The following is a 131,821-nucleotide window of genomic DNA, read 5'->3' on the forward strand; positions in this document are numbered from 1 at the left end:
TGATAAAATGAAAGTTTTATTGTACAGTATACGTATGTGCCTGTTATGTGTGTCTACGTATGGCATGTATTGTCCTCTTACCTCTGTCTGTCTGTATTACCCAGTATTGTTTTATCACTGTTTGCTCGGAAGCTGCTGGCACTATATGAATAAATGTTGATGATGATGAAGATGATGATATTGTGTAGGCAGACAGCACTTACACCTAGATTCAAATCGAGACAAATCTTGATAACCACTTGTATCTGAATACATCCGGATGTACGCCCAAGCCGCGTGCTCTTTATAATGACAGAACTCTCCGCACATTTTTCCTCTCACCCCATGGCCTTATCTGTGAGGAGTTTGTATCTTCTCCCCATGTTTGCGTGGGTTTCCTCCGGGTGCTCCGGTTTCTTCCCACACTCCAAAAACATACTGGTAGGTTAATTGGCTGCTAACAAATTGACCCTAGTATGTGTGTGTCTGTGTGTTTGTGTATGTTAGGGAAATTAGACTGTAAGCTCCATTGGGGCAGGGACTGATGTGAATGAGTTCTCTGTACAGTGCTGCGGAATTAGTGGCGCTATATAAATAAATGGTGACGATGATGATAATGATAGAAGGAAAAATGAGCTGAGATTTCTAATGTAATTCCCTGCAATGTACGCGGTGCGATCTCTGCTCGCCCCATCACCAGCAATTGAATTCCCCCCCCCATAGTGTTCACTATGAGGATAGGATAAGGGTTAGAATCTCATGAAGCAAATCACAATGATGTGTCTCCATATGATTGTCTACGTAAGAAACATGGCAGGTGTAATATCGCCGTGTCATACGGGTGGTAGCGCTGCTGCACGGCAACTTAAAGCTCATGGGTGTAATTCCAGGCAAGACGTTGTCCGGGTTGTTCTACCGGTTCCTGGATGTCCTCTGATTGCTTGGTCCCTGCCATTGTCCAATGACAGCCTGTTAATTAGATTGTGGCTAAATTGGCCATGTTGTGTATCTTTGTGCACCCATGGAACGAAATTAGATTGTAAGCACTGCTGGAGCAGGGATTGATGAGACTGAACAAAGTTTTCTGGTTGTAATGGATTCTTGGATATGAAGCGCCAATAACGGAGTGGACGGTTTGTCTCCCAGCATCAATAAGCGATAAGTCGGGTTTTTCATTCACACTTATTGCAGCAATGAAAAAATCCCTGGCCACAGTTTACCAAAATATTATCGCCGGCTGTCCCAGTGATACTAACCAGGAGCGGGAAGCATTAACTCACCGCTTCACCAGACCGGTCTGTAGATAAGCAGATACACGAGCCAGCTCTAGGGCTTCTCGCCCATTGAGAAACCAGATCCTATAAGAGCGACAGATCACTGTGTGAATTTCCTCTTAGAGGATTACTGCACTGAGCTCTCTCCTGGAACAGACTGTGTCTCATTTCAGAACCGTTGATCATAGCGCTATTGCAATAAGCTCATCACTTATCAGAGAGATGATACGGATCTTAATTATTTTATATCATGCAAATGAACATGCTGGTCTATCACGCTGTGTCTCTGCCGCCGTTGTGGTTCTACAATAACTCCAGAACAAACCCTGCTCTGTAGATGTACAGTGCAACCAATTCCGCAATGATTATAGAGTTTATTAGATTGTAAGCTCTTCAGAGCAGAGACTCAAATGACTATGTTTTGGAGCTCATGATCTCCTTCTACCATTGCATCCCCCTATGTACCTCTAGGTCTGCTTCCCTAGCACTGATTTCTTGAGCCCAGGCCTACATCACGTTGGACATTACAAACACTCTCATTCACTGCCTCATAAATAACTTGATCTGCATTACCATGTTACCTGTGTATTATTTGGTGAATGGTAGGGACCTGATTCAAACTATAAATCTGTCCCCACATTTTAGATTTACCTCCCCCTCAAATGCAACATGGTTTTGCCAAGGAGCAAAGTTACTCCTTTTTTGCTGTACTTTCCTTAATAGATGTCTGGTCTTTGTATTATTTTGTTTTTCATGTTATATGTGATGTTTTATGGACAGTTGCTGTCTGTGTATTATTAGTATACGTTTAAATCGATTTTACATCAAACAGGAGCAGAGTACCCCTCACCTAACCCTTGGAAACTTGTCCTGGAAATTGTCCTCACGTCCTTTAATTACTGCCAATTAAAAGTGCGAATTGTTAGATTTTGTCCTGATCTGACTTAGGGATTGTCTACACAGGTCAGTAACCTGCGGCTTTACAGAGGGTACGGCGTGCTAGCCGGCCTGCTGAGACGGCAACAGCCGGAGAAGATGCCTAAGCAGGTTGCACAACACCATTACATGCCGCCTACAAGTATCTGTGCGTTTACACTGTACAGATGTTGTAATTGTAAAGTCCACAACAGCTTTGTGTAACATACACACTACATCTGTATACGGCATGCCAGCGAGTAAACATGCCCTCACAACAGGACACTTGTTTGTTTCTTTTCACAATTAAAGGACACTTGTCCCCATTGTCCTGTAAACAATATTTTGTAGGAGGGAACGTAAGCAGTGGGGTTGTGTGAATGCAGGAGACGAATGATCTATGTAGGTGTAAGGTGTGGGAAGAAATGGATGACCCTGTCATACTAGGACTAGTAACCATACATCGGAGTACAGGGGCTCGGACACTTGTAACCGGGCAACAACTGGATTTGGATTGGAATCTTGTGGACAAAAGACAATCACTGTGTTGTTTTTTTAAACATCAAACCAGTTCAACTTTTCTTTTCTTTTGTTCCGTTTCTGTTTGTTTTTTGACAAATGACTGAAAACTGAACATTATTTGTAATTAATACATCTTATAGGATATTTCCAGATAATCTAATGTTTGGAAGTACACAATATTTGGGTAAGAAATGGGCACAACCTTTTTAAAGCATTTTTTTTTTTTGTTTTTTTGTTATGTATATAAAAACTAAAACATGTCCAACAGCACTGTCCTATTTAGACGAATCAGTAGATTATATCCAAGTGATCATTTCGATGGGGACACAGGGTTTGGGTTCAGATTTCAGTACAGTTTTATTCAACAGTAATGTACTATCGTTTACAAAGCAAACTGGCAGATGTGCTTCATTCAGAACTGTCCAAAATATGATCATTGATATCTTTGAAAGGGGCAGGGCTTACAGGAAAATGGGCAGGGCTAGTAAGAATGTGGGCGTGGTTGGTCAGAAAGTGAGCATGGTTAGGGTTATCAGGTGGGTTTTGAATTGTAGATGTGGTTTGCACATATCAGGGCCATGGATTATTTTGTCCTAAATTTCTTTTTACACAGAGTATAATACAATTAGGAGGCAAACAGACACTTCTTCTATACAGATATGTACATCTGACCAAAGAAAGGGACAATTTGGAGTAAAAGGGGATCAGGATCCAAAATGGAGACTATGGTTCAGGGGAAAGAAGGTGCAAACAGGAAGTGAAGCTGTGGATGGCAGCCAGCATGTTACTAGTAGAGCTGTGGATGGCAGCCATCATGTGACTACTATAGCTGTGGATGACAGCCATCATGTGACAAATAGAGCTGTGGATGGCAGCCAGGTTGTCACCAATAGAGCTATGGATGGCAGCCAGAATGTGACTAGTAGAGCTGTGGATGGCAGCCAGAATGTGACTAGTAGAGCTGTGGATGGCAGCCAGAATGTGACTAGTAGAGCTGTGGATGGCAGCCAGAATGTGACTAGTAGAGCTGTGGATGGCAGCCGGCATGTAACTAGTAGAGCTGTGGATGGCAGCCGGCATGTGACTAGTAGAGCTGTGGATGGCAGCCAGAATGTGACTAGTAGAGCTGTGGATGGCAGCAGGCATGTGACTAGTAGAGCTGTGGATGGCAGCCGGCATGTGACTAGTAGAGCTGTGGATGGCAGCCAGCTTGTCACTAGTAGAGCTGTGGATGGCAGCCGGCATGTGACTAGTAGAGCTGTGGATGGCAGCCAGCATGTGACTAGTAGAGCTGTGGATGGCAGCCGGCATGTGACTAGTAGAGCTGTGGATGGCAGCCAGAATGTGACTAGTAGAGCTGTGGATGGCAGCCGGCATGTAACTAGTAGAGCTGTGGATGGCAGCCGGCATGTGACTAGTAGAGCTGTGGATGGCAGCCAGAATGTGACTAGTAGAGCTGTGGATGGCAGCAGGCATGTGACTAGTAGAGCTGTGGATGGCAGCCGGCATGTGACTAGTAGAGCTGTGGATGGCAGCCAGCTTGTCACTAGTAGAGCTGTGGATGGCAGCCGGCATGTGACTAGTAGAGCTGTGGATGGCAGCCAGAATGTGACTAGTAGAGCTGTGGATGGCAGCCGGCATGTGACTAGTAGAGCTGTGGATGGCAGCCAGCTTGTCAATAGTAGAGCTGTGGATGGCAGCCGGCATGTGACTAGTAGAGCTGTGGATGGCAGCCAGCTTGTCACTAGTAGAGCTGTGGATGGCAGCAGGCATGTGACTAGTAGAGCTGTGGATGGCAGCCAGCATGTGACTAGTAGAGCTGTGGATGGCAGCCGGCATGTGACTAGTAGAGCTGTGGATGGCAGCCAGAATGTGACTAGTAGAGCTGTGGATGGCAGCCAGAATGTGATAGTCACTGGTGGTACTATCTCATAAACAAATATGGCTGTCACGAGCCGCGGCGGTACTCACAGCCGCCGCGGCTCACTTCCCGTGCGCCCTGGCGTCCCGGCCGTCACCTTGACGACCGGGACGTCATTTCCTCTTCCTGCCCGGCCGTCACCAAGGCAACGGCCGGACGCCTCTACAATAGCGCTGCGTCCCGGCGGTAGGCGGGCGCATGCACATGACAGGCAGGCTGTGGGCTGATTTAACTAGTGGGCTGATATTACAGGCATTAGCCTGCATCTGTGTATTTCAGGGACAAGCCCTGATTGGCCCTGCTCTGTATGAGTAATTAGCCTGCAGCAGTGTATCCAACTACTGATTGGTCTGTATTGGTATTTAAGGCAATGAGGTCTGCTGCCTCATTGCCGGTTATAGCGTTCTGTCCTCAGTCCTGCTGCCTGTTTGTACTATCCGTTTTGGTTCCTGCTACCTTAGATTTGATCACCCGTGTTTGACCCCTGCTTGTTATTGGACCTGTGACCCTTCTCTTCTGACCTTGACCTTCGCCTGGATTTCGGATTTTGCTTCTCTGCCTGTGAGTTTGACCCTTCACTTGCCCTTGGATATTGCATCTGTGCCTGTGACCTTTTGACCTAGGATTCTTCTTATACTACAGTCCACCAATCACTCCACTTCTGGGAAACTCCTTTAAGTCAGTATACGCTACTCGACCCTCGGTCGGCCCGCAGCCCAGTCTGTCCCCACCACTAGGGGCTCCAGCGAACACCTGGCCTTCTGAGTAGTTCCCGAGTTTCACTGTACTGACTTGGGAGTTCCTAACAATGGCATGGCCACAGCACAATAGGTGGTGGCCACATCCCCAAAATATTCATAGTGCTTCTGAAACGCTAGGAACGTCCCTTATCCTCTCCCCTCATTCGCGGCACCTGTTCGCCAACATTTTGACCCTTGGGACAAAGGTGCTGGAAGTCGGGATGGTGGGATAGACCCCCTCAAATATGGACTGCGGTATGCAGTCTGCAGTATGACAACAAAACACACAGTCTTCTATATTTGGTCCTAAAATACTAAATTATCTTCCAACTGGCATGATAGACCAGGTAGCAAATCTATGGCCATGCCAACAATTTCCCCAAAAAGTCATTTAACCCTTTGTAGACTGCAAAGCCTGAAACTTTCACTGCCTCCAACCAAAAACAAGAACTTTACTTGATAAAATTTGTTATGGACTATTTATCATGGAATATTGCTTGTTTGTCTCACGCTAGTGCCTAGTAATTGCTGTATTTGTTGTATAGTATTGACTATATCAGGCCACCTGGGGATACATTACCCTTATTTACACAAACCGCTGTGTTCTCGCAATAGAAAAGACAATTTGTTTAACAGCGGGGAGGAATACAAATCAAATTATCTAGAAATCACTGCTTAAAACTGGATATACTATGTAAAGAAAAGTTTATATTTTTATTAAACAGCTTAACTTTTTCTCCCCAAAAAATGTTGAGGGAGGAATAAAAAGGACGTTCCAACTATAGTACAACTGTGTACAATGTATATGAATAATTAGTATATTATAATAAGAAACACAATAGTCAACTTAAGCACCCAGTTGTCTAGTCTGTAAATTAGACTAACCCACGGATCTTAATTGTCAATATTATCTTATATTATTATATCAATATTAATATCTCTTATATTACTCTGTTTACAATTCAATTAAATTGACAATGTGTTTGTATATATATTTAATATTTTTGGAGAAGGTGTTATTGCTCTACGGTTATGTTTTGTTTAGCATTTTTATCCATCTTTTTATCTAGTCATTCTATATATTCTTATATTTATTATATATTAATTATCTCGATACATTGTACACACTGGAACATTCTTTTCCCTCCTCCCTCGAGTTGCAGCTTTATCTGTTCCCTTTATTCCCTGCCTTTTCCCAGAGGTTTAACATTACAATTTCACTTTATCTCTTTACTGGAATAAAACAAAATATCATCATCATCAGTCATTTATATAGCGCCACTAATTCCGCAGCGCTGTACAGAGAACTCATTCACATCAGTACCTGCCCCATTGGAGCTTACAGTCTAAATTCTCTAGCACACACACACAGACAGAGAGAGAGAGAGACTAGGGTCAATTTTAGATAACAGACAATTAACCTACCAGTATGTTTTTGGAGTGTGGGAGGAAACCAGAGCACCCGGAGGAAACCCACGAAAACACAGGGAGAAAATACAAACTCCACACAGATAAGGCCATGGTCGGGAATCGAACTCATGAACCCAGTGCTGTGAGGCAGAAGTGCTAACCACTGAGCCACCGTGCTGCACAAATATAAAATCTAAGTTAAATATACAGTTAGTATTTACAAACAAACATATGTTGCTGCCGTTGAATGTCTGCTGTTGTTCCCGCTGCTGTAAGCCATCCCTGTACTTGAGTCCTTCGCTGTCCCTTTCTTATTAACATGTTGTAAATAACTGAGGTCAACGTTTATGTCTCTCTAATCATACACATTCCACGGGATAAATAGTGGGCCTTCCAGGGGATCTTTATACAGGAGGTGGCAGTGGGTGGTAGACACGATTCAGCCAATGATATAAAAACATTCAAAAACAAAACAAGTGAGGTCCCCTGCACTGCCGTAATCAGCAGAAAAACTGCTTAAAGGGGGGTTTTAATGGGGTGGAGGGACTTTGAAGGGACGTTTTCATTCTTCCCACCATGCACATTTTCCATTTGGACAAACAATGCCACAAAATGGGCCACGGATTGATTTTGCTGGGGCAGTTCCAAAAACCGTCCAGCTATAAATTAATGAACTTTTATTCAATCCACGTAACGGATAATATCAGTCCATTTATATACATGAAGGGGTAGATTTATAAATTTATCAAATTTAAAAAGGAAAAGTGGAGGTGTTGCCCATAGCAACCAATCAGGTTCTAACCAATCAGATTATAGCTATCATTTAATAGACTGTACTAGATAAATGATAACGAGAATCTGATTGGTTGCTATGGGCAACATCTCCACTTTTACTTTTTAGAACGTTTAATAACTTCACCCCTATGAACGTTCTCAGCTTTGTGACACCCCTAAGCGCCAATGGATGGTTTGCACTATAAAGCTGTCCGCGTAGTCCCCTATACCATCATTCACATGTGTTTTACGTTTTCAGTATCGCCAAATACTGCAATTCTGAACCAATTCCAATCTAGGTAAATGCAGTAAAAACATTAGTGGGAAAACTGAGAAAGGAGCATTTTGTATCTGGTGAAATGAGTTGTGTTGGGGGGTGAGTGCATCATCACAAGCAAATATGAAAACTTGCTATTTGTCCTTATAGATCGCTATAGCAACACGGCCACATGGCAAAATGGAGCCTTTCACATTTCTCCCAGAATGCTTTTTTTACATTATGGCAATTCCCTGTCCGTAGAAAGAGAGAGAAAAGAGGAATTACTGATCATTTTATTATTACTTAATGAAAAAAAAAATTTCCACTCTCTATTCCTTTAACACAAGGGTCTGTTCCAAACTTAGACTTTTAGTAAGGGTAGAAAAAAAAACCACTTTGTTCATTTAAACCGCAAGCTAAGAATAATTGGCAGTGACATGATTGGTCCCAATTGGTACACGGCAGGTCTAAAGACGGCAGACTGAGGTCCCGGAAGACTTGCGCTCGACTTAAATTGCTGTTTACCATGGAAAGAGGATCTTCTGTTTCAAATGTGGCATAGAAGCTGCCATTAGCAGTCCTTGTGTATGGCTTGTTTATCTCTTTTACCAGACACTATTAAGTGTATTTCAAATATAGGTCTCATAAGGGCTTCTGTCTCTACTGACAAAGTAAAAGGCAAATGATCCATACAATAATATTTGTCAATAACATTTTATAATACCTGGGATCGTTTTCATTTCTAACAAATACACTGGAAAAATAACATTGTATGCAGATTTTGCAGATGTATATTATGCATTCAAATACATGGCAGCCTGATGTCACTTCAGTGTGATAATATATTGCTTCTGCTTTGCCCATTTATTTTTCAATTGTGATACTCGGATCTGAGTTACTTAAGTGATGTAAAAAATACATTAAATTCCAATTGAGTAATTCAGCCCCGGTTATTTGTAAGTAAGTGGGAAAAGCAGAAGCGGACATGCACTGAAGTAATCTGAACAAACCTAACAAAGCTTAACAGAGAATGGTCAACAAAATATGTCTTTATGTCTTTTTTTTGTCTAAATGTTGTGGACATTTAAACAAAATCCTGCAAGTCCCTGATCACCTGTCCAATCAGGTGTGGGGAAAGAACAGGGGTGACCTAAATTTTGTTTTCTTCAAACCTGTCTGGACAGAATGGAGGCAGACTCTAATCCGCTGAGTTTGCAGAAATTATAGGCTTCAGTGTATCCAACTCACCCAAGTACCAACAGTAAAGCTGGGTACACACTGATGCAAAGATCGTGCAGTTCACATGATTCATGACCGTTTGGTCAGATATTGCAAGACTGTGTACGCTCTCACCATAATTTTTTATCATACCAGAACACGTGACATCTGTTGATTTGGTTTTATAAACTTTCTAAAAATCACGATTAACCATGGAACGAAGTCGGGCAAATGTGGAAGTGTGTACGCACTCATAACCGACAGCACAGGCAGATATCTGTAGAGTTTGTCACCATCTTTTCAGCAGATGGTTATGAAAGATGAAGAGCACAGATCTGAAGATAAATCGCGTAGGTGTGTACACATGACTCATCGGGACTTTCGTTTGTGAAATCATTACAGGAATCGCATCCAAAGTAAGATTTCATAGGTGTGTACCCAGATTAACAAGCAGCTGTAACAGTAAAAAGATGAGCATAAAAACACATGCATAATATAATAATCAGTGGTGGAATTAGGATGATATACGGTTGTATGCCATACCGCCACTTCTCCTACTGCCTTCATTGTAACTCTATAAAATTCCATTCACTTACATTCCCCATACCGTCACTTCTAAATGTCCACTTCAACCACTGATACAAACTACAGTGTTTTTAGTTGAAGGCTAGTTTACCCTCCTTCAAAGCATCATTTCTCCACGCCTGGTGCTTTTTCAGGCACTTTTCATTTAATTTCTACATATTGTTGTTTTGTGTTTGTGAAGGTTACATACTATATGTCGGACCATGGAGTTTTTATGTGCTCCCTTTTACTGAGATGAAACAAGTACTGCTGCTGTATTCAAAATAAAAAAAAAATACATACAATATACAATACAAAGTGCATGTACCTGTTAATGAATGTATATGGGGTTATATTATCCCTGGTTGTAGTGGGAGGATGTTTGCAGCGTGTGGAAAGATAAGGATAATGTAGGCAGTTGTTAATACAAAATATATAAAGTGCAACGTTGCAGTCGGTACAGTACAGCAAAATGACATAAGGTAAAATCTTCACTGGATGTAAAATAAAAAAAATGATAGATAAAATATGAAGAATCGGGCTAGAAAAAGTACACACAGTAAAATATAGGGAGAGAGAAAAAGGGTCGGACCGTGGAAAATGAGGCAGGGTCCATGGTGTGGGTGAAACAGAGACCTGCAAAATACTATTAACACACATTGCTCTTCTTTTTAGGAAGTGTCTTGAGTTTTGCAATTTGCAGAGGACAAAATGCCTTATAATCATGTACAAAAGTGTATAGCAAAATAAATATCAAATTTAAAATTATCTATGTTTATGAATTTAATTTTTATTACTTAAAAAAAATAAAATAGGGATATGAACTTTTCCTGTAAAGGGAGTTTTGACAAACAACTGAGAAAACTGTATTTGGTTTTACTCTTTTAACTGTTTATTATTATTATTATTATTATTATTATTATTATTATTATTATTTTATTTACTTATTCCTTTTAGTTTATTATTTATTTCCTCTGTATGTTGTTGTTTTCTATTAAGAGGCTGCTGTGCTTCAACAGGTTCTTCACAGGGAACAACAGCCAACAGCGACCCCATGTGCAATAAGCAGGTACTGCAACTTATTAACAAGACTATGAAAAGGCATTTAATAAGCTCTGAGCCATGCCTATAACATGTGGTCAGCATTGCTGTCTGACACTGCTGGGGTCATGAATATGATTCCAACCAGAGCTCTATCTGTGTGGAGTTTCTATGTAAGCTCCACCGGGACAGGGACTGATGTCAATAATTACATATTCTCTCTACAGTGCTGCGTAATATGATTGGTGCTATATAAACAATAGAATAGTGAATAAATAGGATTATGTTTTAAAAACAAACTGAAATACAGCCACATTTCATTGGCGAGTAAAATATAGATCACATCAACTCTCCATAACATATGTTCAAATTATTTTAAGAATTTTCCTTTTACCAATAAATCTTGTAAGACATCCAGTCTGTTGTTGTGAGACATGCGCTTTAAGTGGAAATCACTAGATTAACGCATCTTCCAAATACAAGATCCTACCTTCAGTTCCCTCAGCATGAAAAGCTTTACTTTATATGTCAATCTTTTATTTTGCAGAAATTTCAAGTGAAACTGCAAACAGAGGAAAGAATCTTTATCAAACTTATTTCTGCCTTTTCTTCCCAATTGCAATCACTCATTCGACATTAAATAAGTGAAATTAATATGTTTCATTACCTTCAGTCATTTAATGAATTATAGTTGGAAAAACGTTAGCTGATCGTTGGCCACAATTGAATAGAAACTAGTTGGAAGGTATACAATGCACCCACCAGATTATTGCAATTTTATTTTAAATTCACAATGTTAAAAAAATATTAGCTAATGAATACAGAATACAGAGAATTACATCCAGTATTTTTAAGCTGGTCACCCTTGGGTTGATCCTGTAACTCTACCAGAGTACTGGGCAACAGGCTCACACTTCTATTTAGCTACACACACGTCACATTATAAGAGATCCAACCGTTTGCCGTTCAGGTTGGATCCCTTCTGTAATACGCTAGGACCTATAAGCGCGATTGGACGATCAGCACACACATGAGTAATAGTGGTCATAACTATGATCTAATGCAATTAAATTAGATATTTGATAGTTGTTGGGCAGCAGAAAATGTTGTTGCTCGTTGTTAGGCAGAAATTTCCAGGGGCAAATAACTAGGGGACTACCTGGAAATCAGTTACTTTTAGGAACTAGACAACCTGGATCTGGAGAATGTTATGCATGTTGTGGTTAGATAAAATTTGCTGTAAACATCCTAAAAAGTAAAAATACTAAAACTTTTTTTTGAAGGGGGTTTCTATGTGGCATTTGTTAACACTCTATATAAAAAACAGACAAGCGGTTTAAAACATAACATGAAGACAGACAGTTAGATGCGTCCGGATCAACATACCCTATAAAATAGGGTATGTCGTTTTAGACGGAAGTTACATCCAGTTCTGCATTTGAGGCTGTTTGTGCAGTTCCAGGTGGTCTGGTGAACATTTCTGACTCTAAAGTCATACTTGCCAACTCTCCCTGACTGTCAGGGAGACTCCCTGAAATATGGGTGATCTCTCACTCCCTGAAGAGTCTGGCATTCTCCCTGATGCTGAGCCAGTATAAAACGTGGTTGGCTTCGCCATCTGTGGCATGATGACACAGTTCAGAAATTGTGTCCTATGTCCATGTATTGATGCCTATGGAGGTGGCCATGTTCATGGAGACCAATATTTAATCAAAGACTGAGGGGTAAATGTATTAACCTCCGGTTTCTTCAACTCCCGCGAGTTCGGTGTCTCCGGCGCTTAAATTCCCTTTACAAGGCAGCGCGGCTTTAAATTTAAGTGCCGAAGACGCCGAACTCGCGGGAGTTGAAGAAACCGTAGGTTAATACATTTACCCCTGACAGGTAAGACAACTTGACTTCAGTAATGGAGACAGAAATGTAAAAGACACTTCAGTCTCTAGAGATTCATTAGCTGCTTTTCTTTAATGCATAGTTGCCTACTCTCCCGGAATGTCCAGGAGACTCCCGCATTTCTGGGAGACCTCCCGGTCCTCGCCCCCACAATAGATAAGTGGCAAGGGGTGTGGCTTAATGACGCAAATATCGAATCATCTTAGCCAAAATGATGCGATTTGTCAGGCCACACCCCCACACGCCCACCTCCCCCGGGATCTCCCTGAAGCCAACGAGGAAAAGTTGGCAAGTATGTCTAAAGCTGGCACAGAACAAAGAAGTCACGCCAATGTGGACAAGTCTGATATTTATAGGAACTGAGAAAGGGTTTTTTTCATATACATAGGGAATGGGATGAGTAGTTAGACAGAGTTTCAGTGGAGGGCTGCTTGTCTGCTATGCCTGTACTGCTGATTTAATGCTGATGTGATATCAGACGGTCAATGTATCCTAATAAAAGGGATTACACCTGACTCTTGCATCCTATACTTTCCTATGCTTTCAGAGATGTTTAATACAATACAGGGGGTTAAGTCGACAGTGATACAACTGCACCAAGGTCACTGTAGGGGAGAAGTGGGTAGGGATAGAGGGATACTGGTAAGAGGGGCACATATATAACTGCATCTAGCACATAGCACACTTTCAGTTATTAATGGAGCATTCAATCCCAACCCATCATTGCACCGGACATCAGGCAAGTTTTACATCACAGGAATCCATATAGATGTCAGCTCACAAAAGGGTCACACTCAGGTGCGAACATAGACATGCAGCTTTGCACTGTCCAATTAACTTATTCATTAAATAAAGTAACACTTAACGAGCAAAGACTTGTTTTCAATAAGTTTTTGTAGGGGGGAGACAAAAAAATCCAATTTTCTAAGTAAACAGCACCACCTTCTGGTGAGATGGATGGTTGCAGGTGATAAAGCAGAATGGTAGCTCTCTATAAACACAGCAAAACAGTATAAATCCAAATGAATAACAGTAAATCACATAAATAGATGAGGTGCTTTTCTGATTAACAGTAATAGAAAACAAAAACACAAAAATAACAGTATGGTAATAATTACAGAAACTATAGGTAGCAGCAAGTGGAATATACTAATTTTTAGTAACTAATTTAATGTTATAGTGAAACACTGAGAGCTCCATTTAATGTCTTGGCAAAGTAGGCATAAGGCCAGGACAGCAGTGTTTAGGAGCAGCATATAAATGGTTTTATGTTCATTTTATGAACTTCTTTCATCTCTAGTTCTACTTTTTATATATTTTGTTACTTGTGTTTACTTACTACCTTTTTGCAATAAAAATAATGGGGGAATATTTTACAGAGTGACATCTGTATGTAAAGTGAACAATTACTAAATTAGGTCATTGAACCTATAAAGCCTAAAGGTACGTTCCCACCGGGATTTGAATGGCGTATTTCACATAAAAGGATCGGACACAAGAGGTCATTGTTACTGATACCATTTTACTTGCATTCCATTGTGGTAACATTTTTTCGAATGCCAATTGTCACATTTCCATGTGTTTGCCATGTTTTTGGGAATCATCACTTAAATGCAATTAAAATGCATATAAAATGCATTTCAAATACCAGTAAGCATGTAACTTAAGACAGATTGGACACTATACATTACCCCTGTAATATTTTCTGGTCTGAAATTATCTTTGTGCTGTAGAGACCCCAGCCATACTACCTTGATGAGACAAAGCCGATTGTGTAAGTCCGGGTACACACTATAGCTTTATCACTCGATTATCGGGCCAATCACATGATAAATGACCATTACTGTGTACGCTCCCACAATCGTGCATGGGCAGCACGGTGGCTCAGTGGTTAGCACTTCTGCCTCACAGCACTGGGGTCGGGAGTTCCATTCCCGACCATTTCCTTATCTGTGTGAAGTTTGTATGTTCTCCCTGTGTTTGCGTGGGTTTCCTCCGGGTGCTCCGGTTTCCTCCCACACTCCAAAAACATACTGGTAGGTTAATTGGCTGCTATCAAAATTGACCCTAGTTTCTCTCTCTCTGTCTGTGTGTGTGTATATTAGGGAATTTAGAATGTAAGCTCCAATGGGGGCAAGGACTGATGTGAATGAGTTCTCTGTACAGCGCTGCGGAATCAGTGGCGCTATATCAATAAATGGTGATGATGATGATTGTACCAAAGCACATCGTATGGTTTCATTTGATTTTATAAACGGATTAAAAATCTCTATAAACGATGGAACGATGTCGGACAAATTCTGCAGTGTGTGTTTACAGAGTCACAATCTTCTCAGCCAAAGGTTATGACAGACAGGGCCAGATTAAGGGCAACCTGGGCCTGGGCCTGAAAATTATAAAGGGCCTATTGTGATAAGGGCCGTCCCACTGGAGGTGTGGTCAGTGATGTGTGGGCGTGGCCAGTGATGTGTGGGCGTGGCCAGCACCATGGAGAGCATAGCTTGCACTTCCCTCCAACCACTTACATCTCTCTCCCATCCTTACTTATATAAAGGGTGCACCACTAACTGGATCACACAGCATGTATGTAAAGTGAAGAGTGGAAATACGTCCCAGCTGTCCCTCACGCCGTGTCAAGCTCTTGGCTGATCAGGATAGTCCCCTAAAATCAGGACTATCCTGAAGGAATCGGGACAGTTGAGAGGTAAGAGTATGTTATTTTATTGACCATTGAAGAACAATACAAACAATGGTTGATTATTTCTATTTATAAAGTGTTTAACAGAAACATGCATGAAAAATGCTAATTTTCAGGTTTTTAATACTGAACAAAGTTATTTAAATAAATAAAACTTGACTCTATGTATAAATATATAAATACACTGTCTATATCTTTATTGATCCTCTATAGGTACTTACAATAGACAGTGTAGGTGCCCTCCCCAAAAAAATATTTTATTTTATTTTTTTTGTACTCCTGGCTGACCTGGGCCTATTTCTGTGGAGAGGCCTGGGGCTGCGGCCCCATCAGGCCCATTGTTAATCTGGCCCTGATGCAGATGAAGAGCACAGATCTGAAGGTAAAACGTGTATAGTGTGTACACAGGGACCAGCATGCTGATCGGGACTTTCAATAGTGTGTAGCCAGCCTTACTCCAGAATACAGTACAGATCATACATCGAATGAACTGTAGAATTTTCTTTACTATTAACTCTGTAACTGTGTGTGTTAAGGAGATACTGTTTTAAGTAATCATTATTTAATATTTATTAAGTATTATTCATTTCAAATACAATGTGTGCTTTATAGAGCCCAGTATCTTGAGGAAAACAAGGGCACTGCCATGCCTAAGTCATTTACTAATGTTTTATTTAGGTGTAACACTAGCACAAGACCATACCAACCAATCAGACCGTCGCTTTCATGGTCATACTTGAATTAGACAAAAGGTAATTTCTGATTGGTTGCTTGCGGTTCAGAGCAAATATTTAACATGACTGTAATGAGTGAGCCCTTTAATGCTGCAATACCACCTAAATGCAGCCATTTTTCCTAGGGTCTTTACCGGTCCTGTTATACACAACCACCAAATCAATTTAGTTTGCACCTCCTGGTTTCTGGTCAGGACTGTAAGAGGAACCCCAGGGAAAATGTTTGCAGCCCACCCCTGGCCCTCTGGCTAGGTGGAGGGGCTGTTAGTATAATCTTCTCTGTAGGAGGTAGTACAGCTATAAAAGCAAATGCTTAGTAAAGCGAATCTTGTATAATAACATTTTCTAACAGTTCAGCCATTTGGGTGCAGTGTTCCATTGAGGTCTATGGATAATAATTAATTTTAATCTTGTGTCCATGGAAAGATTACAGGAAGGCGAACACAGCGTCAACCAATCATTTTGAAAAAGAATCATGTCTACATTCACTAAGACATCGGTTCCCAAACTTTTTCAGTTCGAGGCACCCTTAGGGTCTCCATAATTTTTTTAAGGCACCCCTCCAAAATAATTACAGAGCAGTCCCATTTTATAAGTAGTTGGGTCAAAATAACATAATAAGTATTTAGGCCAGGACAAAAATACTTATGAAGTCATTTGCAAAAATAATATACATAAATCCTAGGGAAAATATTTTTTTATATAATTTTTCAAATATATTTCTGTCAAAGAACAATTTACAGCTATCATTAAGAGGAATAAGATCAAACTAAATAAAAAATAAGATCAAACTAAATAAAACAATATGTACAAAAATCATCACACTGTGCCCCTTCATGCTCACACTGCCCATTCGTGCTCACATTGTCCCTTCATACTCACACTGTCCCTTCATGCTCACACTGTGCCCATTCATGCTCACACTGTCCCTTCATGCTCACACTGTGCCCATTCATACTCACATTGTCCCTTCATGCTCACACTGTGCCCATTCATGCTCACACTGTCCCTTCATGCTCACACTGTGCCCATTCATACTCACATTGTCCCTTCATGCGCACACTGTGCCCCTTCATGCTCACACTGTGCCCATTCATGCTCACATTGTCCCTTCATGCTCACATTGTCCCTTCATGCTCACACTGTCCCTTCATGTTCACACTGTGCCCCTTCATGGTCACACTGTGCCCATTCATGCTCACACTGTCCCTTCATGCTCACACTGTGCCCCTTCACCATTACACTGTCCCCCTTCATGCTCACACTGTGCCCCGTCACCATTACACTGTGCCCCTTCATGATCACACTGTGCCCCTCCATGCTCAGACTGTGCCCCTTCACTATTACACCGTGCCCCTTCATGCTCACACTGTGCCCCTTCAAGCTCACACTGTGCCCCTTCAAGCTCACACTGTGCCCATTCATGCTCACACTGTGCCCATTCATACTCACACTATCCCTTCATGCTCACACTGTGCCCCTTCAGGCTCACACTGTGCCCCTTCAGGCTCACACTGTGCCCCTTCATGCTCACACTGTACCCCTTCATGCTCACAGTGCCCCATCATGCACACACTGCCCCTTCACCATTACACTGTGCCCCTTCATGATCACACACTGCCCCTTCACCATTACACTGTGCCCCTTCATGCTCACAGTGCCCCATCATGCACACACTGCCCCTTCACCATTACACTGTGCCCCTTCATGATCACACTGTGCCCCTTCATGATTACACTGCGCCGTCCTTCTTTCTTTTCCCCGCCATTGCTGTTTCCTATCACTATTTCCTCTCTGTTCCTTTACTTACCTTACTTGGCCTTCTTTATTCTTTTTCTTCTGTCTCTTTCTTCCTGCTCCTCTCTGCGTGGCTCCTCACTGAATATGTCGGGCGTGATGATAATAGCCATTAGGTCTTATGCCGAGCCATTTTACATTTTATTTCTGGTGAGACATTAACAGGTCCGACACAAGATGCAGACTCCCAGGTTTAACCAGTCCTGTGTTGATTAGCCCTAGGGCTATTCCGACACCCCTGGAGCGGTTTCTAAGTTAAATATAGGTTTTATTAACCATTTGTCCATGGTGCACTACAGTCCCGCAATCTCCAGACCGCCATTAACTATTTTGGTTAGTACTACATACACCAGCATACCCGCGGCTGTCGGGGCTTGCTGGCACTTGGTGAACTCCAATTGCCAACATGCCCTGGCACCCAGGGCCTACTAGGACATGAAATGTACCAAAGAAAAATGTCAATAATACACACACAGTTTTTAAAATACATTTATTTGAAATAAAAACACCCCTATAATGCCCTCTTTTATCCTCTTTGTTTCTCACCTATATCCAGGTAGGCATCGCTGGCATCTCCTTGTATAGATCCACGTCTTGGCAAAAATGTGCAGTTATATTTATAACTGGGCGATTTCCCATATTCTGAATTCAGGTCGGCATAAACTAATGCTGGTATTGGTGAATTTGGGGGACCCCACACTGTCCTAGAACTAGCCTAGCCTGGCAGCACTAGGGCTGGTTATATTTTTTGGGGTATGCTGTTTTTTTTATTATTATTATATATTTATGTTTATTTTTTTTACACACCACAGAGCGCTGATGGCCATGATCATTCATCAGCACGGACCTTGGATGAGGGGAAAGAGGTGTGTTTGCAGCAATTTCCCCTTCAGCGTAGTAAGTAAGGAGCGTTACATTACTGGACTATTCCTACGCCCCTTCCTGCCTCCATTCTCCTCTCTATGAGTAAAGAGGCGTAAAGAGGAGCTACGTCTCAGCCCGAGATGTAAATATTTACACTGCGCATGCGTAGTTAGATAAAAATTTGGCTTACAATTCGGGATTCTAGGTTTCCCTTAATGTTCAGATTGCTGTGTGTGTGGCCAACTTAATTGAGCCCTCTATGTACTATTACGGGCCATTTATAAACAATAAAAAAAATTGGGGCCCGCATTGCTATTTTAAATATGAGCGTGCACCTAATTGTCTGCCAGGGGCATTTCAAGGTCCACACCCACTTGCCAGCCTTTGGAATTTGTCCCATAAAGGGGGAATGTGGGCCCATTTGTTGATTTGCAGATACTCTGGAAAAAGCGTACAGTGAAAACAGAAGAGACATCACTCCGAAGTCCGACCTACTACTCTTATAGAAACACCCCTTCATTAACTGTGTCTAAAATACTGCTTGGTTTATATGTTAACTGAATCATAACAGTGAGAGGACATTGAGCTGTCTTTATTAAATGTGGCATTTTGGTGTGTTTGAAGGTTTTTATTACATTAGTGTAAGTGTATGTAACGGGTGCGGCGTTGTGATGGGTGGCCCCCGCTCCCCGGTGACGGCAGAGGAGGTCGTCGGAAAAAAACGAACTGCAGCGAGTCCAGCACCTCATGTTGTGTGCGGCACCGGTGATGCGTGCAGTTGCGTTACTGGGTGATGACGTGGACAGACGCGTAATTGGTGGGGTCTTCCTGCCCTGAGAGGGAGCCATAGTTAGCCGGGACCCGGGCAACAGGTTAATGGCCCCAGGCCCCCAGCAAGTGAAGAGGGGTGCGGCAGGTGCTGTGAGGCACCATGGGGGAGCCCTGTAAGGGAAGTTAAAAGCTGTTGAAATGAGCTGTGATAAAGGGGGGATCCACACCTTCAGGGGTACCCCAGTTCAGGTACCAGATCCAGAGTGAATGCCAGAACAAAAGGGAGAGAGTCCTCACAAACGAAGAGAAAGAAATAGGGGGGCCTTTGAAGTGGCTTGTCTGTAAGAGTTTGCCTGGAGAAGAGAGACATGAATGGAAGGCACAGAGAGACCCTGGGAAGGGGTGAGTGTGTGAGAGCTGTCACAGAGGAGCAAAGAGGGGAGAGAGCCCTGGACATACTAAGAGTGTCAGCCCCCAGGGAGAGGGTTCATGGCCAGATGCCAATGGAGACTGTGCCTTACCGTGTCTCTATATGGAGGGAGATCTTCTTGTACAGCAATACAGTTGTCCCTGCAGTCAGGGGATTGCTGTGAGACATTGAATTGTAATGGATAGTGTGCACGAGCCTAGTACAACAACCTCTGGACCATGCCCACCGTCCGCCTGTCTACATTCAGTTATGTGCTGTTCATCACTTATTTTTTAATTAATAAATTATTGATCTGATTATATAGAACATGATTGTTCATTTTAAATACTTGCAATTCATAAGTCTTTTTTATTTATTGTGCTTTAAATTGCGGTACTAGAAATATAATCTTTTGTTAGGTATTTGAGGTCACACACGTCACATTATATCTAATAGTATAATTCCTCTTGTTATATCTGTTAAACTTCTGTAAATTAAGTGTAAATTATAGTTATTTTAATTATCTGCAGGCCGGATTAGTGGAAATGCCACATAAGCATGTATAAAAGCAAAATGAGAGAAATGACACTTTTGTGTTTCAATTGTATATTCTAATAGGATGGAGGAACAGGTGTATTGTTACTAACGGCAGACTAGATGATTTATAGTAGTTATACAGATGAAATGTGGTGAAGGTTTAGGCCATGGATCTCTGAGACTAATCTGGGGAAAGGGGTAACACAGCAAGAAAGGGCCACTGGGGGCACAAACCTTCCATCACCTCATGGACCTGATGTAGTCCTGACATGAATGTGATTTCTGTTTTTATATTTTAGGCTTACACCCTCCACCACCTCTGGCTTATATTTTCATCACTCATCAGTAACATGAGGTTAGAGCCTATTATGACATCAGAGCAGGTGACAGTTTCCATGGAGACCATTATGATGAAATGATCATGAGACTGATATAAGGACCAGAAACTGCTGTAGTCAGTTTGAAGTCAGTTGGGAGGGTGACGCCGAGGATCACTGACACCAGCGAAGAGAATGAAGATCAGGGTTGCCCAAGTAACTTGTTCTTTCAACAGTTACACCGCGGGATCCCCTGCTCTCTTCGAATTAACTTAAATAATATAATATTAATGTATGACATTATGTTGTCTCTTATGTACAGAAAAGTGCAAGCAGAATTGTAGTTGCAGGATGGTGTGAGATCTACAAGCAAAACCCGATCACATTGTATCAATTTCTAATATATGGATGTTATACTGTCATCGATAATGTACAGGCAAGTAAGAACCATGTAATTGTATTTGTATAGGCTCCCTCCACTGTTCTGTATAGATGAATCAAATTGTAAGCCCTAGTAGGCAGGATTCATCTCATGAGATTGGGAGCTCCTATGAGCAGGGCTCCTCCCCAGTTCTGTATAGATTAATCAACTTGTAAGCCCTAGTGGGCAGGATACATCTCATTAGATTGTGAGCTCCTATGAGTGGGGCTCCCTCCACTGTTCTGTATAGATTAATCAAATTGTAAGCCCTAGTGGGCAGGATTTCTCTGATTAGCTTGGGAGCTCCTACGAGCAGGTCTCCTCCCTTATTCTGTATAGATTAATCAAATTGTAAGCCCTAGTGGGCAGGATTCATCTCATTAGATTGTAAACTCCTATGAGCAGGACTCCCTCCACTGTTCTGTATAGATGAAACAAATTGTAAGCCCTAGTGGGCAGGATTCATCTCATTAGATTGGGAGCTCCTACAAGCAGGGCTCCTCCCCAGTTCTGTATAGATGAATCAAATTGTAAGCCCTAGTCGGCAGGATTCATTTAATTAGATTGTGAGCTCCTACGAGCAGGGCTCCTCCCCAGTTCTTTATAGATGAATCAAATTGTAAGCCCTAGTGGGGAGGATTCATCTCATTAGATTGTGATCTCCTACGAGCAGGGCTCCTCCCCAGTTCTGTATAGATGAATCAAATTGTAAGCCCTAGTGGGCAGGATTCATTTAATTAGATTGTGAGCTCCTACGAGCAGGGCTCCTCCCCAGTTCTTTATACATGAATCAAATTGTAAGCCCTAGTGGGCAGGATTCATCTCATTAGATTGTGATCTCCTACGAGCAGGGCTCCTCCCGAGTTTTGTATAGATGAATCAAATTGTAAGCCCTAGTGGGCAGGATTCATTTAATTAGATTGTAAGCTCCTATGAGCAGGGCTCCCTCTACTGTTCTATATAGATGAATCAAATTTTAAGCCCTAGTGGGCAGGATTCATCTCATTAGATTGTGAGCTCCTACGAGCTGGGTTCCTCCCTTGTTCTGTATAGATGAATCAAATTGTAAGCCCTAGTGGGCACGATTTATCTCATTAGATTGTGAGCTCGTACGAGCAAGGCTCCTCTCCAGTTCTGTATAGATTAATCAAATTGAAAGCCCTAGTGGGCAGGATTCATTTCATTAGATTGTAAACTCCTATGAGCAGGACTCCCTCCACTGTTCTGTATAGATTAATCAAATTGTAAGCCCTAGTGGGCAGGATTCATCTGATTAGATTGGGAGCTCCTACGAGCAGGTCTCCTCCCTTATTCTGTATAGATTAATCAAATTGTAAGCCCTAGTGGGCAGGATTCATCTCATTAGATTGTAAGCTCCTATGAGCAGGACTCCCTCCACTGTTCTGTATAGATGAATCAAATTGTAAGCCCTAGTGGGCAGGATTCATCTCATTAGATTGGGAGCTCCTACAAGCAGGGCTCCTCCCCAATTCTGTATAGATGAATCAAATTGTAAGCCCTAGTGGGCAGGATTTATTTAATTAGATTGTGAGCTCCTACGAGCAGGGCTCCTCCCCAGTTCTTTATACATGAATCAAATTGTAAGCCCTAGTGGGCAGGATTCATCTCATTAGATTGTGATCTCCTACGAGCAGGGCTCCTCCCCAATTCTGTATAGATGAATCAAATTGTAAGCCCTAGTGGGCAGGATTCATTTAATTAGATTGTGAGCTCCTATGAGCAGGGCTCCTCCCCAGTTCTTTATACATGAATCAAATTGTAAGCCCTAGTGGGCAGGATTCATCTCATTAGATTGTGATCTCCTACGAGCAGGGCTCCTCCCCAGTTCTGTATAGATGAATCAAATTGTAAGCCCTAGTGGGCAGGATTCATTTAATTAGATTGTGAGCTCCTATGAGCAGGGCTCCTCCCCAGTTCTTTATACATGAATCAAATTGTAAGCCCTAGTGGACAGGATTCATCTCATTAGATTGTGATCTCCTACGAGCAGGGCTCCTCCCCAGTTCTGTATATATGAATCAAATTGTAAGCCCTAGTGGGCAGGATTCATCTCATTAGATTGTGAGCTCCTACGAGCTGGGTTCCTCCCTTATTCTGTATAGATGAATCAAATTGTAAGCCCTAGTGGGCACGATTTATCTCATTAGATTGTGAGCTCGTACGAGCAAGGCTCCTCTCCAGTTCTGTATAGATTAATCAAATTGAAAGCCCTAGTGGGCAGGATTCATTTCATTAGATTGTAAACTCCTATGAGCAGAGCTGCCTCCACTGTTCTGTATAGATTAATCAAATTGTAAGCCCTAGTGGGCAGGATTCATCTGATTAGATTGGGAGCTCCTACGAGCAGGTCTCCTCCCTTATTCTGTATAGATTAATCAAATTGTAAGCCCTAGTGGGCAGGATTCATCTCATTAGATTGTAAGCTCCTATGAGCAGGACTCCCTCCACTGTTCTGTATAGATGAATCAAATTGTAAGCCCTAGTGGGCAGGATTCATCTCATTAGATTGGGAGCTCCTACAAGCAGGCCTCCTCCCCAATTCTGTATAGATGAATTAAATTGTGAGCCCTAGTGGGCAGGATTTATTTAATTAGATTGTGAGCTCCTACGAGCAGGGCTCCTCCCCAGTTCTTTATACATGAATGAAATTGTAAGCCCTAGTGGGCAGGATTCATTTAATTAGATTGTGAGCTCCTATGAGCAGGGCTCCTCCCCAGATCTTTATACATGAATCAAATTGTAAGCCCTAGTGGGCAGGATTCATCTCATTAGATTGTGATCTCCTACGAGCAGGGCTCCTCCCCAGTTCTGTATAGATGAATCAAATTGAAAGCCCTAGTGGCCAGGATTTATTTCATTAGATTGTAAACTCCTATGAGCAGGGCTCCCTTCACTGTTCTGTATATATGAATCAATTTGTAAGCCCTAGTGGGCAGGATTCATCTCATTAGATTGTGAGCTCCTACGAGCTGGGTTCCTCCCTTGTTCTGTATAGATGAATCAAATTGTAAGCCCTAGTGGGCACGATTTATCTCATTAGATTGTGAGCTCGTACGAGCAAGGCTCCTCTCCAGTTCTGTATAGATTAATCAAATTGAAAGCCCTAGTGGCCAGGATTTATTTCATTAGATTGTAAACTCCTATGAGCAGGGCTCCCTCCACTGTTCTGTATAGATGAATCAAATTGTAAGCCCTAGTGGGCAGGATTAATCTCATTAGATTGTAAACTCCTATGAGCAGGACTCCCTCCACTGTTCTGTATAGATGAATCAAATTGTAAGCCCTAGTGGGCAGGATTCATCTCATTAGATTGGGAGCTCCTACAAGCAGGGCTCCTCCCCAATTCTGTATAGATTAATCAAAATGTAAGCCCTAGTGGGCAGGATTCATCTCATTAGATTGTAAGCTCCTATGAGCAGGACTCCCTCCACTGTTCTGTATAGATGAATCAAATTGTAAGCCCTAGTGGGCAGGATTCATCTCATTAGATTGGGAGCTCCTACAAGCAGGGCTCCTCCCCAATTCTGTATAGATTAATCAAATTGTAAGCCCTAGTGGGCAGGATTCATCTCATTAGATTGTAAGCTCCTATGAGCAGGACTCCCTCCACTGTTCTGTATAGATGAATCAAATTGTAAGCCATAGTGGGCAGGATTCATTTTAATTAGATTGTGAGCTCCTACGAGCAGCGCTCCTCCCCAGTTCTTTATACATGAATCAAATTGTAAGCCCTAGTTGGCAGGATTCATCTCATTAGATTGTGATCTCCTACGAGCAGGGCTCCTCCCCAGTTCTGTATAGATGAATCAAATTGTAAGCCCTAGTGGGCAGGATTCATTTAATTAGATTGTGAGCTCCTACGAGCAGGGCTCCTCCCCAGTTCTTTATACATGAATCAAATTGTAAGCCCTAGTGGGCAGGATTCATCTCATTAGATTGTGATCTCCTACGAGCAGGGCGCCTCTCCAGTTCTGTATAGATGAATCAAATTGTAAGCCCTAGTGGGCAGGATTTATTTAATTAGATTGTAAGCTCCTACGAGCTAGGTTCCTCCCTTGTTCTGTATAGATTAATCAAATTGTAAGCCCTAGTGGGCACGATTTATCTCATTAGATTGTGAGCTCGTACGAGCAAGGCTCCTCTCCAGTTCTGTATAGATTAATCAAATTGAAAGCCCTAGAGGGCAGGATTCATTTCATTAGATTGTAAACTCCTATGAGCAGGGCTCCCTCCACTGTTCTGTATAGATTAATCAAATTGTAAGCCCTAGTGGGCAGGATTCATCTGATTAGATTGGGAGCTCCTACGAGCAGGTCTCCTCCATTATTCTGTATAGATTAATCAAATTGTAAGCCCTAGTGGGCAGGATTTATCTCATTAGATTGTAAGCTCATATAAGCAGGACTCCCTCCACTGTTCTGTATAGATGAATCAAATTGTAAGCCCTAGTGGGCAGGATTCATCTCATTAGATTGTGATCTCCTACGAGCAGGGCTCCTCCCGAGTTTTGTATAGATGAATCAAATTGTAAGCCCTAGTGGGCAGGATTCATTTCATTAGATTTTGAGCTCAAATGAGCAGGGCTCCTCCACTGTTCTGTATAGATGAATCAAATTGTAAGCCCTAGTGGGCAGGATTCATTTAATTAGATTGTAAGCTCCTATGAGCAGGGCTCCCTCTACTGTTCTATATAGATGAATCAAATTTTAAGCCCTAGTGGGCAGGATTCATCTCATTAGATTGTGAGCTCCTACGAGCAGGGTTCCTCTCTTGTTCTGTATAGATGAATCAAATTGTAAGCCCTAGTGGGCAGGATTCATCTAATTAGATTGGGAGCTCCTACGAGCAGGGTTCCACCCCAGTTTTGTATATATGAATCAAATTGTAAGCCCTAGTGGGCAGGATTCATCTCATTAGATTGTGAGCTCCTACGAGCTGGGTTCCTCCCTTGTTCTGTATAGATGAATCAAATTGTAAGCCCTAGTGGGCACGATTTATCTCATTAGATTGTGAGCTCGTACGAGCAAGGCTCCTCTCCAGTTCTGTATAGATTAATCAAATTGAAAGCCCTAGTGGGCAGGATTCATTTCATTAGATTGTAAACTCCTATGAGCAGGGCTCCCTCCACTGTTCTGTATAGATTAATCAAATTGTAAGCCCTAGTGGGCAGGATTCATCTGATTAGATTGGGAGCTCCTACGAGCAGGTCTCCTCCCTTATTCTGTATAGATTAATCAAATTGTAAGCCCTAGTGGGCAGGAATTATCTCATTAGATTGTAAGCTCCTATGAGCAGGACTCCCTCCACTGTTCTGTATAGATGAATCAAATTGTAAGCCCTAGTGGGCAGGATTCATCTCATTAGATTGGGAGCTCCTACAAGCAGGGCTCCTCCTCAGTTCTGTATAGATGAATCAAATTGTAAGCCCTAGTGGGCAGGATTCATTTTAATTAGATTGTGAGCTCCTACGAGCAGGGCTCCTCCCCAGTTCTTTATACATGAATCAAATTGTAAGCACTAGTGGGCAGGATTCATTTAATTAGATTGTGAGCTCCTACGAGCAGGGCTCCTCCCCAGTTCTGTATAGATGAATCAAATTGTAAGCCCTAGTGGGCAGGATTCATTTAATTAGATTGTGAGCTCCTACGAGCAGGGCTCCTCCCCAGTTCTTTATACATGAATCAAATTGTAAGCCCTAGTGGGCTGGATTCATCTCATTAGGTTGGGAGCTCCTACGAGCAGGGCTCCTCCCCAGTTCTGTATAGATGAATCAAATTGTAAGTCCTAGTGGGCAGGATTCATCTCATTAGATTGTGAGCTCCTACGAGCAGGGCTCCTCCCCAGTTCTGTAGAGATGAATCAAATTGTAAGCCCTAATGGGCACGATTTATCTCATTAGATTGTGAGCTCCTACGAGCAGGGCTCCTCTCCAATTCTGTATAGATGAATCAAATTGTAAGCCCTAGTGGGCAGGATTCATTTAATTAGATTTTAAGCACCTATGAGCAGGGCTCCCTCCACTGTTCTATATAGATGAATAAAATTGTAAGCCCTAGTGGGCTGGATTCATCTCATTAGGTTGGGAGCTCCTACGAGCAGGGTTTCTCTCTTGTTCTGTATAGATGAATCAAATTGTAAGCCCTAGTGGGCAGGATTCATCTCATTAGATTGTGAGCTCCTATGAGCTGGGTTCCTCCCTTGTTCTGTATAGATGAATCAAATTGTAAGCCCTAGTGGGCACGATTTATCTCATTAGATTGTGAGCTCCTACGAGCAGGGCTCCTCTCCAGTTCTGTATAGATTAATCAAATTGAAAGCCCTAGTGGGCAGAATTCATTTCATTAGATTGTAAACTCCTATGAGCAGAGCTCCCTCCACTGTTCTGTATAGATTAATCAAATTGTAAGCCCTAGTGGGCAGGATTCATCTGATTAGATTGGGAGCTCCTACGAGCAGGTCTCCTCCCTTATTCTGTATAGATGAATCAAATTGTAAGCCCTAGTGGGCAGGATTCATCTCATTAGATTGGGAGCTCCTACAAGCAGGGCTCCTCCCCAGTTCTGTATAGATGAATCAAATTGTAAGCCCTAGTGGGCAGGATTCATTTTAATTAGATTGTGAGCTCCGACGAGCAGGGCTCCTCCCCAGTTCTTTATACATGAATCAAATTGTAAGCCCTAGTGGGCAGGATTCATCTCATTAGATTGTGATCTCCTACGAGCAGGGCTCCTCCCCAGTTCTGTATAGATGAATCAAATTGTAAGCCCTAGTGGGCAGGATTCATTTAATTAGATTGTGAGCTCCTACGAGCAGGGCTCCTCCACAGTTCTTTATACATGAATCAAATTGTAAGCCCTAGTGGGCAGGATTCATCTCATTAGATTGTGATCTCCTACGAGCAGGGCTCCTCCCCAGTTCTGTATAGATGAATCAAATTGTAAGCCCTAGTGGGCAGGATTCATCTCATTAGATTGTGAGCTCCTACGAGCTGGGTTCCTCCCTTGTTCTGTATAGATGAATCAAATTGTAAGCCCTAGTGGGCACGATTTATCTCATTAGATTGTGAGCTCCTACGAGCAGGGCTCCTCTCCAGTTCTGTATAGATGAATCAAATTGTAAGCCCTAGTGGGCAGGATTCAATTAATTAGATTTTAAGCACCTATGAGCAGGGCTCCCTCCACTGTTCTATATAGATGAATAAAATTGTAAGCCCTAGTGGGCAGGATTCATCTCATTAGGTTGGGAGCTCCTACGAGCAGGGTTCCTCTCTTGTTCTGTATAGATGAATCAAATTGTAAGCCCTAGTGGGCAGGATTCATCTCATTAGATTGTGAGCTCCTATGAGCTGGGTTCCTCCCTTGTTCTATATAGATGAATCAAATTGTAAGCCTTAGTGGGCACGATTTATCTCATTAGATTGTGAGCTCCTACGAGCAGGGCTCCTCTCCAGTTCTGTATAGATTAATCAAATTGAAAGCCCTAGTGGGCAGGATTCATTTCATTAGATTGTAAACTCCTATGAGCAGAGCTCCCTCCACTGTTCTGTATAGATTAATCAAATTGTAAGCCCTAGTGGGCAGGATTCATCTGATTAGATTGGGAGCTCCTACGAGAAGGTCTCCTCCCTTATTCTGTATAGATTAATCAAATTGTAAGCCCTAGTGGGCAGGATTCATCTCATTAGATTGTAAGCTCCTATGAGCAGGACTCCCTCCACTGTTCTGTATAGATGAATCAAATTTTAAGCCCTAGTGGGCAGGATTCATTTCATTAGATTGGGAGCTCCTACAAGCAGGCCTCCTCCCTAATTCTGTATAGGTGAATCAAATTGTAAGCCCTAGTGGGCAGGATTCATTTAATTAGATTGTGAGCTCCTACTAGCAGGGCTCCTCCCCAGTTCTTTATACATGAATCAAATTGTAAGCCCTAGTGGGCAGGATTCATCTCATTAGATTGTGATCTCCTACGAGCAGGGCTCCTCCCCAGTTCTGTATAGATGAATCAAATTGTAAGCCCTAGTGGGCAGGATTCATCTCATTAGATTGTGAGCTCCTATGAGCTGGGTTCCTCCCTTGTTCTATATAGATGAATCAAATTGTAAGCCCTAGTGGGCACGATTTATCTCATTAGATTGTGAGCTCCTACGAGCAGGGCTCCTCTCCAGTTCTGTATAGATTAATCAAATTGAAAGCCCTAGTGGGCAGGATTCATTTCATTAGATTGTAAACTCCTATGAGCAGAGCTCCCTCCACTGTTCTGTATAGATTAATCAAATTGTAAGCCCTAGTGGGCAGGATTCATCTGATTAGATTGGGAGCTCCTACGAGAAGGTCTCCTCCCTTATTCTGTATAGATTAATCAAATTGTAAGCCCTAGTGGGCAGGATTCATCTCATTAGATTGTGATCTCCTACGAGCAGGGCTCCTCCCCAGTTCTGTATAGATGAATCAAATTGTAAGCCCTAGTGGGCAGGATTCATTTCATTAGATTGTAAGCTCCTATGAGCAGGGCTCCCTTCACTGTTCTGTATATATGAATCAATTTGTAAGCCCTAGTGGGCAGGATTCATCTCATTAGATTGTGAGCTCGTACGAGCAAGTGTCACGGGCACTAGGAGTCTTTACCCAGGGATCACCAGGTGGTAGGCTTACCAGAGCAATGTAGATGGTAATAGAGTACTCTGGTAGCAGGGTGATCACGGAACAGGCAATGGTAGATGATGAGATGCTCAGGAAAGTCTATGACTAGCAGCACTGGTAATATGGAGGTAATAATACACGAGGAACTGTATGGACAAGGGCATGTGAAGGTAGTCAGTGGTCTGCGATAGCAAGTTGTACCACTGCTATAGTGAGGAGGAATGTCCAACAGAAATGAGGAGGTGATGAGAGTCAGCGGTCTGCGGAAAGCAAGTGGTACCGCTGTCTGAGTGAAGGAATGGAATCCAAGTGGAGGTATCCGGGTAGTCAGTGGTCTGCGATAGCAAGTTGTACCACTGCTATGTGAGAGGATACTGGAACAGGTGATACAGGAAACAGGGATCAGTGGTCTGCCTTCAGCAAGTTGTACCACTGAATATATATGTGAGGAGGTGTACGGGGAGAGACTGCAACACAGGATGTACACGGGCACCTTAAACACGATCCACAGTAATATGCACAATATATATAAATGACTGAACAGGTCTGCAAATATAGAAAGTCTCTTGAAGTAATCCAGCACAAGATAACACAGTCAATGATGGCAATAGACTCAGCGGATAGCAGACTCCAGAGGAGAACCAACACAGTCCAGCAAGATATGCAATACACCAGCACAGTCAATGAGAAGTATGCATACCGTGGTTCAGAAGTAGGCAGTCAGATAGGAGTGCAGCGATACCTGAGCGGCAGGAGGCCGGCAGGATGAGAAGTCCCTGGATGGATGAGGCAGGGGTCTAGTAGGTGCAGCGCACAGGTAAGTAGACCAACAGGGACACGAATCCACAGGAATCAGTAGAACGTGGAACTGGACTCATGGAGGACCCAGGAGAATGGAGATGATCTAGCAGAGGAGTAGCTGATGAGATACGAATCCAATGCTGACAGGAGGGTAGAGACCAGCGGGACACAGGAAGGCGTGGAGAGCGGATCAGCAGTAGATGGACGATAGCGCTGACAGCAGCAGCAGGACTCTGCGGACACACGGAGGTAACCAGTAGCAACCAACAGGTGCCAATAGCGATGGAACACGGGAGAGCAGAGTAGACCAGGAGCTGTTGATCACGGAGAGTAGCGGATGGCAATAATAGCAGCAGTCTCGAGGAAACACGGAAGGGATGAGATGAGGCTGCCGTGCACAGGAGCAGCGGATAGGAATCAGCTACCAGTCACGATGATGAACACAGGCGAGTTGCAAGCTGGCGACTGTAGTGCACGGAGGCAGCGGCTAGGAATCAGCTAACAGTCACGATGATGAACACAGGCGAGTTGCAAGCTGGAGACTGTAGTGCACGGAGGCAGCGGATAGGAATCAGCTAACAGTCACGATGATGAACACAGACGAGTTGCAAGCTGGAGACTGTAGTGCACGGAGGCAGCGGATAGGAATCAGCTCACAGACTTGATGATGAACAGGTGAGTGGATGTGGAGAGAAGGCTGTAGTGCACGGAGGCAGCGGATAGGTATCAGCAAACAGTCACAATGGAATATGATAGCGTTGAAGTGGTATAGAAGACTGTAGTGCACGGAGGCAGCGGATAGGAATCAGCAAACAGTCACAATGGAATATGATAGCGTTGAAGTGGTATAGAAGACTGTAGTGCACGGAGGCAGCGGATAGGAATCAGCTAACAGTCACGATGATACAGTTGATGGTAGAAGTGGTATGGGAACCACAGTAGTAGAAGTGGTTTGGAAACCACAGAAGTAGAAGTGGTTTGGAAACCACAGGAATCAGCAGCGCTGAATACACGAGGAAACACAGGAACACCTTCAGAGACTCATGGGGAATGAGACTCCAAGATCAGGCAACGTGGTGTTGACCACAGGTGCTTAATATAGGGAGTGTTGCCTGATCTGCCAATTGAGTTAAAGGGACATACACTGAAGTAAAGGAAAGGGCTGCGCATGCGCAGACCCTCAGGATGGAGGACGGCCACGGTTCCTAAATGTCCGGGAAGAAGCACTCACAGTCCGGTGAGTGACAGTACCCCCCCTTTTAAAGGTGGGCACAGAACGCCTGGAACCGGGCTTGTCCGGATTTTTGGAATAAAACTTCTTCAAAAGGGCAGGAGCATTAAGATCTTCACCTTTGATCCAAGAGCGCTCCTCAGGACCAAAGCCCTTCCAATGAACGAGGAAACGGAGGACTCCTCGCGAAATTTTTGCGTCTAGTACCTCAGTAATCTCGAAATCCTCCTCCTGATGAACTTGAACTGGCTGCGGAGCTGAGGGAGGATTTGAGAAACGGTTGATAATAAGAGGTTTGAGTAAAGACACATGGAAGGCATTAGAAATCCGAAGATTCTTAGGAAGAAGAAGTTTCACACATACTGGATTGATTACTTGAATGATCCTATATGGACCAATAAAACGAGGGGCGAATTTCATAGATGGAACCTTCAAACGAATGTTTTTAGTAGATAACCAGACACGATCTCCAATTTTTAGTGGTGGAATAGCCCGCCTCTTCTTATCTGCGAAAGATTTATATTTGATAGATGTCTTCTTTAAACAGGTTTTGACCTGAGACCAGATATTTTTAAAGGTCTGACAAGCAGTCTCCACCGCAGGAACTTGGGTGGGCGGGAGGGCAGGAAATTCCGGAAAAGACGGATGGTGACCGTAGACCACAAAAAATGGAGTTTTGGATGATGACTCATGGTACATGTTGTTATGGGCGAATTCAGCCCAAGGAAGCAACTCTACCCAGTTGTCTTGATTGGCTGATGAGAACATCCTTATAAAAGTCTCAAGATCTTGATTGACACGTTCAGTTTGTCCGTTAGATTGCGGATGGTAAGAAGATGAGAGTGCTAATCGTATGCCCAAGGTTTTACAAAGGGCTCGCCAGAATCTGGAAACGAATTGTACTCCTCTATCTGACACAATCTCAGACGGACATCCATGGATGCGGAAGATCTCTTTAATGAAATGTTCAGCCAGGATAGACGAGGAAGGCAAACCAGACAGAGGGACGAAATGAGCCATCTTCGAAAATCTGTCCACCACCACCCAAATAGTGTTATGATTCTTACTAGGTGGTAAATCAGTAACGAAATCCATACTAATATGGGTCCACGGTTTGGACGGAATGGGTAGTGGTCGCAGCAACCCTGCTGGAGTTCTGCGGGAGGATTTGAACTGGGAACATAATTCACAGGAAGCAATGAACTCTTTGACGTCTCTCCTCATTGAAGGCCACCAGTAACTTCGAGAGAGAATCTCAAAGGTCTTGTGTTCACCGGCGTGTCCAGAAAAACGAGAGGCATGGAACCACGAAAGGATTTTCCTCCTTAGAGTAGGAGGCACGAGGGTCTTCCCAAATGGTAGCGTTTTGGTGGATGAAGCAGCCAGTGAGATACATTTGGGGTCTAGAATGGTATGGTTGGAAACCTCTTCTATATCAGAGGACGTCACAAAAGCTCTAGATAAAGCGTCAGCTTTTTTGTTCTTGGCAGCTGGTTTGAAGGTTATTATTAATTCAAAACGGGAAAAGAAAAGAGACCATCTTGCTTGACGAGGGTTCAAGCATTGGGCAGACTGAAGATATGACAAGTTCTTATGATCCGTGAAGATCGTCACCGGATGGCGAGCTCCTTCCAATAAGTATCTCCATTCCTCTAACGCAGCTTTGATAGCCAGTAACTCCTTGTCCCCGATAGTATAATTCTTCTCTGCGGGCAGAAGACCCCGAGAATAGAAGGCACAAGGATGGAATTTTTGCTGTTCAGAGCGTTGGGAGAGAATGGTTCCCAAGCCCACATTAGAGGCATCTACTTCTAGAAAGAAGGGGAGTGTCACATCAGGCTGTCGAAGGATTGGAGCCGAAGAGAAGGACTCTTTGAGTGTTTGAAAGGCTTGAAGAGCCTCAGGCGACCATTGCTTAGGATTAGCCCCTTTCCGAGTCAGGGCCACAATAGGAGATGCAATGGAAGAAAAGTCTTGAATGAAGCGTCTATAGTAATTGGCAAAACCTAAAAAACGCTGGATAGCACGAAGAGTAGTTGGCTGGGGCCAATGTAGTACAGCATTCACCTTGTCTGGATCCATCTTCAGGCCAACTCCAGAAACTATATACCCCAAGAATGGAATCTGGGGCAATTCGAATGAACATTTTTCTAATTTACAGAACAATGAATTTTTCCGTAGCCTGGAGAGGACTTCTGCCACATGTTGGTGGTGAGAAGGCAGGTCCTGGGAAAAGATCAATATGTCGTCCAGGTAGACGACGACACATACATATAATAAGTCCCGAAAGATCTCATTGATGAAGCCTTGAAAAACAGCGGGGGCATTACACAGCCCGAAAGGCATTACCAGATATTCGTAATGCCCGTCTCTGGTGTTAAACGCTGTCTTCCATTCGTCACCGGAACGGATTCTGATTAAATTGTAGGCACCACGAAGATCCAACTTAGTAAAAATACGGGCTCCCTTGATGCGATCGAATAGTTCAGTGATCAGCGGAATGGGATACCGATTCTTGATAGTAATGGCATTGAGTCCACGAAAATCTATGCAAGGGCGTAATGATCCATCCTTCTTTTTGACGAAGAAGAACCCAGCTCCAGCGGGAGAGGTGGAAGGTCGAATAAACCCACGCTGGAGGTTCTCCTGTATGTACTCAGATGTGGCTTGAGTTTCAGGTAACGAGAGTGGATAGACCCGGCCCCTGGGAGGAGTCTTGCCAGGTAGAAGGTCGATCGGACAATCCCAAGAACGATGAGGAGGAAGACGTTCAGACTGAGCTTTATCAAACACATCAGTAAATGAAGCATATTGAGGAGGGAGTCCCGGTGAGGTAGATGAGATGGAAGATTGCTGTACTTTGAGAGGAATAACTTGGGAAAGGCAACGATGGTGACATTCAGGCCCCCAAGACGTGACTTGAGGGGTGCGCCAGTCAATCTGGGGAGAGTGACACTGAAGCCATGGAAGGCCTAAGACAATCGGACTTGTCGTAACAGGAAGGATTAAAAACGATATTTCTTCATGATGCAGGGCACCAATCTGAAGTGTTACTGGAGACGTACTCTGGGTGATGAGACCGTTGATGAGACGTGATCCATCTATAGCCGTCACAGTAATGGGTGTTTTTAAGGTGATCACTGGTAGAGACCATTGATTTACTAATGATTTGGAAATAAAATTTCCTGCTGCTCCGGAATCAATCAATGCCTGTGACTCAAAGGTTTTGGTAGCAAAGGAAATCGTAACATCAAAAGCGCAGACTTTAGATTTCATGGAAGATGGAGAGGACTCCAGGGACCCTAACTTCACCTCTCCAGAACTAGTTAGGGCCTGGCATTTCCCGATCTCTTAGGGCAAGAGCTGAGAATATGAGTGGAATCAGCACAATAGATACAGAGTCTATTCTTTACTCTTCGTTTTCTCTCCTCGGAAGATAATTTGGAACGTCCTATCTCCATGGGAATCACAGAGGGTGAAACTGGACGAAATTGAGGGTTAGAACGAAGAGGTGCTTTAGCAGAAGTTGTTTTCTCAGCCTCTCTTTCACGAAATCTCATATCAACACGATGGCATAGAGAGATCAAATCTTCAAGTGACGAAGGAAGCTCTTGAGTAGTCAGTGCATCTTTAATTTTATCGGAGAGCCCCTGCCAGAAGGCGGCAACTAGGGCCTCAGTGTTCCACTGAAGTTCAGAGGCTAAGATCCTAAATTGAATGACGTACTGGCCTACTGTATGAGATCCTTGTCGCAGGCGGAGGAAGCTGGAAGCAGCGGAGGTCACACGACCTGGTTCATCGAACACACTTCGGAATGTAGAAATTAATTTGGCACTATCTTGTAATATTGGATCATTTCTCTCCCACAGAGGGGAGGCCCAAGCCAGGGCTTGTCCTGAAAACAAAGAGATAAGATAGGCCACTCTGGAACGATGGGTAGAAAAATTTTGAGGTTGGAGCTCAAAATGGACTGAACATTGGTTCAGGAAACCCCTACAAGTTTTGGGGTCTCCATCGTACTTTGACGGAGTAGGCAGGTGAAGCGTGGAAGCTGTAGACACCTGGGATGGCACTGGGGAAACGGAGGAAAGCACAGGAGCCTCAGGAGTAGCTGTCACAGTCTGTCCAGATGTTCCTTGGGAGGTTAATGACTGATAACACTGAAGTAACAGCTGTTGGCGGGCATCCTGTTGCTCCACACGGCTGACCTGATGCTGCAGCATCTCTTTGGCGGTAGGTTCCGTATCTGGGTCTGTCATGGCCTGATCTTACTGTCACGGGCACTAGGAGTCTTTACCCAGGGATCACCAGGTGGTAGGCTTACCAGAGCAATGTAGATGGTAATAGAGTACTCTGGTAGCAGGGTGATCACGGAACAGGCAATGGTAGATGATGAGATGCTCAGGAAAGTCTATGACTAGCAGCACTGGTAATATGGAGGTAATAATACACGAGGAACTGTATGGACAAGGGCATGTGAAGGTAGTCAGTGGTCTGCGATAGCAAGTTGTACCACTGCTATAGTGAGGAGGAATGTCCAACAGAAATGAGGAGGTGATGAGAGTCAGCGGTCTGCGGATAGCAAGTGGTACCGCTGTCTGAGTGAAGGAATGGAATCCAAGTGGAGGTATCCGGGTAGTCAGTGGTCTGCGATAGCAAGTTGTACCACTGCTATGTGAGAGGATACTGGAACAGGTGATACAGGAAACAGGGATCAGTGGTCTGCCTTCAGCAAGTTGTACCACTGAATATATATGTGAGGAGGTGTACGGGGAGAGACTGCAACACAGGATGTACACGGGCACCTTAAACACGATCCACAGTAATATGCACAATATATATAAATGACTGAACAGGTCTGCAAATATAGAAAGTCTCTTGAAGTAATCCAGCACAAGATAACACAGTCAATGATGGCAATAGACTCAGCGGATAGCAGACTCCAGAGGAGAACCAACACAGTCCAGCAAGATATGCAATACACCAGCACAGTCAATGAGAAGTATGCATACCGTGGTTCAGAAGTAGGCAGTCAGATAGGAGTGCAGCGATACCTGAGCGGCAGGAGGCCGGCAGGATGAGAAGTCCCTGGATGGATGAGGCAGGGGTCTAGTAGGTGCAGCGCACAGGTAAGTAGACCAACAGGGACACGAATCCACAGGAATCAGTAGAACGTGGAACTGGACTCATGGAGGACCCAGGAGAATGGAGATGATCTAGCAGAGGAGTAGCTGATGAGATACGAATCCAATGCTGACAGGAGGGTAGAGACCAGCGGGACACAGGAAGGCGTGGAGAGCGGATCAGCAGTAGATGGACGATAGCGCTGACAGCAGCAGCAGGACTCTGCGGACACACGGAGGTAACCAGTAGCAACCAACAGGTGCCAATAGCGATGGAACACGGGAGAGCAGAGTAGACCAGGAGCTGTTGATCACGGAGAGTAGCGGATGGCAATAATAGCAGCAGTCTCGAGGAAACACGGAAGGGATGAGATGAGGCTGCCGTGCACAGGAGCAGCGGATAGGAATCAGCTACCAGTCACGATGATGAACACAGGCGAGTTGCAAGCTGGCGACTGTAGTGCACGGAGGCAGCGGCTAGGAATCAGCTAACAGTCACGATGATGAACACAGGCGAGTTGCAAGCTGGAGACTGTAGTGCACGGAGGCAGCGGATAGGAATCAGCTAACAGTCACGATGATGAACACAGACGAGTTGCAAGCTGGAGACTGTAGTGCACGGAGGCAGCGGATAGGAATCAGCTCACAGACTTGATGATGAACAGGTGAGTGGATGTGGAGAGAAGGCTGTAGTGCACGGAGGCAGCGGATAGGAATCAGCAAACAGTCACAATGGAATATGATAGCGTTGAAGTGGTATAGAAGACTGTAGTGCACGGAGGCAGCGGATAGGAGTCAGCAAACAGTCACAATGGAATATGATAGCGTTGAAGTGGTATAGAAGACTGTAGTGCACGGAGGCAGCGGATAGGAATCAGCTAACAGTCACGATGATACAGTTGATGGTAGAAGTGGTATGGGAACCACAGTAGTAGAAGTGGTTTGGAAACCACAGGAATCAGCAGCGCTGAATACACGAGGAAACACAGGAACACCTTCAGAGACTCATGGGGAATGAGACTCCAAGATCAGGCAACGTGGTGTTGACCACAGGTGCTTAATATAGGGAGTGTTGCCTGATCTGCCAATTGAGTTAAAGGGACATACACTGAAGTATAGGAAAGGGCTGCGCATGCGCAGACCCTCAGGATGGAGGACGGCCACGGTTCCTAAATGTCCGGGAAGAAGCACTCACAGTCCGGTGAGTGACAGCAAGGCTCCTCTCCAGTTCTGTATAGATTAATCAAATTGAAAGCCCTAGTGGGCAGGATTCATTTCATTAGATTGTAAACTCCTATGAGCAGGGCTCCCTCCACTGTTCTGTATAGATTAATCAAATTGTAAGCCCTAGTGGGCAGGATTCATCTGATTAGATTGGGAGCTCCTACGAGCAGGTCTCCTCCCTTATTCTGTATAGATTAATCAAATTGTAAGCCCTAGTGGGCAGGATTCATCTCATTAGATTGTAAGCTCCTATGAGCAGGACTCCCTCCACTGTTCTGTATAGATGAATCAAATTGTAAGCCCTAGTGGGCAGGATTCATCTCATTAGATTGGGAGCTCCTACAAGCAGGGCTCCTCCCCAGTTCTGTATAGATGAATCAAATTGTAAGCCCTAGTGGGCAGGATTCATTTTAATTAGATTGTGAGCTCCTACGAGCAGGGCTCCTCCCCAGTTCTTTATACATGAATCAAATTGTAAGCCCTAGTGGGCAGGATTCATCTCATTAGATTGTGATCTCCTACGAGCAGGGCTCCTCCCCAGTTCTGTATAGATGAATCAAATTGTAAGCCCTAGTGGGCAGGATTCATTTAATTAGATTGTGAGCTCCTACGAGCAGGGCTCCTCCCCAGTTCTTTATACATGAATCAAATTGTAAGCCCTAGTGGGCAGGATTCATCTCATTAGATTGTGATCTCCTACGAGCAGGGCTCCTCCCCAGTTCTGTATAGATGAATCAAATTGTAAGCCCTAGTGGGCAGGATTCATCTCATTAGATTGTGAGCTCATACGAGCTGGGTTCCTCCCTTGTTCTGTATAGATGAATCAAATTGTAAGCCCTAGTGGGCAGGATTCATTTAATTAGATTGTAAGCTCCTACAAGCATGGCTCCCTCCACTGTTCTATATAGATGAATAAAATTGTAAGCCCTCGTGGGCAGGATTCATCTCATTAGATTGGGAGCTCCTACGAGCAGGGTTCCTCTCTTGTTCTGTATAGATGAATCAAATTGTAAGCCCTAGTGGGCACGATTTATCTCATTAGATTGTGAGCTCCTACGAGCAGGGCTCCTCTCCAGTTCTGTATAGAATAATCAAATTGAAAGCCCTAGTGGGCAGGATTCATTTAATTAGATTGTAAGCTCCTATGAGCAGGGCTCCCTCCACTGGTCTATATAGATGAATCAAATTGTAAGCCCTAGTGGGCAGGTTTCATCTCATTAGATTGTGAGCTCCTACGAGCAGGGTTCCTCTCTTGTTCTGTATAGATGAATCAAATTGTAAGCCCTAGTGGGCAGGATTCATCTCATTAGATTGGGAGCTCCTACGAGCAGGGTTCCACCCCAGTTTTGTATATATGAATCAAATTGTAAGCCCTAGTGGGCAGGATTCATCTCATTAGATTGTGAGCTCCTACGAGCAGGGCTCCTCTCCAGTTCTGTATAGATTAATCAAATTGAAAGCCCTAGTGGCCAGGATTCATCTCATTAGATTGTAAACTCCTATGAGCAGGGTTCCCTCCACTGTTCTGTATAGATTAATCAAATTGTAAGCCCTAGTGGGCAGGATTCATCTGATTAGATTGGGAGCTCCTACGAGCAGGTCTCCTCCCTTATTCTGTATAGATGAATCAAATTGTAAGCCCTAGTGGGCAGGATTCATCTCATTAGATTGGGAGCTCCTACAAGCAGTGCTCCTCCCCAGTTCTGTATAGATGAATCAAATTGTAAGCCCTAGTGGGCAGGATTCATTTAATTAGATTGTGAGCTCCTACGAGCAGGGCTCCTCCCCAGTTCTTTATACATGAATCAAATTGTAAGCCCTAGTGGGCAGGATTCATCTCATTAGATTGTGATCTCCTACGAGCAGGGCTCCTCCCCAGTTCTGTATAGATGAATCAAATTGTAAGCCCTAGTGGGCAGGATTCATTTCATTATATTGTAAACTCCTATGAGCAGGGCTCCCTTCACTGTTCTATATAGATGAATCAAATTGTAAGCCCTAGTGGGCAGGATTCATCTCATGAGGTTGTGAGCTCCTACGAGCAGGGCTCCTCCCGAGTTTTGTATAGATGAATCAAATTGTAAGCCCTAGTGGGCAGGATTCATTTCATAAGATTGTAAACTCCTACGATCAGGGCTTCCCCCCCCCCCTTTTTGTCTCTACAGAGCTATAAAACAATATGCAGTTATATATATGTGATCCAGGATAAAAATCGATTGCCATACGTGGAGTCAGGAAGGAATTATTTTTCCCTCTTTGAGAAAAATGAAATTTTTCGGGGGTTTTCTTCGCCTTCCTCTGGATCAGTAACTCTAAAACCAAAACCCAGGGAGCCCCAAACATGACCAGAACAATGGTTTCCTGGGCACTGGTAGTGTTGGTTAATAAATAAAACATCAGCAATATTTTAATTGCATCTCTGCATATTTTTAAATAAAAAAAATATTTGAAAATAAACTGTTTGATTCTTGTTTAAATTACGCTGCACACACTCAAATTAGGTATAACTAGGTAACTTGTTGGTTATCAATGGAGTTCTGGGTGAATGGGGAGGTGATGATTGTGTGAGTATAGATAGGGCTCCGGCCACACCTCTGGTCCCATCAGAGCCTGATTTTGGGTAGTGACTGGGAGAACAAATAGCTTCCTACTGGTCTGTATGGTCACCCCCCCATAAGCCAAGACTAGGGGGTGTCCATAAGAAACACTCGCACAGGGGCCCTTGAGTCCTATTGGAGGCCCTGAGTACCACGGATACAGACTGCCAATTGATATACGGAGGAGGTTTGTTTATAACCAATCAGTGGGTCAGCAGGACGTGAGCCGTCCCCATGCCCAAGGCTGGATTAAGGCACGGGGGGCCCAGGGCACTAAAGACAGGGGGATCCCTATAATATAACATGGTTATCATTTTAGACAAATACACATGCAATACTGTGTGCACTGCTGTTAGGTGCACGCAGCTCTGCCTACACGAGCAGTACAGTGTGAAGCGGAACATACCTCCCAAGTGTCCTTGGGAGGTATGTCCAAGGCCAAACGAACCTTGAGTCGGACCAAATCGTGAGAGACAGTCACCTAAATTCGGGACTGTCCCACCAGATTCAGGACAGTTGACAGACTGTCCTGCTCTCTCCTACCTGTTCTTGTCACTTTCACCAGCTGTAGCTGCTGGTTTCTTCAGTTGCTTCTTGTCTGGATCCTGGAACGTTGGGGGCCCTATTTGCAAAAAAAAATGAATATATGTAATTTAGAAAACTCCAACCAGTCCTGGCATTAAATCAATATCATATATGTTTAATAATTAGGCCTCTCTGCAGCCCCAACATTAAAGTAGACCTATTTCCCATCCAACCAGCCCCAACATTAAATTAATAGTATTCCCATTTATTAAATAAACCTACCGGTATTTCCCTTCCTCCAAACAGACCCAGCAATAAATTAATAGTATTTACATTTAATAAATACAACCATTTGCCTCAACCATCCCCAGCATTAAATAATTCATATTCACATTTAATAAGTAGCCCCCCTTCCCAAACTCACCACCACATTCAAGTAATATCCCCAAACCACCCCAGCATTAAATTAAAGGTCCTGTCCCCTGACCTTAAATTAATAGGCCCTACCATCACCCCACATATAGATTGATAGCACCCACCATTAAATAATTAGCTCTGACCCCACAATATCCTACTTCCCACCCAAATTACAATAGAGATCCCCCACCAGCAATAAATTAATAGCATTTACTATTAATAAATATATCAATTTTCCACAACCATCACTGCAATTAATTAATTCCTATTCACATTTAATAAATAGAGGTCATACTCCTTAAACTACCCCACATTGAATTAACAGCCCCAAATCACCCAAGCATTAAATTATAGGTCCCACCACCCCACCTATATTTAAAAGGCCTCACTATTAAATTAAATAGCCCCACCATCACAAATAAAATAGCACCCATTAAATAATTAGCCCCCACCTAGAGTCTGCCATTAAATTAATAGCCTAATTCTCATCCCACCTCCATTCCCACACATGGTATATTAATATACCCCCCTCCTCTTTCACACATTATAATAACATACCCCCTTCTTCCCTTACACATTATAATAACATAACCCCCTATTTCCTCACACATTATAATAACTTAACCCCACTCTTCCTTCACACATTATAATAACATCCCCCCCTCTTGCCTCACACATGATAATAACATAACCCCCCTTCCTTCTCTCACACAGTATAGTAACACCTCCCCTTCCTTCTCTCACATAGTATAGTAACATCCTCCCTCCTTCACTCACACAGTATAGTAAAACCCCCCCTTCCTTCTCTCACACAGTATATTAACACCCCCCTTCCTTCTCTCACACAGTATAGTAACACCTCCCCTTCCTTCTCTCACACAGTATAGTAACACCCCCCTTCCTTCTCTCACACAGTATAGTAACACCTCCCCTTCCTTCTCTCACACAGTATAGTAACACCTCCTCTTCCTTCTCTCACACAGTATAGTAACACCCCCCCTTCCTTCTCTCACACAGTATAGTAACACCCCCTTCCTTTTCTCACACAGTATAGTAACACCCCCTTCCTTCTCTCACACAGTATAGTAACACCCCCCTTCCTTCTCTCACACAGTATAGTAACACCCCCTTCCGTCTCTCACACATTATAGTAAAACCCCCTTCCTTCTCTCACACAGTATAGTAACACCCCCTTCCTTCTCTCACACATTATAGTAAAACCCCCTTCCTTCTCTCACACAGTATAGTAACACCCCCCTTCCTTCTCTCACACAGTATAGTAACACCTCCCCTTCCTTCTCTTACACAGTATAGTAACACCTCCCCTTCCTTTTCTCACACAGTATAGTAACACCCCCTTCCTTCTCTCACACATTATAGTAAAACCCCCTTCCTTCTCTCACACAGTATAGTAACACCCCCCTTCCTTCTCTCACACAGTATAGTAACACCTCCCCTTCCTTCTCTCACACAGTATAGTAACACCTCGCCTTCCTTCTCTCACACAGTATAGTAACACCCCCCTTCCTTCTCTCACACAGTATAGTAACATCCTCCCTCCTTCTCTCACACAGTATAGTAACACCCCCTTCCTTCTCTCACACAGTATAGTAACACCCCCCTTCCTTCTCTCATACAGTATAGTAACACCCTCCTTCCTTCTCTCATACAGTATAGTTACACCCCCCTTCCTTCTCTCACACAGTATAGTAACGCCTCTCTTCCTTCTCTAATACAGTATAGTAACACCCACCTTCCTTTTCTCACACAGTACAGTAACACCCCCCTTCCTTCTCTCACACAGTATAGTAACACCCTCCTTTCTTCTCTCACACAGTATAGTAACACCCTCCTTCCTTCTCTCACACAGTATAGTAACACCCCCCTTCTCTCACACAGTATAGTAACACCCTCCTTCCTTCTCTCATACAGTATAGTAACACCCCCCTTCCTTCTCTCACACAGTATAGTAACACCCCCTTCCTTCTCTCACACAGTATAGTAACACCTCCCCTTCCTTCTCTCACACAGTATAGTAACACCCCCCTTCCTTCTCTCACACAGTATAGTAACACCCCCCTTCCTTCTCTCACACAGTACAGTAACACCCCCTTCCTTCTCTCACACAGTATAGTAACACCCCCCTTCCTTCTCTCACACAGTATAGTAACACCTCCCCTTCCTTCTCTCACACAGTACAGTAACACCCCCTTCCTTCTCTCACACAGTATAGTAACACCCCCTTCCTTCTCTCACATAGTATAATAACACCCCCCTTCCTTCTCTCACACAGTATAGTAACACCCCCCTTCCTTCTCTTACACAGTATAGTAACACCCCCCCCTTCCTTCTCTAATACAGTATAGTAACACCCCCTTTCCTTCTCTCACACAGTATAGTAACACCCCCTTCCTTCTTTCACACAGTATAGTAAAACCCCCCCTTCCTTTTCTCACACAGTATATTAACACCCCCCTTCCTTCTCTCACACAGTATAGTAACGACCCCCCCTTCCTTCTCTCACACAGTATATTAACACCCCCCCCCCTTCCTTCTATTACACAGTATAGTAACACCCCCCCTTCCTTCTCTCACACAGTATAGTAACACCCCCCCTTCCTTTTCACACACAGTATAGTAACCCCCCCCCCTTCCTTCTCTCACACAGTATAGTAACACCCCCCTTCCTTCTCTCACACAGTATAGTAACACCTCCCCTTCCTTCTCTCACACAGTATAGTAACACCTCCCCTTCCTTCTCTCACACAGTATAGTAACACCCCCCTTCCTTCTCTCACACAGTATAGTAACACCCCCTTCCTTCTCTCACACAGTATAGTAACACCCCCCTTCCTTCTCTCACACAGTATAGTAACACCCCCCTTCCTTCTCTCACACAGTATAGTAACCCCCCCCCCTTCCTTCTCTCACACAGTATAGTAACACCCCCCTTCCTTCTCTCACACAGTATAGTAACACCCCCCCTTCCTTCTCTCACACAGTATAGTTTAGATTGAGCACTGGAATCATGTGTAACCCCATGCAGAAAACATCCAAATTCACGGACACTGAGAGTGTATTTCGGAGAGCATGGTGGCAGCGGTGGGATGCATGCCCTATCTGAATCAATTCCAAAGTATTCACTTAGAAAACAATAGAAAAGTCCTGTCCTGCACAGCGGCAGATAGATCAGGAGATACAGACCTTTGCACAATAGAAAGCTGAGTGATGTTTCCCCTTCACATTGTTCCACCATGTTTGTAGTGTAATCAGGAAAAGGGAAAAAGGAACGTTTCATTAAATAAATGAAATGTGTACAAGTGAATAAAATTATTTGAGACGGCAGCCAAGGACAATTGAGACCAATGTCTATGTGCAAAGAAAAGAAAGTTGTTGTCACTATGTGACAGTATATACATAAATGAGAATTTTGTGCACAAGATGGAGGTACAGGGAAGGTTTTAAATGTGACACCCTGAACATAAATTTGTATCACTAGGGACTGACCTACTGGAGGTGCCTTGATGATGGCAGGTGAGCTTAGTTCCAAAATAGCTATATTGTGCACACAATTCTCTTTTATGTATATGCTGACACATAGTGATTTAAATATTGTTTGTTTGTGAGCGCCGGACAACAACTTTCTTTTGTAGTGTAATTAGCCTGCACAGGACTGCTGGCAAAGAATAAGTTTAGTATGTCAAAGTGTCCTTTACATGTCCTGAGAATACTTGGCCAGTTTAGATGAAGACCTTGATAGCACCGTGGTCAGAGCCAGATTTAGACCTCATAGGGCCCTAGGCAGGATACTGTTTTTGGGCCCCCTCCCTGAAACAATCCATAGCACTATATTTTTGCAGCCTACCATATACCCCTATAGTTACGTAGAAGTGAAAGCATGTGCCGCCGCCAAAGGAGGTGAGGGCGTGGCTTGCATCTTTGGGGGCGTACCTAACATGTGAAAAGAGCAAGGCCACCCTGCTGCAGAAAAAGGCACCCCTAAATAATTACCAAGCAGTCCTGTTTTTTTAAGTAGTTGGGTCAAAACAACTTAATAAATATTGAAGTCAGGGCAGAAAAACTTACTTAAGTTGTTTGCAAAAATAATACGCATAAATCCAAGTATGTGCTCTTGTCACTTTTGTCCCTCTATCATCACACTGTGCCCCTTCATTGTCACTTTTGCCCCTTCACAATATCACATGTGCTCTTTCAAAATCACCTCTGTGCCCTTCACCATCACCACTTCTGTGCCCATCACCATCACCACCTCTGTGCCCATCACCACCTCTGTGCCCTTCACCATCAACACCTCTGTGCCAATCACCATCACAAATTCTGTGCCCCTTCACCATCACCACCTCTGTGCCCTTCACCATCACCACCTCTGTGCCCATCACCACCTCTGTGCCCATCACCATCACCACCTCTGTGCCAATCACCATCACCAATTCTGTGTCCCTTCACCATCACCACCTCTGTGCCCTTCACCATCACCACCTCTGTGCCCTTCACCATCACCACTTCTGTGCCAATCACCATCACCAATTCTGTGCCCCTTCACCATCACCACCTCTGTGCCTCTTCACCATCACCACCTCTGTGCGCCTTCACCATCACCACCTCTGTGCCTCTTCACCATCACCACCTCTGTGCCCCTTCACCATCACCACCTCTGTGCCCTTCACCATCACCACCTCTGTGCCTCTTCACCATCACCACCTCTGTGCCTCTTTACCATCACCATCTCTGTGCCCTTCACCATCACCACTTCTGTGCCAATCACCATCACCACCTCTGTGCCCTTCACCATCACCACCTCTGTGCCCTTCACCATCACCACCTCTGTGCCCATCACCACCTCTGTGCCAATCACCATCACCAATTCTGTGCCCCTTCACCACCTCTGTGCCCTTCACCATCACCACCTCTGTGCCAATCACCATCACCAATTCTGTGCCCATTCACTATCACCACCTCTGTGCCCTTCACCATCACCCCTTCTGTGCCAATCACCATCACCACTTATGTGTCAATCACCATCTCTGTGCCCTTCACCATCACCACCTCTGTGCCCATTACCACCTCTGTGCCCATCACCATCACCACTTCTGTGCCCCTTCACCATCACCACCTCTGTCCCTCCGTTGTATTACTTAGCTTTCTATTGCCTTTCTTCTCCGGCGCGCTGCTCCTCCTCGGACAGTCCAGATTTAAAAAATAAAATAAAAAATATATGTATGATATTATATCTTCGCTAATGTATAGGTAAGTGCCAACAGGTGAGTAGGAAACAGGTAAGTGTATCTGTTTAGCTTATTATAATTGATTCAAATCTTTTCTAAGCATTTCTTTATGCATTTGAAGCTAAATAATAAAACATGCAAACTAAGTTAGATCCTTATATTATAAGCCCCCATAACGATCCAGGAGGATGCCTACTCTTCCGGGAGTCCAGGAGGTTTCCCTGAAATTTGGGAGCCTTTCTCGAAAATTCCGGGAGAGTAAGCAGGTATGAAGTTGCCCTTTGTTTTGAGCTGAGATGGTCTGGTGCCCAATTGTTATGTCCATTTACACTGCATCGCCACTAGTGGCCACTGCACTGCATCTGTGATTAAATCCCTGAGTATTCTGGTTGTGGATGCCATACCCACGCCATAGCCGGAGTGGTAGTGGAGGGCGGCAGCGGGTAAGTCCCACACGACACAACACAGGCACCAGAGGGGTTTTACAACTACATACAAATGCACTTTTCCGCAGACGTACAGCTGGAATGTGCAAAATGCATTCCAATAAAGTATAGGGACAAGGTTGGGTTTCCAGTACCTCTAACCATCTAGAGAATGCAAGTCCTTTTGCAGGGAGGATAATGCTGTGCACCTATCTATAAAATTGGGAACATCTCACTAAATGCTCCTATACCAACCCAACCAGCTTATAAAATAATACCAGTGAAATCTCTGTTTTCTACTTAAGTGCAAAACTAGCTCCCTCCCTCCATCAGAACTTCCCCTAATCTGTCCAGTTTCAAACGGGCCCTAAAAACCCACCTTTTTCTTAAAGCCTTTCTGTCTCCCACTTAACTTCCTACCTTATCTTCTGCCTCCGTCCCCCTACTCTCCCTCTCTCCCCTGCGTCTCTCTGTCTGTCCACCCCTCCGCTTAGATTGTAGGCTCCTCTGAGCAGGGCCATCTCTCCTCCTGTTTCCACCACTTCTAACTCTGCTCTCCAGCTACTTAGCCCTCCTCCTTGAGGGTCCTCCACCCCACGTCCAATCTCGCTCCCTCCTCCTCCCTGGGGGTCTCCCTGTCTTCCGCTCCCTCCTTTTTGGGCCCCGTCGGTTGCGGATCTTCCCTCCCCCTTCCCCGCCCTCTCTAGCTGTGCATTGAGCTTATTGAGTTACTGTGCTTACTGTTTACTGTACTGTGCTGTCTCCCATTGTATTGTAATTTGTTTGTCTCTGTACGGCGCTGCGGACGCCTTGTGGCGCCTTATAAATAAAAATTAATAATAATAATAATAATAATAAAAACTAGACCCACAAACATGTTCACATAAAATTAGGGTGCATATGTGCAAAGCCACGTGACGCCACCTAAGAGCATTTGCACAGAACATTTTTAAATGACCCTTAATGTATTTTATTATTATCATTATTAAATTGCAGTTAAAGTGTTATCACATTCCTGCTGCTAGTGCATGTAGTATTTCTGGCACCCTTTTAAATACCTCTGTTAGCTATTTGAGTACTTAGTGGGATTGCAGATTTAAATAAACACAGTTTAGGATTCAGACTAGAAGTTCATCTTGATAAGAACGTTAGAGGCCTGTCATGACCCAGAAGACTGTTTTGCTCTGTCGAGTTTTTGTCAGTTTTAAATGTGCAAAACTACCCAGAGCCAGTTGAAGTAAGCTCAAACTGACCCACCGGGGCTGACGATCATATTGGGATGGGTCAGGTGACTGATCTGACTTCATTGCCAAGCCAGATACAAAACAGATATGTACAGATGCCCGAAACCTTCACCTCTATCACAAACATGGATTTCACACATCTTAGTTCATCACATAAATCCAGCTTCGGAGATGAGTTGCAAAATATATGTGTAAAGGTAACGCTGGAGCAGGGCGATGTTCTGCAGATCTATAGAATAGCCAAACACTGAAAAGGAAAAGTGGAGAAGTTGCCCATAGCAACCAGTCATATTCTAGCTATCGTGATAGCGATTTTACAGCTAAACACGGGTGATTTAAAATCGCCGCAAATCGCTCGAGATTGACAGTGATTTCTTATTTGAGACTTAAAATCGCTAGTTAATACATATGGCGAATTGTGATATCTCGCAATTTGAGGCGATTTCAAATCGCAACTTGATACATTTACTCCATGGTCTCAATTATCCTCCATATATCACTGTCTGCATCTTCCCAAATCACTACCTTAATCAATTATTACTATACAATACAGAGCCCGTTCAGCTGGCAAATATAAAATAAAACGCTCATTCTGACTGCTAGCAAGACCCATTGTGGTAAGCATAGACAATTCAGCAGAAATAACATATTAATATGCTCAGCGATAATAATAAGCCATAAGTACAGTGTGTATACACGTCTGTTCATGCCAGGACCTGCCTTATATAGGCAATCTAATCATGCTAACGATACGAGTCAATGCTGCTTCCCAGTCGCCTAGCAACAGGACGCACATGTGCCGACAGAACAGCAGAGGATTTGGAAGTTGCGTTCCGTTGCTAGGCAATGGGCACACAGAAATAGAAGGTGTCCGTCCCCGCGGCAGAGGAGGTGAGTGTGAACGGCACCTAACAGCACCCCCCCCCCCCCCCACCACACTCTTAAATATCCATAATCAGCCAAGACTTTGGTGTTTGAAAGTCAACAAATTAATTGCCTGTAAGATGCGGAAGCGTGCATGTCACAAATGCCCAGCCTGTCCCAGATACAGCAATCTGAACAGCTGCCCGTGACTGGCATCACCTTAGTCACTTAGTAATGAATACACCTTTTTGCCACCACAAAGGATTTATTATGGTGTCCTTACGTTCACTAAAACCAGTTATTAATGTTTCACACTTAAATAACATACACATGTAGCATGAGCCTCACAAAGAATCACACAAAACACGCTAGATTAAATTTATTTAATCTGAAAAATGTTTCCAAGGCTTAATTACAAAAATTAATAACAAGACATACAATATATTGCACAAGTAAGTTTCAGAAAATAAAATAGGAAATAAAACCAAAGTCACTACTTACTTAGTTAAGACTTGGTGTGTGAGAGAACACAAATGAGGAGGATGGGACATTTCAGTCTTGATAGACCCCTCATAAAAATACACATGTAATTGTCTAAGGCAGAAGATTTTAAACCTTTTCCACATAGCTTCTACCCCCCACCTTTGGAGTTTAGTTTTCAATAAGGAAAGATTGATCTCCCAAATGTCACTGGGCTTTCGAAGTGAGCTAGAGATGTCCTGAGATCGAAATGTTCACAGAACCTGATTTCCCACCTTTGCTCGTTCTGCTTGGCTAGATGGTTTACAACTTTGGGGCTTTAAACTCCTCCAAGATCCTATCTCTCCCTGGTCTGGCTATATTCAACAGATTAATGACACTTGCATAAGTTCAAACTCATGTCAGCTAATAAAGCACACATTGTGATTACATTACAAGATTACATACAATATACATTGTCATACATGAATTCAAAAGAAAATAACAATAAGTCATTAGATATACTACATAATCATCACAGTGCAATATAATGAGAAGCCAATTTCATGATGTGTACCCGGAGCCTTAGATTCTTCGTGGATAACCAAACCCTGTCTCCTACTTGCAAAGCCAAAACTGGTCTCCGTTGTTTATTGGCAGTCTCTCTGTAGCAAAGAGACATCTCCAACAATTTTTTCTTGGTTTGGGATTAAATGAGAGAGAAATTTCGGACCAGGGATTCCACACCTGAAACAGTAGCAGTAGGGCAATACAGGATAGTACCAACAACAATGAAGGGAGTGGAGCCAAAGGCTATTATGGACAAATTCCGCCCATGTGAATAAATCACTCCAGTTACCCTGGTTCTCAGAAACGTAAATTCTCAGGAAGGTCTCTAGGTCTTGAGTTATCCTTTCTGTCTGCCCGTTTGTCTAAGGATGATATCCAGAGCAGAAGTTGAGATTAATCACAGTTCTTTACAAAAAGCCCTCCAAAAGCCAGAGATGAACTGAATAGCCTGGTCCAAAATGATTTCCCGTGGACAGCTATGAAGGCTAAACATCTCATTAATAAAGAGGGTGACAAAGGTTGGAGTGGAAGGTAGTCCTTTGAGTGGTAGGAAGTGAGCCATTTGGGAAAAGTGGTCTACAATCAACCAGAGAGTGTTTAAGCCTATATTATCAGGCAGATTTGTGATAAAAATAAATGGAGATGCTGGACCATGGTTTGTCAAGGATTGGTTATAGCCAGAGGGGACCTAAGGGAGCTTGCCGGTGGACCTTAAACAGGGCACAAACGGATGTATAGTTGGACATCTTGAAGAAGAGTGGGCCATCAGTAATACCTAGAGACCAAAGAGATTATTTTAAACTCCCACATGTCCGCCTAGTCTGGAGCCAATGGCCCAACGAAGCACCTTAGGACAGAATGTGGGATCTAGGAAGGAATAACCAGGTGGTCGGGGGAGAAGTACTGGATAACGCTAGAATGCTGGTTGGATCCAGAATTGGTTTAGATTCAGGGGAGTTCCCATTGTAAAGTTCCCATTACAAACCTTGGAGAGACAATGGTTTTGAGTCGATTGTCCCATTGAAATAAGGAGGGAATGGCCCACACATGTCCATCAAATAGGTTTTCAGTCGATTGTCCCATTACTTTTGGTCCCTTAAAAAGTGGGATGCACATATAGAAACCGTTGTAATTCCTACACCGTTCACCTGATTTGGATGTAAATACCCTCAAATTAAAACTGAAAGTCTGCAGTTAAAGCACATCTTGTTTGTTTCATTTCAAATCCATTGTGGTGGTGTATAGAGCCCAAAATATGAGAATTGTGTCGATGTCCCAATATTTTTGGACTTGACTGTACATACTTCTATATTTTACATAGTTCCATGTACTAACCAAGGGAGAGCTGCTATATTGATCATACTTGCCAACTTTGGCATATTCTTCTCTGGGAGGTCCGGGGGGCAGGTGGGCATTTGGGGGCAGGGCCCGGCAAATTGCCCGCTAGACGTGCATAACATATTATGGCCAATTACAGTGGGAGCGGGGCCACTATGGCACGCAAATTGCGTCACTAGGCCCCGTTCCCGCCAATTAACTAATGCAGTGACCGGGAACCGGGAGGTTGCCCTGCTCTCCCAGGAGTCCGAGAGGACTCCCAGAAATTCGAGAGTCTCCCGAACATTCCAAGAGAGTAGGCAACTATGATATTAATCCGCTGATGTAAAATAAAATATCTGAATATTTACACTGCTGTACCAAAGAAAATTGTAATTAATCCTGATTGGTTAATCTGCAAGAGTTCTACCAAGTGTATATCTATAGAATGTAATGTTTTATCATAATGTCACTTTGACTGAAAAACAAACGTCTTGTATATAACATAGGATCTGGTGACACGTACCGTATATTTATGTACGGCATTTCCGTGTAACAAGTTTATTATGCTGATTTATTATCTTGCTAGGAAATGAAAATTCTCTTTCTAGTTATCTATTTCGTATAATAATTTATTGTTTAGTGGTGCATTCAGCTACTAGAAATTACTGTACTGTACTCCTACAAAGGGATATAAGATAATGCTTGAGTGGGAGCCAAGTTAGACCAGAGTGTGGAGTGATCTGAGAACTCAGCAGCCGAGGGCATGTTTACGTCTTCTCTGTTCACGGCTGGTCTAGAACATCATAAATCAGCAGGAAATGGAACTCTATTCCAAATATCACAAACAGAAATCTTTATGTGTGCATCCTTCCCAAGCAGTGTATGGCTACCAAAGCTTGCTGGAACCAGTAGTGCGACAAAAAAATTCAGAAATTTATATTTTAACTATTTCTAGCTGTCATTTATTTAGTACATTCTACAAAATGAAATTTATAATCTGACTGGTTGCTATAGGCAACATCTCCACTTTTTTCAAACCCGCCGTTTAGTAAATCTAGCCCTTGGTCATAATTCATACTGACAGCAGGCTCTGTGTGTATTTATACACATTGCAAAATGGCTTATGATATAGTTGATTTTAGAAATGAACTTAATAGCAAAACTATAGAAATGAAGTATTGTCTCAGATGATTAATCTCATACTTGCCAACTCTCCCGGAACGTCCGGGAGACTCCTGCATTTCGTGGGAGTCTCCCGGACTCCCGGGAGAGTGTGGCAATCTCCCTGATCTGCCCACTTCCTAGTGAAGTGGGCAGAATTCGGCGATTTGCGTCATTACATCACGGGGCGGGACTAAAATGACGCGCTTTTCGGGGCCCCGCCCCCTACACGCCCACCTCCTACTGGCAGCTCCCAGAAGAAAAATATTAAATGTTTGCAAGTATGATTAATCTGTCATATTCATGTTTGGTATACACTGTTGTGTACATTTTTGCTCTGTTCATTGAAGGCAAAATTATGTTTCTATGATGCTCTAAAGAAAAGATATTTAAGTTCTAAAAAGTTTCAGACAAAAAGAGACCCCAGGGGTCATAAACTCAATCAACCTTTCCACACACCTGTTCAAGTGAAGTTACAAGGAGGGTGGTGGACGAGGGAAAGAAATATGTTTAAAAATAAGAGCATGATATGAGAGATTTGATTTATCCTGGGGATCAAAGTGCTATTGAGGATTTGTCACATATTTCTGCTTGCCCCATTACAAAAAAAGACAAAATCCAGAAATTATGTGAAATTTTAAATTGTTTGCAATTTTTTTTCATTTTAAAGAAACTTGCTGGCATAACTTTATATTACTGTGTGTTATTTTGTTATCTTTCTTTTTATACATTAAGCATTGTGGCTTTTTTGCAATACTAAATTCCAGTTAACAACGTCCTGCCTTTGTGTTCTTTACAAATTAATGTGCTAGATAGCTTGGTTCATAAAACACTACTGAAATACAAAGGATTTTTGGTTATCACATTTTTGGGTGAGGGTTGTGGTTTATTATTTTAAATTATTTATTTATTTTTTAACACTAGCAAGGTCCATGCTGATGATCATCAATATCAGCATGGATCTTGTGCCAGGGGTATCGGAGAATTCTTCCTTTAATTTGCCACAAATACGTTAAAATGCCCTTACTCTACTTGCCCCACACTTGCCCTTCTCCCCTCCCCTTTAAGTGTAAGGAGTAGTAAGTGTTAGATGCAATTGAGTCTGCATACGGATACATGCATAAGCATTTTTTATGGGCATGTACAGTATGGAAATTAGTATTTAATGCAAAAAATAATATATCCAATTCTACATGAGACCCATAATGTGCTCTAAACATTTTTTTGGGGGGATTAAAAGTGTAATGTTTGAAAACGCCAAAATACCCCATAAAGCGTTTTTTGGGGAATCTCCCATGAAACTTCTTCAGAAGAATGGGAGCTTGAAAATCTGCAGCATCAGTCCAAGTAAGTTCTTCTGGATCAAACCACTTCCAATCCACTAGAAACTTAATGTTCCCACAAGAAATCTTGGAATACTGGATTTGCTGAATCGCAAACTCGTTACTATGATCTGTCTTGATTTGACAGGTATTGGGAATGTGAAGAGAGGATGGATGACTTGAAGAATCTTAAATGGTCTGATGTACCTGGGTGCGGGTTTGATACAAAGCACTTTTAGAGGTAAATTTCTAGTAGATAACCACACTCTGTTTCCAAATTTTAATAAAGTAACAGCTCTTTGTGTTTCTTATCTGAAAACAAATTGTAATGACCAGGTGATTTTTTTTCAAATTTATCATGACATCAGACCAGATTTTGGAGAATCTTCAACTCAAGAAGTTAACTGCAGATATCTTGGGGAGTGAGAAAAACTTGAGTAACTAAGGATGGAGGCCGTATACCATGTAAAAAGTGGTGAAAGAAGAGGTCTCATGAAAATGATTGTTGTGTGCAAATTCTCCACATGAAAGGAGTTGCATCCAATTGTTTTGATTGGCAGAGGTATACATTCTAAGATAAGTCTTGATTGAAACATTCTGTCTGATTATAAGCTGAAACAATTGAGATGAACATTCAAAAGCTTTCAAAATGATCTCCGGAATTTGGAGAGAAATTGCACCTCGTGATCTGACACAATTTCATAAGGACATCCATGAATTGAAAATCTCTTTAATGAATATAGCAGCCAGGATGAAGGCTGAAGGTAATCAGGTTAATGGAAAAAAAAACATTGTCATGTAACGATCTACCGTCACCCAAATGGTATTACATTTCTTGGTCAGAGGAAGATCAGTGATAAACTCCATAGTTATGTGGGTCCAAGGTCTTGTTGGATTGGGCAGTGGATGTAGGGGACCCATAGGAGCCAGTCAAGGAACTTTGTTTTGAGCACAGATTGAACGTGCTGCAATTAATTCTTTCACTTGTTACCGAAGGGATTGCCACTAATAATCTCTAGAATTAAGAGCCATGGTCTTAATGGTGTCTGGAGAAACAAAATGAATGAGCCTAATGAAGAAGCTTTCTTTGAAGTCTAGGAGAAACCAAGGTTTTACCCACAGAAGGTGTAATAGTAGATGAAGCTAGGTTATATGCTCATCTCAGGTCTAACTTAGTGAAGATCGAAGCTCCTTCGTTGCGATGGAACAGCTCACTAATCAAAGGAAGTGGATAGCGATTTTTGATAGTAACTGAGCAAAGCCCCTTATAATCAATGTATGGCCGAAGGGTACCGTGTTTCTTTTTTACAAAAAATAATTTTGCTCCCACCAGAGAGATGGAAGGTCTAATAAACCCACAGTGCAGATGTCCTATAATATAATTGGACATGGCCCGAGTCTCTGGAAGGGAAAGTAGATCCATACGGCTGTGAGGGGAAGTCTTACTAGGCAGAAGATAGATGGGATAATCCCATGCTGGATGGGATGGTAGAACCTCAGTCAACTGCTTATTAAAAACATCTCAGAAATCTAACTATTGAGGTGATATACTGTAGATTTCTGTAGTAGCTAAGGAACATTTTTCTCAAGGAGGTGTCATCTTACTGACACAATGACAATGGCATGAAGAACCCCATGCAAGAAGTTGCGTATTGACCCAATCAGCATATGGAGAGTGTAACTGTAAGCAGGGAAACCCAAAATGATGGAACTAGAAGTTCGGGGAATAACAAGAAATTAATTTTTCTGTTCGTGCAAGGCACCCGCTATGAGTTTAAAGAAGACTGTGCGATACTGGATCGTGTCACAAGGAATTCGAATACCATCAATGGCAGTTAAAAAGACTGGTTTCTCCAAGGGAACAATGGGCAAGATCATTTAGATATCAAAGCGCACCAGAGTATAGAAGAGCTGAAAGATTCTTGGTGCCAGCAGGACAAATCATGCTAACCGGTATAGAACAGTTACCGATACAGAGGGAGGGTGATGAGCAGAACCTAGTTTGGCCTCTCTTACACCAACTACATGTTTCCCTAGCACTTTGGACATGATGCAAGAAAATGACCCTCTTCTGCACAATAGAGACATAAATTATTCTGAAATATCTGTTCTTTTCAGGTGACAGACGGGAACGACCCAGTTGCATATTTTGAAGAGGGTGGGGGAGCTTAAAAATTGGGAGCCAATCTAATAGGCGTTTTGCAGAATGAACTGTGCTGCATTAAATGTACTTTTCCATTGTGTGCAGATCTTGCTGTATGAGCCAGTCAAGCTCACATGATCGGAAGTTAGCCAATAAGGACAGGGGCGCAGGAAAAGGCACATGACGCAGTTTATGTACCATTTTATATCCCTATTCACCAGAATGCAAAATAATATTCAAAATCTATTATAGTGATAGTTTTAGCTGTAATAATGTTAAATTTCTGCATGTTACTTTTATATTTATGTTATATTTTGCATGCTACCTCCCTTTTCTGTTGCAAAATGATTTGATGTATTTCAGAAGTTGAACTAAATTGCATCTTGACAGATTTCTCCTGCTTCTAAATGTGGCTTTCACTTGAGTATAAAATAGGTGAAGTACAGGCCCCCCCTTCGCCACTGAATCCGTCAATGGGTTAGGAAAATTTGTAATTGGCTTTCTTTTGTTTAGAAAGATTAAAATCCACTAGACAGGATTAGTTCTTTGTCTTGCTGAATTTTCCCACAGACTGGTCTTATTGCTTGACACTGGCAGCTTCCACACCAGACATAATGCACAGACCGCAGCCTCTGGCCTGCCAGCCAGAAGGGGGAACCTCTGCATCCAAAGTATGTAGCTGCAAATCCAAAGCAGCATAACAGGAGGTTTAGGAAGGGGAGGAAAAAATATTCTTGCAAGCCTCAAAAAATGATATCACTATGAAATGAGTAAAATCACCAGCAATACTTTTCTCTTGTCGTTGAATTAATACTTGAACGACAAGTAGGCCTAGAGTAAGTATTCAGTTTACATGGATTTTTCTAACAATTTGTACAATGGTTCTTAGTGAAAATTAGCCACCTGTAGCTTAACAAAATGTTCACTATTTGATGCACAAAATGTGTGGCAACATTTCCAAAAGCGCTCACTTTACACCAGGGGGTATATTTACTAAACTGCGGGTTTGAAAAAGTGGAGATGTTGCCTATAGCAACCAATCAGATTCCAGCTACCATTTATTTAGTACATGCTACAAAATGACAGCTAGAATCTGATTGGTTGCTATAGGCAACATCTCCACCTTTTCAAACCCGCAGTTTAGTAAATCTACCGCCAGATGTTTACTCAGTGTTCCCAGAGAAATAAACCGGAAGTGGCCTCACAGATGGCGATATTGGCAGCCAATTTGGCCAAAATTGACCACATAGGGCTGAAATTACTGTGGGTTTGATAATCACAAACCAACGGCCAAAGATGACAGAAGACAATTAAAATATGTCTGGAGTTCAAAAGCTCTCAGCTACAAATGCAGCTGTCCACTATCTCAATTTGTTCAGTCATTAGCCGAATACACTAATGCTGAACAGTTGGATCTGTCCAATTTGGCTATCCACATATGTGGCCACCACATGGGTGACCACTTGGCACAAACGTCCAGATCACCAGATCACATAGTGAAAGGGGCCGGCTGGGCTGAGGGGCAGGGGGGCATCTCCCCCCCTACCCGGGTTGGTCCCATAGTAGGCTACTTTTGGCTGGGTCACTGGGCCACCTGCATTTTTTTTTTCATTTAAAATAGGCCCCTCGCGCAAAAGTTTGGCAGCCCTCCCTGCATGGTGCACAGTATGTGTGATCAGCAGAAGACTGCTCACACTGGCAGATGTCAATCATCAGATTTTTCACCAGTCTCACAGTTACCAATTTTTGTCTAGGCCCCAGAGCTGACCAGACCAAGTCCTACACATCCAGACTCCACCACTGATTCATGAAGCCATTCCACAGAACTGATTTTCCGGTTCTATGTTACAGAGTCTGTTCCATGCTGCTGTTGTTCCCGGGGCTCTGCTAGATTTAGAATAAGCTTAGTAAATAAAATGATCTATCAGATCAGGGGTGGCAGAGATGAAGAGCCAACAAATATCTATAGATACAGCAAAGAATCAACTTTACCTTTTATATGTGTGGTTATACACATACACAGTATAAACATACACATACATACCGTACACACATATATTGAAAATATAACATCATTTACAATATCTTGCAAAAAAGAATCAGTACAACTCTTGTGTTCAACGATGGAGGGTTCAAAGGGTACTTAGTCTCTTCACAGTAGCTCACGCTTCATCCACAATCGCTGCATCCACAATCGCTGTGGAGAGAACTGTTGAAGTGGGGAAATAAACAGTTAGAAATGGCCAACATGCCCTTTAGACCTCTGTACATGCCCCTTACATACACATGCCATCAGATCTACCCACATGCCCCTTACATAACCACTAGATCTCCTCACATGCCATCAGATCTACCCATATGCCCCTTACATGCCCATCAGCATTACCACCTGCCATCAGACCTCCTCACATGCCTCTTACATGCCATCAGGCCTCCTCACATGCCAACAGACCTCACATGTCAACAGACCTATACACATTCCGTCAGATCTCCCCAAATTCCAGCAAATATTCTTACATGGTGATCAGTCTCTTCACATGTCCCTTAACGGTTACAACTCCTTAGCCGCTGGAGCCCATGCAGAGAAATTAAAAAGTGGAGGCTATACTTTCCTCCTCCTTCCCTGATTGGATAATTGGTGACATAGCAGTCATAAGCATACAGCCCACTAAATACTTTGTAACCTTTGCAATCTAGCTGGACAAATGTTCAATATGATGTAGCACGTGCCCTTGTGTATCAAACATTGTCCCATAGATTGTAAGCTTGTGAGCAGGGCCCTCTTACCTCTCTGTATATATTACCCAGTATTGTTCTATTACTGTTTGTTCACAATTGTAAAGTGCTACGGAATCTGCTGGTGCTATATAAATAAATGTCGATGATGATGATCATCATCATCATTTATTTATATAGCGCCACTAATTCCACAGCGCTGTACTGAGAACTCACATCAGTCCCTGCCCCATTGGAGCTTACAGTCTAAATTCCCTAATATAGACACACACTCACACACAGACACAGAGGGAGACAGAGAGGGAGAGACTAGGGTCAATTTTGATAGAAGCCTATTAACCTACTAATATGTTTTGGGTTTTTTTTTGGGAGTGTGGGAGGAAACCCACGCAAACACAGGGAGAACATACAAACTCCACACAGATAAGGCCATGATTGGGAATCAAACTCATGACCCCAGTGCTGTGAGGCAGTAGTGCTAACCACTAGGCCACTACCCTAAATGATAATATAGAGAAACACATAATTCTGCACATGAATTTGAAATCTTAAACTGAAAATAAAACCCCAATGTTCCCTTATCTTCGTGAGTTATAGAATAGCTAAATTATAAGTACACGGGTAGAAATCAGAGAAAGTGAATATTATAAAGAGAAGCTAATGAAAAGTGTCAGTAAGGGTAGAATCCATATTCACTTTGACGTCTTTTGAATGCAACCTGCTATATGTACACATATCCACTGCCAGAGAACATAAGGCGCTAATGTGGTGCCCTCCATTGAACCCCAAACCTGACCACAAGTGCACGGGTTAGTTACCACCACAGGTGAAATGATGGCAGTGTCACTGGTATTTTCCTAATGCCAGACATTAACCAGCATGATGCTACTATTTATAAGCAGTGTTTTCTTCACTGCACAGTACAAAAAACAAAAGTAAGTGAATTTGATGATATTCGCTGGCCATTTTATCACCATTTCTGGTTATTACGAACAATTACTATTTTATTTTAAATCTGGTGTAGTCGTTTATTGCAATCCCAGTTTTACATGTTCCATTCTTTTATTAAGAAAATAAATAGCAATGCACAGTATAGAGACAAACGTGTGAATACAACACAACATAATAGGTCATATTACAGCAAAAAACATTTTTTTAGGGACTGAGGATTTATTGTCGGAAAATATTGTTGATATTTTAGTTTAGAACAGAATTTACCACAGTTTCTAACATTTCAGTGTTCCAGCAATGTATGTAATATAGCACAAATAGTGTGTGACAAAACTGGCACAGACAGGGCAGAATGTAATCCTCTATGTATAACGCAGCCTCTAGTAATAATTAAGCTCCCAAAGTAATTTGTCAGACAGGCATGTCAGAGATTGGAAAACTTTCCCAGCTCTTAAAGGGAGTGTTTCCCTGGAATGCAAAGTACAAATCAAATCTAAACACAGCCATTTATCAAAGAAAACATTGGAAGGTACGCCCGGGTAATCTGCTTGGCCCATTCTCCATGTACCATATGCTAATGTAGTCTTCAAGTTGTGGGATGTGCAGGCAGTTTAAGCAGAGAGGCTGGGAGGTGATTGCAGTTCCAGGCTGGGAACGGACGTTTATCTGAAGAGCACTCAGAGACACCTCTAACCAGGGTATGTGTTACCTACTTGTAATGTAAATATATATAGATATCTAGAACATTTGGAGCTAAATCCCGGATTGATTAAAGCATCCAGAGTTGCATGCAGTGAATACAGACACTATATACTATGTACTAATGGATAATGGTGCTTTCTGTTGGACAGAAATAGAATTGTAATTACAAGCCTTGAAATTGCCCCATGGTTTTCAGCAAGTAAAAAAGGAGATTCTTTCCTATAGACTCGTAGGGCCTGATTCATTCAGGAAGGTAAGGCACAGAAAAAAAAAATGAGTACGTTTTCTCCTAGACAAAACCATGTTACAATGCAAGGGGTGCAAATTAGGTTTTATTTTGCACATAAGATAAATCCTGGCAGTTTTTTCATGTAGCACACAAATGCTTGATATTTATACACTGAAATTTAAAGTTGATCTAGGACATGTCCTACCCCAACTATAAATCTGTCCCCACATTTTAGATTTACCCCTCCCCCCCCCTCCAATGCAGCATGGTTTTGCCAAGGTGCAAAGTTACTCATATTTTTTTTGCATTACTTTCCTTAATGAATAAGGCCCATAGGGTCTGTGTTTAATGCTTCTGTTCCAAACAGGCACTGATTAAACCAGTACATCAGCTATGCTCTAGACCAGATGTAGGCAATCTGTGGCACTCCAGTAATTGAACTACAAGACCTAGAATGCCCTGACAGGTGGCCAAAGCCTTCTATAGACTATGGTTGTTGCCCCATAAGCATTTATGAAAAAAGCTAAAGTGATATATTACACAATGTGTACCCAGATCGTTTTGGACTATAGATTATTGTGTATTATGGCATAAAGTGTATACTTTTAAAATATATTATGTTATCTGTATAGTGGTCCCTTGTAACTATTCACTGATGACGTCCCTAATCTAGAATTTATCCGCAGTTTAAGTTTGTATATCATGATTATAATTAACTTGCTAACTGTCGAATGTTTCCTATAAAAAATTGGTGCAATATAAATATAGGATAATACTTGTTCAATATTATTTTAATTGTTTGCCATTGAGGTTGGAGGTTTAATACCTCACTGGTGATCTCCCCATTTCATTACATTCTTTCATAAATAGGGCCAATAATACAATAGAAGACCTTTATGCACAATTATTATATGATATTGTACAAGCACAGTAGTACTTCTCAATAGATAAGAATTGGCAGAATATGCATTTGTATTGTAAGATAAAGATTACATAGGCAAACCGAAGAGGGGTTTCCTAGTGCCTGGAAACCCCCCGCCAAGCCTGGGGCACTGTCTAATTCAGGTGGCTGGACCCTGCCCCCGCATCACACGGCTCTGCTTGAAAAGTGAGAGCTGTGTGCACCTATCAGTAGTGCACGCAGCATTGCCCATGTATATTATGGGGATAGGAAGAGTTGGAGAGCAGCCAAGCACTGTCTAAAATTATAGCCCCCATGCATGCTGGTCACACCCATTAGCGGCGTGGTGTGGAAACCCCCCTCTGCAAATCCTGCGTTTGCCCCTGGATTATGACAATGACATTTTTGTACTGTATCCTTTTATTTTAGCCGCTGTAGATTTCCATAAAGTGAAAATCGCGACAGGGACCACCGTCATTGCGGCTTCGACGAGGTAGGTTACTTCGGAGTTGATAAAACACAGCGGGCGTCTCCTCATAATTCTACTGATATGTAAAACGATCTGTCAAATCCATTTCATTAACTGGATGTTAAACAAATCAGCACAGTCTCCTTTTTTTTTCAATCCCCAAACTTTATAGAAACATCAGTCTGCCAATTTCCAGAGGTTATTGTGGCACAAGGAAGTAGGCATGAAGGCGAATTTCACCATAACATTCATAAGCTTACACGTAATCAGTCAGCTGCAATTCAGTGGTTAAATGATGCATTGAGTGCTGGTCATTTGCTTTAAGCTAGAGGTATAACTTGTGATCTAAATTATCATTTGTTGGAAACAAGAGAACAGAGACGGACATTAATGATAGCCCCTGTGCCAATAAACTGGTATCATGAACAAGATGCAATATTCATCGTTTTTTCCTTCCCTTGTGACTTGTTCTCCCTTTTTTTATTTTCTGTCACATAAACATGGGGGTAAATTTATCAAGGTGCGGGTTTGAAAAAGTGGAGATGTTGCCTATAGCAACCAATCAGATTCTAGCTGTCATTTTGTAGAATGTACTAAATAAATGATAACTAGAATAAGATTGGTTGCTCTAGGCAACATCTCCACTTTTCAAACCTGCAGCTTGATAAATTTACCGCATGGTCGTGTTCCTTGGAATGCAATGTTAAAACACATTTTAAGAAAAGATGGGCAAAGTCATTAACATGTACACGTTTATATAGAATGTACACACTGTGCAACACTTTTGAGGTTATTGAATAATGACTGTAATCAGGGCCGGTGCTGGGATCTCCAGCTACTTCCTGCAGGGAGTTGGAAGCAGGAGTTCACTGCGCACGGGCCGTGCCCCGATCCCCCTGTGCTTGTTCAGAGCGGGGACTTAGCACATAAAGGAGCCTGTTGCCCGCACCAGTGCAGATGAGGTGACAGAGCGCCCAGGTAGGCACAGCACCCACCATCTTTACCTTGTTCTGCCAGCCCTGACTGTAATAACATTGTGTAGGACTGGCACAGGATATTGGGGGGGGGGTTAATTTAAAAAAAACTAATAATAACAATAATACAAGTGTAAAATACTAAATATATATTATAAAATGTAAAATATGTACAACATTTTTGAGGCTCAAGAGAGTCACACAGATAACAAAATACTGGAAAATGCGCCGTACAACATTTCCTAATAGTCACTTTTCTGAAAACTTTTATACATTTCTGCTGAGATCTAGTTTTCATAATTGTTCCTCGGGTTCTCCAATAAGTCTCTTGGGGCTAGATTTATTAAACTGCGGGTTTGAAAAAGTGGAGATGTTGCCTATTGCAACCAATCAGATTCTAGATATCATTTATTTAAGTGCACTCTACAAAATGACAGCTAGAATCTGATTGGTTGCTATAGGCAACATCTCCACTTTTTCAAACCTGTAGTTTAGTAAATATACCCCATGGTGACATTATTCAGTCAGTGTTCGTTCACGGCGCTGCTTATTCTAGCAGCATTCATAGTAAAATTAAATTAAAAAAGAATTAATGCTGAGACTATCGCACAAACAGCAGGGCACCCAAACAGCAGGTTAGAGCATATATTTATGTGGGGCTGCCTGGAGTTCATTAAGAGACCCTCAAAGACAATTTTGATTAATTGGACTTTACTATTGTGGTGTATGGCTTTGTGGTTCCATGTAAAAACTACAACGAAAGAAATTAATGGACTTCCAATTGCAAAAAGCAAAAAAAAAGAGAAATAGAATGTAATAGATCAGTTTAGAACGTCTGTCTTTCATTCTGCACCTGTCTCTTGATGATAAGAGAGTCAAGCGTTGTTCTGTATGAATAAATCTCTGCAGGTTTATAGGCAGAAACTTTCAGCATAGAATTTTCTGAGAATTTTGTAATGTTAATAGAAAACATCCGTAGCACACTCATAGCTGGAGTGTGAACAGGAATCCCAAAATAAACACAGATTACTGAGAAAACGTAACAAAACTGACATTTACCATATCTATTGCCCTGTAACTCCCATTAATGTCTTTTTCTGTTGACATTAAACCATTAGTAATGAATGAGCAATGCGCTTAAAGAATCTGTTTTCACCACCACACAAGAGCATTTTATTCCTCGCTAAACACGTTAGTCTCTTCTGGTATCTCGGTCAAGAATTACCAGGTCTTTACCTAGTAAGGATCAGTAATATACTTGTTTCTAATCATTATTAGTGTGTACATTAAATCTTCTTTTGGGTGGTCTGGAAAAGGTTGCTTAGATTATCTTCTGTTTAAAGCAAGATGGGAATGTGCCAATTACCGCAGGTATTGGAGAGGTGAATTAAGGTTAGGGAACGTGGTAAGGAGAGAGAAGTATTAAGATCACAGAACAGGTTGTTAAGCTTCAACGTTAAATAGAAACTGACACATTCTCCTATGATGTGGTGTTTGGGCAAAGATAAGAGATTTTATATTGGTACAAATGAGGCATCACAATGAAAATTACTTCTGCTTAAAGTCAGCAAGGCGATATTTACTTATTTTATGAGTCAATATGTCCTAAATTAGTAGTTTGTCCCCACAGAAGTAATGGTGGCAGTCTTGTTGGCACACACCAAATAAACTACAAAAATAATTAAAAGGAAAATAAATAATAAAATAACAAAATTAACATAAAATTATTCCCATGCATTAGAGGTGATCTTATCCCCGATAACACTATTCACACTAATGCTCCCTCACAACTGTCCCAATCTCCACTCTGAGCCACACTCGCTCCTCTTGTTTCAGCTGTGCCCTCTTCCACTTAGAATGTAAGCTCTCTAATGAGCAGGGTCCTTCATACCCTTTGTTTTCATGTCTGCATTTATTTTGTCTAACTTGTATGTCCCTGTTTTATGTATGTACTGTTTTCCCTACTGTACGGCGCTGCGGAGCACTGTGGCGCCTTACAAATCAACGATTATAATAATAATATTGTCTGTTTAGGTGCAGGCCAACCTTTTTTAAAAGCATCATAGAGAAGCATACGATCATCAGTTTTCCTACCCTCTAGTGTACTTTTTATATAGATTTTCATAGCCTAACAACATTCAATGAGCGAATGAAGAGATCCCTCTTCCTCTGAAGAATGATTCTTCGGAGGAAGAAGATAATTCGGAATCACGATGTCCTGATTTAAAAGAATCTTAGGAACCTCCTTAGGCTGATAGATTGAGAAAGTATGAATAGCTTCCCGCAGAGCCTGGCGTTTTACCTGGTCCAATGGAAGGGCGGTAGTGAACAACTGGGTGGGATCTCGAGGAGATTGATGATTTATCCGCGATCCATAGTGCTCCTCACCCAGGAATTTGAAGTGGAACTGAACCAATGATCGTGGTAAAGAAGCAGACAGGCTCCCTCCACTGCCACGTGGTCTGACTTCCCGTCATGCAGACACATGTTCATGAGGCCTTGGTCAATGGCTTTCTCTATGCTGTTCTCCACAAGGGGCAGAGGTCTGTCTTCTTGACACTGAAGTCCTTCCTTTACAGCAGCGCAAAATGAGTGGTAATGAGAGCCTACTCTTCCCATCAATCACCTGGATAATGATCTCATCCAGCTCCGGCCTGAATGAGACATCACCTGAAAGAGGCAATGACTCCAAAGTCTTTTTAGACTCTGAATCTGCCTCGTTAGACCCAAAGAACTTAGCAAGCTGAGACCACTGAAGACAAAATTCTATCCCCAATTAGACCAGCATCCAGAGCCATGCCCCCCAGATATTCAGATGCCTTCTAGATTTGTCCGTCCAACATTAATAATTCAGAACTAGGCCTCTCTATGGACAAACTTTCAACATCATCATTATATATTTATATAGCAGAAGTGCTAACCACTGAGCCACCGTGCTGCCCCTAACATACACAGACACAAAGAGAGAGAGACTAAGGGCAATTTGTTAGCAGTCAATTAACCTACCAGTATGTTTTTGAACTGTGGGAGGAAACCGGAGCACCCAGAGGAAACCCACGCAAACACGGGGAGAACTACTCCCTTTATCAGACATATAAAGAAGGTGAAAACAGGGAGATACAGAGCACACAATCAAGAAAGAAATGAACCTGTAATGACAGACACAGAGATCCAGTAATAACAGTGTAATGATCACATTAACCCACTCAGAAATCCCACCTCAGTTCTAGATTACTTCCCTGCAGCTGGACATCCGGATGGGAGGAAGCAGCAGCTGCTGTAGTGTAGTCTGCACACCTCAGTCAGTATACTGAAGACCGCCAAGGAGGAGGTGCTAAGCTCCCATGTACGATCTGGCGCTGCTACACCTGTAGGCTGGTGGAAGCACAGGGCCCCCTACACTGCCTACGGTGGTAGTGAAGGGGTCTTCTCTGGAGGTATCCATGTCAGGAGCATGGGCTGCAGGAGGAGATGCCGAAAACAGCGCCCCCTCTGTCCGCCCCGGTTCACAGACAGCCCAGCGAGGTTGTCTGCAGCCAAGTAAACTGCCGCAGCGGTAAAAAACATAAGAAACAAATTAAATTCACGGTGCCAGAGAAAAGCACCTTTGTCCTGTGGGCATTCTACAAAGTCCCTACAGGATAGGGATATAAGAGACAAACAGATGTAATATATTTAAAGTGCCAAAATCCTAATGGAAGCTCTATATTCCCATGATCCATTGTCCCGTAAGAGAAAAATGGTATCTTGGAAGAGAAAGCAAAACAAAGGAACTGTACTTAATGATGAGCTCTGTAAGCAAAGTCAGTAACACTGTCACAGAAAGTAGGTAAAGTCCTGTAATATTCTTCCCTTAATATTTACACTAGACAAATACAAAGGGAAAATAAAAAATCTGGTGTTAGTCTTTTTAATTATCTTGTATAACTAAATGTAATGCACCTCTGCACATTCCACCATCTTATCATGGAAAGCCCGGCATATAACCATAATAACCACTGTACAGGTTAGAAGGGACTAAGGGGTATATTTACTAAGCTGCGGGTTTAAAAAAGTGGAGATGTTGCCTATAGCAACCAATCAGATTCTAGATATCATTTATATAGTACATTCTACAAAATGACAGCTAGAACCTGATTGGTTGCTATAGGCAACATCTCCACTTTTTCAAACCCATCAAGTTGTTGTTTTGGGACATACATACAAACAGGAGTAGTAAGAGAGACAGGTGGGCTATGGGAAGAGATAATGGGAGAGGGGAAAAATAATAAATCAAATCAATTATACTTTCACCCCTTTGATATTTCCCCTAGGTAAATACAACAGAAAGGGTTAGTGTGCCTTTAAATTCAAAAGACTGGCACTACAGCCGCATGTTGCCATCAGGGATGGAGAAGGCAGTGTGGCGAGAGTTTCTAATTGGTGGGAACCCTGTTACGTTCTTCTCGACTACTGCCGCAGAGCGCGGTCAGCACCAGCACAGACGGGGTTAATGTTAATCTGCCCCTATTTTTATGCAGAAGAGCAGAATGTAACTTTTGGAAAAAAACTTCCTCATGGCATACTTTCAAAGTGTTCTACAAATTACAGCATGCCTGGCGTCCGTGGAGCTTTGGAATTCATAGTACAGATTAAATATCTTGGCTTAGTTGTGCAAATGCGCTTTTGGAATATGTCCTGTTTACAAACTTTATTCTTCCATATTACGTGGTCTGTGGACCCACCAGCAAAATTGATTGGAAAAACCAAAGCTATTATTTGCTATAGCATCAATAATTTTATTATAATATTATTATTTTTTACTACATAAGTGTGTTTTACTGCCTATAAAGCTTGTACTAGTGTTTTTTCACACCAGTAAAAACATACAATAACCCAATGCCTACTTCCATTAGCACCTGCATCTGGGAGCAATGGCGGAATGGCAGTGGAAGGGGTTGCATATGGTGGTATACCATACCGCCACTTCTCCCACTGCCTCTATTGTGACACTATAAAATTCCATTCACTTACATTTCCCATACCATCACTTCTACATTTCCACTTAGATCACTGTATATATATTTACACAGATATATTATTACAAATGCACATATAACAGGCCCAATTAAATAACATAGAAAGCTATAAATACTTACTAAGTCTGTTTATGTAAGTCATCAGGTAATGCCTTTCTAGCCAAGCCCATTTTCAGGAAAGGCGGGGGTTAACGGGTGCCGAAAAAAGTTACATAGGGCAGCACGGTGGCTTAGTGGATATCACTTCTGCCTCACAGCACTGTGGTCATGAGTTCAATTCCTGACCATGGCCTTATCTGTGGGGAGTTTGTATGTTTTCCCCGTGTTTCCGTGGATTTCCTCCCCCACTCCAAAAACACACTGGTAGGTTAATTGGCTGCTATCAAAATTGACCCTAGTGTGTGTGTATGTTAGGGAATTTAGACTGTGAGCTCCAATGGGGCAGGGACTGATGTGAGTGTGTTCTCTGTACAGCGCTGCAGAATTAGTGGCTCTATATAAATAAATGATGATGATGAATACAATTCAAAATGAATAAAACAAGAGAAGTAGAATAATATCCAGTAATAATCAAGAGGTATGCAGGCACAAAATGAAGGAAATTCAGAGCAACATTGCTTATCTATACTTTTATGAACGTTTAGTTTCTCTCATATGGTAGAAAAAGGCCAGATGAAGTATCTAACTTGTTTGTCCTTATCTACTAAAGGTGGTTTCATCATTTTTAAAAGAGTCCTTTAATTTTTTTTTACTGATAACCAGAACAACTTGGGTATAACTTGGGTATGCTGTTCCCACCTGTTTCAACTTTTCTGATTGGTTGGAAGTATAATATGCCAAGCAATCAGAGTGTGAACATAGTTATGGGATTTTAAGATCTTTGACTAAGGCCAGGGGTTGGATATACCTCAGCCGTCCCAAGACCAAGAAGCGTGAGTGTGATAGGAGGTGGACAGGGGCAAATTCATAACTCAGCCCAGTAACTTATTATGAACATTTTAAAGAGAAAAACAAATTGCAGTTCGCCCACTGACCTGGCTAGAGGCAGCCCAGTATAGGACCAGCCTGGGGGTTACGACAGCTTCCTAATACTGATGCTAATTTAGTATAATTAGTAGAGGCATAGGCAAACCGAGGGGGGATTTCCTAGTGTTTGGAAACCCCCCTCCAAGCCTGGGGCACTGTATAACTGAGGTGGCTGGACCCTGCCACCGCTTCACACGGCTCTACTCGAAAAGGGAGAGCTGCGTGCACCTAACAGTAGTGCACGCAGCATTGTCCATGTATATTATGGGGATAGGAAGAGTTGGAGAGCAGCCAAGCACTCTCTAAAATTATAGCCACGCCCCCACACATGCTGGTCACGCCCACTGGTGGCGTGGTGTGGAAACCCCCCTCTGCAAATCCTGCGTTTGCCCCTGAGAGGGGATATATAGAGCAGTGTCTGCTGTCCCACTCTGTACATCCTCACTACAGGCAAGAGAACATATGACCTCCTGTCACCCGTCCCTACAGGAGATTGTTGTACAATACCTTGACATCAGGAGATAGAGGATAAAATGTCGGAGACTCTAGAAAAATGACAGGTCTGACCTATGCTGGCCAGTCTACTGTATTATGCCAGACTGGCTGTACTTTGCAGTGTGCTCCCCCTCTCTGACAAGCTTTCACCAGCTCTGCTACATCCAGAGGGGTTTATCCCACTATGGATATAAAAGTGCACAAGTTATAGTGCTCTACGCCTTCAGCATATCCATTTGGAAATGGGAGTTTGCACTGAGCATGCTGGGGAACAAGAGTAGATCTCCTCTTGAAGTTGTACTGGGTATGCTCATCAAAGTAGATGTTCATGTATTCCCAGGATCCTGACAAACTCATACCCAGAACTCAACCTTCGATTCCACTCATCTACGTTTGAGCCGACATTCTTTTCCATTTCATCTCCAGAGAAAATTAACCAAAGTGAAGAGGAAGTGTCAACTGATGTGAGGTTACCTCGGGAGGGCTTGGATTGTGCCGGGTATGGGCAATATATTCCACTCTGTGACAGGACTGGCAGAGCTTGTGCCATGTAGCAGAGGTGTGGCTAGAGGATGAGGTGGCACTTTGTGTTATGTGCCTACTGGCTCTAATTATGTAATGCTGACCATGCACAAAACAGTCCCCCCAAAGACCTCATGATTCATACAACAGAAGAGGAGCCATTAGAATAGGAAAATAGATACAAGCAGATTCTCTAGTACCTGTCATAATTAAATAAAGAAGGGAAATATCCCAATCGCTGGGCATAATGTTACTGCAAGTGAAATGTATTCCTAGCTGGAGATCCATTTTAGAATAATCAAATAAATATTTGTCTCGTTGACTGTGTGTTTAAAACATTGTGATGTGATCATTACACTGATATTACTGGATCTCTGTGTCTGTCAGTACAGGTTCACTTCTTTCCTGATTCTGTGTTCTGTATCTCCCTGTTTTTACCTACTTTATCTGTCATGTCTGACAAAGGGAGTAATTTCTATTTCAGCCTCAGCTTGGGTCAAAAAGTCTGTGGAAAGTTTGAGCAATTCCCAACCATGACTATATCTGTGAGGAGTTTGTATGTTCTCCCCATGTGGGTTCCCTCCAGGTGCTCTGGTTTCCTCCCACACTCCAAAAACATACTAGTAGGTTAATTGGCTGCTAACAAATTGACCCGTGTGTGTGTGTGTGTGTGTGTGTGTGTGTGTGTATGTGTGTGTATGTTAGGGAATTTAGACTGTAAGCCCCAATGGGGCAGGGACTGATGTGAGTGAGTTCTCTGTACAGCGCTGTGGAATTAGTGGTGCTATATAAATAAATGGTGGTGATGATGATGATTTTTTTATACCCAAACCAGGAATAGCCACTATTCTCTCCCTCTCATTTACACTCAGGATTCTATTTAACAAGTGGCGAAGAGCCAAAATGCCGGCAAAAGGCTCTTTCACCTCTGTTTTTTTATTTAAGAAGGTCAACGCTGCTGATGAAATCATTGAAATGAAATTATCCAGCCTTAACCTATTTACCGGTGCTTACCACGATTCCCATAGACATCTATGGGGACAGCGGTATTAGGCAATTTATTAAGCTGCCAATATCAAACCTCAGGATGACGTTAACATGGGATCCAGATGAAGCCTCACTGACTTCCATGGATCCCTCTATGGTCAAAGCGCTTAGTGCATGCGCCAACATGCCGGTGAATATTAAATAGTTACCGTGGAGGAGGGAGCTCTTCTCCGGGGCTCCCAGAGTAGCCCTAGCATGGTAACCAGCGGCCGTACAACATCATCATCATCATTTTAGTTATATAGCACCACTAATTCCACAGCGCTGTACAGAGAACTCATTCACATCAGTCCCTGCCCCATTGGGGTTTACAGTCTAAATTCCCTAATATAAACACACACAGACAGACAAAGAGGGAGACAGACAGGGAGAGACTAGGGTCAATTTTTTTTTCTTTATAGCAGCCAATTAACCTACCAGTATGTTTTTGGAGTGTGGGAGGAAACCGGAGCACCCGGAGGAAACCCACGCAAACACAGGGAAAACATACAAACTCCACACAGATATGGCTGTATCGCTGCAATTTGCATCAATACAAAAAATTTGTTACCACCTCCCCACCGTTTCTAATGATAAATAGACCTTTACATCCCATAAGGAGAGAGAAGAAAGTCTAGTTAAAAAATGTAATATAGCTATTAACACCAAATTAAATAAGCATTTCTGGAATAAACCACATATATGCAGTATATATAGGTTTTGCTCAGTAATATTAATTAGTAGCGATAGATCCACTATAATTGTGTGGTCCGTTATATATCTTTGTATCACCTTTTGCATTCTTCTTTTTTTTCTAACTATATAAATTTATGTTCATCCTACTCGTTATAAATATTAATGTAAATGTATGTAGGTTTGCTTAGCAAAATCTTTATGTTAGAAGTAAAATCTGACATATAAACTCAATCTCATCTCACAGAGGAGACTCAGGGCCCAGATTTGGGAGCCAGAAGCTGAACTAAGTCGTTAATTACCTTTATGTTTTGATTTCCCACTGAGATTTCTTTCTTAGTAACTAAGGCGATTAATCTTTAAATCCTTCTAATGTTTGGGCAATAAAACTCAAGACAGCCTCTAGCTGTCATTCTCTCCCAAAAATAGACTGAAAAGCAGCACAGCCTGTACTGAACAACATAGACACATCTCAATCACACGGACATGGATGTAAGAGACGTGCGTGTTTTCACGTGGTTATTATCACAAGACGCCCAGTATATCACACTAGTGACAAACACACATCACCATGCACAGAGATGCTCAGACTGGCCACAAATCCTTTCTCAAATCGGTTCGCCAAATTGGTATAAATTTTCATAAATGTGCTCAAATCTTAGGTTGATTAAAAAAAAAACCAGAATAATTTAGAGAAAGTCGAAGAGGTTAGACCTTGGTTGACTTTTTGAGCTTCAATTTGTTAGGGCAAGCACTGCCGCAACTCTCCTGGCTCTGCTGGTGACGTCCCGGCCGTTGCTACGGCGACTGGGGCGTCACTTCCTCTTCCTGTGTCCCGGTTGCCTGGGCAACAACCAGGAACGCTTTGGTCTCCCTGCCGCCGCGCTCGGCCAGCTGTCAAACCAGGGCCGTCTCTTCCATATGGCACGATGAGCAGGTGCCCGGGGGCCCTGCAGCCCAAGGGGCCCGTCAGAGGCAGCTAAAAAAAAAAAGTTCCTGAAAAAAAGAAGAAGAAAATACTTACCTTGCTCTCAGCTGGCGATCCGGCTCCCTTCCTGGTCTCCTCCTCCGTGCGGCGCTCGCAGTGGATGTCGGGCATAAAGTCATCACGCCCGCCCGACATCCATTGCGGAGCGCAGCACGGAGGAGGAGACCAGGGAGGGAGCCGGATCGCCAGCTGAGAGCAAGGTAAGTATTTTCTTCTTTTTTTCAGGAACTTTTTTCTCTCGCTGCCTCTGACGGGCCCCCTGGGCTGCAGGGCCCATATATATAATCTTTTTTTTTTTTTATATATATATATATATATATATATATATATATAGGGGCCCCAGTGCACTGCTTTGCCCGGGGGCCCCAAATGTTGTTAGGAGGGCCCTGTGTCAAACAGCCGTGCGCGTGCGCGCAGGGCTGTGCTGCTTCAGCCAATTATGGCTGACTAGTTGGACGCCTGCTGGTGCTGTTCATTGGCTGCAGGGGCTACATGTAATTATACTACAGCTGGAGCTTTGGCAGGGCTCTTGCTCTGATTGGTTTCCTGTACTATTTAAGGACTGAGCCTCACTGCCGGTTATAACGTCCTGTCTCCAGTATTGCTGCCTGCTCCTGTACTATTGTTTGGTGTTGAACCTGAGACTGATTACCCGTGTATGACCTTCGCCTGTCCCTGGATTCTGAACCTGTGCCAGTGACCCTGACCTATCGCCTGTACCCGGATTCTGAACCTTTGCCGGTAACCCTGCTGGTACTTAAGACCTCCTCCGGGGCTCCGCCCAGTCCGCAGATCTCTGGCCAGGCTCCACTCCGTGTGCTACCTCCTGTACCTGTACGCGGCCGTGCGAGTATAAACTTATACTACATCGAGATTAAGTCCTGGAGGCATCTGAGTACCTGTGAGCATAACCAGTCTCTACGGGAAAGGCGGCTGCTAAAGGTGAAGACCTCTTCTACTAAGTTCTATAAGTTTATGCCGCACTGGTTGCCGTGACACAATTGACACATTTAAATTGTTTTTAATGGTGATGCGGGATGCCAACAACATGAACCGTGAAATTTGAACTTTCAAACTTTTATTTCAAGACATTTAAATGGGGTTTAAAATAAAAATATTTTAAAATACTACATGTTACACGAACAGTGAACCTCAAACATGAGCAGTAAATGGCAAAACTCAAACAGCAACTGTGAAGAGCAAATTGTTAACTGAAGATTTGAACTGGGGTCTATTGAGGATTGAACCACAACCATGTTCTTTGGTCAAATTCCAAACCGGTTTGAAATTTTCAAGCATCTTCATCCATGCCATATAGGCAATGTAGTGGGTGCCAGGCCTGTGTTGACTTATCAGGAAGATGATAAATATATAACTACAAGTTAACCCGTGCATGATACTCATGCATTCTAGTCAAATCAAGCTACTTAAGGTGTTAAAAAGGTTCTTGTCATGCATTTGGCCCATAGCCCAGGCCTCAACCACCAACCACTCCCCACTGTCACCCCCGGCAACCACCAACCACTCCCCACTGTCACCCCCGGCAACCACCAACCACTCCCCACTGTCACCCCCGGCAATCACCAACCACTCCCCACTGTCACCCCCGGCAACCACCAACCACTCCCAACTGTCACTTATCCTTTAAGAAATATATATATTTTTTTAAAATCTTTATAAACACTTTTAACAATTAACAAATTAAATTAACAAATTAAAAACATCTTAGTATACCAAATTTCAGCCCTTTCTGATTTTTTTTTTACACACACACACTAAGAATTTAGTAGGTCAGTGTATAACTCCGCCCAGCAGGTGGTGCTGCAGCTTGGTTTTATTTTTTCCACACACACACACACACACACACACACACACACACACACACACAGACTAACACACGCCACTAGACATTTATATATTAGATACCGGATGGATGTAGCCCATGCTACCTCAGCCACTGTAGAACTATAACTCCCAGCATGCTGTGGTTTCATTTTTAGAGGCTTTTTGTGTCAGAGAAAAGAGACATGTTATGCTCAGTCAGTCGGCCCATCTGTATGTGTCCAATAAACAGATGTTTTGCAAACATTGCATCACACACTTTGAACAATTGAAAGCAGTGGAATCAGTTATAATACCAGACAGGCAGGATATTTTCATTTTTGGCGACTTGTACATACCTATGACGGTACTGCAAGTTGATATTTAAAGCACACGGATGGTGGACAAATAGGGAATCTATGAAAAAAAAAATCCTCTATGACTCCACTTTTTGTCTGGTCATAATTGACCCCCAGACACCCTTGAACAGACGACTCTTATTATAACCATTTAGATGCAGGATCTGTAGAATGCACATGTAGCTGGAGCTTAAAGAACATGACAGGTTTACTGAAAGACAAACATGAAAGAAGGATACTCCCTGTTACAAGTCAGCGTATAACATAAGCTACATTTTGTTATTGCTCCTTTAACTAACTCAAGATAGTTAGCCAGAAACTTCTGCGAATCATTTCCTGCTACTGGTGTTGCTGCGTGGCAGAGGGAACCAAAGATAGATCAGAAAAAAAAAAAACAGAAAGAAAGAAAGGGGAAAAAAAAGAAAGACCTAAAATGCAAAAGATTTCAAAAGTGGCGTGCAATTGCAGAGTTCGTTATCCGTACATCCACAGAGTAACCTGAACTGATGAGAGATGATCAAAGCTGGTAAGCGTATTCTATAATTCTTTAGCACTGTTGCAGACCCTTGCTGTAACTCCTTAGTATCCAGGTTTGTGAGCCCTACAGGCCTGCCTGTAATGCCACAAGCCCGGGTACTTTTGAAACTTTTCCTTTAATCTATGGAAAGCATGCCCTATCACAGTTCTAAAGATCTGGATGTCAGCAGGTTGTACGTATAGGATGTATTGATGTATATAGCTACACTGTGGTAATGCAGAGGTGATGTAAGTATTCCAAGTAAGGAAGTGTTGTATTGTTTTTTTTTTCGTATTATTCATAATGTTCCCACATTTATGTATCTTAAATAATGATGCCTAGTGCGTGGGGTTTAGACAAATCCGCCTATTATACGCATCCGCGGTGTAAAACAGGCATTTGAAGGTCCAAACTACAAGTCACAGAATGCCCTGATAGGCAATACCTAAAATGTAAAAATAAAACTGAGGATATCATCATATACAGCAGGAGTTGGTGGGCAAAACAATAGTCACATGAACTCTTGGTTTGGGTTACACTATCAAGATTTATTGTTTTGTGAAGCTATTGTGTGTTGTCAACTCATAAGCCGAATATTAATGATATTTTAATGTTTTGCACATGTATATAATATTTTGATGTTTCTTAAAAATAATAGTCAAAAATTAAAGGGACTTCCAGTCTGAGGGGTTATTTTGTCCCTTAATTAGCAGAACTAAGTTGGGGAATTGGGACACTGTGCATGCACTGGCGGGGTGTGTGTGTGTGTGTGTGAGAAGTGGGCGTGGCCATACATCACAGAGCTGGCCACTCCCCCAGGCCAGCGCTTCTTCAACCTCTTCTCCTCCCCTAAGAACACCCTTCGAATGCTGTGCAGCAGTGAACGGGACGTACCTCCCAACTTTCTGGCCCGATCAGGACAAATATCCTGTAGACAGCCGCAACAGCTAACGACTCTGGCACAGCAGGGTCTGGACTACCCATGTGCAGTGGAATACATACCTACCAAGAAATCCTGAATTAAAAAAACAAAACAAAAAACTCAGGACCAAAAATTTGGCCACTTGTCTGATCTACCAAGGACACCTCTCAGATCCACATCTCCAGAATGAAATATGTGGATCCATTGTGCCCACAAGAAATCAGGGTTCTCCTTCTAAAAAATGTGACTGTTTGCAAGTATGGTGTTAAATCCCAAGTCAGGTAAGGTAGTTATAGGAGCTTATTCCTTCTTGTCCTGATTAAGTAAATTCTTCAGAAGTTAAAGATTTTAATTGGGAGAAAAAGGGGAATTTCCTCAGAAAACTAAGACACGTGTGAACCTTACGCAGTTCCTGGCCCACTGCTTAGGGTGCTTTAATGCCAACAGGAGATCATTTGGCTTGGCAAACCTCTGCAAGTTAGCGCTCAGCGGTACCTCGATGATGTCACTGCTTCCTGGTCAATTAAATGGCTCAGGGCCAGATTAAGGGCCACATGGGCCTGGGGCTGAAAATTATAAAGGGCCTATTGTAAAAAGTGCAGCCCCACCGAAGGTGGCCAGTGATGTGTGGGTGTGGCCAGAAGTGTGTGGGCGTGGCCAGCACCAAGGATATATATATTCGCTGTCCACGTAGGTATACCTCAATACCTGATAGTTAATGCAAATATCTAATCAGCCATTCATGTGGCAGAAACTCAATCCATAAAAGCATGCAGATTGCAGACAGGGTCAATAATTGCATTTGTTGTTCACTTCAGACCAAACACCAGAATAAAGGAGAAATGTGATCTAAGTGACTTTTGCTGTGGAATGATTGTTGGTGCCATAAGGGTTGATCAGTACCTCAGAAACTGCTGATCTCTTGAGATTTTTACACACAACATTCTCTAAAGTTTACAGAGAATGATGTTCAAAAACAAAAACATCCAGTGAGCGGCAGTTCTGTGGGTGGAAACACCTTGTTAAAGAGAGATGTCAGAAGAGAATGGTCAGCCTGGTTCCAGATGATAAGAAGGCGATTGTAAATCAATTAACCATGGGTGGCATGCAGAAGAGCATCTCTAAATGCACAGCACATCCAACTTTGAAGTGGATGTGCTACAGCAACAGAAAACTAAACAGCACTTTTGTGACCCCCACACAATACACAGCACCCTTGTGACCGCCACACAATACACAGCACCCTTGTGACCGCCACACAATACACAGCACCCTTGCTACCACCACACAATACATAACACCCTTGTGACCGCCACACAATACATAGCACCCTTGTGGCCGCCACACAATACATAGCACCCTTGTGACCGCCACACAATACATAGCACCCTTGTGACCGCCGCACAATACAGGGGGCAACCATGTGACTGTCGCACAATACAGAGAGCAAAATATGATTTTTATTGATACAAACTGTGCAGTTAATGAGAATGTGATTAACAGCTGTTGGTTATTTTCATACCTCCTAACACCTCAAACGGCCAAAGGTAAATATATAAGATTTGTGATATATAACTACTTTTTCTTCAAGTGTTCATACATCTGTGCAGACTTCAAATTACAAATAGTACAATAGAGTTACCTGTCAGTGGCACCTGGGAATAGTCTCCATTGAAAAAGTTGGTAATTTTGTAGTAAGAAAAGGAACTGATCCCTGCTAATACACGCAGGCCATTCACACATGCATATTATATTTTCACAAATCCCGTTGACCCTGTGGTCACATATCCCATAATCTCACATAATCTGTCATGATATATGTATTGCAATGATCCGGTCCATTATTATAATTTGTAGATTGTGATTTTAGTGTTGTAATAAAATTCAATTGTTTTTATTAACAAAACGATTCTTATTCTTAGACAAAATTTCTGCCTTCAATGTCTTAATTCTTATTCCCAGATATTAGAGGAACAGATAATGCTGTTATTTTATCTATATGGCTTTCATTTTTAACAGCTGCTTTTGTTTCCCGTTGGGGGTTTTGAACGCCTTTAAAGGTTTATTCTGTGTCTCTATAAACTTTACAGGATATGTAAGACTGGGGCAGCACGGTGGCGTAGTGGTTAGCACTTCTGCCTTACAGTACTGGGGTCATAAGTTCAATTCCCGACCATGGCCTTATCTGTGTGGAGTTTGTATGTTCTTCCCGTGTTTGCGTGGGTTTCCTCCGGGTGCTCCTGTTTCCTCCCACACTCCAAAAACATACTGGTAGGTTAATTGGCTGCTAACAAATTGACCCTAGTCTGTCTGTGTCTGTGTGTGTGTATGTGTGTTAGGGAATTTAGACTGTAAGCCCCAATGGGGCAGGGACATCGCAGTGGAACAGAAAGCTCATGCATGCTCCACTGGCAACGACCCAGACACCACGTATGCCCATAAAAATGTATCCTGCCCGCCGGGTACCGTAGTAGCTATATGGGCTGCCACAGTAGTAGTAGTTATGCCACTGCCAATGAGTAAAATTATGTATTTTGACTTGAAGTTCATTAAGATACTGAAAACTGTTAATTCTTCTGTCTAGATAAATACTGGCCCCTGCAGCCTCCGATGGGTAGAGTTGAGTCATCTGAAGACCGCCGTATACGGTATTATGAGATCAATGTCCTTCTACGAACACCTTCTCTTTTTACTTGGCTTCCTGAGTTTCTGCATTATTAAAAACCTGGTACACAGTCAAAACCACACGCTGATATATCCCAAAGACAACAACAACATCCGCAACTGCAGCTGCTACTCTGACACTCTGGATAACTGCAACTACAATCAGGCCAACCTAATGTGTAACTGCAAGACCACTGTTCTGCCCAAAAACAGGACCGGCTCCAGGCTGATCTACAATGGTGACCTGACCGTCTGGTTCTCGGACATCTCCACTCTGGGAAAGCTGGTCAACTTCACTTTTGTACATAATTTAAAACTTTTGCTCTGCGGAGCAACTACTCTCCCAACAGAATATCTTGCCATCCTGGGACTCAGACGCCTCCGTGTCCAGGTTAATGGCACACAGGAACAGAGCTTGAACATACACAAGAGCGGAGACCAGAGGGCCAAGGACAGGAGGTGTCAGGTGTCCGGCGAAAAAACATCCCCGTTTCACCTTTCTTACCTAGACACTTCTCTGTTTAATGGACTTCCCTTGTTAAAATCGTACAGTGTGGAGAATGTTTCAAGTATAACGGAGAAATTTCCAAACCTGCCCTTCTCCAATGTCATCTCTGCCACAAATAAGAGCTACTTTGTGACTTTAATTTACTGATGACCAGAGAGACCTTTATCTGTAAAACTAAAGTACTATTAAGTAACATTGTACCCCAAGTAACAGCTCTATAACGTGACGTCAGGACAAATTTGGGGCAGGAACTCTACAGCGGACAGGTCAATGTTTTGCGGGCTGCGTGCGGCTCTCTCCCTCCTCCTTTAGAGCACTCTGCCACCTCTTTGACTTTTTAGTTAAATGCCGCTCTCCCATTCTTTATAAAGCTCTACGTCACCTGTTTTAGGTAGATCCTAAAATATTAGTAACTGAGTTAGCCGTTCTGAAGAATGTTTTCTGATGGTTTTATGTAAAATTGGGTTTGAAAATGTAGCAATTTGAATTGCTCTAGAGATGAGGTAATTACAAATATATTTTACAGGATACATATAAATTTGAAAACTTTTGACGCAGATGAAAATTAAAAGACTCTTCTGGAAAAAAGGATGCATGTCTCACTTTTTACAATGTAAAGTTGTTTTCTAGACTGTGGGTCTGGTGCAGACTAGTTGAATGCAAGTCAGGGGTAATTTATGACCCAAAAATAGCGAATTCCAGCCCATGTGCCAATATCTCTACAGCTGTGGCATATGTGCTAGGTTTCCGTGACATACCCACCCCTACATAAACATACCCAGATCCCGGTCTTACGCAACAAAACTTTGTCAACATGCTATTAGGCTTCAAATAATACAGCAGATTTAACTTACGTGAAAGTATCAAAATATTTTTTGTTTGTAAATACACACACAAAATCCTATAATATATACACAATCAAAGGAGAAAGCGCAACCAGCCAAACAGAGGCGGTTAGCTAGTGGTGGCCACCGTCATCATCATCATCAGCATACTAGGGGCTGGTGCAAATAATACGGCTGTAAAAGTTGTATCTGCTTCTGAGTTCAGGTCTGCATTGGTACGCAACTCCGTGACCAAGCCCTTACTTTACTTGGCATACATTACAATGCCCCGATCATGCTTCTTCAGGCACAAATCATCATCATCAGCTATTTATATAGTGCTACTAATTCTGCAGCGCTGTACAGAGAACTCACTCACATCAGTCCCTGCCCCATTGGAGCTTACAGTCTAAATTCCCTAACATACACACACAGAGAGATAGAGACTAGGGTCAATTTTGATAGCAGCCAATTAACCTACTAGTATGTTTTTGGAATGTTGGAGGAAACCGGAGAACCCTGCGGAAACCCACACAAACACGGGGAGAACATACAAACTCCACACAGATAAGGAATCGAACTCTTAACCCCAGGGCTGTGAGGCAGAAGTGCTAACCACTATGCCATTGTGAGGTGCAAGTGTGGTTGTATGCAACTCTACATAGGCATAGATACTATGGGGACATGCGCAGAGCGAAATCATGCAACTTACGCTACGCAAATGGTCCTACAGTCAACTGTGCATCAGGCCCTATATATGTAGGCCCATTGGGAATATACAAAAGATAGTTTGATTGCTGGATTGGCTAGCTATGGCAAGTGCCTGTGCCCCAAGTGGTTGGCTTGTGTGCTGGTAGATTGTTGTCTCTTATCATACCCACACAAGTCCCAATACCTAACAGATGACCCATCACTTCTGAGTAGAATAATGCTGAAATTTATCAGTGTGTGAAAGTAAACTATAAATTCTCATATACAGAATAAAAATACTGCAGATGTTTTTTTCATACTCCAAGAACCAAATCCATTATTGCCACCATACATCCTACAAGGCTTTGTTTCTAACGTACACCCTACCTGGCTCCTTTATGGCTTTCCCCCATTACTAGGGGGATCCTTCTCCCTGGCAGACAGCTGTGCAGACAGGACCACCCAAAGCCCCCTCTCAGCTTGTCATTCATTCACTTCATGTCATAGAATTCAAACTACCAACACAGCAAGTTAGTCACACTGGGATTATTAATTCTGTGACACCAGGTGAGATGGGGGGTAGTGGGAATGCACTTTAAAGGGGCCACTAAACCATTTTAGTTGATTTGACATTCAACCACATTTATTTAATCTTTCTGCTACAGGCATTGCTTTTTTTCTGGTAATAAAGGTACCTCTCCTCTTTGTGGGCTCGTCTTCCCTATCTGTTATTCTTCTTCCCACCTCCCCCTTCACTCTATGGCCCATCTTCCCTCTCCATTTACCCTCTACAGTTCATCCTCCGTGGGTCACTTTCGTTTGCACTTCCTGGATTCATTGGCTCTTCTTTTCCTTCTCTCCTCTCAACACCATCTGTCCCCCGATCCACCAACACCAATCACCTCCCTTCACTCAGTCCCCTTCTCCATCCCATTGCTCCACATATCATCCTTCTCTCCTCATAACCCCCAACAACATTTTCCCTTCATCGCTGCCCTGTGCATCATCATCACCCTGCCCCATAATCTCCTTCATCATTATAATCATAGTAACCTCCCCCTCAACAAAGTCATCTTTAACCCCATCCTCATTACTCACCCATCCCCATTAACCCCACCATCCTCATTAACCCATCCTCATTAACTTTCATCCTCATTAACACCTCATCCTCATTAGCCCCACCATTCTCATTAACCCTCCCATCCTCATTAACTTCCCATCATCATTAAACCCCTTCCTCATTACCCCCATCCTCTTTAACCCTCCCATCCTCATTACCACATCCTCATTAACCCTCCCATCCTCATTACCCTCATCCTCATTAACCCCTCCATCCTAATTACCCCTCCCATCCTCATTACCCTGCCCATCCTCATTACCCCCATCCTTATTAACCCCACAATCCTCATTAACCCTCCCATCCTCATTACCCCATCCTCATTAACCCTCCCATCCTCATTACCCTCATCCTCATTAACCCCTCCATCCTAATTACCCCTCCCATCCTCATTACCCTGCCCATCCTCATTACCCCCATCCTTATTAACCCCACAATCCTCATTAACCCTCCCATCCTCATTACCCTCATCCTCATTAACCCCTCCATCCTCATTACCCCTCCCATCCTCATTACCCCATCCTCATTAACCCTCCCCATCCTCATTACCCCCACCCATCCTCATTACCCCATCCTCATTACCCCCACCCATCCTCATTACCCCCGCCCATCCTCATTACCTCCACAATCCTCAGTCATCATTACTCACTCCAATCCTACATTATAAATCCCTGCATCAATCATCAATAATTCCTCCATTATTAATCCCTGTATTCTGTATAATACTGTATTAATACTCCCTCATTAATCTGCCATCCTATTATTACTTCCCTCAATCATTAACCCCCATCCTTTATTATTAAACACTTTATCATGAACCTCTCGATCTAATATTCCCCAGACTCACTCACCAAGGGGGCTGCACTGCTCGTCTGCATTTACTCAGAGGGGAACCGATCGTACACCCATTCTCCACTGAGCACCTTGCTGCCAACGTCAAGCTTTGCTCCACTTTGATCAGAGAGGAACTGATGTGTGATATGTTACCCTCTGAGCAAGTTTGAGCACAAAACAGAACAAGTATAAAAGATTACACTAAAAGCAATCAAGTTCAGCTTACACTTAAAATATAACATATCATAGGACATATACAATGTGGATACAGGAGTGTTGACATGAGACAGGGGTAAGAAAGGACCCTGCTGTTGAGAGCTTACAGTCTAGAGGGAAGGAAAGCTGAAACAATAGGAGCTAGTAGGAAATGGGAAGAAGAGAGTGCAAAGAGAGTAGTCTCAGGTGGGGTGGGATAGGCCAAAGAGAAGAGGTGGGATTTGAGAGAGCACTTAAAAGATTGAAGGTTGGGGGATAGTCTGGTAAGGTCGGGAAGGGAGTTCCATAAGTGGGGAGCAGCGAGGGAGAAGTCTTAGAGGAGGGATTGAGAGGTGGTAATCAGAGGGAAGGAGATGCACTAGTCAGAGGAACATCAGAGATGTATGTGAGAGCATTGTAGGAGAAGGAGAGCAGCTTGAATTGAATTCTGGTTAAAATGGGGAGCCAGAGTTGAAGAGGACGCCAAGGCGGCGTGCCTGGAGAACAGTAGAGATTGTGATGTTGTCCACCATGAGAGAGAAAGCAGAAGAGGAGGAGATATTAGAGGGGAAGCGGGAGCTCGGTATTGGTCATGTTAAGTTTCAGGAAGCAATGGGACATCCCAGTGGAGATGGCATAGAGGCAGATGGCAACACGGAATCACAGAGACTGGTGGCGTACGTCTTTACGACAATGTAAATGCCGACACTTGCATTTTGTGTCAAGTGGACAATGTCGTCAGTGTGATTGGCAACATTCACAATGTCGCCAATCACATTGCCAACATTAACAGACCAATGCAGTCGGGTCCGGGATATAGTCGCCAAAGTATGGAGCCCACAGAGACAGCGAGATCAGAGGAAAATAGGTATATTTCAACGTCATCTGTATATAGGATAATGGAGCTTCCGGGAAGGTAGGAGGTTAGCCAGGAGAGTAGGCCAAGGAAGTGAAGGGTGTCAAATTGGTGAGGGTGGTCAACTGTGTCAAAAATGGCAGAGGTCAAGGAGTATGAGCAGAGGGAAGTGACCTTTCAAGTTAGCCATTAGTAAGTCATTGGTCATTTTGGTCAGCGTATTTTCGGTGAACTATAGAAGGCGGAAACCCGATGAAGATGATCGATTAGAGAGTGAGTGCAGTGAAAGTGGATCGGGACATTGTAGACAAGCCATTCAAGGAGTTTGGAAGCAAAAGGGAGTAAAGAAGTAGGACAGTAGCTGGAGAAAGAGGAAGAACCAAGAGGTTTATTTTGAGAATGGAAGAGTTGAGCACATGTTTGAAGTCAGAGGGGAAGGTTGAAGTGCTGGCAGGCAATCAGTGGAAATGAGTTGAGGAGAAGGCTGGGAACTGGGTCAAGGGTGCAGGTTGAGAGAGATGAGGAAAAGAGGAGCAAGAAGACCTCAGTTCCAGTAACAGGAGTGAAGTAGCTAAGAGTAGAAGGATGGATGGGGGAAAGCTGGGTGGTGGGAGATGAAGTTGCTGAGAGTAGATTTAGATGGTGTCAATATTGCCTTGGGTGAAGGGGATATTAAAATTCTTTGAAATCTTCTTATATCTTTCTTATTGGAATTTCTCAATAACCTTTTTTATGTCACCTCAAAAGAAAACACAATACACAAGAATGTACTTAGATTTATCTTGGCAAAATTAAAGGCAATTTTTAAGGAGTTACAGGGTTAGTGCTAAGCTTCTCTCCGGTTCCCTGCTGCATTGTACCATATACAGACAAATGGAACATTCAGATCAAAGATAATACATTTCTCTGTTTTTGTGTCAGCATAAACAGCTGCAGTATAACAATGGGTCTCAGGACAAGTCTAGTTTGGGTAGTCAACATAAGCTGTGTAAAACACATTGATGGGTAATCAGATGAAAGCCGTGTCATACACAGTGAGGGTCTTCGGAATAATAAAAGGGTCAGTACATGAGCAGGTAATCAAACTGGAGTTTGGTCAGGACAATGGATCAGGAATGCAGTACAGGTAAGTATAATAAGTATAAGTATTAATAATGTGGGTCTATGTGTCAGGCCTAGCTGTCTTATATAGGTAGATAGTAAAATAAACATGTGTATTTCTTAGCACAGTATCTATATAAGTGAGGGGTAACCTGATATACTTCATAGGCCCTTCATGCTTCAAAAAGAACGCATCATTAGCTGTAAATTCAGCAATGAAAAAAACGGCCTTAAAAACCTCAAAACCCCCACATCACTCATCCTGAAATGCCCCACATGCCCCTCACTTGCTCCAAAATTCCACCATATGCTACTCAGACCTGACCTGTCACTTGCTCCAAAATAGTCCCACATACAATAAGTCATCGACTTGCCACAAAATGTCCCCACATGCACTCAGTCCCCTGCTTGCAATAAAATGTTCCAACAAGCCACCCAGACACCCACAAGCCCTCACATTCCACGTGTACTAAGAAACTCTCCACATGCCACTTAGACCACCCAACATGTCACTCAGACCACCCCACATTCCACTCAGACCTACCCACATGCCACTCAGACCTCCCCACATTCCACTCAGACCTCCCCCATCCCCCTCACATGCCACTTAGACCACCTCACATTCCACTCAGACCTACCCACATGCCACTCAGACCTCCCCCACCCCCCTCACATGCCACTTAAACCACCCCACATTCCACTAAGACCTACCCACATGCCACTCAGACCTACCCACATGCCACTCAGACCTCCCCCATCCCCCTCACATGCCACTTAGACCACCCCACATTCCACTCAGACCTACCCACATGCCACTCAGACCTCCCCACATGCCACTCAGACCTCCCCCATCCCCCTCACATGCCACTTAGACCACCCCACATTACACTAAGACCTACCCACATGCCACTCAGACCTCCCCCATCTCCCTCACATGCCACTTAGACCACCCCACATTCCACTCAGACCTACCCACATGCCACTCAGACCTCCCCACATGCCACTCAGACCTCCCCCATCCCCCTCACATGCCACTTAGACCACCACACATTCCACTAAGACCTACCCACATGCCACTCAGACCTCCACTATTCCCCTCACATGTCACTTAGACCACCCCACATTACACTAAGACCTACCCACATGCCACTCAGACCTACCCACATTCCACTAAGACCTACCCACATGCCACTCAGACCTCCCCCATCCCCCTCACATGCCACTCAGACCACCCCACATTCCACTAAGACCACCCCCACCCCCCCCCCCCCCCCCCCCCTCACATGCCACTCAGACATTTCTGGAACAATAGCACCTTTGGCAGGGGTGCTGCGATCCTGTTCTCAAGTCTAGGTTTCAGACTCTTAGATCCTTACAGGTACCATCCATGGAACAACAAAAGCCCAGGTACGTCATAAATCTGCATTTTATGGGAGGTTGGGAAAAAGAGAACCAGTGCAGAAGAAATCTCATAAGAAATCTAATCTAGAGTTTGCCCAACACAGCATCTGGGGAAGCTTAAATGGTCTGATGAGACCCAAAGTGAACTTTTTCAATATTAAGCCTAATATTTGGCCCACCATCCCAAGAACACTAGCAGAGGCTGGCTGGGCTGGAGAGCAGGGGACATCTGCCCCCGGGCCGGTCCCATAGTGGGCTACCCTGGGCTGGGTCACTGGGCTACCTGCATTTTTTTTCCCTTTAAAATGATCCTAATAGAAGGCTGAGCTGATTCTCATCTGGGCATCATTTTGGCTCCGCCCCCCTAAATGATTGTCACAATTTTGGCCAATTGCAGCAGGGTGCGGGGCTAATATGATGCAATATTTGCGTCATTAACCCCTGCCCTCATCACTTACCTATTGAGGGGGCGAGAACCGGGAGGTTACCCTGCTCTCCCGGGAGCCCGGGAGGTCTCCCAGAAATGCGGGAGTCTCCTGGACATTCCAGGAGAGTAGGCGACTATGCGTTAAAGAAAAGCAGCTAATGAATCTCTAGACTGAAGTGTTTTTTATATTTCTGTCTCCATTGCTGAAGTCATGTTGTCTTACTTGTCAGTCTTTGATTAAATCTTGGTCTCCATGAAAATCACCTCCATAGGTATCAATACATGGACATAGGCAGTGGTGGGATTCAAATAAATTAACAACCAGTTCTCTGCCCTAATGACCGTTTAACGCATACAAAAATATATACCGAAAGGTATTCTAATATTTCATGCATTTAATACTCAAATAAGAACAATAAAAGAGATACCCAAAAATTCATTGTTATAAGAAAGACTTTTAAAATATTAAAGAAAAAATATTAAAGAATACCTTACCTGACAAAAATCTGCTATTTAAGATATTCCCATATTGCTTCTTGATTGGCGTCCTCACTTGCAATTTTCTTCGCTTTTATCCGAGCTTCATCAGCTGTGCGATTTATCCTTAACCATCTTTTCACTTGAGGATGTAAATGTAAATGCCCACAGTTCATATTAGGCCAGAGTAAAATGCCCCCAGATCATATTAGACCACAGTAAAATGCCCCCAGATCATATTAGGATTGTGGCTGCATTCTCAAGAATACTATCACACTCTATCATGCTGCCTTCCTTTGCTCCCCCTTGCTCCGTTCCTTCACTTACCTTCTCTATCGGCTTCCTTCTTTCTTTTCTTCTCTTCTCTTTTCTTCTCTTCTTTTCTTGTCTTCTGTCGTCTTCTTCTTCTTCTTGCTAGCTGCCGCCACCGACTCCTCTCTGTGCCGCTCCTCATGGAATGACGGGCGTGACGTCATCACATTCAGTGCGGACGGAGCAGAGAGGAGGAGGTGCCGACGCCGCGGAGAGTTGAGTTTTTTTGGTTTTTTTTAAGGAGTCTGCCTGCTCCCCCCACCAACGCAATGGTGGATTCAGCCTCTAGTCACTGGTTTGCCAAACCGGGACTCAAATTAGGTATCAGTTCTGGTGAACCGGTGAGAACCGGCTGAATCTCATCACTGGACATAGGACACAATTTCTGAACTGTGTCATCATGCCACAGATGGGGAAGCCAACCACGTCTTGTACTGGCTCAGCATCAGGGAGAATGCCAGACTCCTCAGGGAGTGAGGGAGATCACCCCTATTTCAGGGAGTCTCCCTGACATTCAGGGAGAGTTGGCAAGTATGATTAAAACTGATTAGCCGAGACAGCGGCTCAGATGAGAGCCTGTCTGGGCAAATAGCTATAGTAACGTGAATTGCGATCACACTACTTCCAGGTTCTGACGTGGCTTTTGCACTGCGTGTTCCTGGCCATCAGCATGCTCAGACCACAGTTAGCGATAAGGAGGGACGGAGCGGGAAACCTGCAGTGGAAGGATCCAAAGATCCCTCTCCTGTGATGCTCTTTCCATAGGATACAATGGCTAACTTAAGATGGTGTTAGTGATGGGGACAAGGTCCAAAAAATTATGCTTCCTGAAGCTTGGTAAACAGGTACAGACCGCAGTCCCCATTGAGAATAATGGGGACTGCGTTAGTGTGCTTAATTTTTAATTCTGAAATGTCTCTATTATTTCCTGCATTAGGCTAATGTTAAATAGCAACATAACTTAATTTCACTTAAACCATGCGGAAACAGCCATTTCTGCGTGGTTTTTTTGATCTTTGGGCGCTACAATAATTATCATTATATGTTTTTACTTAAGGGTCATAAGACTTATATCTTATCACCTCTACTGTAGACAAGTGCGAAAGCTCCAAATGACGTCAGAGAACGATCAGTCTCCTCTGTTTTTATGTATAAATTGTCTTCCCTCGGTCAGTCGCTAGATGTCGCTCTCTCATGTTGACAACCGTCAGCGCTATAGTACCACTATTACCCGCTAGATGAGACTATTCTCTTCTCGCCTAGTTAGGCGTCGCTGTTTCTCCCCTGTCAGCCTCTAGTTGTCGCTGTTTCCTTATTGCTCAGACAGACAGCACGATTCCTCCAGCATCCGGCAGTGCAGTGTACACCGCCGGGCAGCAGGGGTCGCTGTCGGTTTCTCCAGCTCGGTGCAGTGTCTGGCTGGCGGCAGTCGGTTAGCTCGGTGCTGTGTCTGGCTGGCGGCAGTCGGTTAGCTCGGTGCTGTGTCTGGCTGGCGGCAGTCGGTTAGCTCGGTGCTGTGCCTGGCTGTCGGTGTGCCGGTCTCCGCCGCGATGTTCCGGAAGGCTCGGCGGGTGAACGTGAGGAAGCGCAATGACTCGGAGGAGGAGGACCGGGAGCTGGAGGCGGCGGTGCCGGTCTCAGCGATGGAGCCAGCAGAGAGCCCCGTCTGTGACACGCCCTACATGCCGCCCTTCCTCGGCCTCCCCCAGCACGACAACGGGCTGCAGACAGCCAGGCCCCAGAGAGCGGCCCGAGAGCCCGGGCCCAGCCTGTCCGGCCCGGTGACCACCAAGGCAGCCAGTCTGCTCAGCTTCCAGGACGATGTGGACGGTGAGTGTAGTATGGGAGGGGTCACTTCCCTGCAGTCATCTGGGGGGGGGTCACTTCCCTGCAGTCATCTGGGGGGGGGGGGGTCACTTCCCTGCAGTCATCTGGGGGGGGGGGGTCACTTCCCTGCAGTCATCTGGGGGGGGGGGGGGTCACTTCCCTGCAGTCATCTGGGGGGGGGGGGGCGTCACTTCCCTGCAGTCATCTGGGGGGGGGGGGGTCACTTCCCTGCAGTCATCTGGGGGGGGGGGGTCACTTCCCTGCAGTCATCTGGGGGGGGGGTCACTTCCCTGCAGTCATCTGGGGGGGGGGGGTCACTTCCCTGCGGTCATCTAAGGGGGGGGGGTCACTTCCCTGCGGTCATCTAAGGGGGGGGGTCACTTCCCTGCGGTCATCTAAGGGGGGGGAGGTCACTTCCCTGCGGTCATCTAAGGGGGGGGGTCACTTCCCTGCGGTCATCTAAGGGGGGGGGGTCACTTCCCTGCGGTCATCTGAGGGGGGGGGGTCACTTCCCTGCGGTCATCTGAGGGGGGGGGGGTCACTTCCCTGCGGTCATCTATGGGGGGGGGGGCACTTCCCTGCGGTCATCTATGGGGGGTCAGGGGGTGATAATCTGTTTATATGACCTACAGCACACGTCTGTATATATATATATTTATTTATATTTTTTATGGGGGGGGGGATGGGCTTGACTTCCTAATTTCCAACTGTATTAAATGTGCCCTACTGCTGTTGCTGAAACTACAACACACAGTCCAAAATGCAGGAGCACACTAAGCTCTAAGAACATATTTATACATAGACATCCATATAAAACGTTGCTGTAATATAAACTCCAAGGCATATTAAATTGTTTAATATCCCCGCGGCGTTAAAACGATTACCGTTATTGCGGTAATAGTAAGCTGGATATCAGTTTGCGGCTCAGGGAGCTGCGAGCTGAAATCCAGTGAGAAAAATACCGTAAACGGTTTTTATGCGCGCTATTACCGTAATAACGGCAATAGTGTGCGGAGTGTGAGATTTTTGGCATTTCCGCCAACAATTGACTATGCCCCTAAAAGGGGCATAGTCAATTGTTGAATATCCCCGCTGCGGTAATAGTAAGCTGGATTTCAGGTCATGGAACTCTTCTGTGACTTGTACCCCCTAATTTCAACTATAAGGCTGTTATGTTATTCTGTATATATTACATCTAGAATGCCAAGGCAATACTCTTGGCTCTGTAGTGTTATTACTGTGTATTGTGTAAACTACAGTTATATACTTATACCCAGGGATGCTGAAAGAAAGCTTGAGGCCTGGGTAGTTTATAGTAGGGATGTGCACCGGCCACTTTTGGTGTCTCGTGTTTTGTGTTTGGATTTGCTTGAGGTTTTGGGTTCGGATTTGTTTCGCAAAACACCTGACGAAAGGTTTTGGTTCGGATTTATTTTGAAAAAAACATATAAAGTGTTAAAAACAAGTTTTTGGGTTTATTTTCACTCCTACGCTATTATTAACCTCAATAACAATCATTTCCACTAATTCCCAGTCTATTCTGCAGAATCAGTGAACTTTGTAATATTGCAGTACCAATGGACTTGTACTGCAGGATTGTTTTTGGATATTTTTTTTTAATTTCTTTTTTTTTATAACTTTTTAAAAAAAAATTTGTGCTGTGCCCTTCAAAGGGCATTGTTATTTCCCCAGCACAGCACGAGATATAGCAGGACAGAGGACCACCTAACACAACCTCCCTCTACCCTGATCAATGCCCGAGTGAAGATGGCGGAGGATCCGACAGCGGGATTATGACTCAGAGCCTCGGTTTCAGTTACGCAATTGGCGGGAATACCCGGATCTGTCTCGGATCGGCAACGTTCGGGTGGGCTCCGATTTCAGATATCCGAGCCCGCTCATCTCTTGTTTATAGCATATACCACCACGCTTTAGACTAGAGATGAGCGGGCTCGGATATCTGAAATCCGAGCCCACCCGAACGTTGCCGATCCGAGACAGATCCGGGTATTCCCGCCAATTGCTAAACTGAAACCGAGGCTCTGAGTCATAATCCCGCTGTCGGATCTCGCGATACTCGGATCCTATAAATTCCCCGCTAGCCGCTGCCATCTTCACTCAGGCATTGATCAGGGTAGAGGGAGGTTGTGTTAGGTGGTCCCTCTGTCCTGCTATATCTCGTGCTGTGCTGGGGAAATAACAATGCCCTTTGAAGGGCACAGCACAGCACGAAAAATTTTAAAAAAAGTTATAAAAAAAAAAGACATTAAAAAAAAATATCCAAAAACAATCCTGCAGTATAAGTCCATTGGTACTGCAATATTACAAAGTTCACTGATTCTGCAGAATAGACTGGGAATTAGTGGAAATGATTGTTATTGAATGTTATTGAGGTTAATAATAGCATAGGAGTGAAAATAAACCAAAAAACTTGATTATAACACTTTTTATGTTTTTTTCAAAATAAATCCGAATTCAAAACCTTAAATCCGAACCAAAACCTTTCGTCAGGTGTTTTGCGAAACAAATCCGAACCCAAAACCTCAAGCAAAACACGAGACACCAAAAGTGGCCGGTGCACATCCCTACTTTAGACAGGGTGAGCATTTAATGTACAGTACCAATCTATAAATGCTATTTGGGCAGCTCCTCTGTAGAGATGAGTGAAATTTTCCAAACGGTTCTTTTGAATATTTGCATTTGGCGATGAAACACTAAATTCTGCTGGTGGAACTTCTTGTCTTAGAGCTGCATTACCACCTACTGTAACATGGCTGTGCAGGGAGTGTGTGTGGGAGGAACAATTACAAGACACAATCTCCTGTATCTCTGAGAGTAGCGGAGAAGCCAGTGTAAAATGGCTTTATGTAGCAATCCCTGGGGCTCCAGCTAGGGCAGACCTGGCCAACCTGTGGGTCTCCAGGTGTTGTGACACTGAAGTCCCAGCTTTATGTGCCACAAGATATCCAGCTGGCGAGTTATGCTGGAATTGTTGTTGCTTAACACCTGGAGAGCCCAAGGTTGGCCAGAGCTGGGCAAGGGTAAGGAGCATGTCAGTAAAATATATTTTTTTCCTTGGGTGGTAGAGCAGTTTTATGTGTTTATATTTTTGTTTCTTGTACATACATATATAAATGTTCACACATTCATGAAATGCACAACTAAATGTGAAAACTACTCCATGTCACAGAAACTAGTTTTAAAGAAAAGTCTATACTTTCGGGTAATCCTAACCTTTAGTCATACATAATTATAGCACTGTGAGTGCAAGCGTTATACACACTGTTGTATGAAAACTTTGGCTCCGCTCCATAATTATCTACATTTGTACTGTGATTGTACATGCCACAGTTCTACTTCCCTATATTACCTTGTGCAAATTAAGATATTTTATAATGTTGAGGTCAAGATCCCATATAAAATGATATCCCCTTCCCTGAGTGAAGCTTAAGGACCTTGATTCAGAGTTAAATGCAAAACGGGAGTAAACAAGCAAACCGAATAAGCATATGTCCGCACTTATCCTAAGCCAGAGATGTGTACGGCTCTGCATAAGTCCTCATCATCAATGCATACTTGCACCTGCCCTCTAGCAGCTGCAAAATAATATGCCTTTAGAGTACTCAGGCCTGAGTTTGCACACCCCTTCCCTCCCCGCCTTGCTACAACTGTTAGCCCTGGGCCTGACTTGAGCTGTGGAAACGATATATGTGCTGTAAGATTTCTGGCTGCTTTCTTTTTATAACACTGTATACTCGCTAAGTAAAAATCGCTGTCCTAAATTGATGCATTGTATTTTTGGTTACTTTCTTTAGGATGTAAGCTCTCAGGAGCAGGGCCCTCTTTCCTTGTGTGCTCCTTCTACTGTTCCTTCACCCTCTGTACCTCTTGACCTGCTTCCCTAGCCCTGTTTTCCCTGTCCTCTCAAGCTTTGGCCTTCTTCTCGCTGATTTCTACCATCCCTTTCACTATCTGTCCCAGATAATCTTATTTGCTTTACCCTGTCACCTGTGTTTGTATACATTTTTGTATCATGTTGTGTCTTGGTTCTGTTTTCTATATATGTAATGCATGGCGCTGCGGACCCTTTGTGGCGCCTTATAAGTCAAAGATAATAAATAATAATATCCTTTTTGTTTGTTTGTTTTCCATAGAGGAGGACGTTTTTAAAGTGAAGAAATCAACTTACAGCAAAAAAATTGCGAAACTTCTTAAAAAAGAATATAGAGAGGACCTGGAGAAAGTCAAACCCAGAACTGACGTTTTCTTTGGACTAGATGGTAAGACGGGGGAATCTGTTGAGCAGTAGATTAATAATATAACAACCTATCCTATATCTAATCATTTTCTGTATACTAGCACCTTGCTTCTCGCACTTACCTTTCCTGCAAGATCTCTGTCTTCCGGGGAATCAGGCACATGACAATCCTTTGTCTATATCTCCATAAACCCTTCTGTTTCATTGATTTATAATTCCATTTTTTTTTGCAGGGGATCAGTCCAGCAGAAATGCAGGCAGGAAAGATGGCAGCCAGGAAGAGCTGGCCGCAGGCAGTGACCTGGGCGAAGAGGAGATGGAAGTAGAAAGTGAAAAAGAGGAGGAGAAGCCGAAGGCCGGCTCTTTCACCAATTCTATATCTTCTTTAAATGTACTGCGTCCAGGTATTGACCAATGTTAATATACAAATTTGATGGTGGCTAAAGTTAGAAGTACGTGTACCGTCGTTCTCTGGTGAGACAAATCTGTGTTTTTGGGTTTTTTGTCCCTCTGATCTGAAATGCTAATTATTTGTAATGTGGAAATATTTTTCCAAGTCTTATATTTAATAGGCGGGTCTTGTTTCATGCATATGATTGGTTATCCAATTACTTATAGCCACAGGTAGAAAAAATTTTGTTTTTATGAAATGAGCATTTCTTCCCCATATCCAAGGATATACACCATATAAGGATACCCGAGGTCGTTTTGCTTGTAAATTATCCCAAATCACACAGTGTCACCCCCCTCCCCCCCTCCCCCACCCATTACCACATAATGCCGATCTCTGTAATACTGCTTCCTGGAACCATGAGAAGTAGTAGCCGGCACTAATACTGCAGTATGAGCTACTCTTCAGTGATCCCTACCTATCCCTACGTCACTGGGATTCCCAAAAGCAGGAGCGCAGCCCTGTCTGTGTTATAAGAGCTGAAATCACCCAGGATTTGCTCATGGTAAATGCAGTAGAACAGCCAGTGCTACGGGGATGGCATAGTAGGGGGTCAAGATACTGTAGTCGTGGTGTATTTATAACAACCAGGTTGTAGCCAACCCCTGATGAGTGAATACTGAGCAGTCGGAGGCTCCATTAGAGTTTGCTCATCAATACCTGGTTGACACTGTTGTTCTTTATAACCGCTAATCTGATTTATTTTTAATTATTTTCCCCTTAAGGAGAGATCCCAGATGCAGCTTTTATACACGCGGCTCGTAAGAAGCGACAAATGGCTCGGGAGCTTGGGGACATTCCCTCTATAGATACCGACGGCGGGAAGAGCCGACTGGTGCGTGAGGACGAGAATGATGCCAGCGATGATGAAGACGACGATGAGAAGAGACGTATAGTCTTCTCCGTACGAGAGAAGACGCAAAGGCAGAAGATCGCTGAGGAGATTGGTAGGTGTTGGGATCGTCTTCGCTCTTACGTAGAAAATAAAGTCCTGAATTTTTAAGTGTCTTACATTGCTATCAGTCACACACATGTGGAGACGTCTCATTATGAAGTATATATGGACAACTCAGTGCATTGGACCTGGGCAAAATTTGTTTATTAAAACGTACCTAAAAATTCGAATATGCATTCTTTTTTTCTGTTACAGATAATTATCCGTGTTCGCAAACAACCCCAATGTGTCTCATGATCCTGACTACTTGGTTATGGCACAGATATAGAGGATACCAGTGCTGTGCATAGGATGTGGTATTCATCCCCCTGTCTCACCATACTGTGTGTATTGTCTCCCTGCCAGGTATTGAGGGGAGTGATGATGATGCTCTAGCAACAGGAGAGCAAGATGAAGAGATTAGCCGCTGGGAGCAGGAACAGATCAGGAAAGGAATTAGCATACCACAGGTATGTATCTTCAGTTACCGCGTCTAAGCTGCTCTGCATCTTGTGCACGCTCCTTAACACCGTTATGCCAACAAGGCTTTCCAATGAGTGTTATTTCTAAAGTGCTGTTACTCTGAAATTAGCAGCTGGTATTCAGTAAGCGTATGTCTGCTAGCAGGATCTTAATATGTGCGGTTTATTTCACATAAGTGTCTCCTGCACCCAGAGGGGGTAGCCATTTTGAAAGGCAGAAGAAATCATGCAATGAGCACGCAGTCTGTCGGGTCACTAGGATCTTCTGCTTTCTGTCATTTCATCAGACGCCCCGTGACTCTTAAGGCGTGCTCCCTAGCTGTTACATTCTGACATGATTATCACATATGAAGGTTGACAGGTCTTGGGAAATAGATAAAAACAATAGCACTCAGCTTTTCTCGGATCTTTAACGCATGAGCATTTAAAGCAGAAGAGGTTCATGAAAGTTAAAATCCACCTTTTTGTAGCTGTTTCTCCCTATATAATACATAAATGATCCAAAGGGGTTTATTTACTACGTGGCAGTTCCATAGAACCGCCAATTCCTGTCGCTTTGATGGTATTTTCTTCAAACGCCACTTGGGCCGTTGGGCCTTGTCTTTAATAAAAGTGCAGTTTTTTTAAAAAAAGTGCTAGGAATTGGCGGTGCTACGGAACTGCCCCATAGTAAATATACCACGAAGTTTGAGCTGTGCAAATAGAAGCCCTACGTTTTTTTTAGTTTGTTAGAGCGATCTAATGGTCCATCCAAGCGATGAATCTTCTGAGATCGCGTTCCTACCATCAGGTCATTTGCCTGCTTTGGAGGTGTCTCAGCCCTACTACTGGCGTTGGTTAGGCGTGGCAGTGTTTTCAGCCAAATCTATACATAGTGCTGCATACACACCCTCACTCTGAAAGTTTGCAGCTTCCATTTGCACACGTTGGCCTCACTTGGTGACCATGGAGTCTATTACAGTAATCACAAATGAAGGTGAATAAAAGATCTAGGAAACCTATTCCAGATGGCATTGTTTTAGCTTCAGCTTTAGAATGACTAGTTAGCTGTACTACTGTGTTGAATTGCCACGGTCAGAGTGTAATTATATATCTATTTTCCTTCCAGGTTCAAGTCCCCCATCCTGCAGAAGCCAATAATTTGTTCTACCCCAGCACTTACCAGGGAATACCCTACGGTTCCTCTTACAACATCCCTTACACCTACTCTGCCTATGGATCCGCTGATGCAAAATCTCAAAAAACAGATAATTCTGTCACTTTCAAAACTCCCAATAATGAGATGACTCCTGTTACTATTGATTTGGTAAAGAAACAGCTTAAAGACAGGTATGGCAGACTATCTTTCTTTTTGGGGGCGTACCTCAGGCTTTCAGTTTCCCTGGCTCATGTTGTATGGGGCCAGGAAGGTAAAGCTCTTGTATAACGCCAATGAACTGCTTGAAGAACGTGGATGGAATCAAGAATTGGGCAAATTCCTTGGAAAACACCTATAAAAGCCTAGTGAAGTGAGATTGCGTTCTGTGCCAGAAACTCGGGGCTGTGTCAGTGCGACTTTCTGGACAGTTGCACATTGAGGCCAATATTATATGAAGGAGAGATGACTTTCAGTTCCCAGAGGGCCACAGGTATACAGGTTTCACACCTATAAGCCAAGCGTCACTTTGTCACTGCACAAAATGTCAACTCTCGATAAAGAATTGGACTTGAAAATGGAAAAAAAAACAAAAAAAAACTCCATATATTGTGATGTGGTTCTGGTTTGCTAATTTTAATACGGGTGTTTCCCTTTAACTCTCCTGTGTAAATAGAGAACGGAATTTTTTTTTTGGGGGGGGGGGAGGTATAACTAGGAAGAGTCTCTATAAATGTATTGTAGGAATGTGTTTATAAATACAGTGTAATCGATGTACGCTTTTCTGTTGTCCCATCTATTGGTTAATAGGAGTTTTATTTTTCAAAAGGGACATAAGCAAAAAGTGGCAATAAATTTCTGGAATGTTGAAGGTAAATTGCTCCATAGTCTGCAAATAACATTCACCCTCTTACTCCCCATTTACTAGCGAAACGCTCCAAAAGTATATTCTGTTTACCACCCATCCGCTGCCTTTTTCTGCTTATGCCACTCTTGGATTAAGTGAATTCCTGATGATCTTACGGGTCGTTGTTACAGAACAATGGCACGTGCAATTTATACATTGGTATAATGCGTAGTCACGTAGGTTTGTTGTATTTAGATCCTGCATCTGTTATTCTAATAAGATGCTTGTGTACACTGCTCAGTTATAACGTTAACACATCCGTTCTCTTCATTCATTATAAACCTATAATTTAGTGTAACTTTGTACCAGTATTTGGAGGTTATCAGACAAGTTTGTACCAAAGAGACACTAGAAAAGATATCACATGACATTAAGCTGGGTCATATGGCTGTAAATATATTTATACTTGTGCGGCCTTTGTTTTATGCTTGACCTATGCACATGGGATTGTTTAATGGTGGTAACTATGGTAACTAGAATTAGCTTCAGATATTTTGTAGATGGCTGCTCCCAGTACTCGGTGCCACGTACCCACTTGTAACTCTGTGTCTTATGCCACCTGTAGGCTCGGTGCAATGGAACAAGTTCACGAAGCAAATCTGGAACTTTATGAGAAGCACGAAAAAAGTAGGCAAGACTCCAATAGTGCAATTACTGGCCTGGAAGGGTGCTCTGGGGGGAATTGTGACCGCTATCAGTTTTTGCAAGAAATGCGAGGGTATGTCCAAGACTTGCTTGAGTGTTTCCGTGAAAAGGTAAGAATGCAACGATCCTTAGCCTCTTCTATACCAAACGCCAAATTGTTCCAGGCACTTTCGTTTTTTGCATCAGTGTAACCTGAATATGTTGTTATAAATGGTGTGTGTGTGTGTGTTTGCCTAACAATCATTTTATTTTCCTGATGAAATCATAACCAGACCAGTAAATGTCTCTGATTTAAACCATTATCAGCTTCCCGTTGTGCTTCTTGGTAATAATTTGCCATCTACCAGTAGTAATAAAGCCGTACTGTTATGGGAGTAGCCGTCTGTGCTGGGAATACAGACAGAAACTTGCTTAGTTATAAGATATCTAAGGTGTTAATAACGAAGCAATTTCTACATTTGTGAGTTGCCTGTTTTCCATACATTTAATTTTATTCACTATTGCCAACATGTTGGTTATTGCCTTTTGGATTCAGTGTTTTTCTGGATGGAGATTAGAAGTCTGCAAGACAGTTTGTCGCCCCTAATTTTCCGTAGTCTGAGTGTTTGTGACTAGTTGTTTGCTCTAGAAGGCACGCTATGTACACCCTTCCTCTTTCATCCAGTCTGGGGGACACTGCTTACCATGGGTTGTGGAGGGAGCTTGGGGAGTTGGCACCTAACTAGATCTCTGATTTGGATTGCCAAGTAAAACAAGAAGACTTTTAATCCAGATCTATATTTGATGGGGAGCCTTTATCAGGCACACTTGCGCTGTTGGATCCAGAAGTTCAACGTACTATTTAAGTGTATGGGCATCTATTTTACAGTCTTTGACTTTTTGGGTCATTGCCTCAGAATTACTCTCCCATTTGTTTGTTTTTCTCAGTTCTGTTTGAAATAAACTGTTCCTATTTTATTTCTAAAATAAGCTTTTAAAATACAGGTTAATTCGGTATAATTGGTTTTAACTGTTAAAAATATATATAGTATACAAAATGCTGAGTAAACTTTTTCTATGTAGCCAAGGGCAAACCGCTGCTTCAGATTTTTGGCTCTACAAGGCTTTCACCTGTGTCCTTCAGTAGTCTGTCACACACGTAGTCTGAGGTGCATTGAAGGAATTGTTCGCACAAGTTTTAGAAACCTTATGATATTCAATTACAAGCAGCTTTCTTGTTAAGCATGTTATCAGTGTTGTGGGAAATGAAAAGCTGATTGGCTGCTATGGTAGCCAATCACATTCTGTCCTTGAGTAAAAGCAAACGCCTGTTCAAACATCTCATTTTGCACCAGTTTTCATACTTGTCCCCATTGTTTGTTTGTTTTTAATTTTAAGCTCGTTTTGCTCAGTTAAGGACAGAATTGATCTCCTTAAATATGGGAAAAGATAAATGCCAGAACACAGATTTCATTAGGGTAGTTTTGTCAGGTTTTTTTTATTAATGTTTATTTGAAAAGGTGATGGGTCTTTTTCTGGTCTAGCTGTAGATTTCCAGCAGCATATTTAGAAATATGTTGTGAATTTATGTTGCCTGATAGGGGATGATGGTATGTTCTTTTCAAAGGCCTTCTGTTATCTATAAGCCTCATAGCACATGCATTATTACACCAGGACAGACATGTCTGTAGATGTTGCACTCTCCATATTGATATTAAGTAATGTACTTAATGATGTAAATATTGTCTGGGGAACACTGCTACCTTGGGGTTGATGTGAGGAAGCAGGAGCTGGGAACTTAATGGTTAAACTAAAGAAGAATGAAGCTCCTACCTCCATTCTAACCCCACTATTGCTCCATTCATGCCCAGGGATTTAGGTTCACACTATGTAGAGTATCCTTAGTGTAAATGAGTTTTCTATATCATTTCATTAGAATGAATGTGTTCTAAATGCAGCCTCTACTGCCAGCGTGAATGAGCGGTCGGTGGAAGCAAACTAAGTCTGTAATACAAAAAGTTCTCCCACCTCCCTGTTGAACATTGTATCACCTCTTCCTTCTAGTATCCAGCTTAGAATATGACTTGCTGCTCCCAAGTCTGTAAAAGATCCTGGGATAAGTGTAGTGAATGAGGAGCTGTCAGTAGGAAACAGCCATTGGTTATTTCTCTGTTTGCTTAGCAGCTGTCTATTGAACCCATTGCTAGTCTTAGCCCTGCATGAAGACCAGGTAAGTCACAGGGGAGAGGACAGATGGGCGTATCTTGGCTGGATGCTATATAGGGAAAGGTCCAATGCACAACTGGGAGAGTGTCCTGTAAATAAAGTGTATCCCCCTTTGTAAGCTCTTTGTGTTTGTGCTATTGGTTGGGAATACGTTGCCTGCTCTCGGGAAGTCTGCTTCATGCTTGGTATAACCTGCCCCCCCTGACCTGTGCACGCAGTATGGGTATTATGAATGTTATTGTATTTTTTCAGGTCCCTCTGATAAACGAGCTTGAATCTGCAATGCACCAGCTGTGCAAACAGCGAGCTGCCCGCCTTGTCCAAAGACGACAAGATGATATAAAAGATGAATCTTCGGAGTTTTCGAGCCATTCAAGTCAGTCCATCTTGAAGGTTTTTATTATTCATTAAACAACCTTGTTAGTAAATCGCCCCCAAAAAAAAATAATGCATGTGATGTGCTCGTACAGGAGACCATTATGGGATCTTCTGGCTCCAGTACGCACATTATCTCCCAGTAATTGGAGTACTATGATTTTAAGTCCCTCCTAAATGACATAGCTCACAGCAGGCCTGACCTGCCACATAGCCGTAGTTGCCTGTTGTACTATAACCGAATGCCATGCTCTACTAGTATGGGAGAACCTAGCTTGTCTGGCATGAAATCCAGTCGCTGTAATTGTCATTAAAGTGATTTTACTATACAATGTACCTTGAAATGTCGTATTCTGCAGTTCAGTGTTGTAAAATGAAGCGCTAGTTGTATTTCACTGTTTTACCTGTGTGTGCTGTTACCACTTGATATCGCACTTTATTATCTGCCCCTCAGTATGTCACTCTATTCTGCTCTATGCAGAAGGTACTTTCTTAGTTCTGAGGTTTCCACCCTATGCACGGAGGAGCATGGAATGTAGTAATGTACCATTCACATAGCACTTCACTCGGTGCCTTCAGCTGGTCATGAAAAAGCAAGGCCTAGAGGAACTGAGAAGTCCTGTATGACTGGGAGCTAGAGGTTATATGCTATAATGCTAGGGCATAGATCAGCTGGTAAAGGCTACACTACTAGGCCTGTTCATCTCCAGTATCTGGGCTTTTTGTCTGCCTGTATTCTAATAATAACTGTATATATTTAGCATGAATTACTCCCAGTATATCATTCTCAGTTTACCCCTGAGAAATATCGTTTACTGTGTTCAATGGAATTCACTCTTCTAAGGCTAAAACCCGGGGTTATCTGTATGTAAACTGCAGGAGGCGCTGCATGGGAGTAAGTTTAGGAGATTGGGCGGCTGCTGTAGCTTGTTCAATCACTTCAACAACCACTCAGTGCCTGCTGTTTATGCTGGAACTGAATGGTGAAGTTTACCAGTCGGGAAAATTTGTTGTTTAGAATACGCTAAATGATGTACAGATATTTGTGCAATATGTGGATTTTCCTATTATACACCAGCACTTCAGAACCTGCAGCTGTCTCCCATGTGTATGAGCTCTAGTGCGAGAGGGAAACCATGTTGTTCTGTCCTTGCTGGGAAAAGGACAGAAGAACGCGGATGTGACAACAGACTTCCATGAGTTCTCTTTTTAAATGTCTCACAAACTATCATTTAGGTTATATGTGTGCACTTGCTGTCCAGCTTTAGAATACAAGGTACTAGAGTATCATATCAGGGCTAAAAGAATAGTATTTTCAGAGGTCTGTTGTCCTTTTATTTCTATCACCTGCTACTATTGCAATTTTATTTTTTTTGCCAAATTAAAAAATGTCCACCTGGGGCTATGCCAACAAAATACATGTCTTCATCCGAAATACCGGCTCAGTGCCGCATACTTTAATCACTACTGAAATACTGTTAGTGATAGCAATTCACTGGGAAGATTTGGCAACTCGGGCAATAGAAAAAAAAGGTGCTGTAGCCTTTATCAACCAATCAAATATTTGCTTTCATTTTCTAAACCACACTAGCAAAATTACAGAATCGTGCTGCTGTGGCCAACGCCACCTTTTAGCTATTTTATATATCTTTATTTTTATATGGGTTTTTATATGTTTTTAGACTTTCTCTCTGTTCCATCTATTCTTAGCTGGGAATATGCTATAACTACATCATGCTAATCTGCCTCTTGTACTAGATTACAATCTGGTGTTGGAAGCAGTGTTAACTTGCTAGATAGTACAAGCTAAAACAGGGATACAAACAAGTCTAATGAACAGAACTTGACCTGGCTAGTGATATGGTTTGTTTTTCTTGGATCTTACAGAACCTATTTCTCTCTATGCAAAAGTGTTTTTTAGGCAAAATTAGGAGTTTAACTAGAAGTGTTGACTTTGTCTGTTAACTTGTATCTGAACGGTTGTTTTGTTGTGGGAATTCACAGATAAAGCTGTGATGGCTCCAAATCTGGACTCATTTGGACGTGATCGAGCATCTTATCAAGAACATGCAAAGCAGAGGAGGATAGCTGAAAGAGAGGCCAGAAGGTAAAGAAACAGGTCTACATAATGTACACGCTCATAGGCCGGAGTGTGATATTTATATGGTTTCCTGCAGTCTTAATACTGGAAAGAAAAGTAGATGTTTGTTGTCTTCAGTAGAGCGGTTTACTGGTTACAGAGCGGTTTACTGGTCTGTGTGCAATGAACCCAACAAACTCCACCAATTGCAGCATATTCTTACCCAGGCAGCGGCTGAGGGGATGAAAACCTGAGCACCCCAGATCTCCAACAGTGTCCGATCTCCTAACACCCACAATTTTAAATTGGGGGATTTCAAACCAAAACCTCATCTTGGTGGTTTTGACTATGGGATATTTATAGGCAGTACTGCAAATATCGTGCAAGAATAATCAAAGATTGGAAGCATTTGAGAAAATATTATAACTTCAGAAAAACAAACAACTCCCACAACATGCAAACCAAGCTAGATATCCCAGCTGTCGGGTTATGCTTTTTCTCTGCTACTGTCTCAATGGGGGCATATTCAATTGGCCGCGGTTTCTGCCGCGGAAAAACTATTACCAGTATTATGGTAATAGTAAGCCGGATTTCAGCTCGCAGCTCCCTGAGCCGCGAGCTAAATTCCAGCAAGAAAAGTACCGTAATACGGGTATTTACGCGCACTATTACCGTAATGACGGTGGTAGTGCGCGGGGCACATTACTTTTGGCTGTACCGCCAACAATTGAATGTGCCCCAATGAGTACAATATTCTGATGAGTGCTCGCTTCAGTCTGTATGTTTTCCATGACTGGTAATGACACCTTGTGTATTTATGTATATGGTTCTGGAACATCCATTCGGGGGGGGGGGGGTGGATTCTGCTGAGCGAGATGCTAATCTGGAATCCTGAATTCTGGGTCTAAATGCAACTGACAGAACTGACACAAGTCTTGGTTATCAACCTTGTAGGTAGAATGATAAATACAGCTTTGTAGAGTTACGAGCAGAGTAATTCGGCTACAGAAAGATTTAGCCAAAATGGCAATTTAGTTTGTTAAATTGCAGATTAATTACAATGTTGATTAAATGTAGGGTGCTGCACCTAGACTGTGCTAATTACGCATTCAGTGGAGCACATTTGGGGCCAAATGAGGTGGAATAGTAACAAAGCTGAGTAGCGGCTCACAGCGCCAGGCAGCTGCTGCAAAGGCCAATATGCATTAAAAGAGGGATGAATGCACAGAAAGCAAACATGGGTTTAATTAGGTGCCAATTCACCATCGGCATATAACGGGTACTTTACTGGAAGGGGGTGATTGACCCAGGGAATTTCAGATTGCCATATTTGGATTTACCCCTGAACCACCCCCCTCCCCCCCTTCCCTGTGAGGTTAAGTTGGCTGAGGTTAACTTCCCTTCCTCTAGACCAGTGTTTCTTAAATCTGATCCTCCGGAGTCCAACAGTGCATGTTTTCCATATCTCCTTGCTTTAGCACAGGTGTATTCATTACTGACTGACACATTGTAACAGACCCACAGGTAGTATAATTATTTCACTTCTCACCTGGAAAACCTGCACTGGGTTGGAGAAACACTGATCTAGATCAACACCATTTCAGATTAAGAAATGGTGAACTTCATGGACTGACCTCATTTTCTGTGTGTGACACATTTTAGTCCCATCTTGAGCTTGTTTCCGTCGGCTGAAAGTGAAAAGCAACAGTTTGCCAGTTTTGTAGTAATAACAATTGGTGTTTCCTGAATACTGACTGTATCTGTGTCCTGGTTACTAGTTGATCTTAAACTGAAAAACCAACCATGATATTTCTACTTCTTTTAGAGCACGGCGCCGACAAGCCCGCGAGGTAACTAGTAAGTTGGCTGAACACCTTGAAGGTCTTTCCAGTGATGACGAAGAGACGTCTACTGACATCACCAATTTTAACATGGAGAAAGGCAAGTTTACATGGTATTCCGCAGCCGTTATGGATAAATAAGTTTTGCATACCCGGAACTCTGTGCACTGTTCAGATGCTTCTGGTGTCTGCAGTATTGTGGTAACGATATACTATTCCATGGATAGGAGACACAGTACTGTAAAGTTGGAGAAAACAGAGTGGAGGCCAGAGATTTCTGGGTTGAGCCAATATTTGAGAATGCAGGCTACATAAATTTAATTAAAGTTTGTTGGTCTTTTTCCAAAACTAATAATTACCTCCACGCGTAAATATAACAATATATACCTGTTACAGAGAGTATGAACGGTCGTTTGTTCTATTGTCTGGTTCAGGGTTTCTGTGAAAACTGAACTGAAGTTTGGATACAAATTTAAATAAGGTGGTGGAGGGGGGTGCAGAGATGTTTCCAGATTTTAGGCTGCCCTATGAGAAGCGTTTTTGGGTATTTGCTTAGAATAAAAGTGTAGGACAGCAACCTCTGGTGAGGGCGTCTATGTGTATATTTAAAAACCGTATTAGCCAAGTTAAAAAATAGCCTGGCCTAGGGGACAGGTCACTGCAGTTCCAGAAACTGCAGTATGGTGCCCGCTTCATTGCACATTTTTGATTGGGTGACATTTTCCGTAGTGTCTCTGTGGAGAGAGCCTATTTATACGTTTAATCTGCATCTCCGACTGATTCAAACACTTTCAGAGTTTCTTAAACTGGGCAGAACCCATATTATGGCTGTAAGTTTGTTGTGTGACCTTTTTTTAAAATTGGCAATATGTGCTTCCTTTTAATCACTTTTGTTTTGTTTTTTCATACGTTTCAAAGGGAAAAACATTACAGGTAATTCTCACAATAAAATCATTGTATGATAACATTTTAAGGTGGTTTTTTTTACCCCTCTTGCAGATCGGATTTTGAAAGAATCCAGTAAAGTCTTTGAAGATACCCTGGAAAACTTTCATTCTATTGACTGTATCAAATTTCAGTTTGAATCCTGGCGCAATACTTACTATAACGCCTATAAAGATGCTTACATTGGTCTCTGTTTGCCAAAACTGTTAAACCCTCTAATACGCCTCCAACTGGTAACTTGGAACCCCCTCGAGGTAGGTTACGAGCACTGGGCCAGATAGTATGTATGGAAGGGGTTCTTGAGTAGAAGTAATGATATCCGATTTGCCCAAAAGACACCCAAGAAACGTTATCCAAGTTGGATTTATATAAATCTTTGTAATGTTTCACAGTCAAGTCTGGCAATGTAAAAGGGAAACCCCTGCTTCTTCTTTGTCAGACTGCTGGTGTGTCTATAATGCCAGCAACACCCTGTGGTTTGTTGTTGGGGCAGATGAAGAGTTTGTCTATTGATACTTGTATCGTTTAATAAAGTCTACTCCTTGCCTGGATGCAGTCCGAGCAGCCTTGTCTGACATTGTGGAGAATACAGCCTCTGAATGCATTAGGAGCACGTGACCAATGTGACAATAGTCTAGGTCTAAGCTGGATAACTTCTGTTTGCGTAGGAGACTAGTATCGGCACACACCATTATTTTGCTTTTATTTGAAAGATCCAGAATCCTTGAGTCACGGAACCTCTGTTGCTTCTGGCCCAGGACATCCATCGATCACCTGGTTCTCCATGCTATAAGGTCATGTGGAAGTCTTTACACTCTGGAGGACCAGAAGTTTATAGCTCTGAATGATAACTTGCAGCAAATTCTCTGGATGTACTGAACCAGAAGTCACCAAGGGACAGTGTGCAAGAACCGGCTATGCATAAGTGTAGGCTGTCGCCAAGAGCATTGCCCTGAGAATTGGTGGTTGTACTGAAAATGCAATTAGTGGTTGACAGTCCTTCTAGCAGATTGGGTGGAGAATAAGCGAGCATAGTGGGTGTGCTGAGACTTGCCCTCCTGGGCACCACAAGTGGGTAAATTTCCTGGGCATTGCAGGAACGTAATTGTTTATAGAAAAATAAGTTTGTTTCTATAGGTATTGGAAAATGCTATTCATGTTTTGTTTTGGTTTTTTTAATTTGCCCTTCTTGATTTCTTTTCAGCCTAAATGTTGTGACTTTGAAAGCATGATGTGGTTTGAGTCGTTGCTGTTTTATGGCTGTGAAGAAAAGGATGATAAAGAAGATGCAGACCGCGCGCTGTTACCTTCTATAGTTGAAAAAGTTATTCTCCCCAAGCTAGCAGGTACTTTCATTGTTTTCCTGTTTTGTGATGAATTGCAAAGCTGCAGAACTGGGCATCTCATATATTGAAAACTGTGGAAAGACAAAGGACCTTTCTGACTATAATTACACTGATATGGAATCTGAGAGGGGTTATTCATTCTTATCCGTTTCTGTTTTGCCTCCGATTTCCCCCCAGGTATCGCTGAGCACATCTGGGACCCCTTTTCAAGCACACAGACAAACCGGCTGGCGGCAGTGTTCCAGAAACTGATAAATGGGTACCCCACAGTCGTAAATTCTGACAACAAAAACACGGAGGTATAAATAAGATGCAGTACTAGAACATTGTGCGCGGTCTGCTAGTGCACTGTAGAGATTTAAGACATATAAAAGATTGATTATATGGTCTGAGATGTAATTCGCCCATTTTTCCATTATTTTGCTGTATGCGTCTGATCAATATATGCCACCGACCGCTCCTTACAGGCTGGATGTTTATAACCTTGTGCCTTCCACTATATTTTTCTTTTAAAGCAATGGGCTGGCACGACCCTGAAAAGATTTGTAAAATGCAGCAAGTATTGTGACGCTGTGATTAACAATTTGTCTGCTTGGGTTAATGTTCCACAGTCTTGATGAGATTTCTCACACTGCCCACCAGTAAATCTGTGAACGCTGCCTCATTGCCATCTTGTATTTTGCAGGCGCTGCTGAAAGCATTGTTAGTAAGAATGAGAAGAACCTTGGATGATGATGTCTTTATGCCTCTATATCCCAAAAAGTATGTGTTCACCGTTTTTTGTTTTTTTTTTTTCTTTATAGAAATTATAGTTTTTGTGGCAGTGTGACTGGACGGGCATACTCTGCCACTCTGCCTGCGTGGAAGTGATTTTACAGAATTATATTGGGAGTAACTTGCTCATACTAACACTCCTACTGATGTTACTCAGCCCCCAGGCAGTCCGTCTGAGTGCCAGCTGTACACCAGTTGTAGGATAGTAGGCGCTGCCACCACCAGGACCCTTCACCGGCACCTGTAACCACTTACTGCTGGGTGTACTTTAGTTGCTGCAGCGCCTCTTTACCGATGGCTGGCTCCTCCTGACGGCATAGTGCAGTGTTGGCTAACCTGTGACACTCCAGGTGTTGTGAAACTACAAGTCCCAGCATACCCTTCCAGCAATAAGCTGCTATATATTGGCAAAGCATGCTGGGACTTGTAGTTTCACAACACCTGGAGTGTCACAGGTTAGCCAACACTGGCATAGTGTGTACTAGGACTGCAGGGTATCGGGCAGAGCATCGACTCGGGGCGCTGGGTCCAACACGATATCCGAGAATAGATTAGAGTTTTAGCATAGTCGGTCACAAGAATTCAGCAGATAGACAAAGTGCTGGAACAGAGCGGCATCTTTCACAATCATCATCAACATTTTATAGAGCCAGCAATTTCCGTAGTGCTTTACAATCTTTCAAAGAAAGGAGGCGTCATTGGGAGTAAGTGATCACACACATAATGTAGGATGTGCTTCACATGGGGCTTTTATGCCATTTTTATACAGTTGTTTATTCACTGATCTTACACATTTTACCATTACACTGTGCTCTGTGAACAGGAAGTTTAATATTCACTTATCTTTTTTTTATCTTTTGTTTTTTTAAATCTTTCTGAACATGGATGATTGTTTTTTTTGTTTTTTTCCCCACTTTCTAAGCCTTCAAAATAAAATAATAATTGGGTCCTTTTTTATCTTTTGTAAAAGCACAGATGTGAACAAAATGGTCTGTTGAGCTGACCGACCACCATTATTTTACGGTGTCTATAAGGTATTCGGTAGTGGTTCCTGTTTCCCTCTCAGAGCACTTGGCTAACACTAGAGGGCGCTGGCTCCTTGAGGCTGATTGGTCCCCTCTCCTAGTGAGCCCTGCTGTACTGTGCAGCTTATGTACCAGAACATAAATGCAGGTTGTTAGGAGTTAGTGTTGCAGCTGATAGATATTAGTCCTGTCACCAGTCAAACAAATTCAAATCAAAACATTTGGATGGGACACTATGAAAAAGTCATTTCAAAACTAGTGATGTAAATATGTGCGTTTATTTAGCTTAGTCTTGCGTTACATATGATTTATTTAGTTGGTGTGGGCATTCCCTTTAAATGTGGACATAGTGTGAAATCTTGTACTTTGTATTTTTAGTGTAATTGAGAATAAAAACTCGGGACCCTGTGTGTTCTTCCAGCGCCAGTTCTGGTCCTCGGTGAAGGTAAGAGGTTTATAGCATAAAATAAATGATACATTATTAAATGCAATGTACTTTTGTGCCAGAGATGTTGTAGAGAGACAATATAGTTCTCCGAGGAAGTGACAGGAAACCTGTATATACACAATAAGGATGGACACATCCAGAAGAGGATCAGAAATATTCGGCTAGTCTGAGACTTCACACACAATAATGTGCTAAAGCGACACCCGAAGAAAAGATTGCCCTGTTGGTAAAAAGAATAAATAAATTTGTGAATAAAAAAAAAACTGAGGAGTAGAAAGGCACAGTGGTTAGCATTGCTGCCTTACTACGCTGGGGTCTTGGGTTGTATCCCTTACACGTCCCCATCTGTGTGGAGTTTGGATGCTCTCACCGTGGGCCTGAGTCATTAAGGAGAATAAAAAAAAAAAGAAAATTTTGATCCTAGACCAACCATGTTACGATGCAAGAGGTGCAATTTTGTTTATCATTTTGCATGTAAGGAAAATGCTGCCTGCTTTTTCATGTAGAACACAAATATTTGATAGCTTTATTTTTACACTGAAATTTAAAGTTGATCTAGGACATGCCCTACCCCAACTATAAATCTGTCCCCACATTTTAAATTTACCTCCCCCTCCAATGCAACATGGTTTTGCCAAGATGCAAAGTTGCTCTTTTTTTTTTTTTTTTTGCTTTCCTTAATGACTCAGTGTTTCTTCCTACACAGTCAAAAAAAAATTGGCTTCTAATAAAAATGGACCCTAGCGCGTGTGATAAGGAAATTGGACCCTAAACTCCAATGGGGCCGACACTGATATGAATTATTCCATAGAATAGCAGCTGAGTGCGTCCAAGGTGTTCAGTTCGAAAAGGTCACCTACAATTAATGGGAAGGATATTTTCTACTGTACAGGAGACCCCGATATATGTATTACAGAAGTGGTGTTAGTTGAAATAAGTAGATAAGTCAATGGGTTCAGGTGATATGCATCCAAGAGTGTTAAAAGAATCTGTCACACTCTTTAACCAATACCTGCTGACCGGGATAATTCCAGGTGAATAGAGAATGGCAAATCTAGTTCTACCACACACAAAAAAAAAAAATTGGTAGAGAGGAATGATAAAAAAAAAAACACATGTGAATCTCACTTCAGGAATAGGAGAATGGAATCATTTTAAAAAGAAAAAAAAAAAACTATTTAGAATCAGCCAGATTGCAGGGTTCAATATGTATTTGCTGCAAGGAGATATGAATGATTACAGTTGATGTTTGTACTTTAAAGCGATAGGTCTTGGTGGATCAGTGGATATAGCTTGTTTCGGTTCTAGCGAGGTATTTTATACCACATCCCACAAAAAATGTATTCAGAAACTGAAAATCCTTTGATTTGACTCAAAGTGGAATTGATAAAGGTTTGGCTAAAGAAGAGGAGTGTTGTGGTCAGTGGTGTAAGCACAAATGAAGTGCTGGGATCACACCGGGGTTCAGTTTTGTGTGTGATGTGTAGACTAGTTATATTACTTATAATATACAAGGGAAGGTATGTATTTCTGCAGATGATACAAAGGTTTGTAGCAGGGCTGATTGTTAGAACATAGAGGAAAATGGACTAAAGTGTAGATTTTACATTTAATGCATCAAAATGTAAAATAATGCCAGTGCACCTTGTAGTAGTTGCTTCATTTGAACCTATACTTCATTAGCCAAAAGAGAAGTACAAAACACGAGTCTCTTATTTAAATATTTACCCTATTGATCACAGCATTTTAGGGAGGGGGGGGGGGGGGGCGCTTTTCCTTTAGTAATTCTCTTGATATTGATGTGGCTGGTGCGCTTGTACTATAGGTCCTTGATTACCCTTCTGTTATGTGTCAGCAGTTTAGAAATGTAGCCAACTGATGTATGCACATATTCATCCTTGTATTGATGTCTCAGTTACTAGGGAACTTCCTGAAGTGGCACGGCGTCCTTTCCAATAGGAGTTTACAGGAATTGGCCATAGACGGACTGCTGAATAGATATATACTGATGGCGTTTCAGAATAATGAGAACGGAGAGGACAGCATTAAGAAAGCCCAAAGTGTAAGAAGAAATCATGGCACCTCTTTCTCACATCTTGTTTTATCAGGAACACATTGCCGCATATCCCGGTTTACAAGCCATTGATCCGTGGCTAGTTGTTATAGCATTTTCGTTGTGGACAGTGTAACTTGTTTGTGACTATGACAGTTTATTCTATGTCCACAGCTTTTGTCAGACTGGTGTTTTTTTTACTTATTCTTTGTTTGCTTTTCCAGGTTATTACATATTTTCCCAAGCAATGGTTTTCAAACCTTAAAGGAGGTAAAACTATTCCACAACTAGAAAACTTTGTACGGTATCTCGTGCATCTGGCTGGTGTCATCTACCGGCAGAACATTGGCTGCTCGGACATGGAGAAGAGAAATGCCAGGTGAATCTCTAAGCTTTAGACTTACAGTATGATTTTGAGACGTAGTTTATGGGATTCTCTACTTTATAACTTCTTAACCGATTATCTCCACCGTGATCAGTATTAATGTAAATGGAATTAGTGTAAAATTTATTTTTGTAGTAACTATTTACCTCCTGACAATAATTCCCTTGATGCCAGCGAGTATCCTTTAGACTGGCTGGTATATGTCTTTCCCCTGTCAGGAGAGCAGGTCACCCCGAGCATGTACCAGAGTGACAAGCATCCTCCGCTCTTTACTACCACTTCGCCAGGGTTAACGGTCTCACCAGTGTAGTAAGATTCATATAACGTCAAACCTGGTCACCCCAGTGGTATTCTGCCAGGGGGAGAGGAGGCAGAATACATTCTACCCTTCTTAGTGTAATATTGTAAGCTGCACTAGGTCCTGTTTATCTTGGTACATGGTGGGAGCGCAGTAGACATTGTACAATGGTCAAGGACCCGTTTAAACTAAAATCCATGACATGTCGTTAGATTTAAAGACAAAATATGATCTGACGTTGAGAGACAGAGCTGCAAGTTGTACACGTGTGCAAGGACCAGCCGTCACCTGTGGGATGTTGGATAATTCCCTGCGCCTCGCAACACATTATTACAGGTTTCATTCCTCTCCCCAAGGCTACAGTGTAAGATACCATCTTTCTTTTTAAGTACTGAGGGTATATTTACTAAACTGCGGGTTTGAAAAAGTGGAGATGTTGTCTATAGCAACCAATCAGATTCTAGCTGTCATTTTGTAGAATGTACTAAATAAATGAGAACTAGAATCTGATTGGTTGCTATAGGCAACATCTCCACTTTTTTTCAAGCCTGCAGTTTGGTAAATATACCCCCTGAAATGCTTCTGAATCTGCCTCCCATCATTCCCTCTATGTAGAGATCTGCTGGTATTAGAAAGGTGCAGCCAGCTAAGCAGAGGGAGAATTCCTGTAATAAAAGCTTGTTACGGAATTATAAAATGTTAGTACATTTGAAGTCAGGTGAATTCTTCTTGATCCGTGTGTACAGAAATTTTTGCTCATTTTACACCCTTTAATGTCTAGCTTCCAGTTTGTCAGCTGCTGCGTTACCCTGAATTTTCTCTTACTATGTTTTTTTTTTCTTCTCCCCTTTAGGGACCAAATCCGACAGATAGTGAAATTACTAGCAAGTATCCGTGCACTGGAAAATGCAATATCTGTTGCCAATGATTACAACGTGAAAGATGTCAAAGCGTCTTCAGACGGGAAATAAAGTTGGAGGATGTGTGCTCTGAACTCATTCCTGTTTCTTTTTGTACATATCCTATGTGTAAAGTTTCTTAACCTGTATAAAGTGTTGTTGCTTTTAATGCAAGTGTCAACATTTCTACAAGATAAACGACTGACTGACAATTGTATGTATCGTCCTAGCCCCGTGTACATAGCTCTTCGCATGCATCCGTGCTCTCAACCGCTACTCATCCACGACCGGTAGGTGACGTGGAATGGCACGTGGCTGATGTGGTTTTCAGACGTGGCGGGCAGCATGTAGTGCCTTCAGAGAGACTTAAACTTGTTAATGACATGAAACCTGATATGGGTTTAATTTTCCACCCAAAGCAATGGCCGCCGCGATGTGAGAGTGGAATCTGGACATGAGCACCCCATGGCGGCTGTTCCATTCACTATTTGCAAACTATCGCTGAAGTGTTTGTTTTATATACGGCTAGGTAAGGGTTGCTATTTATAAAGTGAAATCTTCATCCATTGCACAATGTTAGGTGTGGTACTCCTCACAGACTAAATCGGTGTACCCACCATTCCTCCCTCATACCTCAGTGATGTTACTACTTGTTAGAGAATTGCTTAGTTCTCCTAATTACTGTTTGAACTCACAAAATGACTGAATCCATCGTGTAGATGACTGATACACTTTATTACCCCTAATGCTGCCAGGATTCCCATGTTGTGTCCCCTTCCTGTTATCCCTGTTTTTTTTTTTATAACGTGGGTTCCTATTTTGTGCATTGTGTATAACGAATAATGCAATGAATCTTGTACAGAAATTGAGCTTTAAACCACTTATGAGAACTTCTGTATATTTTTTTGAAAGTATCTAAATGAGTACATGTCATTCTTGGCTTTTTAAAAGGTGTGCTATTATTATTTTTTTGTTTTCATTTTACTGAAATGTCAGACAATGTGAAATGTATTTCTTTAAACTCGAGCTGGTCGCAGAGAGTGAATTATTTTATGATGGATAAGTGTTTTCTTGCATAAATGACAAAAAAAAGTTAAGACATTGAAGCTACAGTCCCAGGTAGTGTAAAAAGAAATAATCGCCCAACCCAGGGGGCGTTCACTGGTCCCAGGGCATGTTCATTGCAACAATTTTGGAGCTCTGCGGTTCTCATCTTCCCAGCTGTGTGTCACTGCAAAGATGGGAGGAGTGAGCGGTCAGATTAATCATAAGCCGTAAAGACAGAGATTTCTGATCGATCCTTCTATGCTTCACTGCGATTGGAAGTGGTGCACTCAAATGTTTGACTTAAAAGTTATTTGACCATTTAAGCAACCAATCTTCTATATTCTTTTACTTGTAAGATAATCTATTTATCTCTATTGCTGAACCAATGTTTATAAGTCATAAATATGAATAATGCTTAAATCTATGGGCTCCCTGCAGAAACTGGTCCATTTAAAATAAAATAATGTATAAGGTGCTACTAATAACTGCAGCATGTAAAGATTTCCTTGATCTTACTATGAATAATGCTGCCTGATTCACTGATTTATACATGCTTTGCTGCTACTTTTACTAAACACATTGCTACTTTATTATTTCCCCTTCACCCTTTCTTTTGTCCTTTTCAAACCATGTTTTTCTAGCAATGGGCAGATTTTTATTTTGTTGCCCTGCGATGCAACACAAAACTGCTCTCTCCCTGTAACTTTATCCAGTGCAGAACAGTGTCCTGTCACAGATGTCTATATAACAACCATGGCTATATAGCTGTGTATTTAGTAAAGTGTGTACAAACCACTAATTTATTCATAAAAAATATGTGGGGAAACCCCTTGGCATAAGATTTCGTAACTATTTTTTTCCAGAGTTGCATACTTTTCTCTGTAATGGTGTTTTATAATTAGTCTACACCATCTAGTAAACACATCCCTGAACACCAATACTTCTCCAATGGCATAAGGACCCTAGTGTGGTTTTTTGTATAGGTCTAATGACTGGTTTTATAGTTAAGAAGGAACAAATGAAAGTGATAAGTTGTAGAGAAGGGGCGACAATGTCAGAACAAATCTGTACAAAAGCAAAAAGGTTCTGTAAACTCTGGCTGTGGCCAGTGCCTACACTAGCTCCCTTCACAGCCCCCCTGTTGTCGGAAACCTGACGCTAAAAGTAGAAAATTACCTATCGCTTATCGTTCCCTATTTTTTTGGTGGTGAACTAAAATAAAGGGGGAGAGAGAGGCTCCAATAATTGCAAACTCTCTCTTCATCTCCCTGTCGCCTATAGCGGAGATTAAAAAAAACAATCTTGTGTTAATGGCGCACAATAGAGAACAAACCAAGAGGGGAACCATAGTGGTAAAACACCATTTCTGCAAAGGTATATGGACACACACACTTTTATTTTTTTTTAAGGTATACCCATTACTGAAATATTTATTATGTCTGCAACGTCCATAAATCCCACTCCCACCCCCACCCTAGTACTATACTGTTCTTCAATATGTAAGGTCACTGCTTCTTTTAATTTTTCTGTAGAGAAGTATCAAAACAAGGTACATAGCTAATACCAATAGAATGAGAATGATTACAGGATGGATGTGTATAGTGAAGAATGATGTTGCTTTTGGACTTGCCAAATCTGTTTTCCCACCAGGATACTTTAGCATCTTCTTCTAAATCATGCACAGTTTAAGTTATTTTGATAGTAACGTACTCAAGCTTGATGCTCTGATTCATTGAGTTTCTGCAGTATGTATTTTTCCTTCCCTAAGTCAAGCAGCCAATCCTTGAGTTCCGTACCGAAACCAAGTGGAATTTTCTGAAGCCTCGGAGGAGTATCTAGATGGATATTTAGTTGCTTCTCATGGGTCCCATCTCTTAGTTGTTTTGGACTAACATCCATCAAATATGATCCGTTAGTATCCCAGCATTGTTGTCCGAGTACTCTTATCATGATTCAATACAATGACACAATATAGCATCTTCAGCATCCATCCGTGTCAAATGGATATGGATGTGACTCTTCATATGTTAACATGCCAGATTAGAGGCGTGGATGGAGTATTTTATCTCCTGCCATTGGAACACCTAAATTTATTGCACTATATCCCTGTTTTGTGTTTTGTTTTTCCAGAAATGGGTTAGAGAACAAGTAGTACAGGTCAGGTTCTGGCAACCATGCCACTGCGTGAACCACCTGTTTGTATGCAAAGGGGTGGGCGGGGGTAAGGTTGAATGGGTAGTAGTGACCATTATGGAGAGACAACACTAAGGGGTATATTTACTAAACTGGGTTTGAAAAAGTGGAGAAGTTGCCTGTAGCAACCAATTAGATTGTAGCTGCCATTTTGTAGTATGTACTAAATAATGACAGCTAGAATGTGATTGGTTTTCAAACTCCCAGTTTAATAAAATGACCATTTAAAAGGTCCATCAATGTTGATATCAAAGTTAATAACTGCCACTAGGGTCCTCCTTGGTCATAGGGGTACCATCCACCCCATACATCAATTACTGGACTATATGCCGTTACATACAATATCCCACCTCCATGGGTTTAGATCTAACATAACCATTTGTCTATCTGGTTCCCAGTGTGCATATGGAGAAAAAAAAAATAGTATCCAGCAACTTCTGGTACACACTTATCTCATAATTGTTATAAAAGACCATATAGATGGTGATCTCTACCTGAATGTACTTCTGGTTTTTGGCATCTGTTCTAATTTTAAAAAGGGCAGCTCTGTACAAGCCTTCCATGTCTGCTGGCCCACGGTTATTATTCCACATAGCTGGCCTGTGCTCCTACAGTTCAATTTCATTATCATGGCACCAGTTTGTAAATAATCTGTGGGAACATGACCTTGGACATATTTGGATTTCCTTGTGATTAACAATCAGGAATCTGTTAACATGCAGTATCCTTGTATGGTACCTATAATTGGGATAGGTCAATCAAAATGTTTGTTCACGCATACTATCTTGAGGGTTCGATCCTATATAGGTGGCTTTTTAGAATAAACCACTTGTCATATTCTCCCCCTGTGGTATCTTCTGGGTCCAGTGCTCCAATGTTTCTATACAGTACTTCCTTTACATTATTTTTTGCTTTCTTAAATGGGTATTGTTTGATAACCACCTGACGGATTTAGTTGGCAATAACTCAGTATCTTTGAAATGGCTATATTTTTTAAGGCAGTTCATGTTGAATGACAAACACACCCGGTATAAAGGTGTAATTAGAGTAGGGCTCTTGGATTTTCTCCGTCTTAAATTCTACCACCACAAGCTCTACTTGGTTAGTAGTATCAAATCTTTTGTCATTTCTTATTGGTGCTACAATCATCCCACTATTAATCTCGTCATTTCTATCGGAACATGCTCGTACTATAGTCACCAATAGTACTAGTATCTAATACGTTCCTCATAGGGCCGTTTGCCCAGCATCTGTATCTACCTGTGGGAGGAGGAGGATGGTAGTTGGGTCTTTGTGAAATTGGAGCCTCTGTAACTTCCTCCAAATTCATAATCTGCTAAAAGAGAAGGCATGAGTATACTTGTTTCATGCCATATTGTAGATTTGCTGTGCGCTACAGTTTGTTTTTGATATGCTTCCTATTCTGCCTCAATTCTGCCCTTTGTGCGGACAGATAGCCAGGCAATTTAACAAGACTCTGAAGCCCTGTAGTCTTTTCCAAGACTGCATAACCTGCCACATATGTCCCATCCGTGTAAGATCGGAACCCATCAACAAAAATGACTCGCCCATCCGGATGTGCTGTCTGTCTAATAAAGGCATTGTTTTAACATATGGCATTTGTCCATAATCGTGTTCCGTCCTTGCTGTGTTTAGCAGTTGAGACAAAACCTATTTTGCCTTGTGGCTTACTGTGAGATTGCGCCCACTCAATTCCATTATCCATCTCGCAAACCTCTGTTGAGAGACACCAGACAGCATGTCCCGGAGTAGAAGGGTTAATGGACAGTGTGGGGTTTGTATAGTGAGTGGTCTAAAACCCACAATATGTTCTGGCACTTTGACAGCATAATGTATTGCAGACAGTTGTTTTGCGCATTCATCAAAACCTCTTCACTGGAGAAAGAAGCCTAGTGAAATGCCCTAGTGGTCAAATCACAGACTTACTTGTAGTAAAACTGCAGATATGGACTCTGGACCGGCGAGAGCCTGAATTGCCAGTTCACCTTCTGGGTGTGGAGTGGCCCAAACTAGGGCAGAAGGGAGGTCTCTTTTCAGGTTAAAGATTGCCTCTTCCTTTGCTTCTGCCAATCCTTTCAATGATGGTTCCTCACCTCTGAGTAATTCATACATGTGTTGTGTTTTCGTAGCAAAATCCTCTATGAATCCCCTCAGGAATTTTACAAGAAACTTTGGCAAGTCTTGTAGAGTATTTGGTCTGGTAGATGCGCAGCTGAGAGAGTGAAATGTGCCCCCCCCCCCCTCTTATTCTGTGTAAAACATTTCAGTGTTGAGATAAGAAGGGGGCTATGAGCAGTGGGGAAACTGCAAATCGCTCTCCCCTATCCGTACAGTGGGAAAGAAATTTTGAAAAAGGATTCTGTTTTTGTTATCTGACAATGTAAGTAACATTGATAAAAAGGTTCTTTGAGTACGTTTCAATAGTAACTAAAATGTGTCCGGCGGGGGGGAATTGGTAATAATGTATTGAAGCTGTATTTAGTTTAATGCTGGGACTTATAGTTCCACAGCAGTAGGCTGGAAGATATTGTTGGGGCTCACTCCTCAGGTATCAACTCCTAGAACCGCTTCAGAGGTCTTTGCCTATAGGAACCGCCTTTCCCGTAGAGCTAGATGCGCTCACAGGTACTCAGATGCCCCCAGGTCTTGTTCTCTAGTAGTAGGAGCTGATAACCTGAGAACGTAGTGCAGGTAATTACACAGATGTGGAGTGAAGGCTCCGGCAAAGGTTTGAGGGTCACAGGCAATACAGCAGCGTCTAAATCCAAACAAAAGGGTCAGGGTCACAGGCAAATCAGCAGTGTCTAAATTCAAGCAAGGGGTGAAGGTCACAGGCAAATCAATTGGCGTCAGTATCCAGGCAAAGGTCGGCAACAGAAGAGAAAGGATTTCAGGAATAGCAACACAGCAGGAAAGTATGCTAGGAAGCAGGGACTATAATCGGCAGGGAGGATTGCCCCTTCTTGCCTTATATACTAGTATTGGCCAATGAAAATGACAGGGGTGAGTAATTAAACACCTGGCTAATCCCTAATTTGCGTACGCGCCCGGCTGCCCTGGATGCCGGGACGCAGCGTTGCATAGAAAGAACGTCCCGACCATTGCCTTGGCAACGGCCGGGACAAGCCGGAAGTGACGTCCCAGTCGCAATGACGACGGCCGGTACGCGGAGCTACGGAGGGAGCGAGTCGCGGCAGTGCCCGGAGCCGCCGCGGCTCGTGACAGATATTAGTCTTCCTGTATGTGAGTTATGTCTCCGTCTTATTGCGTGTGAGGGAGATCCCTGTTTGTCTGTCTTGACCATTTCAAAAGATACATGTTTCAAGGTCAGAAAAGTTGTATATTTATAAATGTAATGCCTGCATTGCTTTATTTGTAAGCTTTTGAATAGATGCAAAAAGAAGTTTTGAAATCTTTAGTCCGTCACTGCACGATTCAGTGGACGGACAATGCTGTAAATAATGTACAGATAGTGTCAGAAGAAAACACTGACCTCCAGCTGGCTGGGGTCCAACGAACTGTTTCTGTAGTTGAAAAAAATAATTTTGACTGAATTTGAGGAAAAATAGTTTTCACTTTAAGTTGAAAGAGAAAGGTGGGAGTGAGCTTTTGCATGCAGATATTACAAGTGGTTTTAATCTGTGAAAATGACGCTGATGAATGTTCTCAGAAATCAGGGGGGTTTGTTATGCCCATAAAGAAATGTTACCAGATAAAATGCTGTCTGTGAGCGAGACTTGTTTAAGTGAATATATTTGTACTTTCGACACGGAAATCACAGCATCTGAAAATATGTGTGAATATTTGGTGATGGGATATTCTGTTGAGAAAATGTTGAGTGATTTGCAGACACAATGCGAGGTGTCTAACTAGAGTACTCTGATTTATTAGAGGAGCAGTGTTGCTTTCAAAATGGCTGATTGCCTGGAACCTTTTGAGAACTGGTTCATTAAATGTTTGAAAGCCAGGAAAACACATCAGAGTCTTTCAAGGGGACTATATTAGGTGATGATGAGAAAGTAGTGGCTTTGAACACTCGCCCAGGTCACGTCACTTTGACATTCCCTGTTTGTTAGATTAGGGACTGCCCCTTTGAGGATATCATATTTTCATGGCATGGAACGCATAGCGTCACAGTAAAGCTACACAGAGAAACACATAAACAAGTGTCTTATTAGCAACTGTTCACTGCACAAAAATGTTTACTGATTACCTGATAATGGTGTACTAATACTGACAAGAATGTTACATGCAACACACACTGATTGGGAAATGTGAATTAATAGCAGTTACTGTAATCCCTAAAGAATAAATGTTAATCTCTATACAAAAGTTTTTTCTCTTCACAGAAGGTCTCCAGCTACAGAGAAAGCCCCTTTAGGCAATCCAGATTGAATTTATCCCACTTCCAATGAATAAAAGTTTGCAATGGGCAGCACGGTGGCGTAGTGGTTAGCACTTCCGCCTTACAGCAGCCTGTGTGTGTGTGTGTGTGTGTTAGGGAATTTAGACTGTAAGCTCCAATGGGGCAGGGACTGATGTGAATGAGTTCTCTGTACAGCGCTGCAGAAACAGTGGTGCTATATAAACAAATGGTGATGATGAATATGTTTTGGTCCACAGCCAAAACAAACATAAGTAGAAACTAATGAAGGATTTTAATAACGTAGACTCTGCTGAGTAATGACTACTGATGACTAATGACTACGTAGATTGTACGCTCCTTTGAGCAGGGTCACCTCTCCTCCTGTCTTCACCACTGTTAACTCTGCTCTCCAGCAACCTTGCCCTCCTCCTCGAGGACCCTCTTCCCCCCCGTCCCCTCCCTCCTCTCCCCCCTGGGGGTCCCCCTATCATCCGTGCCCTCCCTCTTGGGCTCCGTTGTATGCAGACCTTCCCTTCTCCCCTCCCCCGCCCTTACTGTGCTTTGAGCTCACGGAGTTACTGTGCTTAATGTTTACTGTATTGTGCTGTCTCTCCTCGTATTGTAATTTCGTTTGTCCCTGTACGGCACTACGGACACCTAGCGTCTTATAAATAAAAATTAATAATAATAATACTGTGTTTTAGAAAAAGATATTAGACTTTATGGGTTATTTGCATAGAAAATGCATGATCTAGGTGGTTTTCCTGTATATCGTAGAAGGTATGTTTTTGAAAAGAAAAGGAGAAATGGACTAACATAGTTGAATATGAAATGATGTTTTGCTCTGGTTTTTTTTTTTTGGTTTTTTTTAACCAAATTTTATATTGGATGGTTTGAAAGAAAGTAATGTAAAATTATGGTAGATAACAAAAACTTTTTATTTTTATCCGCATAATATTTTTGAGTCAATCAGTGTTGTAAACACATTCACTGCCCTTATTTACTGTATTGTAATCATCATATACTTTATATACTTCTTTGTATCTTGGGTATGGTAATGCATTGTTGGAAATTCAATGTTTGTACATAAATGAAAAAAGACTTAAGACTTTATGAGCTATTATCCGTGCTCCTGCATTAGCACTTCTGGATAATAGTAAGCCATGTACACTCTCCTCTGAGCAGAACCAACTGTTTAACCAATTTTAAGATGAAGTAACTTCAGCTCCAGCACTGGCTTTGCCAGATTAGGACAAGCCTTTCACATTATTTTGTCATGTAGTCCGTGCACATGCACAAGTGGTACTGACACAGATACGTGGTCGCAAACAGAGGTCACTTGCATACTACTCTGCACAATTAGACCCAATGCGAGTAGCACCCACCTGTGTAGAAGCAGTAGCTCCAGCTGCTGTAGTGCTTGGAAAGAGTATAGATATTGTGATAGGTTACCCAGTAACCCTAATGGTGCCACTGGCAGTCACAGAAATTTTCAATTAAGCAAGGACAAAGCACCTACCTGCAGCCAGATGAACTGAATATGAGGTAGTCTTGCTTAGCGCCTCACACGTAACAATTACTAGATGCACAGTCCTCAATCTAGCAACCCTGCTTCCCCATTGATGAATCAAAAGAGGGGAGTCACAAAGAAGATGAATCATCAGACGGGATATGAGGACTTGAGTGAAGCATCTGAAGAGATACACAAGCCAAAAACTTTTTTTTTTTCTGATCATCATTGTATTAAACTCATACTTGCCAACTCTCCCGGAATGTCCGGGAGACTCCCGCATGTTGGGGGAGTCTCCCGGACTCCCGGAGGAGTATGGCAAAATCCCGCATTTACAGAAATAGGGCCACAATACCGCGATTCTCCGGGAATCGCGGCATTTGGCCCCGCCCCTGACTGTAAAATGACGCGTTTGCGTCATTGCGTCACGGGGGGCGGGTCCAAAATGACGCGATTTTGGAGCCCCGCCCCCCGCACGCCCACCTCCTCCACTGAATCTCCCGGAAAGCAATGGGAGAAAGTCGGCAAGTATGATTAAACTCATGCACTTAAAGGCTTTGGGCCTAACAAACATACATGATACACCACTCCCTGATGCTGACATAGATCTATATGTAGATGGCTAATGCTACTACATAAACGGCACACCGTATACAGGTTGTGCTGTTACTATACAGACACACATTGATTCAGCAATCACTCCCAAGTCTTATGTCCGCACAGGAAGCTGAGTTAAAAGCATTGACGTTGGCCTGTATATACGCTGAAGGATAAAAAGTTAACATTTACGCAGACTCATGCTATGCCTAAGCATAGAAGCAGAAACTTTATGAGGTCATCAGGCAGACCCATAAAACATGCAAACTACATAAGAGAATTGTTTACTGCCTTACAGATCCCTGCCAAATTGTCAGTGATTGAGGTGAGAGCAAGGCAACAACGCCCGAGGCAGAGGGAAATAGACGTAGACCAAGCTGCTCGAGAAGCTGCTGTAACGCCAATCCCAGAAGGGAAAGTTGCCTACGTGGTAGCCCCAGACTCCAAGTTTGACCAAAACATACTCCAAGCTATGTAAAAGAAAGCAACAGAGAATGAGAAAAGAGCTTGGGCTAGATTAGGTGCACTAGAAGTGCAAGGAGAATGGTGTAAAGGTCAGCAATTATGTCTGCCAAAAGCACTTTACCTGATTATGGCCAATAGAGTACATGGGAAAGTGCACCTGGGGAAGGATGCTATGGTAGCACTAACAAATAAATACTGGATAGCACCAGTGTTTGACCCAGCAGCGCAGGTATTAGTGGCTGGTTGCCTAATCTGTGCACAAAACAACCTGGGTAAGTGTCCCAACTCCACAGAAAAGCAACCCTCAGGCACTGTATCCTTTTCAAAGGCATGCAGAAAAGCAAATGCAGAAAATAATTGCTGAAACAGGTCTGCCATGGAACTCAGGTTTACCTGCACTCAGTAAGAAACACTCCTAGGAAAGACACAGGTTTAACACCATATGAGATTCTGTTTGACACAGCACACAGAACAGGACAAACATCATAGGTGAGATGTCAGTCAATAAAATAATCTCCAAGTAATACAAACAAAGGAGACTCTGAAGATTATATACCAATGATTTAATCACATACACAATAGAGGATAAATACACATCTCTATTATCTCTATTTTCAGAATAAAAATTCCATCATAAAAAATACATTCCAAACAATAAAAATATTCTTCAATAAATATACCATCGATGGTTTTCCTATAATAGCGTTGTAATAAAAGTAAAAATACAAAATAATAAAAAGTGGGATACAGATATTGATGGATGTTCCTAAATAGGCCTATAAAACCAATAGGTAAATTTGCACAAGGTGGATCATCGACATAAATCCAATGGTATGGAAGAAAATAAATATCAGCAGATAGGAGACTACATAGATGTTAAGGATGTGTGAAACACAACCTTACTGGTTTACATGAAGTCCTCCGGTATTTTGGATAGAATGGAATATGTCCAAGTTAATCTTCAATCAGATATTAAGTCTGGGAACTTAGTGCCTCCACAATCCTCATAAAATGCCAAACTTGCCTTAAATGTTAGAGGGATCCCAATTGCAACTCCTTGATAGTATTAGTCGCAGCATGCCAGCTTGCTAGCTCCGCTGTAGAAAAATCAGTAGAAACAGGTGCGCACCTGATGTTAGTCCGTGGAAAACAGAATAGACGCCGGAGCCTTAAGGCTTGAGAAAGTCCACAGTACGGTGGACGAAACGCGTTGCCATTTGTTACCATACCATCACATGCTGCAAGCTATCTGTGCTTATTTATATCTTGATTAGCCGAGAAGTAACCCAGTCCTATCTATTGATGCGAGTACGCTGACTAAGGACACATCAGGAACACTCCGGCGTCTATTCTGTTTCCTACGGACTAACAGCCATTTGTTACCATACCATCACATGCTGCAAGCTATCTGTGCTTATTTATATCTTGATTAGCCAAGAAGTAACCCAGTCCTATCTATTGATGCGAGTACGCTGACTAAGGACACATTAGGAACACTCCGGCATCTATTCTGTTTTCCACGAACTAACATCAGGTGCGCACCTGTTTCTACTGATTTTTCTACAGCGGAGCTAGCAAGCTGGCATGCTGCGACTAATACTATCAAGGAGTTGTAATTGGGATCCCTCTAACATTTAAGGCAAGTTTGGCATTTTATGAGGATTAACTTGGACATATTCCATTCTATCCAAGATATTGGAGGACTTCATGTAAACCAGTAAGATTGTGTTTCACACATCCTTAACATCTATGTAGTCTCCTATCTGCTGATATTTCTTTTCTTCCATACCATTGGATTTATGTCGATGATCCACCTTGTGCAAATTTACCTATTGGTTTTATAGGCCTATTTAGGAACATCCATCAATATCTGTATCCCCCTTTTTATTATTTTGTATTTTTACTTTTATTACAACGCTATTATAGTAAAACCATCGATGGTATATTTATTGAAGAATATTTTTTATTGTTTGGAATGTATTTTTGATGGAATTTTTATTCTGAAAATAGAGATAATAGAGATGTGTATTTATCCTCTATTGTGTATGTGATTAAATCATTGGTATATAATCTCCAGAGTCTCCTTTGTTTGTATTACTTGGAGATTATTTTATTGACTGACATCTCACCTATGATATTTGTTTTGGTCTGAGATTTTCCCAGCGCTGTCTCCATTTTTTGTTTCTTATATTTATTGTAGGGGTGTCAGCACCACCCCTTGATAGCTGCAGGGTTCATCTCTTTCCATATGTGACAATTATTCAGCGCCAAGGTTTCTGTATTTTGATAACAGCACACAGAACAGGCTGTTATTTTCTACAGCATGTACATGGTGATTTGTTGAACTATGTTGCTTTACTACAGAAACAACTGAAATACATGGTCAAGTGTTTTCTTCCATTGTAGACCCTAATTTTGATACAGGTACCGACAGACTGCAACCTGGGGACTGGGTGGTCGTGAGAAAGCACGTCAGGAGAAGTTTTGAACCCAGATACAAGGGTCCTTATTAAGTCCTGTTGACAACTCCCATGGCAGTGAAAGTACAGGGAAAAAGGCACCTGGATTCACACATCACACTGCAAAGTCTTCAAATCAGGGGAGTCTTGTTCTGATAAATAGAAATGCACTGTCTTATGGTATTGATATGTCTTACCAGTGTTGTTACTGAAGTAGGGATCAAGGCCTCCCTAACCCAGTGTGAAACAGACAGATAAGTGACAAATTTTCTATGCTACTGTGAGAAACAGAAGGGGAAGGAGTGCTCAACAATTTGCACTCATAGGAGAGTAAACTCTGAAAATGCCTTTGTGTGGATGCATAACCTCATTGGCAAAATTGTCAGTAATTATTAATTTGGGATATTGGGAATATTGGTATTAGTAGCAAAGGGTTTGGCAATCCTGTTGATCGATTAAATAGGGTAGTGAAAATTGTTATATGGCTGATTAAGAAATTACTGACACTTGATTGTTGTTCCTGCAGGAAAATTAATGAGCTTCCTGAACCAGTAATGATCATCATCATCATCACCATTTATTTATATAGCGCCACTAATTCCACAGCGCTGTACAGAGAACTCGTTCACATAAGTCCCTGCCCCATTGGAGCTTACAGTCTAAATTTCCTAACACATACACACACAGACATTTCTACAAGTTTAATGCCTGAGACAAACAGTGAACATTATGAACAACGGTCAGCAATCAAACCAAAAAATTGTACAGTCTGCAACAAGAGATTGACAGTGACCATCGAAAAACCAGAATGAAAATTTATATCCTTTTTGTGGTAGGATTGATGAGAATCAGGGCCGGACTGGGACTAAAAATCAGCCCTGGCATTTAAAGCACACAGGCCCACGTGTTGTGGGCTCCATGCACTATATTGTTGCACACTGATGCTGGCGCAGTACAACATGATGTAGTATGAGTGTGTGTGTGTGTGGGGGGGGGGTATTTATTTCTCCTAATAACCCTCAACATTACATTATTAGCACCCCAATTACATCAATAAACACCATGACAATACATTATTAGTACCCAAATTACAGCAATAAATAACCCCCCACACACACTCATACTACATCAATCATCCCCACATTACAGCAACCGGCATCACCTCACACATTACAGCAACCGGCATCACCCCCCCCACATTACAGCAACCAGCATCACCCCCCACATTACAGCGTCCAGCATTACCCCCACATTACAGCAACTGGCATCACCCCCCACATTACATCAACCGGCATCACTCCCCACATTACAGCAACCGGCATCACCCCCCACATTACAGCAACCGGCATCACCCCCACATTATAGCAATACCCTCTCCTACTTATTAGCAATACTAGCACCAAACACACTACAACACTGCCATCAGCACACCCCCCCATACTACAGCAATACCACCAATTATACAGACGCCACTGTAGGAAACAATGTTTTGCTTTTTTCAAATCTCCCACAAAATAGCAACAACGAACAGAGTACTTACACACACATATAGGTAACAGGTACCCTTTTCCCTCAATTAAATAGTAATGGCAGAATTTTCATGAATCATTCCACATGAAATAAAACTAACATATATCTAAAAAAAACATAACTATTGAATGATCAGTTGAATCCACACGGCCGCATTAAAAGTATTTCCATCTACAGCAAAATGACAGAGAAAAATATTTTTGTTTTACTACAGTAATTGGATATGCGTCTTTTCTATTCATTTTAAATAACACAGTATATAAATTAAGGGGGATAGAGGAGGTGGGTGAGAAATAATTGGATGTGATCCATCAGTTTGATTAGATAGGAAACATTTAGATTATTTACCTGGAGGCGTCTACCCCCTTGACTCACAGGCAGGGCTGACAAGAGGAATTTTGGGCCCCGATACAGCAACTTCTTTGGGCTCCCATCATATTCAACAATGAAAGACTTGCCTTTGGCAGAAGTTCATATGATGCCACACCGTAGTGTGCCCAGTTCATATTATGCCACATCGTAGTGCCCCAAGGTCATATTATGCCACATAGTATTACCCTCAATTTATATTTGGTCATGCAGAAGTGCCCACAAATCATATTATGGCATAGTAGTGCCCCCAAATCATTAGTAAAGCTCAGATAAAAACTCATTCACAAATAAAAATTGCTACAGCATATCAGATACTGAGTGTGAGTCCCAAGAGCAGCTTAATACATCATTTACAATGCAAACAAAAATAGATATATTGACACAATTACAGATAAAATTTATGACAAGCAATGTTTTTTCCTCTTAATTAAAAATCTCTGTACAGATAAATATGCAAAAAACATTACAGCGCAATAATGAGCAATACATAGTGTTAAACATTATTGGATACGCTGTAGTGTCCCCAGTTCAAGAAAGGATGGTTAAAAACATATTGCACACGAGAAAATATATGAACTTACCTGATTATGGCATCCTGTGTTCTGTTCTCCTAGTGGGCGCGCTGGGCGAGGAGGGATCAGCAGCTGTCAGCTCACACAGGCAGTCGGGAGCAGGAATAGAGGGCAGTGGTCGAAGCAGAAATTTAGGAGTGGGGGTATAGAAAATATAAGTGAATGGAGTATGAAGGCTTGATTTTTTTATTTTTTTTTTAACACTTGTCCCCTCTGTGCATTTCCATTCTTCATTACTACTTGTGTTTTATGATGGCTGCATCCCTGACATTCCCATTCTTAAGATGTCTCTCTCTTTACACTTTCTTTTACCTATGCCCCTGCACCATCTTCTCCTTTGTCCCTCTCACTTAACCCCCTGCACCACCTTCTCCGCTGGCTCTCACACATCTTCCTGTACCACCTACTCCCCTGGCTCTCTCACACGTCTTCCTGCACCCTCTACCCCCCGGCTCTCTCACTCCTCTTCCTGCACCCCCTACCACCCTGGCTCTCTAACCCCCTTCGGCTCTCTCACCTCCTTTCCCAGCACCCCTTCGGCTCTCTCACCCCCTCTCCCAGCACCCCCTGGCTCTCACCCTTTTTCCCAGCACCCCCTTCCGCTCTCTCACCCCCTCTCCCAGCACCCCTTTCAGGTCTCTCACCCCCTCTCCCAGGACCCCCTTCAGCTCTCTCACCCCCTTTCCCAGCACCCCCTTCGGCTCTCACACCCCCTCTCCCAGCACCCCCTGGCTCTCTCACCCCCTCTCCCAGCACCCCCTTTACCAGCACCCCCTTCCGCTCTCTCACCCCCTTCGGCTCTCACCCCCTCTCCCAGCACCCCCTGGCTCTCTCACCCCCTCTCCCAGCACCCCCTTCGGCTCTCTCACCCCCTCTCCCAGCACCCCCTTCGGCTCTCTCACCCCCTCTCCCAGCACCCCCTGGCTCTCAACCCCTTTCCCAGCACCCCCTTCCGCTCTCTCACCCCCTTTCCCAGCACCCCCTTCGGCTCTCTCACCCCCTCTCCCAGCACCACCTTCGGCTCTCTCACCCCCTCTCCCAGCACCCCCTGGCTCTCATCCCCTTTCCCAGCACCCCCTTCCGCTCTCTCACCCCCTTTCCCAGCACCCCCTTCGGCTCTCTCACCCCCTCTCCCAGCACCCCCTGGCTCTCACCCCCTTTCCCAGCACCCCCTTCGGCTCTCTCACCCCCTTTCCCAGCACCCCCTTCGGCTCTCTCACCTCCTTTCCCAGCACCCCCTTCGGCTCTCTCACCCCCTCTCCCAGCACCCCCTGGCTCTCATCCCCTTTCCCAGCACCCCCTCCGGCTCTCTCACCCCCTCTCCAAGCACCCCCTAGCTCTCACCCCCTTTCCCAGCACCCCCTGGCTCTCACCCCCTTTCCCAGCACTCCCTGGCTCTCACCCCCTTTCCCAGCACTCCCTGGCTCTCACCACCTGAAAATCACGGGCACCCCCGCCCGAAAATCGCGGCACCCCCGCGACCCCCCCCCCTGAAAATCGCGGGCACCCCCGCCCGAAAATCGCGGCACCCCCGCGACCCCCCCCCCCCCCCGAGAATCGCGGCACCCCCCCCCCGTCTTCAGTAAAAAAAAAAAACAAATTAAAAAAGACAGGAAACTCACCAGTGTAACTGGCTGCACAGCATAACGGGGGAGGGAGCTGGGGAGCGCGCAGCAGAGGTGGCTGGTTCCTCCAGCCACCAAGAAGACAGGGGGAGTCGGGCCGGCCCATATAGCCATCGGCCCTTCTGGCATTTGCCAGAAGTGCCAGATGGCCAGTCCGGGCTTGATGAGAATCCTAGGGCAGGTGTGGACCCTGGGTCAGATACTAAGTCGGTTAAAAAAAATCCTGTGAGCAGAATGGACAGACAATTGTGGGATGGAATTGAAAAATGGATTGTCAATGAATATCTTGATCTTCATCCATTGTTACTAATCCTTCATGCATTAACTATAATGATTATATGGAACTGTTACCTAACACTTTAAAGATAAAGGTTACCCATCTGCACTTGCCGAAGAAGCCTTTGAATACATTAGAGTGTTAGACCATGATACCTTGTTAATACCTAGAGCTAAAGTACAAAATTTATAGAATAAAATGAAGGGTAGTAATAACAAAACTGAATATTAAATTTGAACAAATTAAGAAAAAAATAAACAAAACGTACCATTTGCTAAAACAAGACCATATTTTGACTACTGTTACTTCTGAAAGACCAAATATTGTTTTTAAAAAGAATAAAAATCTCAAAAATATGTTAGTTCCCAGTTTTTTAAAGGTATCAGGTGAAAATACTACTTTGGGGTTACTCCAGGCCTTTTTGAAAACCCTAAAAGGTAATTATAGATGGAACAAAACTAGATTTACTACCTGTAGACATATGATAAATTGACTCAAGAGTGTTGGTTCTTCAGAATCAGGGGAAAGGTTCTCTATTTCTTCTTTTTGTCTTTGTGACACAGTTTATGTAATATACATTTTACAATGTCCTTGCGGACTACAATATGTCAGCAAGACAATCAGATTCCTTGGGGTTAGATTTATGGAGCATAAGTGAAATATCTTCAACAAATTTGGTTCCCACAGCTTGTCTAAACATTTTATAAAGATGCATGTCCCACTAATCTCACAGTCACCGCTATGGAATATATTAAACCCACTATACTGGGAGGAGATAGATTCCACAAAATTTGTGAATCCAGAAATCTTCTGGATTTTTAAATTACAGACACTCCACCCCTAAGGGTTAAATGATTCATTGGAATTTAGCTTTAGGTAACTTTGGGATAAATAAACCTTTTCTGTATTTATTTTTTTAAAAAAAATTGTCCTGGATAGATGTACTTTGTGCTTCATTTTTAAGTTATTTTTTTTATTATTATTTACTTTTTATTTAGTAACATTGTGTTATTGCAAGTTTCCTTTTTATATTTTGCTTCAAAACCAGCTTCTTATGAGGATTAGATTCATTGGTGATTATTAGGTCCATATCTTCTTGTATGTACCTTTTCATTATATCTGACTTGTTCTATGAAAGTGATTCTATGGCTCAGTGAGTCAAACCAGGGGAACTATTGTTTCAAGGTTGAGATTTTGATCCCTACATAGCTAATAAATGGATCTCTTGATTTAGATTTATTTTATGGTGTCTGCTAAAACGTTTGGGAATATTTGCGGTATTTAATATTATGGTTTAAATATAATTACCTTTAGGTATCTCATTCAAAC

The 131,821-nt window shown here is 42.8% G+C and overlaps 2 protein-coding genes across 4 annotated transcripts; both read left to right on the plus strand.

Annotated features, from left to right (window-relative positions):
- Positions 1 to 15,079: 15,079 nt before the first annotated feature.
- On the plus strand, positions 15,080 to 80,499 carry EPCIP (exosomal polycystin 1 interacting protein). 3 transcript variants are annotated; one of them, XM_075198226.1, is made up of 3 exons: positions 15,080 to 15,214; positions 62,339 to 62,402; positions 79,324 to 80,499. In XM_075198226.1, exon 3 carries the CDS (start codon positions 79,393 to 79,395, stop codon positions 80,056 to 80,058), a length of 666 nt encoding a protein of 221 aa, XP_075054327.1. In that variant the 5' UTR covers positions 15,080 to 15,214; positions 62,339 to 62,402; positions 79,324 to 79,392; the 3' UTR covers positions 80,059 to 80,499. The 3 variants fall into 3 exon arrangements, with proteins under 3 accessions (XP_075054327.1, XP_075054326.1, XP_075054325.1); XM_075198225.1 differs by lacking the exon at positions 15,080 to 15,214 and adding an exon at positions 60,692 to 60,775; XM_075198224.1 differs by lacking the exons at positions 15,080 to 15,214; positions 62,339 to 62,402 and adding an exon at positions 75,249 to 75,826.
- Positions 80,500 to 89,528: 9,029 nt separating this feature from the next.
- Positions 89,529 to 114,484, plus strand: PAXBP1 (PAX3 and PAX7 binding protein 1). Its single transcript, XM_075197165.1, has 18 exons — positions 89,529 to 89,975; positions 94,127 to 94,252; positions 94,464 to 94,634; positions 95,407 to 95,628; positions 95,982 to 96,085; positions 97,206 to 97,426; positions 98,705 to 98,894; positions 101,242 to 101,365; positions 103,369 to 103,471; positions 105,270 to 105,385; positions 106,285 to 106,484; positions 107,435 to 107,576; positions 107,754 to 107,875; positions 108,262 to 108,338; positions 109,754 to 109,820; positions 111,739 to 111,885; positions 112,101 to 112,255; positions 113,413 to 114,484. Exons 1-18 carry the CDS (start codon positions 89,696 to 89,698, stop codon positions 113,528 to 113,530), a joined length of 2,685 nt encoding a protein of 894 aa, XP_075053266.1. The 5' UTR covers positions 89,529 to 89,695; the 3' UTR covers positions 113,531 to 114,484.
- Positions 114,485 to 131,821: the final 17,337 nt, after the last annotated feature.

Source organism: Mixophyes fleayi, chromosome 2, assembly GCF_038048845.1.
Source record: "Mixophyes fleayi isolate aMixFle1 chromosome 2, aMixFle1.hap1, whole genome shotgun sequence".
In the NCBI taxonomy this organism is placed as follows: domain Eukaryota; kingdom Metazoa; phylum Chordata; class Amphibia; order Anura; family Limnodynastidae; genus Mixophyes; species Mixophyes fleayi.

Excerpts from the sequence above, each read along its gene's own strand:
- EPCIP (XM_075198226.1), top strand. The coding sequence starts at position 79,393 with ATGAGATCAATGTCCTTCTACGAACACCTTCTCTTTTTACTTGGCTTC.
- PAXBP1 (XM_075197165.1), top strand. The coding sequence starts at position 89,696 with ATGTTCCGGAAGGCTCGGCGGGTGAACGTGAGGAAGCGCAATGACTCG. Across the intron at positions 96,086-97,205 it reads AAGGAATTAGCATACCACAG|GTTCAAGTCCCCCATCCTGC; the intron begins GTATGTATCTTC and ends TTTTCCTTCCAG. Across the intron at positions 108,339-109,753 it reads ATGCCTCTATATCCCAAAAA|TGTAATTGAGAATAAAAACT; the intron begins GTATGTGTTCAC and ends TTGTATTTTTAG.